This window comes from Pygocentrus nattereri, chromosome 15 (genome assembly GCF_015220715.1).
Source record: "Pygocentrus nattereri isolate fPygNat1 chromosome 15, fPygNat1.pri, whole genome shotgun sequence".
Lineage (NCBI taxonomy): Eukaryota > Metazoa > Chordata > Actinopteri > Characiformes > Serrasalmidae > Pygocentrus > Pygocentrus nattereri.
In genome coordinates this window covers 21,635,396-21,779,574 of record NC_051225.1, presented here as the reverse complement: position 1 = coordinate 21,779,574, position 144,179 = coordinate 21,635,396, and the positions used below count along the sequence as shown (strand labels likewise).

Genomic DNA, 144,179 nt, shown 5'->3' with positions numbered 1-144,179 from the left:
AGTGACAGCAGCTATTTTGAGAGATGGAGGAACAGTGCCTAATGAAAAGCATAGATTAATCATATGAGCTATGATTGGTGCAATAACAGAGGAAGCAGACTTAAGAGCAGCTGTAGGAGCAGGATCTAGTTGAGATGTACAAGTAGAGGATTTGGAAATAATCTCAGACACAGTGGAAGAGTTCACAGGGGAGAAAACAGAGAGACAATTATCAGGTGAGAGTGAAACAGAAGCCTGAGAAAAAGAAATGCCGGTTGCTACAGGGAAATGCAGATAGATCTTATTAATTTTATCCAGCAAAAAATCCAAAAATACTTGACACTGGACAGGGGAGTTCAAGGTGGATGGTGAAGGAGGTTGAAGAAGTTTGTTTATAGTATGAAAGAGTTTTATGCCTGTGACTGCCAGAGTTTATAAGTTCAGAATAGAAAAAGGAGCGTGCAGTGTTTAATGCAGCTTTATAAATGGAAAGCTGCTCAGTAAAAAGTGAGAAATGAAGTGAAAGACCAGTTTTCTTGTACAGACGCTCTAAATGCCTAAATTTAACTTTCAATGATTCTGAGTTCTGGAGTGAACCATGGTGAAGTACGAACAGCAGGAACACATCTAGTCTTGAGAGGAGCAAGAGTACTGACCATTTCAGAGTGTTATTGTAGCATGTGACAAATTCTTCAGGAGAGAACAGCTGAGTAAGATCAGAGAGAGCAGAGGTCTGGAGATGTTTGGAGAAGGTGTTAGTGGGAACAGAGGTAAGATTTTGAAAAGAAATAGTAGATTTCTTGTAGGACTTAGGGGGCTAAACCAAGACCACACTCAATGAGCTTGTGGTCAGAGAAACCAAAAACGGAACCAGAAACTGAATCATTTAAATCATGGGTACAGATTTAAGTCAAGTGTGTGACCATGAATATGTGTTGGGAAATCAACACCCTTAATCAGTCCAAAACATTCAAAAATACTGCAGAGTTTGGTGAAGAGTGTACAGCTGGTGTCGACATGAATATTAAAGTTGCCCAGCAACATAATAGCAGGTGACATAGATGAGGCTAAAATGAGTAATTCATTCAGCTCAGATAGATAGCTCAGATTAGGGGGGGGTATATTAACAACAACAGCAGTGGCACAGATGAAATAACCATCATAGCCAAATATTCAAAAGTACTCACATCATGTCCAACTGTTTGATATTCAAATTGGTGCTGAAAAGAGCAGCCAGGACACCTCCTTTACCTGTAAGACGCGGCTTAGATAGGTAAGTAAAGCGATAGGTCACTAAGAGATTTAGATTCAGGTTATCCCCTGCTTGTTGCCATGTTTCAGTAAGGAGGGGCATGTCCAGGCTTTTCTCAGTGATCAAGTCATTTATACGTGATGCCTTGTTAGTAATGGATCAAGAGTTCAAAAGATCTATTTTTGCAGGGAATGTCCCGGGGGGGAATTGGGGGTTTAAGTGCTACAGCTACAGTCGAGGGGTAGGAGGAAGAAGGGAGAGGGCTCGTGCGTGGCTAGCAGGTAGTGAAATGTGCCAGGTATACAGCCATGGGAGAAGTTCCAGCGTGAAACCAAAAAATAGACAAGGTCCAGAGAGCAGAGAGGCCAGAACAGCGGGAACAGCGGCAGCAACAAAACACAAGAAAAATAAAAGCCGGAAAGAAGAGGCAGCAACAGATGCTACGTACTCTCAACTAGTCCAATCACCATAAAACGTCTGTACGTCTTCAGTAACTTTAGATAGATAACATAACTACCATACTTCAATGCAATTATATTTTAATTTTTTATATTTTTGACTCCACACACATTGTCTTGTCTCAAGCCTTTTTATTTCTTTTTTCTTTTCTCATATTCAGGTCCACCCATTAGTTAGGACTCCCCCAGCACTAGAAGAGCAAAGGCATCTAAAGCCAGCCACCACATCTTTTCGACCTGCCACTAACACAACATTGGACAGCTAAACACACTGGGGGATGAACATTAGCCATCAACTCTGTTATCTCAGCTAACAGATGCCTGCGCTGGCTAGCACCATGTTGAATGATGGGGGGGAAAGGAAGGCCATCCTGCCCACCCAGGAAGCCCAAGGCCAGTTGTGCTCTCTTGGACTGCTGGCTACAGATGTCTGTAGTATCACCAGTGATCTCACGAAGTGCTGATGATAGGGCCAACACTTAGACAGTTCTGTCACCTGGGATAGCCCTTAAAAACATTGTTTGTAGCCTCATGACTAAAAAATATTTACCTTCATGGTACCTTTTTTGACACTGATTTTCAAACTTTAGGACTCTTTTACTTCAAAACAATAGGCTCTAACAGCTCACTATGTGGCCATGAGGGACAGGGATGCAGTCACACTTCCTGCTGCAAAATGCAGATGCTGGGGTTTGGCCAAAAGAAGGCTGGGCCTATGAACTACAACTCATTCTGTTTTGGTAGTGACATAAAAATGTGAACAGTGTTTTTTGAAATAAATATAATTATATATATATATATATATATATATATATATATATATATATATATATATATATATATATATATATATATATATATATTTAAATATAATAAATATATATTTTTAATTCAATTAATGATACATTGAAATCTATCAAGTTCACTTTAAAATAAATCAAAAAGATCTTTAAAAAAACACTAAAAAAAACAAACAAATAATGTCAGTATGATTTTCACAAGCTGAAATGCAAGGGTCAGGGTTTGGGACAGTGCCCCTGGTACACAGTGATAAACATGCTCCATTTTTGAAACATGTTGCAGGCATCATATTTGCAATGAGCATGTATTAAAAAAAGTAAATTAAGGTAAAACATGCAATACTGTGTTTCTAATACTGGTCAGATTTTATTAGTCATGCATTCTGTTATTATTGGTGTCTTACATGCTGCTGCATCCTATTTACTGTAATTATCTAATCACCACACAGAGTGGAGGTGGAGAAAATGTACCACAAATGTACCACATGTAGGATTCACCTGTGCATCCCTGCTCTGAAATCCTCCTCTCATCTCTTCTCCATTGAATCTGATCCTTTTAAAGATGGCAGAATTTGATTGTTCCCATCTCCCTACATGGTGCACTATGTAGGAATGAACATACTGCCTCCTGCCCCCATACAGTGCATAATATGTCTGAAAAAATAGTCATTTGTGATTTATTCACATGCATATGATTCATACTGGACAAATAGTGCTGTGTTCGGGTGTAAAAACCAGAATTTAATTAAATTACACAGTGCATTATATAGGGAGTAGGGAACCAGATTCAGGGACTGTTGTGTGTTGACATTTAGCTGGTTTAGTCCTACATAATGTTTTCAGCTTGAAAATACATAGCTACTACATCCTTAACGTTTCATTTTTTTGATCGATGGATAACACAAAGTTTGTACAGCCTCAACAAATGAGACATCAGCATGGAACATCATTGAATATGTTAAAGAGTTGAAAATGGAATCAGTTAAAATAAGTTAAAAATCAGTTAAAATAGCATCATGATGGAGTGACACTTGTTCCACAGATCCAAACTGAAAAGCGACCTCAGATCTGTGCTCGGCCCATTGTCCACCAATAATATAACAAAGTCAGTTTTGAAGTGCTACAGGATGACTAACACAAAACATGCATTACAACAGATGGGCCACAGCCTCTAGAAGACAGGTGTTTCTAATAAAGTGGCCTGAGAAAAGAATCACCTTCTGTGTATGAAAAGGGATGATGTCCTGTTTAAATAGTGCTTAAGATTGACTGCAGACATTTTATCCAAGCAGTTTTGGATTTTTTAAGCTATTTGCAATTTCAGAGACTGCAGTTTGTACAAAAGTTGTTCATGTAGGCAGATAGCAGGTCGCTGCAGGCTGCGCCCTGGGCCTGTGCTGCTCACAGCTGACTCTTCCTCAGCTTCATTACAGCTTGGCATGTAATCCAACACTGAGTCTACTGATGAGCAGTGCTTTCATGCCGCTTGCCTTACTGACATTGGGACGGAAGCTGAGAGAGAGAGAAAGAGAGAGAGGTGGGGTGCATTACTAGGAGAAGAAAAAATAATGAGTTTGACTCAAATAGTTGCACCCTCTGCATATTTCCCATACTTTTAATATAGGTGTTTTTTTGATATGGGCTGTCATTCCCAAATCAAATGATATGTTTAGATGGAAATATCTGAGCAAACCTGAAGGAAGTTGCACTAAGCTGCTGACAAAGTCATAAATAGGACTGATAGTGGTTGGTAGGGCTGGTCTGAAAAGCAGTTTATAGGCTTTAAAAAATGCTTTGGTATTTCCAAATGAGTACTCAAAAATTGTTCTCAAAATTCTTCGTAAAAATGACGATCTTTCATAATTAAACATAATTTTAAGTTTGTTTGTTACAGCAGTTCCAAATATGTCCAGTAGGTAACAATGATGTACTTGTATTCAGCTGTTCAGGTGTCGTTTGTGGCTACAAAGGCCACAAATGTAGCTCTTTCATTCAAATACAGCTGTTATAAGTCACATAGACACTAATGGTATAACAAATTAGAATAATCTATTTATTCTTCACCATCATCAAAGTCATCATCAAATTGTTTTATTTGGCTAGTTCAGTTTTTTTTCCATGAAAAGCAGCAGTGAGGAGGACTTGCATTGAAGAGCTTTAGGAGGTACAGGCTCATCTGAAAAGCCTATAAGTGGCTTGGCAGGTACCCTGTTGGGCTGATGCAGCCTATTCTTCTGGACTCTGCACCAAACTCAGTGGACACACTGCAGAACAATTCTGATCACTTCCACCATGCAAATGTGCAAAGATGAGGAAAAACAACACAAGAAATTTAAAAGCTTAAATCTAATCATCCTAGGCCAAAGAATACAACTATGAAAACTGTTTATGGTCCATTTATGTCTTTCCTACGATGCAAGGAAGTATGCAGTGCAATGCATTGAAGTAGATGTTTGATTTTTGATTAAAAGAACATTCTAAGCACCAAATTCAACATCTTCAACAAAGATTTTTTTGTTACTGGCTTTGATTGGGTCTTGCAAGGATGGGATCTTAATTTTTCCCACCTTTTAACTTCAAATGGAGCTTCAAATTCAAACACTGACATGTTGATAATGAACTGAGGGCTTGAGGCAATTGTGGAGAGCAATGGGTGCAAGGCAGACCTTTGCAGAGGTGAAACTTGGTCATTCACAGAAACTTGATTTCCTTATCTTAGAAATGCAGTTTAATAAATATTTACCCTCTATTTGACTGAGTGCACCCAGGCCTACGGTGGCTGCTCTGCCTTGGAGCACCAATGATGGCAGCAGCACCAGTGTTCCACTCCCCATCCTCCAGCAGAACTCACCACAGCAAACAGGTTTGAGGTTCAGAACTACCTCGTTTTAGTGTCATCCTCACCAGAGAGAGGTGGTTAAGGATAACGGCATTGTAAATACTTAAATATTTGAGATGATTCATCAAACTTGTCCTGCCTCCATGGTGTACAAGCCTTGCACTGTACATTTTGCACTGAGCATTTTGCTTAACATAATTTAAAGTGCACCAACACCTATGCCATCTTTGGTCTTTTGGCTTCAAAAAAGCAGTGGAAAACATGGTTATTGTGGAAAGTAGATATGTACAATCAGAGTCAGTCAACACAAATCTGCAAACTGTTTTGCTCAAAACATGGAACTAGCAGATCTGTGTTGTAATTTTGTGACAGAAATAATATTAAGTAGGTAAGCACACCCACGCTGTATTGAACGCTGCTGCTATACCTGCACCAAAATGTCACAGTGTATTATACATGACTCATTGTGCTAAACAGCCACTCTTATTTTCAATGTAGCACTTTATTACATTGATGTTATTTACATTGGTAAATCATTTTTAAATCTGAGTTTGACCCATAAAAGAGCAAATAATGTTTATATTGCAAGCTTGGCTAATAAAAATTACTGGAAATTAGCATGTTTCATGTGTTTATTTAACCCACACTGGGCTATCTGCCAATTTGGCTATAAAGAAATCTGATCAGCCATAAATATTCATGACTAATTTATTCCTAGTAGAAAGCAGTGCAGTTTGTTACATTCACAAATGATGTGACATAGTTGTATGGCATGAATTTATGATGATTTCAGACTTAATGCTTAATAGAGAATCATATACCAACAATTGCGTATTCAAATTATTCAGGCCATCCATGCCAGACCGGAGTTTGATTCTCTGTCCCACTTTATTTGGATAACCCCCTATAATTTATCTACAGATGTTCAAATTATTACTAAACTAGCTTGCAATACTCATTTTATTCACACCAGTGTTAGAGTGAGGATCAAGATTTTGGACCAGGGTTGAGTTTTAGATTGAAGTTAAGGTTGGCGTTTGAGTGAGCATTAGGTTTAGGCTAAGAAAATATTAAGCATTTAATGGATATTTAGTTGAATGCAAGTTAAAGGCAAGGCATGCATCTGCAAAACATCTGCAGAGGGCTTTCGAAATGAAAGCATTACCTCTCCTTTTGGGGAAGAATACAACACTAAGAATCTTTGTTCAAGACTCCTATTGCTACGACTATGACTGAACTGTAAGTTGCTCTGGATAAGAGCAGCTGCCAAACTTCATAAATGAAAATGAAGTGGTAGCCTGGCCTATCTTCAGCTAAGGTTCAGCAAGAGTAGTAGAAATACACACGTAAGTGCAGGGGAGTGATTCCAGAGATTCCAGAAATAGATTCTAAACGAATATACCTGTTGATGTCATTCACAGCAACAGAAAGCCCCTTGGCTGATATTCCTTCATCTATGGATGTAAAATTGCAGATAACAAAAATGCCCAAGTGTGTCATGTATTCCTGCAATGGCACCCAAATAAAGAACTGCGGTAAGAGATTTCATTTGTAAGAATCCATATATAAGTTTTATGTCACTAATGAGAAATCTTATAGTGATCATCCTAATGCGCAATTAGTTATTTTAAACAATGCATGTGTAGCGTGTAAGAACAAGAATGAAACGTGTTATCTTGTAAGTCTTTAACATGTTTTGACTGTGTGTTATATAGAACTCACAAACATACATATATTCGGACATATAAGGTCTGGACCTACATTACATACAGTCAATGTAAGAAGAACGACACTGTTAATAACATGGTTTTAATTAACAACCAAAATAGCTGATAGCTAAGGCTGTCAGGCTCATCTAATAATATTAAGAGCTAGACTTTGCCTGGATGTCTTACAAGTATTAAATGTCAGCATTTAAACTAGAACGGTCTAAGTTAGTATTAAACTCAGTGTGGGAAAGTGAATAAACTACTTAGCTAACCACTTTAAAAAACATAAGAATCATAGAGGTGATTATCAAAGCACTGTAATAAAAGAGGACCTATTAGGCTCTTTTGTTTTTACCCTTTCCTTTAGTGGGTTGTATAGTTTTTGTGCATGTAAATGGTGTGCAGAGTTCAAAGTACACACTAAAAGGAGTAACTCACTTCCACAGAAACGACATTTAGCTGCCTCGTTAGAATTCCATCCCTTTTCCTTTGTTACAAGATGATACAATCTCAGAACACAATCCTTAACGCCCATTTACTGGCAAGCTTGGCATGCCCTCAGACAATACCCAATGTCCAACCACTCTAGCACTCTAGCCAAATTAGAAAACAGTGGGCAAGCTGACCAATCAGAGCATACTGGACTCATCTGGACAATGGGCTTAAAGACACAGGAGCTCTAACAGTGTTTCAGACAGTAGAGAAGTACAGTATGACAAAAATAATGTGTTTTTGGAACATTGAAGCATGTAAATCTATTCTGGTAGACCCAAAAAATGAAATGACATTGAAAACGAGCACAATAGTAAATAAGTACATGAAGGCTTTTTACAATGGTAATATGTGTTGCTTTAAGATAACTATCAGATGTTTCTGTACACAGAAAACAAAAATACCTTTGAGTCTGTTGCATATCACCAGACATAAGACCTATATCTATATGTAAACATAGCTGTGATTTATATTTAGATGCAGTTGTACAACTATGAAACTCTTATAAGCACATATAACAAACTTTATGTTTGCTCTTCAGAGGCCTACAGGTTTTCTGCCAACTATACTGTGGTGTTGTGAAGTAAAACCATGTCTGTATGTTCATCACATCTGTAGTCACATGAAATATGTATTATGTGCAATATGTTGGCATTGTAATATGTAGTATGTTGACATTATCATGACCTTACCATGAAAACAAAATAAATAAGTGAAAGAAGTGAAAAAATAAAAAACTGAAAAAACTGAAGCAACATATAAAAAGTAAAATAAAACAGAAGCAAAAATGAAAATGAAATGAAATGGGTTGCTTTAGAATGACTAGCAGCCCCTCACACTTATCTTAGATCAGTTTATACACAGCACAATTACAAATAATTTTCTCTGTTGAGCAACTACTAATGGCAGTGTCTCTGAATGCATCGAGAGCAAGGAAGGTCGGAGGAGTTAGAAGCTCTGCGCCGCTTTTCCTTTCTTCTTCTTGTCTTTTTCTCTTGCTGCGCCCCGGTTGACGCCCTAGTAGGTTTTAAATGGAATTGGTCTCTGGCGCTTGGCTGCCTGGCTGAGAACAGCCATTGTCACTGTGCAAGAAACCAAACTGGCCGAGCACCTTTTATCCCCCGCGCATTCACCACCCACACGCCTCCAAATGTCACACATTCAGCCAGGAGTCTTCTCAAGGTGTGCGGACACAATGCCGCACACCTACACACAGTCACACTAGTGTTTTAGTCCAGGGTAAAGTACAGGGTAGACTGCGAGCTGAGTGTGACACAGAAAGGATTTTTTTATGTGTGTGTGTTTGTGTGTGGGTGTGTGTGGGTGTATGGGTGTGTGGGTGTGTGTACATTAAGATTATAAAGGGGCATTGACATTTTTCTGCCCCAACAACCAACCTGACAATGGCAAAATTATTTTACATTTTTAAAAACAATCCTACAGTAATTTTGTTATAACTAGAGGTATCATCTTACATATACTCAGTTACATTTACTCAAGAAATTTATCATGGATTTGTGTAGATTTTCCACCATAGTACACGCAAGTATGTGTGTGTGTGTGTGTGTACCTTGGTTTCATTTGTTTTGTTCATGCACTGTTTTGGATTGTTTATGTGTATATTCGATGTTTTTCCACTGAAGTGTTTGCCAGCTTATCGTAAGATAGTGGCCAGGAGTGGCTCAGAGGCCTCCCTGGCTGGCCGTTTGATGCTACGCCATGGCTACCTGGCTTAACAGGCCAGACAACTGAGTAATGCTACTCTCTAGCTACAAGGCTTCCTGATCTGGCCTTCTGATAGATGCTACAATGTGGCGACAGAGCTTCCCAGGCTGGCTTTTGATGATGCAACCAGATGTCCCCCTTTTTCAGGTACCATCCCCATTTTTGGTGCTCTGTCCCTGGCTGGAGCTGTCCCTAGAAATGTCCCCATTATTAACTGTGAATCAACAACACATCAGCACACCAGAAATTCTTAGAAAGAGCTGGCAGCAGTGCAGACAGGCAGACATCTAGCATTGTGCCTGTTTTGGCCAACAGAGTAAAGAGAAAAGTGTTTCCCCACTACTTGTCCTCCATGAAAAACACCACTGTGGAGCCTCTTTATTCCTACTATCTGCTCTTTATGAAGGTACATTGAGTTATACTGTTGTCAAATATTCATGAATTTCATACTGTTCAGTAAATGGAGAGCATGAATACTGTCACCTTAGCAGACAGTAAAACACAGGGGAGGCCATGATGCACTATGTGAAAGTGCACTATAGTAAGTAAAAAGGTACCAGCAAAAAGCAAAAAAACTGAACCCATGGGGAAGGTCAACACTACCCACACACTTCACCCTGACAACGGTCCTCTCAACTGTCCTGTGTGCTCTTTATCCAGGTGGAGAAAATAAGTGTCCCCTTATGTTAAGCTGATGTGTTGGTGTCATCACTTCAATCATTTCAAACAAATGGAATACACTGATCACTGAACAGTTTTCATTCTGGTCATCTTACTGATTGAGCAAAGTTATAGTGCGGCTACAATGCTTCCCAGATCACTCGTTTGGATGGCACTACACTGTGGTTCCAGGGCTTGCCAGGCTGGCTGTTTGAGCAATGCTATAGCATGGCTATTTGGCATCCTAGACTAGCCATTTGAGTGATGCTACACTATGGCCATGTGTCTTGCCACCTGAGCAACTCACAGCTATAATACCAGACTGACAGGGACCCTCCACGTTGCTGGGGACTCTTTCTGTCCTTCAAGGTTTCCTGGACTGGCTGGCTGATTGTGCTACGAGGCCTCCTGGGCTTAGAGGGACCTTCGTCTGTGGCTAAGCACTCTTTCCAGGCCAGCTAGGTGACTTTGTACGATAGTCTGGGGAGTTTTATCCCCTGCCAGCCGAGGAACTGTATGTATGTGTGTGTGGTTTGTTTTGTGTATTGCTGATTATGTATTTTGTTATTACTGTAAAGTGTCCTTGTGTTTGAGAAAGGCACTAGATAAATTATAATTATTATTATCGAAGTATATTTGTGATGAATGATAAATGCAATCTGCTTTTTACTCTGTTCCATGTAAGTCAGTCACCCTTAATTACTAGTTGTTTTTTCTGATTAACCCTATTGAGGTGAGCATGTTGCTGGTGATTCATTCTGAGAATTTGGTGTATTAAATTTTGATGGTCAAGATTTCCAGCACCTGTGTGCACTCAAAGTATGAGATATTCTGTCTAGACTGTATGAAAAATAAATCGTAAAACACACAAATCCTTACTCCGTGACCCTGGCGCAGAAGCGGCTTGGAAAATGGATGGATGGATGGACAAATCCTTACTCTAGCTGTATTTTACTTTAGATGAAGTGGAAAACTAAGTAAAATGTGAAAATGTACATGAAAAATCTAAACAACATTGCCCACGTCAAAACGTATCCAGCTGAAGGAGCTGACAGAGGAGAATCAGGTAACAACATAGCAAGCTCCCCTTAGTCAGCCAACTTAATTTTGCTAGCTGTAGTGCTCCATATTTCCTTGGTAAGGTCAAAAATAATTACTCATACTTTTTATTAATGCTAGATATACTTCCTTGTGTCTCGGATTTTGGAATTTAGACTATAGTGTGGAGCTGACTTGGTATTGGCTTTTATAATTGTTTTCACCTTAAGTGTACAAAATTTCTAAACTGCTGTAGACTAAATAAGTGGAGCCAAATTGCTGTAGGATGAATAAGCGGGGCTATACTCCTATAGTATGAGTGGTGAGGGAAAAAGCATTGTCACCACTGCCAGCAGAGCTAAGCTTAAAGATAGCCAGGTAAGCAAGAAAAGTGTGGTGGGACAGAGCCTTAGACTGAGAATGCTGAGAAAGTTACCTGTAAATGAAAATGGTAACTTTTTAGAGCCTCAAACAAGGGGAAACCATAAATTCCCTAATTTTACAGTAGGCCTACATCAGCTAGCAGGAAGCCCAAAAAAAAACCAAAAAAAACAATCCTCCCTAGGGCCTCCAAATACCTAGAGCCAGCTCTGGTTGTGCCACTTGGAAGCCTGCAGCAGAATCAGGAATTTCATGATGCATTGAATCATCTCCTAAAGAACCATAAATAACACAATAATCCAGAATATGATTCTTGAAGGTCCCTAACCTGCAAACATGCATGCCTGTGAGAAGCACCCCTCATTGGTGCTCTTCTACCTACCCCTTCTTCACAGTGGAGAATGCAAAAGGAGATGGAATGAAATCAGATGGCCATTCTCACACCCAGGTGTTGCTCCAGGCGCAGAGTGTCCGTGTCCTCTCCGCCTGACCTCCTCAATCCATCTGTCCTTCCAACGGCCTAGCGAAATTATTCAGCTCAGGAGCAACAAGAAGATGACGACACCTCACTGCAAGTCTCCAGTGCTCGCTCGCTGGCAGAATGACCATGCCATTGGCTAGGAAACACTGAAGCACTGGCAGAGGTCTTGCGCATGAAGTGGCTTTGGGGGGGTCAGGGGTAGATGAGTTTGGCTATGAGGTGCAGAAGAATGTGTATGACAAAGATTAAAAATGCTTTCGTTTTTTTCTCTTTCTCTCTTACACACACACACACACACACTAATGCACACTCAGAGGCGTCCTTTGGTGCATGTAGTGATCATTTTCAGCTTTCCTTTTTCAAAGACACCTGGGGAAATACCACGAAGTGGTAGATTTCAGCAGGGAATATAAGAGAGAGAGGAGAGAGAGAGAAAGAGAGTGAGAGAAAGAGAGTAATGCGTGTGTTTGGTTGCTAAGGAACTGCCTGGATGAGATCAAATTGTACTGTCTGGTGTCCGTCAAAATGCTAGAGCAGGAGCAAGCAGGAGATGAAAACGCTTTCCTCCTTCGGCTTTGTGTAGTTTTCATCTGCCCAAAAATACCTGCATTGCATCCCTGCATGCAGACTCCACTTTTAACGAATTAAAGATAATAAGCTCAAAAGAACAGCATTATACACTTATCGTCCACTTTATTAGGAGCTACTACTCAACCTACCTTACAATGCAGTGTTTGTTAATCACTATTATGAAACTGGACTGCAATACTGATGGAGCAGAAGGCTGCAAAATTAGTCAATTGGTGAAAAGAAAAAAAATTTTACCAGCCATTACACCATAAATAATGGTATCTTGTCCAGCAACATTATCTTAATTACAGTCAATAAATCTAATATTTCTCCTGTTGAGATTGTTGTAAGCTTAATTTAAGATTATATATGTTATTTCTAGAATTTTTTACTTAAGTAATTTTACTAAGTAAAATCATCTCACTACCACTCACACAAAAACATATTACAGGAAACATCCACCCATTTTTTCCAAATGTCTGCATATTTCAACAGTTGAGATGAAAACATACTCATTCACAGTAGTTTGATGTTAAATGGGTTATTGTAGACAAACGTCCTGACTCAGATCTCTTTTAAGTGGTGGTGATAGAAGCCAGGGGTCACAATGTCTGCAACACAAATAAAGCCATATTTACTCCTGAGTTTATATATGTAATGCTGATAAAGGTACTATATACTGTCAGAAGATACTATGCAGGTACATTTTTCATTCATCAAGGTACAAACAATATAAATAGTACATTAAAGGTACAACAATATTTTAAGTTCCAGCTGTGTCCTTTAGATAGGTTTGTCCTGGTAGAAAGGAATATATTTGTACCTCTTCATAACTTAATGATTTAAAACAGAACAATAGAGGTACAGACGGGGTGTGTGGAGTCAAAAATCCTTAAAAATATATCATTTCCATGAAATATGGTACAATTATGTTTGTGAATTGAAGGTGCTGAAGGCTTATGCCTGAGGGTACTACCCCAGTGACAAAAGGGGCACCCCAGTTCCTAACACTAGTTCCATACCTTTTTTCCTGAGAGTGCAGTGATAAAAGTGAACAAAAACATCTGTGAACAAAAGTTTTCTTTGGTACTACTTTGCGTCACAACCCTCTGCATGTACTTCTCCTTTACTGTGTGGTTTTAAATAAATAAATAAATAAATTAAGCTAAGAATTCATCTGAACTGTCGATAAAGCCAGCATACTGATTTTATATAATAGCTTTCTGTGATGGAGCTTTTGTACGCATTAAACACATCAGTGTTCACTACTGTGAACAACATCGACTCTAAGCTTTGAACAGAGCACTTCACATTAAACCACTCTGAATGACTTAATGTACATCTTAATGATTGTTGTGCAGACTTTTTAAAAAATGGGCGGAATTCCCCTTTACACTACAGTTTGTAAAGCTACTACAGCTGTAATCATCCTCACCAATCTTACATCTTTGAAGTACATATTTTTTGGTGTTATGATGAATTAAGGCATTTATGTGAGGTAAGAAATACACTAAAATGGCTGTATGGTGTTTACATGACCAATTGAATAATCAGAAAACTGCAGAAATGCGATAATGGTTGGATTATTGAGTGCGTGTAAAAGAACTCACTATATAAGGGCTAGATCAAGACGAATGGGCTGCAGTCTCTAACTGTACACCCATATGACAAATAAAGTGGTTAGTGAGTGTAAATACACTATCCATGTCTAAACTATTGGTTTTAATCTTTTACAATTTGCCTAGTTTTCCACTCCAGTATTGGAGTTTAAGAAGCACTTACCAAAAGGCTGAGTGGTAGCATTAGCCTGAAACTGACTCCAGCATTGCATAACTGACTTAACAGTATAACATTTGTACATCTGTAAGGCTCCAATTGTTTCGCATCCTCGCACTGCTGATTTGCCCATTCTCATTTACCTACTCTATGTTAATTGTTCATGAGAGAACTCCTGTCTTTCTCTTTTCTCTTGTTTCATGGCCCGATCCTCAAGAGGCCAAGGTGAAATTACTGCAGGTACAAAAACTGCCTTCACACCAAAGAAGCAACTGCATTTCTACTTGCCTCCCTTTGACAGACATATGAGCCAACCTCTGTCTGCACTGTCCTCTCTCATCCTTTTCACTGTTTCACTCTCTCTGTATCTCTCCTCGCTCACACTTTTGGCTGTTTCTCTCTCTGTATCTCTCTCTCCTCTCTCACCCTTTTAACTGTTTCCCTCTCTGCTTCTCTCTCTCTCCTCTCTCACCCTTTTAACTGTTTCCCTCTCTGCTTCTCTCTCTCTCCTCTCTCAACCTTTTCACTGTATCTCTCTCTCTATCTCTCTCTCCTCTCTCACCCTTTTCACCGTTTCTCTCTCTGTATCTCTCTCTCCTCTCTCACCCGTTTCACTGTTTCCCTCTCTGTATCTCTCTCTCCTCTCTCACCCTTTTCACTGTTTCCCTCTCTGTTTCTCTCTCTCTTCTCTCACCGTTTTCACTGTATCTCTCTCTCTGTATCTCTCTCTCCTCTCACCCTTTTCATCGTTTCTCTCTCTGTATCTCACTTTCTCCTCTCTCACCCTTTTCACTGTTTCTTCCTCTATCTCTCTCTCTCCTCTCTCCCCCTTTTCACTGGTTCTCTCTCTGTATCTCTCTCATCTGTCTCACCCTTATCGTTGTTTGTCTGTATCTCTCTCTCCTCTCTCACCCTTTTCACTGTTTCCCTCTGTTTCTCTTTCTCCTCTCTCACCCTTTTCACTGTATCTCTCTATCTCTCTCTCCTCTCTCACCCTTTTCACTGTTTCTCTCTCTGTATCTCTCTTCTCTCACCCTTTTCACTGTATCTCTCTCTGTTTCTCTTTCTCCTCTCTCACCCTTTTCACTGTATCTCTCTCTCTCTCACCCTTTTCACTGTATCTCTCTCTCTCTCTATCTCTCCTCTCTCACCCTTTTCACTGTTTTTCTCTCTGTATCTCTCCTCTCTAACCCTTTTCACTGTTTCCCTCTCTGTATCTCTCTCTCCTCTCTTACCCTTTTCATTGTTTCCCTCTCTGTTTCTCTCTCCTCTCTCACCCTTTTCACTGTTTCCCTCTCTGTATCTCTCTCTCCTCTCTCAACCTTTTCACTGTATCTCTCTCTATCTCTCTCTCCTCTCTCACCCTTTTCACTGTATCTCTCTCTATCTCTCTCTCCTCTCACCCTTTTCACTGTTTCCCTCTCTGTATCTCTCTCCTCTCTCACCCTTTTCACTGTATCTCTCTCTCTCTATCTCTCTCTCCTCTCTCTCCCTTTTCATTGGTTCTCTTTCTGCACATCTCTCTCCTCTTTCACCCTTTTCACTGTATCTCTCTCTATCTCTCTCTCCTCTCTCACCCGTTTCAATGTTTCCCTCTCTGTACATCTCTCCTCTCTCACCCTTTTCACTGTATCTCTCTCTCTATCTCTCTCTCGTCTCTCACCCTTTTCACCGTTTCTCTCTCTGTATCTCTCTCTCCACTCTCACCCTTTTCAATGTTTCTCTCACTGTATCTCTCCTCTCTCACCATTTTCACCATTTCTCTCTCTGTATCTCTCTCTCCTCTCTCACCCTTTTCACTGTTTCCCTCTCCGTTTCTCTCTTTCCTCTCTCACCCTTTTCACTGTATCTCTCTCTCTGTATCTCTCCTCTCTCACCCTTTTCACTGTATCTCTCTCTCTGTATCTCTCTCCTCTTTCACCCTTTTCACTGTATCTCTCTCTATCTCTCTCTCCTCTCTCACCCGTTTCAATGTTTCCCTCTCTGTACATCTCTCCTCTCTCACCCTTTTCACTGTATCTCTCTCTCTATCTCTCTCTCGTCTCTCACCCTTTTCACCGTTTCTCTCTCTGTATCTCTCTCTCCACTCTCACCCTTTTCACTGTTTCTCTCACTGTATCTCTCCTCTCTCACCATTTTCACCATTTCTCTCTCTCTATCTCTCTCTCCTCTCTCACCCTTTTCACTGTTTCCCTCTCTGTATCTCTCTCTCCTCTCTCAACCTTTTCACTGTTTCCCTCTCTGTTTCTCTCTCTCTTCTCTCACCCTTTTCACTGTTTTCCTCTCTGTATCTCTCTCTCCTCTCTCACCCTTATCACTGTTTCCCTCTCTGTTTCTCTCTCTCTTCTCTCACCCTTTTCACTCTATCTCTCTCTATGTATCTCTGTCCTCTATCACTGTCTTCACTGTTTCTCTCTCTGTCTCTCTCCTCTCTCACCCTTTTCACTGTTTCTCTTTCTGTACATCTCTCTCCTCTCTCACCCTTTTCACTGTTTCCCTCTCTGTTTCTCTCTCTCCTCTCTCACCCTTTTCACTGTATCTCTCTCTCTGTATCTCTCTCCTTTCACCCTTTTCACTGTATCTCTCTCTATCTCTCTCTCCTCTCTCACCCTTTTCACTGTTTCTCTCTCTGTATCTCTCCTCTCTCACCCTTTTCACTGTATCTCTCTCTCTCTATCTCTCTCTCCTCTCTCACCCTTTTCACCGTTTCTCTCTCTGTATCTCTCTCTCCTCTCTCAACCTTTTCACTGTTTCCCTCTCTGTTTCGCTCTCTCTTCTCTCACCCTTTTCACGGTTTCCCTCTCTGTATCTCTCTCTCCTCTCTCACCCTTTTCACTGTTTCCCTCTCTGTTTCTCTCTCTCTTCTCTCACCCTTTTCACTGTATCTCTCTCTCTGTATCTCTCCTCTCTCACCCTTTTGGCTGTCTCTCTCTCTCTCTCTGTATCTCTCTCCTCTCTCACCCTTTTCATTGTTTCTCTCTCTGTACATCACTCTCCTCTCTCACACTTTTCATTGTTTCCCTCTCTGTTTGTCTCTCCTCTCTCACCCTTTTCACTGTATCTCTCTCTGTGTATCTCTCTCTCCTCTCTCACTGTTTTCACTGTTTCTCTCTCTGTATCTCTCTCTCCTCTCTCACCCTTTTCACTGTTTCCCTCTGTTTCTCTTTCTCCTCTCTCACCCTTTTCACTGTATCTCTCTCTCTCTATCTCTCTCTCCTCTCTCACCCTTTTCACTGTTTCTCTCTCTGTATCTCTCCTCTCTCACCCTTTTCACCGTTTCTCTCTCTGTTTCTCTCTCTCTTCTCTCACCCTTTTCACTGTTTCCCTCTCTGTATCTCTCTCTCCTCTCTCACTGTTTTCATTGTTTCTCTCTCTGTATCTCTCTCTCCTCTCTCACCCTTTTCACTGTTTCCCTCTGTTTCTCTTTCTCCTCTCTCACCCTTTTCACTTATCTCTCTCTCTCTCTATCTCTCTCTCCTCTCTCACCCTTTTCACTGTTTCTCTCTCTGTATCTCTCCTCTCTCACCCTTTTCACCGTTTCTCTCTTTGTTTCTCTCTCTCTTCTCTCACCCTTTTCACTGTTTCCCTCTCTGTTTCTCTCTCTCTTCTCTCACCCTTTTCACTGTATCTCTCTCTCTGTATCTCTCTCCTCTCTCACTGTCTTCACAGTTTCTCTCTCTGTATCTCTCCTCTCTCACCCTTTTGGCTGTCTCTCTCTCTCTCTCTCTCTGTATCTCTCTCTCCTCTCTCACCTTTTTCACTGTTTCTCTCTCTGTATCTCTCCTCTCTCACCCTTTTGGCTGTCTCTCTCTCTCTCTCTGTGTATCTCTCTCTCCTCTCTCACACTTTTCAGTGTTTCTCTCTCTGTATCTCTCCTCTCTCACCTTTTTGGTTGTTTCTTCCTCTGTATCTCACTTTCTCCTCTCTCGCCCTTTTCACTGTTTCTTCCTCTGTATCTCTCTCTCCTCTCTCCCCCTTTTCACTGGTTCTCTCTCTGTATCTCTCTCATCTGTCTCACCCTTATCCTTGTTTGTCTGTATCTCTCTCTCCTCTCTCACCCTTTTCATCGTTTCTCTCTCTGTATCTCTCTCTCCTCTCTCACCCTTTTCACTGTATCTCTCTCTGTTTCTCTTTCTCCTCTCTCACCCTTTTCACTGTATCTCTCTCTCTCTCTCACCCTTTTCACTGTATCTCTCTCTCTCTCTCTATCTCTCCTCTCTCACCCTTTTCACTGTTTTTCTCTCTGTATCTCTCCTCTCTAACCCTTTTCACTGTTTCCCTCTCTGTATCTCTCTCTCCTCTCTTACCCTTTTCATTGTTTCCCTCTCTGTTTCTCTCTCCTCTCTCACCCTTTTCACTGTTTCCCTCTCTGTATCTCTCTCTCCTCTCTCAACCCTTTCACTGTATCTCTCTCTATCTCTCTCTCCTCTCTCACCCTTTTCACTGTATCTCTCTCTATCTCTCTCTCCTCTCACCCTTTTCACTGTTTCCCTCTCTGTATCTCTCTCCTCTCTCACCCTTTTCACTGTATCTCTCTCTCTCTATCTCTCTCTCCTCTCTCTCCCTTTTCATTGGTTCTCTTTCTGCACATCTCTCTCCTCTTTCACCCTTTTCACTGTATCTCTCTCTATCTCTCTCTCCTCTCTCACCCGTTTCAATGTTTCCCTCTCTGTACATCTCTCCTCTCTCACCCTTTTCACTGTATCTCTCTCTCTATCTCTCTCTCGTCTCTCACCCTTTTCACCGTTTCTCTCTCTGTATCTCTCTCTCCACTCTCACCCTTTTCACTGTTTCTCTCACTGTATCTCTCCTCTCTCACCATTTTCACCATTTCTCTCTCTGTATCTCTCTCTCCTCTCTCACCCTTTTCACTGTTTCCCTCTCCGTTTCTCTCTTTCCTCTCTCACCCTTTTCACTGTATCTCTCTCTCTGTATCTCTCCTCTCTCACCCTTTTCACTGTATCTCTCTCTCTGTATCTCTCTCCTCTTTCACCCTTTTCACTGTATCTCTCTCTATCTCTCTCTCCTCTCTCACCCGTTTCAATGTTTCCCTCTCTGTACATCTCTCCTCTCTCACCCTTTTCACTGTATCTCTCTCTCTATCTCTCTCTCGTCTCTCACCCTTTTCACCGTTTCTCTCTCTGTATCTCTCTCTCCACTCTCACCCTTTTCACTGTTTCTCTCACTGTATCTCTCCTCTCTCACCATTTTCACCATTTCTCTCTCTCTATCTCTCTCTCCTCTCTCACCCTTTTCACTGTTTCCCTCTCTGTATCTCTCTCTCCTCTCTCAACCTTTTCACTGTTTCCCTCTCTGTTTCTCTCTCTCTTCTCTCACCCTTTTCACTGTTTTCCTCTCTGTATCTCTCTCTCCTCTCTCACCCTTATCACTGTTTCCCTCTCTGTTTCTCTCTCTCTTCTCTCACCCTTTTCACTCTATCTCTCTCTATGTATCTCTGTCCTCTATCACTGTCTTCACAGTTTCTCTCTCTGTATCTCTCCTCTCTCACCCTTTTGGCTGTTTCTCTCTCTCTCTGTATCTCTCTCTCCTCTCTCACCTTTTTCACTGTTTCTCTCTCTGTATCTCTCTCTCCTCTCTCACCCTTTTCATTGTTTCTCTCTCTGTATCTCTCCTCTCTCACCTTTTTGGTTGTTTCTTCCTCTATATCTCACTTTCTCCTCTTTCACCCTTTTCACTGTTTCTTCCTCTATATCTCTCTCTCCTCTCTCCCCCTTTTCACTGGTTGTCTCTCTGTATCTCTCTCATCTGTCTCACCCTTATTGTTGTTTTTCTGTATCTCTCTCTCCTCTCTCACCCTTTTCACTATTTCTTTCTCTGTATCTCTCTCTCCTCTCTCACCCTTTTCATTGTATCTCTCTCTGTGTATCTCTCTCTCCTCTCTCACTGTTTTCACTGTTTCCCTCTCTGTATCTCTCTCTCCTCTCTCACCCTTTTCACTGTTTCCCTCTCTGTTTCTCTTTCTCCTCTCTCACCCTTTTCACTGTTTCTCTCTCTGTCTCTCTCCTCTCTCACCCTTTTCACTGTTTCTCTTTCTGTACATCTCTCTCCTCTCTCACCCTTTTCACTGTTTCCCTCTCTGTTTCTCTCTCTCCTCTCTCACCCTTTTCACTGTATCTCTCTCTCTGTATCTCTCTCCTTTCACCCTTTTCACTGTATCTCTCTCTATCTCTCTCTCCTCTCTCACCCTTTTCACTGTTTCTCTCTCTGTATCTCTCCTCTCTCACCCTTTTCACTGTATCTCTCTCTCTCTATCTCTCTCTCCTCTCTCACCCTTTTCACCGTTTCTCTCTCTGTATCTCTCTCTCCTCTCTCAACCTTTTCACTGTTTCCCTCTCTGTTTCGCTCTCTCTTCTCTCACCCTTTTCACTGTTTCCCTCTCTCTATCTCTCTCTCCTCTCTCACCCTTTTCACCGTTTCTCTCTCTGTATCTCTCTCTCCTCTCTCAACCTTTTCACTGTTTCCCTCTCTGTTTCGCTCTCTCTTCTCTCACCCTTTTCACTGTTTCCCTCTCTGTATCTCTCTCTCCTCTCTCACCCTTTTCACTGTTTCCCTCTCTGTTTCTCTCTCTCTTCTCTCACCCTTTTCACTGTATCTCTCTCTCTGTATCTCTCCTCTCTCACCCTTTTGGCTCTCTCCTCTCTCACCCTTTTCATTGTTTCTCTCTCTGTACATCACTCTCCTCTCTCACACTTTTCATTGTTTCCCTCTCTGTTTGTCTCTCCTCTCTCACCCTTTTCACTGTATCTCTCTCTGTGTATCTCTCTCTCCTCTCTCACTGTTTTCACTGTTTCTCTCTCTGTATCTCTCTCTCCTCTCTCACCCTTTTCACTGTTTCCCTCTGTTTCTCTTTCTCCTCTCTCACCCTTTTCACTGTATCTCTCTCTCTCTATCTCTCTCTCCTCTCTCACCCTTTTCACTGTTTCTCTCTCTGTATCTCTCCTCTCTCACCCTTTTCACCGTTTCTCTCTCTGTTTCTCTCTCTCTTCTCTCACCCTTTCCACTGTTTCCCTCTCTGTATCTCTCTCTCCTCTCTCACTGTTTTCACTGTTTCTCTCTCTGTATCTCTCTCTCCTCTCTCACCCTTTTCACTGTTTCCCTCTGTTTCTCTTTCTCCTCTCTCACCCTTTTCACTTATCTCTCTCTCTCTCTATCTCTCTCTCCTCTCTCACCCTTTTCACTGTTTCTCTCTCTGTATCTCTCCTCTCTCACCCTTTTCACCGTTTCTCTCTTTGTTTCTCTCTCTCTTCTCTCACCCTTTTCACTGTTTCCCTCTCTGTTTCTCTCTCTCTTCTCTCACCCTTTTCACTGTATCTCTCTCTCTGTATCTCTCTCCTCTCTCACTGTCTTCACAGTTTCTCTCTCTGTATCTCTCCTCTCTCACCCTTTTGGCTGTCTCTCTCTCTCTCTCTGTATCTCTCTCTCCTCTCTCACCTTTTTCACTGTTTCTCTCTCTGTATCTCTCCTCTCTCACCCTTTTGGCTGTCTCTCTCTCTCTCTCTGTATCTCTCTCTCCTCTCTCACCCTTTTCACTGTTTCTCTCTCTGTACATCACTCTCCTCTCTCACACTTTTCAGTGTTTCTCTCTCTGTATCTCTCCTCTCTCACCTTTTTGGTTGTTTCTTCCTCTGTATCTCACTTTCTCCTCTCTCGCCCTTTTCACTGTTTCTTCCTCTGTATCTCTCTCTCCTCTCTCCCCCTTTTCACTGGTTCTCTCTCTGTATCTCTCTCATCTGTCTCACCCTTATCCTTGTTTGTCTGTATCTCTCTCTCCTCTCTCACCCTTTTCATCGTTTCTCTCTCTGTATCTCTCTCTCCTCTCTCACCCTTTTCACTGTATCTCTCTCTGTGTATCTCTCTCTCCTCTCTCACTGTTTTCACTGTTTCTCTCTCTGTATCTCTCTCTCCTCTCTCACCCTTTTCACTGTTTCCCTCTGTTTCTCTTTCTCCTCTCTCACCCTTTTCACTGTATCTCTCTCTCTCTATCTCTCTCTCCTCTCTCACCCTTTTCACTGTTTCTCTCTCTGTATCTCTCCTCTCTCACCATTTTCACTGTATCTCTCTCTGTTTCTCTTTCTCTCTCACCCTTTTCACTGTATCTCTCTCTCTCTCACCCTTTTCACTGTATCTCTCTCTCTCTATCTCTCTCTCCTCTCTCACCCTTTTCACTGTTTTTCTCTCTGTATCTCTCTCTCCTCTCTCACCCTTTTCATTGTTTCCCTCTCTGTATCTCTCTCTCCTCTCTCACCCTTTTCACTGTATCTCTCTCCATCTCTCTCTCCTCTCTCACCCTTTTCACTGTATCTCTCTCTCTATCTCTCTCTCCTCTCACCCTTTTCACTGTTTCCCTCTCTGTATCTCTCTCTCCTCTCTCACCCTTTCAATGTATCTCTCTCTCTATCTCTCTCTCCTCTCTCACCCTTTTCATTGGTTCTCTTTCTGTATCTCTCCTCTCGCACCCGTTTCACTGTTTCCCTCTCTGTTTCTCTTTCTCCTCTCTCACCCTTTTCACTGTTTCCCTCTCTGTTTCTCTTTCTCCTCTCTCACCCTTTTCACTGTATCTCTCTCTCTCTCTATCTCTCTCTCCTCTCTCACCCTTTTCACTGTTTCTCTCTCTGTATCTCTCCTCTCTCACCATTTTCACTGTATCTCTCTCTGTTTCTTTCTCCTCTCTCGCCCTTTTCACTGTATCTCTCTCTCTCACCCTTTTCACTGTATCTCTCTCTCTCTATCTCTCTCTCCTCTCTCACCCTTTTCATTGTTTTTCTCTCTGTATCTCTCTCTCCTCTCTCACCCTTTTCATTGTTTCCCTCTCTGTTTCTCTCTAATCTCTCACCATTTTCACTGTATCTCTCTCTGTGTATCTCTCTCTCCTCTCTCACCCTTTTCACTGTTTCCTTCTGTTTCTCTTTCTCCTCTCTCACCCTTTTCACTGTATCTCTCTCTCTCTATCTCTCTCTCCTCTCTCAACCTTTTCACTGTTTCCCTCTCTGTTTCTCTCTCTCTTCTCTCACCCTTTTCACTGTTTCCCTCTCTGTTTCTCTCTCTCTTCTCTCACCCTTTTCACTGTATCTCTCTCCCTGTATCTCTCTCCTCTCTCACTGTCTTCACAGTTTCTCTCTCTGTATCTCTCCTCTCTCACCCTTTTGGCTGTCTCTCTCTCTCTCTCTGTATCTCTCTCTCCTCTCTCACCTTTTTCAATGTTTCTCTCTCTGTATCTCTCCTCTCTCACCATTTTGGCTGTCTCTCTCTCTCTCTCTGTATCTCTCTCTCCTCTCTCACCCTTTTCACTGTTTCTCTCTCTGTACATCACTCTCCTCTCTCACACTTTTCAGTGTTTCTCTCTCTGTATCTCTCCTCTCTCACCTTTTTGGTTGTTTCTTCCTCTGTATCTCACTTTCTCCTCTCTCGCCCTTTTCACTGTTTCTTCCTCTGTATCTCTCTCTCCTCTCTCCCCCTTTTCACTGGTTCTCTCTCTGTATCTCTCTCATCTGTCTCACCCTTATCGTTGTTTGTCTGTATCTCTCTCTCCTCTCTCACCCTTTTCATCGTTTCTCTCTCTGTATCTCTCTCTCCTCTCTCACCCTTTTCACTGTATCTCTCTCTGTGTATCTCTCTCTCCTCTCTCACTGTTTTCACTGTTTCTCTCTCTGTATCTCTCTCTCCTCTCTCACCCTTTTCACTGTTTCCCTCTGTTTCTCTTTCTCCTCTCTCACCCTTTTCACTGTATCTCTCTCTCTCTATCTCTCTCTCCTCTCTCACCCTTTTCACTGTTTCTCTCTCTGTATCTCTCCTCTCTCACCATTTTCACTGTATCTCTCTCTGTTTCTCTTTCTCCTCTCTCACCCTTTTCACTGTATCTCTCTCTCTCACCCTTTTCACTGTATCTCTCTCTCTCTATCTCTCTCTCCTCTCTCACCCTTTTCACTGTTTTTCTCTCTGTATCTCTCTCTCCTCTCTCACCCTTTTCATTGTTTCCCTCTCTGTTTCTCTCTCCTCTCTCACCCTTTTCACTGTTTCCCTCTCTGTATCTCTCTCTCCTCTCTCACCCTTTTCACTGTATCTCTCTCTATCTCTCTCTCCTCTCTCACCCTTTTCACTGTATCTCTCTCTCTATCTCTCTCTCCTCTCTCACCCTTTTCACTGTTTCCCTCTCTGTATCTCTCTCCTCTCTCACCCTTTTCACTGTATCTCTCTCTCTCTATCTCTCTCTCCTCTCTCACCCTTTTCATTGGTTCTCTTTCTGTACATCTCTCTCCTCTCTCACCCTTTTCACTGTATCTCTCTCTGTTTCTCTTTCTCCTCTCTCACCCGTTTCACTGTTTCCCTCTTTGTTTCTCTTTCTCCTCTCACCCTTTTCACTGTATCTCTCTCTCTCTCTATCTCTCTCTCCTCTCTCACCCTTTTCACTGTTTCTCTCTCTGTATCTCTCTCTCCTCTCTCACCCTTTTCATTGTTTCCCTCTCTGTTTCTCTCTCCTCTCTCACCCTTTTCACTGTTTCCCTCTCTGTATCTCTCTCTCCTCTCTCACCCTTTTCACTGTATCTCTCTCTATCTCTCTCTCCTCTCTCACCCTTTTCACTGTATCTCTCTCTCTATCTCTCTCTCCTCTCACCCTTTTCACAGTTTCTCTCTCTGTATCTCTCTCTCCTCTCTCACCCTTTTCACTGTATCTCTCTCTCTCTATCTCTCTCTCCTCTCTCACCCTTTTCATTGGTTCTCTTTCTGTACATCTCTCTCCTCTCTCACCCTTTTCACTGTATCTCTCTCTGTTTCTCTCTCTCCTCTCTCACCCGTTTCACTGTTTCCCTCTCTGTTTCTCTTTCTCCTCTCTCAACCTTTTCACTTTTTCTCTCTCTGTTTCTCTCTCTCTTCTCTCACCCTTTTCACTGTTTCCCTCTCTGTTTCTCTCTCTCCTCTCTCACCCGTTTCACTGTTGCCCTCTCTGTATCTCTCTCTCCTCTCTCACTGTCTTCACAGTTTCTCTCTCTGTATCTCTCTCTCCTCTCTCACCCTTTTCACTGTTTCCCTCTCTGTTTCTCTCTCTCTTCTCTCAACCTTTTCACTGTATCTCTCTCTCTGTATCTCTCTCCTCTCTCACTGTCTTCACAGTTTCTCTCTCTGTATCTCTCCTCTCTCACCCTTTTCATTGTTTCCCTCTCTGTTTCTCTCTCTCTCCTCTCTCCCTTTTCATTGTTTCTCTCTCTGTGCTTCACTCCTCTCTAACCCTTTTCATTGTTTCTCTTTCTGTATCTCTCCTCTTTCACCCTTTTCACTGTATCTCTCTCTATCTCTCTCTCCTCTCTCACCCGTTTCAATGTTTCCCTCTCTGTATCTCTCTCTCCACTCTCACCCTTTTCACTGTTTCTCACTCTGTATCTCTCCTCTCTCACCCTTTTCACTGTATCTCTCTATCTCTCTCTCCTCTCTCACTCTTTTCACCGTTTCTCTCTCTGTATCTCTCTCTCCTCTCTCAACCTTTTCACTGTTTCCCTCTCTGTTTCTCTCTCTCCTCTCTCACCCTTTTCACTCTATCTCTCTCTCTGTGCTTCACTCCTCTCTAACCCTTTTCACTGTTTCTCTTTCTGTACATCTCACTCCTCTCTAACCCTTTTCACTGTTTCTCTTTCTGTACATCTCACTCCTCTCTAACCCTTTTCACTGTTTCTCTTTCTGTACATCTCACTCCTCTCTAACCCTTTTCACTGTTTCTCTTTCTGTACATCTCTCTCCTCTCTCACTCTTTTCACTGTTTCTCTCTCTGTATCTCTCCTCTCTCACCCTTTTCACTGTATCTCTCTCTCTATCTCTCTCTCCTCTCTCACCCTTTTCACCGTTTCTCTCTCTGTATCTCTCTCTCCTCTCTCAACCTTTTCACTGTTTCCCTCTCTGTTTCTCTCTCTCTTCTCTCACCCTTTTCATTGTTTCCCTCTCTGTATCTCTCTCTCCTCTCTCACCCTTTTCACTGTTTCCCTCTCTGTATCTCTCTCTCCTCTCTCACCCTTTTCACTGTATCTCTCTCTATCTCTCTCTCCTCTCACCCTTTTGATTGTTTCTCTCTCTGTGCTTCACTCCTCTCTAACCCTTTTCATTGTTTCTCTTTCTGTACATCTCACTCCTCTCTAACCCTTTTCACTGTGTCTCTTTCTGTACATCTCTCTCCTCTCTCACTCTTTTCACTGTTTCTCTCTCTGTATCTCTCCTCTCTCACCCTTTTCACTGTATCTCTCTCTGTGTATCTCTCTCTCCTCTCTCACTGTTTTCACTGTTTCTCTCTCTGTATCTCTCTCTCCTCTCTCACCCTTTTCAGTGTTTCCCTCTGTTTCTCTTTCTCCTCTCTCACCCTTTTCACTGTATCTCTCTCTCTCTCTCTATCTCTCTCTCCTCTCTCACCCTTTTCACTGTTTCTCTCTCTGTATCTCTCCTCTCTCACCATTTTCACTGTATCTCTCTCTGTTTCTCTTTCTCCTCTCTCACCCTTTTCACTGTATCTCTCTCTCTCACCCTTTTCACTGTTTTTCTCTCTGTATCTCTCCTCTCTCACCCTTTTCACTGTATCTCTCTCTCTCTCCTCTCTAACCCTTTTCACTGTTTCCCTCTCTGTATCTCTCTCTCCTCTCTCACCCTTTTCATTGTTTCCCTCTCTGTTTCTCTCTCCTCTCTCACCCTTTTCACTGTTTCCCTCTCTGTATCTCTCTCTCCTCTCTCACCCTTTTCACTGTGTCTCTCTCTATCTCTCTCTCCTCTCTCACCCTTTTCACTGTATCTCTCTCTCTATCTCTCTCTCCTCTCACCATTTTCACTGTTTCCCTCTCTGTATCTCTCTCTCCTCTCTCACCCTTTTCACTGTATCTCTCTCTCTCTATCTCTCTCTCCTCTCTCACCCTTTTCATTGGTTCTCTTTCTGTACATCTCTCTCCTCTCTCACCCTTTTCACTGTATCTCTCTCTGTTTCTCTCTCTCCTCTCTCACCCGTTTCACTGTTTCCCTCTCTGTATCTCTCTCTCCTCTCTCACTCTTTTCACTGTTTCCCTCTCTGTTTCTCTCTCTCTTCTCTCAACCTTTTCACTGTTTCCCTCTCTATTTCTCTCTCTCCTCTCTCACCCGTTTCACTTTTTCCCTCTCTGTATCTCTCTCTCCTCTCTCACCCTTTTCACTGTTTCCCTCTCTGTTTCTCTCTCTCTTCTCTCAACCTTTTCACTGTATCTCTCTCTCTGTATCTCTCTCTCCTCTCTCACTGTCTTCACAGTTTCTCTCTCTGTATCTCTCTCTCCTCTCTCACCCTTTGCACTGTTTCTCTTTCTGTACATCTCACTCCTCTCTAACCCTTTTCACTGTTTCTCTTTCTGTACATTTCTCTCCTCTCTCACTCTTTTCACTTTTTCTCTCTCTGTATCTCTCCTGTCTCACCCTTTTCACTGTATCTCTCTCTCTATCTCTCTCTCCTCTCTCACCCTTTTCACCGTTTCTCTCTCTGTATCTCTCTCTCCTCTTTCAACCTTTTCACTGTTTCCCTCTCTGTTTCTCTCTCTCTTCTGTCACCCTTTTCATTGTTTCCCTCTCTGTATCTTTCTCTCCTCTCTCACCCTTTTCACTGTTTCCCTCTCTGTATCTCTCTCTCCTCTCTCACCCTTTTCACTGTATCTCTCTCTCTATCTCTCTCTCCTCTCACCCTTTTCATTGTTTCTCTCTCTTTGCTTCACTCCTCTCTAACCCTTTTCACTGTTTCTCTTTCTGTACATCTCTCTCCTATCTCACTCTTTTCACTGTTTCTCTCTCTGTATCTCTCCTCTCTCACCCTTTTCACTTTATCTCTCTCTATCTCTCTCTCCTCTCTCACCCTTTTCACTGTTTCTCTCTCTGTATCTCTCTCTCCTCTCTCACCCTTTTCACTGTTTCTCTCTCTGTATCTCTCTCTCCTCTCTCAACCTTTTCACTGTTTCCCTCTCTGTTTCTCTCTCTCTTCTCTCACCCTTTTCATTGTTTCCCTCTCTGTATCTCTCTCTCCTCTTTCACCCTTTTCACTGTATCTCTCTCTATCTCTCTCTCCTCTCTCACCCTTTTCACTGTTTCTCTCTCTGTATCTCTCTCTCCTCTCTCACCCTTTTCACTGTTTCCCTCTCTGTTTCTCTCTTTCCTCTCTCACCCTTTTCACTGTATCTCTCTCTCTGTATCTCTCCTCTCTCACCCTTTTCACTGTATCTCTCTCTCTGTATCTCTCTCCTCTTTCACCCTTTTCACTGTATCTCTCTCTATCTCTCTCTCCTCTCTCACCCTTTTCACTGTTTCCCTCTCTGTTTCTCTCTTTCCTCTCTCACCCTTTTCACTGTATCTCTCTCTCTGTATCTCTCCTCTCTCACCCTTTTCACTGTATCTCTCTCTCTGTATCTCTCTCCTCTTTCACCCTTTTCACTGTATCTCTCTCTATCTCTCTCTCCTCTCTCACCCTTTTCACTGTATCTCTCTCTCTACCTCTCTCTCGTCTCTCACCCTTTTCACTGTTTCCCTCTCTATTTCTCTCTCTCCTCTCTCACCCGTTTCACTTTTCCCTCTCTGTATCTCTCTCTCCTCTCTCACCCTTTTCACTGTTTCCCTCTCTGTTTCTCTCTCTCTTCTCTCAACCTTTTCACTGTATCTTTCTCTCTGTATCTCTCTCTCCTCTCTCACCCTTTTCATTGTTTCCCTCTCTGTTTCTCTCTCCTCTCTCACCCTTTTCACTGTTTCCCTCTCTGTATCTCTCTCTCCTCTCTCACCCTTTTCACTGTATCTCTCTCTATCTCTCTCTCCTCTCTCACCCTTTTCACTGTATCTCTCTCTCTATCTCTCTCTCCTCTCACCCTTTTCATTGTTTCTCTCTCTCTGCTTCACTCCTCTCTCACCCATTTCACTGTTTCTCTCTCTGTTTCTCTCTCTCCTCTCTCACCCTTTTCACTGTTTCTCTCTCTCTGTATCTCTCTCTCCTCTCTCCTCTCTCACCCTTTTCACCATTTCTCTCTCTGTATCTCTCTCTCCTCTCTCACCCTTTTGACGGATTCTCTCTCTGTATCTCTCTCATCTCTCTCACCCTTTTTGTTCTTTCTCTCTCTGTCAATGAGATGTCAATCTATGTCAATCTCCTCTCTCACCCATTTCACTGTTTCTCTCTCTGTTTCTCTCTCTCCTCTCTCACCCTTTTCACTGTTTCTCTCTCTGTATCTCTCTCCTCTCTCACACTTTTCAATGTTTCTCTCTTTGTACATCTCTCTCCTCTATCACCTTTTTCGCCGTCTCTCTCTTCTCTCCCCCTTTTCACTGTTTCACTATTAAATTGTGGCAGGTCGATATGTATCATGCTGCTAAGGCACTGCTCTGTCTCCTCTCTCCTAGCAGAATGGGCAGCTTCTCATTATTACTGAGGCAGCTAAATTGGGGCGAATCTTTTTTAAAGTAAATTTCCCGTAATTCTTTGTATTATTTCTCTCTCTATCTCTCTCTCCCACCCTTTTCACTGTATCTCTCTCTCTCTATCTCCCTCTCTCTCACCCTTTTCACTTTATCTCTCTCTCTGTATCTCTCTCTCCTCTCCCACCCTTTTCACTGTATCTCTCTCTGTATCTCTCTCTCTGTATCTCTCTCTCTCCCACTTTACTGATTCTCTCTCTGTCTCTCTCCTGTCTCACCCTTTCACTGTTTCTCTCTATATATCTCTCTCCTCTCTCACCCTTTTCAATGTTTCTCTCTCTGTACATCTCTCTCCTGTTCCATTATTTCTGTCTTTCTCTCTCATACCTTTTCCTCTATTTCTCTCTCTCACACACCTTTTCCTCTATTTCTCTCTCTCACACACCTTTTCCTCTATTTCTCTCTCTCTCTCACCTTTTCCTCTATTTCTCTCTCTCTCTCTCACCTTTTCCTCTATTTCTCTCTCTCTCTCTCACCTTTTCCTCACATACACACTTTTTCCTTTTTTTCTCTCTCTCTCCTTTTCCTCCATTTTTTGCTCTCCTTCTCTCTCTCTCTCTCTCTCTCTCTCTCTCTCTCTCTCTCTCACCCTTTCCACTATTTCTTTTTCTCTTTTACACCTTTTTCTCTATTTCTCTATTTCCCCATTTCTCTCTCTCTCTCTCATATTTCCTCACACACACATTTTCCTCTTTTCCTCTTTTTCTTTCTCACTTTTCCTCTATTTCTCTCTCTCTTTCTCATTTTTCTCTTTTTCTCTCTCACCTTTTCCACTATCTCTCTTTCTCTCTCTCTCTCACTACTTCTCTCTCTCACACACAGACACACACACACACTTTCTTCTTTTCCTCTCTCTCGCTCTCTCTCTCGCTCTCTCTCTCTCTCTCATATTTTCCAGTATTTCTCTTCTGCCTCATCCTTTTCCTCTATTTTTCTCTCTCTCACCTTTTCCCCCATTTCTCTCTCTCGGTCTCTTCTTCCCCATCTCTCTCTGTAGTTGCTTTTTTCAAGTTCCATCTGTGTAAGTCTTCTTTTTTTGTGTCTAAACAATGTATTATGTGTATATGATTACTAACAGAATTCCATTTTCCTCTATATTTCTTTAGAAAACACTTCTATAAGATGATGGATTTTGCTGAGGTTGAGGTCTCACTCATCTTCATCACTCTGCCATGCGCGCACACATTCATACACACACACACACATACACACACACACACACACACTCAAGCCTGCATCATATGCTCGACTTCTTTCCCCTGTTCACACTTTCACATGATTTAGAATGACCGAAGTGACAGGAATTAGGCCTATCCAATTAGGAGCGACCACTAGGAGGTGGTAAAGTGCCAATTCAGCTGTATTCCTACATTCACTCACTGCATATCATTCTTTGTGTCACTCTATTGCTATTTTGAAGCTTTTAGGCATTCTCTCATTCAAAGAGAAATGGAGCAAACCAATGCAGGTCAAACTGAAAGTTCAGAAAGCTCATTTGACTACAGGGTATCCAGTATCTGGTCACTCCCTGGTCAAATACCATGTAAAGCAGGCCAGTGGCATTGAGATTAGCTACTATACCTACAATTCTTTACTCAGACACTCGCTATGTGCATGTAGCTCTATCAGCAATGTGAGAACATTACCAACCACAAACTGACACTTCATGATTCAACCTTTTCACTGGAATGTATTCATTAAAGCCATGGAGTTACATCACATCACTGTCAAGACTCAAGTCCTTTTTATTAGAAATTATTCAATTATTTAGCCTAAACCCAGTGTTGGGGTAACATAGAACAAAGTAATGCAGCACAAACATGTGTTACAGACATGTGATTGTTTTCCTTTAACAGAGCTGTGCCATTACAGTTTAAATTCCTGTGATCATAAGGACTTACTGGAATGACATAAGGAATGAGAATTGCCTTACTTATGTATATGTCTCTAGAGGACAGTATCAATTATGACTGAATCATTTCAATTGTAATTGATCTCTATTTATATTATTTGTTGAGCTGGACAGCTGACTACACGACTTTCATTCAAGTGATCAGCAAAAAAAGTGTGCAAAGTGCTAAAAACACAAAACCAAACAATCTGGCAAAGTATCTAATCATTATTTTATAAAACTGATGAATTAATCCCCCCATTCAGGACATGAGATACCTCAAACCTCACCTAGACATACCAGGCTTGACTTTCATTCAACTCAGAAAGTGTAACATTATTGTAAAGATTTTATGTTGCTTTTGAAATGTCTCAAACAGCATCAGCCATTCATAATTTGAACCCCTTAAATGGCCAGTAAGTATGTAATAAGTATGTAATATGCCTGGTATTTTACAGGTTTAATGAGCTTAACTGGCTATGTTTTGTTCAAACTCAGGGATAGTGACAGGGCTTTTACATGATGTTTACTGTGACTGGCTATTTCTTACTCAATAAATTACCAAACTGGACTATTGGGTTATGTATTTTCCACTTGGTTGATACGTACTTGGGAATCACAGAGTTAATAAGACTGCGTTCTCCAGTATGTAATAAGGAAAGTAATCCTAGTTTGTGATGAGTACTAAGTTATTTGTAATGGTAGGTATTTTTGAGTAACTACCCCAACACTGTCTAAACATATATATATATATATATATATACACATCTATAACTTAAGTAGATAAGAAACCTCACTGTCATAATAAAACTTTGTATCTCTAGGAAACTCTGTATCTTCCTGTACTTTCTAGGAAGAAAAAGAAAGAAAAAGTTTTCTTATCTTATTTGTTTCCATATATAAAAATGTATTAAGTCAAATGTGTTGAAACATCAATTTGAAATTGTGCTCAGATCATTTCAGAAGAGTAATATTCTATATAGTAAAGTGTTCTTAGAAAGGCAGCTGGAGTTTTGGATCCTCATCATTTCAGTAATTTCTTTGCATAGTTCTGCAGGTAAATATTCCATCAGTGAACACAAGTCACCAAAACCACTGCAAGAAAAACGCAGATTTCCACCTCAGTCCTTTACAATACCTTTAGTGCCATCTGGTTGAAAGTCCTCTCCATGAATTCTCCATACAAAGAGGCTATCGTCAGTTTGATGTTGATCTTCTCTGGTACAAGTGTAAGGCATTTTGTCAAGATGTGAAATATGGAGGTTCCTGGGGGATCACTTGAATGTCTCAAAATCAAAATTCTGGGAAGGCTCCGAAAATGTATTATGACATCATGCCGTCTGTTAGGAAAAATGATACGCCTAAATACAAAATCAGAGAAATGTTAAAGTTTACCTGCATCATCCACAATTGGCAAGTTTCTGTCTTTGGTGTTCTTAACCAACTAGTGATGCAGCTCTGATCTGCCTCAGGGTGGCGCTGTAGCAGACTGGTTCACTTAGTTGGTCCTTCATAGCCTTGTAACTGTAACTATTCCAGGAATACCTTTGAAAAACTTCACAATACGGCACAGCACATTTGTGAATCTGAAAACTTGCCCAATTTCCCAAGAGGCTGATGGAAAGGGTGAATTGTTATTCATTTCTCAAACTGAAGGTAAAAGAGGAGATGTGTAAGATCTCTTACCAAGGTAGAAAAGAACATTTCCAGAAGAAGAATTGTTAAACCAAAGAATTTGCTAGTATCAGTGCCGCTATAGCAACTTAGCAGCCAGTCAACACTGGAGAAGGCACCCACCATGGGACCTCCTTGAACACCAGGGGATATTTCGCACACTGCATTTAGTGTGTTATATTAATGTTTACCAATGATTAAGTGGTTAGTGTCTGGATACATTGTGAGGCCACTGTATGTTAATGTAGCAGGATTTTATTACATGTAAATTTGAATCATTTCTATTGGTCCATTCGCCATGAAACGTACACAGCTGCTAAAAATTGAGAAAATTATGTTATGAGGTTTTGACACGACATTGATGTAATACTAATAGGGCAAACACCTACAAAGTGTTGTTCTGAGATCAGGAAGGAATTGTGTTTTCATTTCACCTCTTCTTGATTTCTCTGATAATGAATGAGTGTGAAATGAGAAGAAGAGGCATGTGGGCCAACACCCTTCTGTTCTGGATGAGGAGATGAACAGACACATCACTTGCCTTAGCGGCCTAAGTTAGCAACAGATCACAGCTGTGAATTGTTGGCTCTAGGCCTGTATGAGCATGCATTCATTTACACACCGCAAAGATAGAAACCAGCAAGGTAGAGTGACAATCAGATGAAGGGCAGGAAAATTTCACAGCTATTTAAGGACTGATGGAGGGACATGCAAAGATTGGTGAGATAGATTTATCCCTCAAGGCACTATTGAGCACTTATCTACAGCCATTACCTGCACTTGTGTATAGCAAAGTAAGGTAGAAATCTTAAATATAGCTGACAGCTATTCAACAGATGCTATTCTGGAGAGAAAAAATTACACTGGGAGCAGGTATTGATCAGCACGTTTTGAGGTGTCAAATTGATGCTTATCACCTTCACACATCCTCTTTTCAATAAGACACATAAAGGTCCTTAGGTCTGTGAGGAACATCTTTCAAGTGGAGGTGAATGATATTTCTTTTTATCTTTCACTGTAAGATCCTTGTGTTCTACCAAAATGCCCCCTCTATATATTACATACAGAATAGAATAAATGCAGTATATAGGCCAAAGCTATATGATATACAGTATATATGGACTGTTGTCCATCTGTTGCTGTGCAGTTTTCTAGCCCCCTGTACTTCAAAGATCAGGAACCCCACAGAGGAGATACTATTTGGGTGGTAGATCATTCTCAGCGCTGGAGTGAAACTGATGTGGTGGTTGCATGTTAGTGTGTGTTGGTGCTGATACAAATAGATGTTTCTAAATTCATGTTTAGATGAGATGTTGGGAACGTTGCTAAACCATGTTATTTTACTGCATATGCAACCCTACAGAAATAAATGTTATATTGCCTCTGAAACATCTTGTCTCTAAAGAATGTTTGCTTTTTGTACCACAATTCATCCCAGTATATATATATATATATATATATATATATATATACATACATATACATACATATACATACATATACATACATACAGTGGTCTGCAAAAGTTATAGACACTTCAGATTTTTGCACAATTTGTTGTTATTTTTAGGTCTTCTGCATTAGCATGTCAGTAGGAAAGAGCATACTGCACACTTTAGATTTCAAAACACTACATTTGCAGAAAAATGAAATACTTCAGTTTGGTTTTTGCGTGTCTTTAAAGAACGCACTGATATAAGTCAGAGATCAATTTCTAGATAAACACTTCAGGTATTTGTAGCATATAGCCCAGTGCATGATTACACAAATATAGCAAACAGGTGCTGATGATCAATAAGCACGCTGGCCGTGTTGTGGTACATTTGGCAGTCTAGCCTTCAAATCTTACACTCTGTCAAGATACAAGATACAAGGTGATCATTCTACTTCTACAAACCTACACACACATACACAAAAACATAAATAAAAACAGAATATGATGATTTGCAAATCCTTTTCAACCTATATTCCATTGCATACACTACAAAGACAAGATATTTAATGTTCAAATGGATAAACTTTATTGGTTTTAACAACACTCAATAAGCGTTTGGGAACTGAGGACACTAAAGGGTGAAGCTTTGTAGGTGGAATTCTTTCCCATTCTTGCTTGACGTGCAACGTCAGTTGCTCAACAGTCCGGGGTCTCCGTTGTCGTATTTTGCACTTCATAATGCGCCACACATTTTCAATGGGAGACAGGTCTGGACTGCAGGCAGGCCAGTCTAGTACCTGCACTCTTTTACTACGAAGCCACGCTGTTGTAACACGTGCAGAATGAGGCTTGGCATTGTCTTGCTGAAATAAGCAGGACGTCCCTGAAAAAGACGTTGCTTGGATGGCAGCATATGTTGCTCCGAAACCTGTATGTACCTTTCAGCATTAATGGTGCCTTCACAGATGTGCAAGTTACCCCAGCCATGGGCACTAACACACCCCCACACCATCAGAGATGCTGGCTTTTGAACTTTGCGCTGATGACCATTTGAGCATTCCTCAACTTTTCCAGTCTGTTGTTGCCCCTGCCCCAACTTCTTTGGAACGTGTTGCAGGCATCAAATTCAAAATGAGTGAATATTTGCAAAAAACAATAAAGTTTATCCATTTGAACATTAAATATCTTGTCTTTGTAGTGTATTCGACTAAATGTAGGTTGAACAGGATTTGAAAATCATTGTATTCTGTTTTTATTTATTTTTTTACATAACGTCCCAACTTAATTGGAACTGGGGTTGTGTATATATATATATATATATATATATATATATATATATATATATATATATATATATAGTCTGTGTGTGTGTGTGTGTGTGTGTGTGTGTAGGCTGATATCTTTATGCATTTAATGTATATACCACATATACACCATTCACAATAGAGTAACCTTGGTCTGGGGAATACCACGTATTCTTTCCTATTTTCTGTTTCCACATAGAAGCCTTTGAGGAGCTAATGAGTAAAGAGGCTCTCTTAATGGAAGTCAAGATGAGTTAGAGGAAGCTCAGCATCTTATTCGCCAGCTCTGAATCCACCAAAATACTGCAGGCAGATCTGCAATAATTTCAGATTTACAGTGGAACTGTATTTCTCAATGTAATCTTTCCTGGAAGTGAATGCAGTAGATCCTGCAAATTTATGTAAATTGCAACTGATGTGTAAATGCATATCTGTGGCTCTGTGACTGGTGACTTTGGCCTGTTTTGAGTAGATGAATCAAAATCAGCCAGGCAGTGGGATTCTAATGGAAGATGTATTTAGAAACTGCAGTGTGGAGTGTATATTTGGGGATTATATTGCATGGGGCCATTATTTCCAGACCAGCAGAGGAGAGGGGGAGAGAAAGCAGAGAGAAACATGTTGAATTGGCCTCCACTCTGCATCCTGTTCTTTCAGCTTTGGTCTTGGTAAATGACCCCTTGTCCATGTCTCTTTCAGTGGGAGAATAATAATGATAATTGTGTGCTAAATTGCAGCTTGAGGACGGAGTCGGCTGACAGTGGCTTCCTGAGGCTCCGTTTCTGTATCCCCATGCCTCTGTGGTCATCTGTGTCACACACACATACCTGTTTTTTTACAGTGTCAGGACCTAGAGTCATATATAAGTCCCATCCATGTGTAACGACAGGCATTTTATATATCCAGCATAGCAAAAAAATATTTCTTAGTGTCATAACACATTTTCTCATGTAACAATGTAATATGTTAATGTAATTTGTGAACCACACTGGGTAAAAATACCAATGAGATCTTTTTCATTGAAAATTCACAGAAAACTGTCTATGGACCATTCTACCAAATTTGTTCAAATTCCAGTCATACATTCAAAAAATAAAAAAATAATGAAATAAAATAAAAACACAATTAAGTATTCTGACTTTAGACTTCACAAGAATTACTGAGATGTATTTCAACACAAGACAATAATAGGCATAGTAATTAATTAAGTATATCATCGCTGTCCAACAAAAAGTGGAAAGTGTATCTGCAGGATAATAACTTTACAGGAGAGGGCAAAGACTTTCTGTACATTCAATGTAAGTTAATGGAAAATGTTTTTATTCTGAGCAATTTTTGAGCATTTCTATTGGTCATTCAATTTCACACAATGTAAAGGACAGCAGCAATATACAAAATATTCATTTATAGAGCGCATTATATTTGGAGGTGTTTCACTTGTGAACCTACATGGCCACATGATGAGCTGTTAGCTCCCATTACTACTAAAACACACTGTAATGAAGTAAACTTTATTGTGTTTAATTGAAAAATATTATGATTTTGTTAATATACTGGCTAGCAGCTTTGTGTTATTCTCAAAATTGGCTAAAATGTAACTACTGAGACATTCAGTAAAGTTTTGGTAGTATTATGATTGTTTTGGTAGCAAGAAAATGGACTGTTCAATCATTATTTTAATAAAATAAACATAATTGAGATATAGGATCACCCAAAGCAAGAGGATTTTAGGCTAATGTCCAGGTCAGTTAAAAAGAACAAAACGTGTTTTGAGTTTGGACTTTGAACCAATTTGGTAGAATTATCCTTACATACTAAATTAAAAATGCATTTAATCAAATAATGCTACAGATAAATCATTTGTAATAAAAAAAAACAAGACTCGGCAAATTCAGAGACTAATTAAAATTTACAGTTGACTTCCAGTTAAAACCATGCAAGACCTGGTAGACCACCAGAACTGTCACCATCAGGTCACCAGAACTTCATCAAGCTCCAATCTTGCTTCAAATCTGGAAAAAAAAATCAGTTTTTTGGATGCGTCCTACCACTGTGAGAAGAGAACAACACTAAGAGAATGAAATAGTCAAAAAAGAAGAAAATGTGAACATTAAACAAAGAAACTGGAAGCTGGTGTTCTCAGAACAATGGACTGACCACCCCAGACGCCAGACCTCAGTACTGTGAGAGGCAGAAAATGTGACCAATTTCTAACTGTGAACTTTGGAGGTGATTCATTTATAGTCTATTATATCATACTCACTCACCATGTAGTTGCACTATGTAGTTCTACAAGTACAGACTGTAGTCCATCTGTTTCTCTGTATCATTTATTAGCTCACTCTATATATATATATATACTATATATATATATATATATATATATATATATATAAACTAGATATAAACCAAACCTCATTCTACCATGTTGAGGTAGTATTTCACATCTATGCTACACAAACTTCAGTAACCAAAAATTAGTGTTTTTTTTTTCTTTTCATTTTGCTGCAACTGACATTGCAGGACTGCTTTTTTCCCTCTGATTGTCCTGCAAAGTGAGGACATTTTTATCAATTTTTATATAAAATGTACAAAAACAAGCACATGCACACCCACACAAAAGCACCCATGGCTCTGAGGAGTTCAGAGACACATTAAATTCCCTCCTACCACCTTTACCATGCTTATGTGGTCATCTGTGTTACTCACAGCTAAAGAAGATGGCACAATCTCGTACACAGCACCAACCTGAACAGACCTATAAAGCATTCTGATTTCTGATTTCTGATTAGGAGTTTTGAGCTTTTTGAGGAGGCAGAACAGAACAAAAGGCCAAAAAAAAGCAATATGTGTGAATTAGTCAAAGTCAAACCAAAAAAGGGTGAAGAGAAGCTCCTTTATCCTTGACAGAGTCTTTGACCTCATTATAATTACTTTGTTGGCGGGGAAAAAATTGAATTTGAATGTGCGATTGTGCTGAGAAACCTAGAGGCCTGCCTGACTGTGGCTGCCAGATGAAAACAATTTTACTCGCCCTCATTTAATTACTTCTTTCACTTCTCTAATTGCCGAGCTACAAGGAGGAAACATGCACTCTATTTGTCAGAGGGAGAGGGAGTGAGTGAGAGAGATTATTTGATGATTAAAGAGAAGGTGGAATGATTACAGACTGGTCCTTTGTTACTTGTGTTTCATTGTTTATGCAGACGTCAGGCGGTCATTCCTCTGAAAATCACTGACAGGTGTGTCTTTGTTTTTTTTTGTTTTTTTTGGTGACAGTTAAGAATGAAGTAACTTCTGCTGGAACTGTGTGTTTATTAAGATCAAGATGTGTGAGTTCTGCGAGGCCGTATAGAGTGATGTCCCTCATTTTCGCTCTCGCCCTCTCCATCATTCCTCCTACGTTCTGCCTGCTTGTTTCCATTCATAATCAATGTCCTTTATTAGTCAAGCATATTTTCACATGGAAGGAATTTGCTGTGGCGAGCATTCACCACAAAGATATACAGCACTGTGCAAAAGTCTGAGACCACCCTTAATACATTTCCAGTCAAAACGGCCACTAATATAAATTGCTTATTATTCAGGTTCAGAATATATATTTAACAGAAAAGCACTGAATTTTCTTCAGTATTTACTCTGTCCACCTTCCATTCTTTTCAGGAGTCTTGTTTTCAGTTTTTCAAAGAAACCTACAGGGATGTTTTTCCACAAAGTTCAGTCTTAGGCATTGGTTGCATTTTCTGCTTCTTGCAATCCAAGTAAACACATTCAGTGCTGTTAAGATCTGGACTCTGGGGTGGTCGGTCAATTGTTCTGAGAACACCAGCAGCTTCTTTGTTTGATTTGCAAATGTTCATCTTGACTATTTCCTTTTCTTAATAAAGGCTTCTTGACTGTCACACATTGGGACTTATAGCATTGAATCGATTTTCTCACAGTGGAAGGATGGACAGAAACACCTGTGAATTTTTCCAGATAAGAGCAGAGTGGACTTTCTCCTCTATCTCAGAGATAAAAGCTTTAAGCACTGTTGATTTGATTATGACAGTTTTGCTGGTCTACCAGGTCTTGCAAGGTTGTTAGGTTTCCCATTTTTTCTATAACTTCCTCCTTGGAAATATCTCCTAAAGCACGAATAGCTTGAACTATTAACTTTAACAGTAACTTTAACTATTAACAGTAACAGTAACGTTTAACTGGAAATTATAACTTAAGGGTGGGGTGACTTTTGTACATTACTGCGTAAAATAATAAGCACATAAAGTGCACAAAAAATACAAAAAGGCAAAATCTGAAAATGTACAACACAGATTAAGACAAAAAGTCTTATATTTAAAAAAGTTTAATTTAAACTCTAAATTGTGTCCGCATCATTTTAACTAGCTCAATATCAAGTTTTCAACAAACAACATATCAGCATATTACTGGCTCTGTTTGTTTGGCTTGTGATTAGAAGAGTGTGAAGTCTTTATTCTTGGCAGTCATTTAAAATCAAGGGCAATATCAGCAATAAAAACACATCTCACTGTTTGTAGGTGGGTCTACACTAAAGCAGTCTTCTCAGAGGCTGGTATATATCTACATATGTCGCTGCTACTGGAGCAAAATCTGCAAAATGGTAACAGAAGTAGGAAAAAACATGCTTCGCTTTTAATGTAAGTCAATGGAACCAGACACCACACCATTGAGTAGATGGCATGAAATTGTTTAAGTTAGCAGCCATGATATGTATGTATGTAACATTGAACAGGTGATGTACATGTGTGGTATTTCTCCATCCTACTGACCCGCTCTGTGTTGGACTCTCTCTGTGCAGATAGATGGGGAAAGGAGTATCCTGATCTGCCCGGTGCTGTCGGCCCAACTACTTGTCCCACATAACCACAAAGCAGCCTGCAGCAGGGGACCGGCCGACCACCTCTGAGACGACTATTCCTGTAATGCTCTCACAGGAGCAATGACGGATGAACCAAATCCTGTAGAGCAGGGGTCCTCAGTTCCAGTCCTGGAAGGCTGCTCGAATAAACCAGCTAAAGTGATTGAGTCATCAGTTAATTTACTGATGACTTGAAGCAGGTGTGCTTGAGCAGGGCAATCACGACACTGTGCTGGATTCCAATAATGGAGGAGAGAAATCCTGCTGTTAACACACACACACACACACACACTAAAGGTCTGCTACCTGACCCAAGCCCAGTGGGATTCTGGGCCAGGTTCGGGCCAATTATTCACATGTAACCTCAGGCTCAGGCTGGCCCTGAGTTTGCTTTCTAATGAATTATTTTTTTAATATAGTGGATTTGTATTTATTTGAGGGAATATACCTACATAATTTCACATACTCTTGCACTCTCTCGTAACATTACAATCTATATCTGTGGAATAGCTCCAGTTTTCTGATATAGTATTATAATGTGCCATTTACCCCTCAGTCCTTACAGTCCATATGAAAACTAATCTAAAAACAGCCTGTTTTGATTTAGGGGGTTTTTGTGATGTCACACAAATCAATGCATTTACATACAGCCCTGTTGTTGGCTGGTTGTAATCGTCGGGTCCTCAGGTGGCAGTGCTTTAAAAAGAGACATACTTCTGCAATGGAAATCACTGAATGGGCTCAGGAACATGTCCAAAAAACACTGTCTGTTAACACAGTTTGTTGCTGCCTCCACAAATGCAAGTTAAAACTGCACCATACCAAGAAGGAACCATATATAAACAGGATCCAGAAACACTGCTGCCTTTTCTGGGCCCGAGCTTATTTAGGTTTTAAATTCTTTGGAAATTTGGAAATCATAGACATCACCTTCTCTGGGCAAAAGAAGAAAAGGACCATCCAGTTCCATTAAGACACCATTAATGCTGAATAATATATATGGCTTTTGAAGCAACATGTGCTGCCATGCACATGACGTCTTTTTCAGGGAAGACCTTACTTATTTCAGCAAGACAATGTCAAACCACATACTACACATATGAAAACAGCATGGTTCAATGTGTACCCATTTAAAATCTTTGTTGAAAGATACGACAAAGAAACTGAACTGTCGAGCAGCTGAAATCCCATATCAAACAAGAATTCATCTTCAAAACTACAGCAGTGTCTCCTCAGTTCCCAAACAGAGTGTTATTAAAGAAGATTATTAAAGAAGGTTATTAAAGAAGAAGGTGATGAAACCCTATAATGTCATGGTTGGCCTCTCCAAGTCCTCCATGTGCTTTTGTTTTGATTTGGTCTTGTCCATGTGATTCCTTGTTTTGTTTCTTCCTGGTCCTGTCCCCTTGTTTCCAGACCCTGCACCTGATTGTTATCACCTGTGTTAACCACCTGTGTCTTGTTAAACCTGTTGCATTTAAGCCCTGTATTTTTCCCTGTGAGTTTGCTGGTTTTTGTTTGGTCTTTGTATTGGATTGTTTGGTGTTTATTTTTCTGGCTTCCATTGTTTGTTTATCCTGTGTTCATTTTCGTTATGTCTGCCTTCCATCTATCCGTGTTGGTTCTCTGACCCTGGACCCTTTTGACCCTGGTAATTGATTTTCCCCTAATAAATCTCGCTTCTCTCAGCATATGCATCCGCCTCATCATCGCTCCCCAGCGTTACACATGATAAGCACGCCCCTGTCACAACTTTTTTTTAAACGTGTTGCTGGTATCAAATTCAAAATGGGGATATATTTTTCAAAAAACAATAACATTTCTCCACTTCAACACTTGATATATGTTGTCTTTGTGCTATTTACAATTAAATATGAGCTTTTAATGATTTGCACATCATTTACATTTTGCACAGTGTCCCAACCTTTTTGGAACCAGGGTTGTATATCCATCTATTCAGGCTACAGAAGTCTAGCTCTGTCCATTCAAACTGAAGTTACAAGACGTGTCTCAGCCTGAACTGCTTTTTAAATGAGGTTCACAATTCAGTCAGACCAGAGCTCATTTACGTAAATCAAGTCTAAGGAAGCACAGTAACCAAGAGCAGTCTGTAAAATTGTAGATGACACAGGGATGTTCAAAAATGAATGAATTCTAAATGTTTTTGGTGCATGAAACCTCAGTGGACTTTAGGGAGATTAAAGATCTAAGAAAACATACAATATGGGCAATTCTACAAAATATATTCATAACATTAGTGTACTTCAAATGTGTAAAATACCAGTTTATCCCAGCAAAACATTTTCTGTTGATTAACTCAAGTGTGTCCTAAGAAAAACACTGTAAAACGCATAAAATTCATTCCTTTCTGATAATGCATGTGAGGGGTTTAAAATTGAGCAGTGCCAGGCAGATCCTTTTGTGTCAGATCTCAAAGTGGTTTATGATCACACATAATAGTATATGCTTACAATTTACTGATGAAAGCCAAAAATCTTGATGAAAGCCAATAATCACTGTTTGTATTATTTTACAAAAATATTTTTTACAGAGCATATCACTGAAAAGATGCCATCTGTATATATTGTATAGCCCAGATTTGTGGAAAAATGGATAGACTTTTATTATAAGGGTTTAAAATTACATCACCCATTTATTTGACTGGAAAGAAGACAGTTATAGCCTCGTTCGACACCCACCTTTTGAATGTAGCTTATACAATATGTAGCTATTTAATATGTACCATGGTAAAAAACCAGGGTGGTGTTTAGTGCACCAGTGTATTTTTAATGCTATTGTATTTTCAGTTATATTCTAGGAAAGAGCCAACGAAAAGCAGCATGTAAATGAGGTCATACATATTAAAGACTCATGTCAAGTAAAGCTCTGGTTGGCAGCCAAAATTAATATGATGTGTAACAGAAGACCAAAGCTCTCAGAAGCAGAGCTATGAGTTTTGAGTGAAGATGTGATGAGAAATAAATGCAAATTGTTTTGTAAACACTTTTAACTTTTGATCTTTTTTTTTTTAGAAAATGTTTTTGATACTAGAATAAAAATGACATGAAAAACATAATTGAAGGAATTAAATTTTAGCATGCAAGATTTCCCATTGGTAAGAATTCAAGCTTCTTACCAGTTCATTATAATTGCTCTAAGATGTTTTTTACTAACATGAATATTAACAAATCACTACTGTCTAAACAAAATCTGGTATCTCCAAAAGGATGACTTTACAGGAGAAGCAAAACATGTAAGTCAATGGAACCTGGAGGGCTGCTCGAATAAACCAGCTAAAGTGATTGAGTCATCAGTTAATTTATTGATGAGTCGAAGCAGGTGTGCTTGAGCCAATGGACCCAGTAATTTTGTACAGGCACTTTAAACCTATATCAAAAATTGAAAAACAAAAATGGAGATACAGGGTTTTGTTCTGAAAGCAGCGATATGGTTATTGTTTATATATAATAATATGTAACTGACATGCTGAAATTCTCATCACTACAGCAAATTTAGATTTTTTTTTCTTAAATTCTTGATCTCAGGAGTTCAATTTACACAAAAGAAAATTTGAATTCCACTAGAAATGAATTTTCACAAGTAAAATGTTTTACCTGTGTCAAATAAATCCCTTTGTGAAATACATTTTAAAAGGATTAGATGCTAAAACTGGCTTCTATAAAGTCTGTTCAAACATACAATTAGAATCTCAGCAAATTACTTTTTTGGATTTGGATTACAAATTTATTTGGATTATATATTAAACCTACTTTCAACACACAGGAGGGGGATTTGCGAAACATTGTATTTCACGCAGGAAGAGGCTGATTTAAGTATAGTGTCAGTTAAACTGGCTCAGGTCCTCTTCCCCCCTGTGTACTCCAACATCAGCAGTCAGAATATTTACTGGGAAAATGATCTTTATCATTTTGTGTGATGTTAAGAATGTTTTAAGAACTCCTACCAGCACATGTAAATAAGATAAAAGCATGGCAACACCTCACACCATGCAAACCAAAAAAATTGAAGCAATCATAGTTTATGAACGAGCAAACATTGCTATTAATGTCACAGTGCTTTTTATGAATCCGACCCACTATCCCATTTCACCCCCCTTCTGAGGACCCCATTAATCATCAAGCAAAAAATGCTTCAAAGACACTTCCTAATACTGTGTTTCACTTAGAAATATGTCACAGTGTGGAAGGAAAATGCACTTGATTTCTGATTTGCATTGACTTTAAAGAAGAAAGGCAGTGGTTATCAGCCTTGGTCAGGTGTGTTAGAGCTGAAAATAACCCAATGTACCAAATACTCCAGAATCTTATTAATTCCTGCAAAATGTATTCACTCCTTGAACCTATAGCCTTTTATTGAGTTATTCATCTTAAGACATATTAATCAGTAACCACTATTAGTTATTAAGTAATATGTAAGTAGTTATGAGGCTGAGCAATTTTAATGTGCGCCCACAAACAGATCTTTAATTGGTCAACATGTTACATACTGTTCAGCAAATATGCATGAGAATCTACCTGAAAATTGATCTGCTGGGTGCCTGCAGCAACCCAATATTTCCCGATGCCTATATTTAACAGATAAACTCGTTCTGAGTCAAAACACACAGCTTGTGTGTTATATCTCAGTGAGTTTCATTTTCATCAGTAAAACAAAGATAGAATCTGTATTAGGTCACCCAGATTCGATGGTTTTGGAGTTTCACTAACATTTCACTACTCCTGCACTTGTGCGCATTGCCTGAAATAATGCAATGACCCAACTCCAGCGATATCTCCTCTGTAAAAAATTGCTCTGACCCATTTTGATGTAAAGTAGTGCACCATTCCATTCTCTCTATCCATTCTTTATGGCTCAAATGAACAAATGAGAGCGAGGTGCGCGTCTCCTCCTCCGTCTATAAAGAGCGTTCTCTCACACAAACCAATTTATTGCAATTCCCACAAGAAGCAAAATGGATTCTAGCCTGATGATAATGCACTGTTTTCATATAGACACTGATAGTACCCAAAGGGATGGTGAAAGAAGGAGAGAGAGATAGAGGGGGGGAAGCAGGAGAACAGACGCGTGCTGAGGTTCATCTGTGCTGGAGCGCTATAGAGGGTGTAAAATGTATGGGACCTTGAATCAAACACCCGGCTGGCGTTAGCAGTGGCATGCACGAGCTGGCCGCACTTCAGCTCTGATCAATAAGCACATATGTAGGGTGTTAGGCTGTCTTGCCAAGGCCCTGTCCCATTTAGAAATATATATACCACCCTCATAGAGCAGTCAGAGGGCATACATCTCAACTGCAAAGTATACTCGCTGCTCCGCATAAACCATGAAGAACAAGAACGTCAGACATCCATTATCGCAAGAACAGCAACAAAACTGTGGGTGTCTCAGCTGTGAGTGGGTGTTCAGTGCAACTGACTTAAAGAAGTAGTTTAGCAAAACATCAGTTACACAGTTTTTCCTTTACCTCAAATGTAGTTGAAGGCCAAGACATGTTTGGTGTCAGAAGGTTGTGTCTTTAGTTTTGTACTGGAGCTATAAAGCAAGCTAACATACACTGTGAAATAAATAATCTGTGTAAAAAAAAAAAAAAACACAATAAGTGAAAATATGTTTATGGTAAAAACTAACATTACTACTTCTTATTCTAATTCAACAGTTTCACTAGTTCTGCTAGTTCTTCTGACAAAACAGTATTTTACCACAATTCAAATAAATAAGTTCAAATAAATGCATATGTCCATGAAATAAAGTTGTGAATTTATGTTGTATTTCTGTACATTAAAATGCAGTATATGTATGATTTACTGACATACATTTAACCATAAAAATTGGTTACTGACCATTACAGTTTACAGTAGTTTGAGAGTAAAAACTACAGTGTAACTAACAAGTAGTGGTTGCAAAACTGCCTGCTTGCCTCAAGCTGGTAAATCATGTCAAATAGACTTTATATAGTTTCTCAATCTGTGTGACATACTGTTACAACTACAGATGTTAAAACAACTGCATAAAACCCAAGTCATGCTTCATTCTGTTTATAGTTTTATAAGTAAGAGAATGACTCACAGTGTCAGAAACGCACACAAACACACATCTTGTAAGCCTCGTCTCCTTCTGGGTCACATGGGGAGCTGGAGCCTATTACAGCTGTCATCGGACGGAAGGCAGGTCGTCAGTCCATCGCAGGGCATGTCAAAAAACAATAAAGGCAAATCTATTGAGATTACCAAACAGTTCAACATAGTTTTACGTCTTACATTTTTCTTGTATTTTATTTTTAATATTCAATATCTTGAGGCCCCCTTAAGATGTTTGTGTGAGTTTAAATACTGTACTTAAAAGCAGACCATGAATAGGCGGGGCTATTGCTGCTATAGGCTGAAAAGTTGAATATGTAAATGTGTGAGGGGCTGGGAGTGAATGCAACAGTCAAATGCAAAAGTTTGGGCACCCCTGGTAAACTTATTTGATTTTTCTGAATGAACATGTTCTACAGAAAAGACACCTCTGCACACTTTAATGCACAATTACTGTTTATTTGCTGAATTTAGCATGGTGGAGAAAGAAATTAACATAAAGTTTGGCCTGCACTAAAGTTACAGAGCATTTTATATGTTGTATTTTTTGCTATATGTGAAACTCTGCATACAAATGTAAGTTTTGAAAACTTAACACCGATACTACATCAAACACTTTCATGTAAAAGAGTGAGGAACATTTCATTTTTTCATGATATGCGACCTTTGAACAGTAAACATGTCTTGGCTGATCAACTACATTTGGCTTTCCACCAAAGCATTCCTTTAACATAAAACGAAAAAGGCAAAGCAACACATTAAACAGGCCGAGGGAGAATACAGTGAGGCAAGAAATCTCCTCAATGGGCTCTTTGGGAAGACTGAAGATGACAGGCCTTGTACTGAAAGAAATTACGCAATGACACATTCATTAATTATGCTATTTTGGTGATGTGTCAAGTTGATGGCATTGGCTAGTTAGTACCAACTCATTTTTGATTGGCTTGGACAGCTACAGGTAAGTTCCGCAGGCTAATCTGGAGTTTGGTGACGATTAGTGTCAGCGCAAGTCCCTTTGGTAACTGAAACAGCACAAGCCCTCCACATGCCACTCCCTCAGACAGCAGCAATTATGGCTAAGTTGTTTGTCTCCTGGAAGCTTAGAGAGACAAAGAGAGAGACAGAGAGAGAGAGAGAGAGAGAGAGAGAGAGAGAGAGAGAGAGAGAGAGAGAGAGAGAGAGAGAGAGAGAGAAGAGGGGGGAACTGAATCAATCATCTATTGCAGAAATGAATGAAGAATTAATCCCTGCGGTCTCTCATGAATAGTTTTGTTGGTGGCGACGACAGCTTTCTCTGTCACTCCTTTTTAATCGCTCAGTAAACTTAAACTGTTTGTTTCTTAATTCAATCTCCTAAACATTAATTAAAAGTCCGAGGTGGGGCTGTGGCAGGGAAAAGTGTGAGCGTGTGTCAGTCCAATCCAGCATCCTGCAATGATCTCCCAAGGTTTTTTCAAACTGACAAAACAATAATTAGAATTATGCCTTCGCAAGCTTATCTCATACCTACAGAACAAAGAAGGAAAGGGGGAGAGAGAGAAGGAAAGAAAGGGGGGTTGTAAACCCATTTTACAGTTAGACCAGTGGTCACCCTGGTCCTGGAAAAATACATTATATTGCCAAAAGTATTCACTCATCCTTTGAAATCATTGAATTCAGGTGTTCCAATCACTTCCATGGCCACAGGTGTATAAAACCAAGCACCTAGGCCTGCAGACTGCTTCTACAAACATTAGTGAAAGAATGGGTCTCTCTCAGGTTGCCACCTGTGCAACAAGATCCAGTAGTAAAATTTCCTCACTACTAAATATTCCACAGTCAACTGTCAGTGGTATCATAACAAAGTGGAAGTGATTAGGAACGACAGCAACTCAGCTACAAAGTGGTCGGCCACGTAATATGACAGAGCGGGGTCAGCGGATGCTGAGGCCACACACATGTATGCAAAGCGTTGAATGCAGTGGTGTAAAGTGCTACCACTGGACTCTAGAGCAGTGGAGATGTGTTCTCTGGAGTGATGAATCACGCTTCTCCATCTGGGAATCTGATGGACAAGTTTGGGTTTGGCAGTTGCCAGGAGAACGGTACTTGTCTAACTGCATTGTGCCAAGTGTAAAGTTTGGTGGAGGGGGGATTATGGTGTGGGGTTGTGTTTCAGGTGTTGAGCTCTGCCCCTTAATTCCAGTGAAAGGAACTCTTAATGCTTCAGCACCAAGAGATTTTGGATAATTTCATGCTCCCAACTTTGTGGGAACGATGGCCCCTTCCTGTTCAAACATGACTGTGCACCAGTGCACAAAGCAAGGCATAAAGACATGGATGAGAGGGTTTGGTGTGGAAGAACTTGACTGGCCTGACCTCATAGAACTGTCCCGATAGAACACCTTTGGGATGAATTAGAGAGGAGACTGCAAGCCAGGCCTTCTCACACAAAATTAGTGTCTGACCTCACAAACGCGCTTCTGGAAGACTGGACAAAAATTCCGATAAACACACTCCTAAACCTTGTGGAAAGCCTTTCCAGAAGAGTTGAAGCTGTTATAGCTGCAAAGGGTACGCCGACAACATATTAAACCCTGTGGATTAAGAATGGGATCTGAAGTTCATATCTGTGTGAAGGCAGACAAACGAATACTTTTGGCAATATAATGCACGTTCAAGCATAATTTAGTTCTAGCCATAATCTGCCACAATTTATCCAATTTTTAGAAGCCCTTGAATGGCTGGATGAATTATGAAGGGGTGAGGGGCAGCTTATTAGATACATTGAGACTAAAGGGCTATTTGAGTCCACAACTAAGAGTGTGCGGCCAGAGCCGGTTAATGAGGAGCCAGGCCTCTTCATATTTCCCCTGTTATATCAAAAACAGGAGGGTGTCCTCAATGAATGGGTGAATGGAGCTAAATAGCCAAAAACAAAGTTTAAATTTCTAATCACTTACCCAGACCTTTCTTCTAATTTTAAAAAGCAGAAAAAATTATTTCATGGAAACAGCAAAGAAAACATACCTTTATGTTTCTTTTTTTCTACAGGAACCATGTTTTGGGCAGCAGGATGGTAGGATTACTGCTACTGAGTGCTAATTGGTTGGTGAGCGGACCAGCTCCATTTTAAACGCTTATAACTCCAGTTTAAAAGTGGTAAAACATAACAGCATAAAATATTTTTACACCGCTGTTATGTATTTAGAAAATGACTATTATTTTATGTTAAAATGTTTAAGCGTTAATAAACTAAGATTTTGCTCTAATTCTCCATCTTAACCTATTCATTTTGGGCTGGCTCAGGAGCGCCCTCTAGCATTTGAGAAACCCAGAAGACATTACAAAGTGGTAATTCTCCTCTCTTCAAGTTTTCTGGGGCAACACTGTTTAATTATTTAGCCTGCTTGATTTTCTGCATTGAGCAGATGCATTAAGAATTAGGCCAGCCAATCAGAGCTCAGTTGTGTTGTTATTGCAGCCCAAACAAATGTGCATCAAGATGGCAGCAGAACAGCTCATCCTGCTTGTAGCAGAGCTCAAATGCATATGCAATAAGCAACAGGCTGACTGTAAAAATGTTGAGGTTATGCAAAATATGTGCCGGATAGAGCAGAAAGGCTGAGAATGATGGCGAGTACCTTACAGGGACTGTACATTGCCATTTTTAGCCCATCTAGGTGTATCCTGGTCTGTTGATGCCCAAAAAGGGCTGCAAACGATTAGCTTCCCTCTGCAATGAACACCATGTTTTTATGTTTTTTGATGATGTTAAAAAGCACTGCGAAATCTCCACAACACATTTATCAGAAAGAGAAGAGAGTCAATGTGCTTCCTATAGGTTGTTCACTCCTTTTTAATGAGCAGTGTCTTGAAATCCCCCACTGACATATGAAAGTACATTCAGAATTGCTCATTATACAGTTTAAGCACTTGGTGGTGGAGCTCTCCATGTTGTTGTCTTTTGTGTAGAATGGTGCACGTCATTTAGTTGCAAAGTAAAATTGCCATAAAATGCAATTTGGAGGCTCCTCAGTTACATTTGAACTATGCATTTGGGTTCTTCAATAACATTGATGGAATACTTTGTTAGAAATGTGTCTGATTAAAAAAAAAATCACAAAGCAAATAGAATTTTCTATGTAGGTGAGCAAGTCAATATTTAAAAATGCATTTTTATTATTATATTTTCTATTATAGCAGTTGTAAATTATTTTGGACATCAAGAAATCTGCTCATTGTTTTCGCAGCAGGGGGTTTTTGCCCTCCTCTCCTTTTTCACCCCCTCATTTCTCAGTAGCACTTGAACACTCTCAACATTTCACACAGAGAGCTAAATTTGTCCTAGTTAAATTGATAACAGAGTTACAAAGAAAAATATTTCAATTGAATTATATTGTTAAACACATTACAAGTGGTTTCCCACAGGGAAGTATCTACATTTAAACTTATTCATGTATGTGTATATAAATATGAAAAGTTTATAAGGAGTACAATGTAAATGTACAAAATAAAAAAGCTATTTTTTGTGATGTAATTAAGTAAAAATATAAGTATTGAATTTCAGTATTTTCAGTATTTTTGTAATTAATACAAACCCTGCTTGATGCCAGGTTGATCTATTATTTTGCCTCGTGACTGACTGGTGCCTAAATTTGCTTGTCCAAACAATTTTGTCAGCCATCCAAATTCCCTTCCAGTAAATGTATCTATTAACAAATATAATGAGTCTACAAAGACCAAATGTCCAAATATGCCATGAACTCAGAAGTAGGAGTGGTGACCATAGACTTGGGGAAAGCAGGGGATTGATGAGAAATGGCACTGAAAGGGACAGCCTGAATCCCTGAACGAACCCCGCAGTCCGTGTGGTCAGTCAAGGGTGTCTGAGAAATGTTCCACACTGTTGCTTGGGACAAGCCAGGTCTGGTGGGTGAAAATGGAGGGGTAAGAAGGAGGATTGCAGTCAGTTGGTGCCTTTCCCAAGAATTTGGATATATAAGGTAAGCACCTACATTCAACATGAAACAAGAATGTACCTTCTTTCCATCTACCACTATGAGGAAACATTTATTGTGGAAAAAAATGTTCTGCTAAATATGAATGGTGTATATAATTAATAAAGGTTTTAGAGGTGTTTACAGATTAGAATTTGAATGATTCCCATGGCCTTTTGTAAAAATAAAGCATTAGGATGCTGTTTTTCCACCAGCCAGTGCGATATACAGGGTTAACAATCCATAATCATATATTTTGTTATCATTTATATTTTGTTATCATACCTGAGCCCATGCAGAATTTGGTTACTAAGAAATCATACGACTACCATACAATCTCCAGAGACAGCGGCCTCCTTTACTGTTCTGTTGTGCAATGAGACATGGACACGGACAGGTACACAATCAAAGCAAAGATGGGTTCTGGGTTCAGATTACCTTTCTTCCAGATGGAAAGACATGTTAAAAGTGCTTACAATGTTGAAAACCTTGACAAGAGTGTTTCAATAAGATTGTACTGTTAAAACTTAAGTACAACAGTGACTACAGCAAAATATGACAGGTTATGCCTATCACTTATTAGCCTATCACTACCTCGCAAATGACTACTGTTAAAAGAAGATTTGTGCTGATTGAATTACATTCACATTTGTGCATTTTGGCAAACACTCTTATCCAGACGACTTACAATGTAGCCATTTAAGAGAGGCAGGGTGATATAGCATTGGAGTATGGGAGTATTGGAGTATGGGAGTATTGGAGTATGGGAGTATTGCACATGAAATCCACTAACCAAATGTTCACTAACTAAATGCTGTTGATATACCAGATTTCTTGTATTATTGCAACAAATCTGCCAATCACAAAAAGCCCAATCACAAAAAGGAAGTATTTTCTGTTTCCGGCAGGAATTTTGGACAGAACAGACAGACCCCTACATGCAAACACAGCAGATACACCAATCCATATCCAATGTCCAGCCTCACAGCATGTGTGTGGTCTGTTAGCAACGGGATATCCCGGCCCAGCTGTTGCTTGCTGTGTCCTTAGGGTGAAGGAACCATTCAGCCTCTATACTTACAGCTTCTCCATTAATGTCTCCCAGAGTCCTGCATGGCAGGACCTCCACACACACACACACACAAACTCACACAGTGCCCTAACCCGTGTCTCTGCTATCCAGACGGCCCACTGCGAGAAGGATTGTGAGTGATAAGTGAGGTGCAGCAGGAGGCTTTCCGTGCTCATGCAGCTCCAGCGAGATAGAGAGAGAGAGAAGTCCACCCAGGAGCTCTCTCTCAAACATACCGTGATGACTGCTCTGAAAGCCACTAGGACAATTTCACACACTGAGCCATGCCTGCCGAGGGCTACGTGTGGCCAAGCACCCTTTTCTCAGGTTAGCAATGTGCAAGTGAATGTGTTTGAGAGAGATTGAGGCAGAGAAAAAAGGAGAAACAGCTTGGGTGCAAAGAAAGCTGTTAAGTTCGGACACTAAATAAGCCGTGGCTGATTGACTACATTTGAGGTTGAGAGGAAACTTGTATGCATTTATTTTTTCACCAAACCAATTCACCAATCCGCATAATTAAATCTTTAAGATGTGAACATCTAGTTTTTCAGAGTGGTCTGAAGATTTGTTTGTAGTGGTCGAGATAGGAACCAGACATCCAAAGCATTTAATGCCTCAAAGAGCTCCACCACAGAAAGCAATTAAATGAAATGGCTACAAATACATTTCTGGATGCCTGAGATATGTGTTTATGATATTTTTGAGGTAAGGTTTTAGCCTTGAATGCATTTTTTAGATACATTCATGGCAGGTAGGTATATGCAAATAATACTAAAAGATACTAATTTTTGCAGATTTTACACAATTTTACAATTATTCACATTACACCTAAAAACTGTACCATCATTCTGGTCATTCTGGACAGTAAACAAAAAGGCTCTATTTATGTTGTAGACACTGCGACAGTCAGTTCATATCACCTCCACTGTAAGGAAATCTGAGTCAAAGTTTCTCTGCATTGCATCATTTCACATCAAAATATTCTGAATGACTTTGTTAACATCTCAGCAATTTAGTTACACAGAAAATGTCTTTAATTCCCATCTCAATTATACCTGTTTGTTGCATCTATTTGAACAGTATAGCAATTGAATGCAAAACATACACATTAGCAGTAAACAATCAGAAAACATATTTTGATTGATATACATGTGTATATAGCAACTGTTGCAAAGGCCTAATACATCATTAATATGCACAAAATATAAGGAACAGGATCATTTTATTATTTTTTTGCTATATGCAGTGTAGTAACTGGTTTTCTATTCTACGTACAACATCTATACGAAGTAGGATGGCACTTTGGGTCAACAAATGTTCTGGTTCTGCCTTGACAAAGGAGCTTTTAAAGTTCTCTCAAGATCTTTTTTTTTAAAAAACATTGTTACATTCAGCAAGCTGATTAGTTTTCAAAATGGAAATGGAAACCAAACCAAACAGGAAATGTTGCTCCTACTTCTGTTCAATATCATTTTAAAACTGTCTGAAAAAGTTCTATACATATGTAATTATGGAAATTATATAAAGCAATTGGCAACTACACTGTTCTTTGTTTTATATTATTTTTCTCTTCTTATTCTCACGTAACTCATCCCACAGTTTTCGACAGTGGACAAAGTACACAAATCATGTATTTGAGTTAAAGTACAGATGCCCAAGGTACAATATTACTCCAGTAAAAGAAGAAGTTCCTCCCAAAGTATAAGTACAAAAGTATCAAAGTTAAAAGTACTAAAAGATTAAATATGGCTCTCATGTCATATTACCATTTTTGTAATAAGACTCGCTTCTCAAACTCATTTTAGGTGAAAATACTCCAGTGTCACTCTGGTAAACAAATCTTTTAATAGAATTATTAATTAATTTGTGACGCTGATGTCTATGAAAAAAAATGTCTCAGTTTCAGTTTCAGTTTAAGATTTATTTGCAACTTAGTTACAAGTTTCATTTAAAAATGTTTTACTAAAACGTGCTTTAAACTCAGGATCACAAATGAGTTTTCCTTACTATAAGGAAATACTATACTATACTGCATCTGTAGGTCTGTTCATAAACATAAACTAGCAAAAACAAATTTACTATAAAATGAAATCATGTTTGTATAAATTCAGAAAAAAGACAAATGCCTTTCACAACTGCATATGTGTACATATTTCTATATTGTGCTCTATTTACACAAAGTTACATTAGTTCATCATTTATGTTAAATAGACTCTCCCAAAATTTTACGCTGCTGCACTGACGTTGAACCGTGTGCTGCACTGGGTCGGTTTGACCAACAGGTCAAAACAAGCTCAAAACAAAGTGTGCGCTGTGCCCTGATTGGTGTTCTTGTTTCACACTTCTTTCGTTTGGACATGTTACATTTTTATACACACATAAACCAAAAGGAACAACAGATTTCGCAAAATGTAGTGGAGTACAGATACACAAAAAACTACTTAAGTACAGTAACTAATTACATTTATTTAGCTACTGTCCACCACTGTTTATTGAGATTTCACCACCGCTCCAACTGGAAATTGTCCAGTCTTGTGTGATTCAGGCTTGTATACAGCTTTTTGACTGGATGCATAGTTTTCGTACAATCTTCATTAAATTCTGATTCCAAATAGGAATTAATTGGGTGAAAAATTGCATGACTATCTACTGTACTTCCACTCACCCAAAAGACATCGTTTTACATATACTATCTCAGTGCAGGCCCCCAGGCAGGAATTCTATGTGGTTCTGACCTGCACTCATCTTTGTCTTTTTATCATCCCTCATTTCTCCCATAAAGTCCCATTCATTTTCACCCAAATCCCAGCCCTGTTTTTTCCTTTGCCCAACAGACACCAAATTGCATGTATTTACTCAAGGCAGGCCCCCAAGCTTTAGTCATACTGACCTGTCATACTGACCTGCATTCTTCTATGTGTCGTTTTTCCATCCCTCATTCCTCTCATAGACTTCCTACAAACAACTAAATAAACACTCCATACACCCTGGCAACTGCCTAGCAGCAATTTAGCAACCACATAGGATATCATAGCAACTGCCTAGCAACACCTTAGCAACCACCTGGGATACTAAATTAACTTACTAGCAACACCCTAGCAGAAAGTGGAAACCATTTAAACCGCACAACCATTCTGTAGTATTTGTAGTATTTTTGTAGTATAACATTTTTACACATGTAGTCTAACATTTTGTAGTATTTTTCTGTTATGGTATTAACTTGTTTTTATTATTGTTTTTGTTTGTTTGTTTTTTAATGTTCGTTTTGTACATTACTATTATTAAATATGTACTAAGTTTGTTTTGTCTATTTTTTTTCATGCATATTAGCTGGTCACTAATGATGTCTTTAGATGTCTTTGTGCTGTCCAAGCATCCCATATATGGACCAACACTTCAATTCCTTATTTTCATAACTTTAATTACTATTACTTTTATAATACTTACTGAACAGTCCTAGCAGGAATAACTGAATAATAAGCGTGCTGTTTTATGAAAAGGCAACGAGAAATAGCGAGAATTTGAAAAGGCTATATGGCTAGAGTGAGAGAGCGGAGGGATGCAGCGCTCATATGAGAGATGTTATGTAAGTCATATCTTTAAGTGGGCCACCTGAATGCACTGCAGCATAATAAATGCAGCCGTGGTATTTAATGTGAATGTGTGGAGAAACCTAAATGGTCGTCTATCAGCTAGTGTGTCCTTTTGTTGTCCAGAGGTTGCGCCAATGTCATCATGCTTTCCTCGCCCACCACTCAGACTGGAGTAGAACTGGTTTAGTCTTTAATCCTGGACATGATCGAACAATACTTGTAAAGGTGCTTTAATGATCTAATGAGATTTCCACTCTCTTTTCTATAGATTAAAAAGCCTTTGTCAAATGGCTACGGACAAAAAAAAACATTTCAGTGTAGACCACCGAAGTCTGATCAGTTTTTTCTTGACCTTGTTGCTTCAAGATACAAAGTGTGGAAAAAACATCTCCAACAAAGTGAGTATTGTTAGCAACAAGCTAACCAGCTAATGTTAGAGAGATAAGTGATAACTTTTAACTTTGAGGATGTATTTAGCTTCTCATAATAGTGAACTTTATAGTCAATGGTGCAGATTTAACCAACCACTGTATCTGTTTGTTGACTTATCTAAAGTAAATGCTACGATCTCATTTAACCACAGAGAAATGCTACTTTATTACAGTTGACAATGTTGATATGAATTCACATGCTAAACAAGGAGTTGTAAACACCTTTTTTAAACCACTGTTTTGTCTTACAAGTTATTGTAATAAGTCACAGAGTGCCCTAAATCTTTAGAAAGAATCACACAAATGCCATTTATAAATGACAGGTCTTGAACTTGCCTACATCACAAACCTCACTGTAGTCATCTAACAGGTATGACACACCTCTCACTATGGCTAGAAGTTCTTCATTAAGCAGTTTCCAAGTTCAGACTGCCGGCTATGTCACACCCTACTCAAATAAGGCTACCTTTACTAATGCACTGGAACACACGTGTCAGGCTCCAGTCTTCACAGACCTAAACTCTGCAGACTTCAGACTCTGCCTCAATAAAATGCACCTGATTCAGCTCATCAGCTTGTTAGCAAAGAATTCATGAACTGAAATCAGAGAGGTAGTTGAATGTAAATGTTAATATCTGCAGTTCTTTGGCTCAGTACTCAGTTTGACATGCCTACACCAATTAGAATTTTTGACCAACCACTCATTGTTATATAATAATATTTATTCAATCACATCACATGGATTCTCCCTGATTCCACCCACTTTCCTCCTCTCTTCCACACCTGTAGGACATTAAAACTCACACATATTCCCCTTTGTTTGTTTCAGTGGTTGTGAAGTCTGTATGTTTCTTAACTCAACACTAAGCCTTAACCGCTGCTACTCCCTCTGCTTTTTTGAGCATGCCACTTATTTTCTTGTGTTTTGACCCCTGCCAGCTGTGACTGAGTATTGGACTATCCCTAATAAAGCTACTTTGCATTTAAAACCTGCCTTTGTCCCTGCGTTACAAATTGAAAGGATTTTAGGGACAATGAGAATGGATAACATGGCAAAAGAAATCTGCAACATGTTATTAAACAGGTGGTGTTTCTGCTGCTCAAATATCAGTCTGTGTTCTTCAAAAAAGGCGAGACGTAAAATGAGAATAGCTTTACTACAGGCAAGGAGTGAGACAAGAAGTGAAAAAAATAGCAGGGGGGCTTAGAAACACACTGTATTTATTTTTCATTAATTGCACTTTTTACCATTCACTTGTTATGCAGAGTTCACACACGGGGAGTTCCATAATCTTTTATATATGAGTAAAACAACGTCTAAAAACATTGTCTCCCCCAGACATTAGACCCCTCCAATGTTCAACCCAAATTAAACCCCCTGTCATAATCATTATTGATGATACAGTTTTCTCAGTTATAATGGGATCATCTGCAGCTCATTTTTTGACAGCTCTTTCAATTTATTTCGAAACCTAAAAAAGAATCATTTTGTACACGTATCTGCAACAAAACTGATTTCACACTATGCAAGACAGTGACTCCAAACCTTTGAACTACAATGCAAATAACATTTTCTCTAATTTGAACACAAACATCCTACTGATATTATAATTGAGTCCATGCTAACATCACCTTTCATATTAAAGCATGTACAAATGATGTACAACAATCATATATTACTATAAGTTAAACGCATAAATGTTCGTTTTTTCATCCATATTACAAATAGCACAAATTACTGCTAGTTAGTCCTGAAACACATGGAGGGCAATGTCAACCATACCAGTGTTACACAAAAGACAGTAAGGGTTTTTATATTGCATTATTTCATACAAGCTTTGTGGGTCTGGCAGAATGTGTACATAGTAGGTAACCTATCAAAGGCCTCCAGGGAATATAAGCTGATGTGCCTTATAAACTAAGGCATAGTGTATACACATAAATAAATAAACTCTTTATGCCTTATGACTGTCAAGGGCCATTTCAAGTAGATTGGAAGGAACAAGACTAAAGAGGAGCCAGGACTGATTCTCCAGCGTCACTGATCAATTGAGGACACAGAGGAGAGTTAGAAGAAAAGGAAGCAGAAAAGAAGAAAAGCAGATGAAAATGTTACTGAAAAGGGCAGCCGCACTGAAAACTTTTTTCTAAGAACCGGCCTTGACAGAAACAAATAAATAAGGTTTTTGTACAATGTAAAGCATAAAAGAGACACAGGAAGAGAGAGATGGAGCGAGAGAGGGACAGAGAAAGAGCGAGTTTTTAAATAGCCTGTCCAGAGCACAGCCGCTTGCTCAGTCTCATTACCTGAAGAAAGACTGTCGCCATTAAATTGAAATTTAATTTACGAAATTGCGTTTTAATGTGGCTATTCGCTTCCATCCGTCCAAATGCGGTTCCCGTCGCTGGTGTGTCCTAAGGATATTTAATTGGGCTAATAGAGAAACTTGTTAATAGCAGGGCTTATGGTGCACGGTTGCGGCGCTATTTCATCACAGCCGGACCTCGTGCAACACGCTGAACCCAAGATTCAGAGAAGAATAAAAACAGATGGCACTTTGTGCAACTTTGGCGGAGGAGAAGTCGACAGCTCTCTATCTTTACTGTGCTCTTCCTCTTACTCTGCCTCTAATCTTGGCCTGCTAAACTTCATGAGCTCCATCTAAGTGTGATGACACATGTGGTGTCACTGAGGCGTGAAGACCTTGTAATTGATTAAATGAGAATTTGGGGTGTATGTCACAAGGAAGTGAAGACACTGTGGCTTTTTTAATCACCATTTAGGTGCTAATTACTCAAATGCACATTTATTTTTAAAAAACATTAAAAAAAACAAAGCCAAATGAAGGTTCAGTTACACAGCCTGTATCCTATGTTTTTCTTGAAATCCATTGTTTTCTATTAAGTCAGCTTTATATGTTTGTGCATATAAAGTTTTCTTTGGAGACTATTTTGCCTTAGAACACCCTTCATGCATTGCCCACCATGAATGGATTAAAATAAATGGATTAAAATACATTTCAAGCCAAAACTTTATCACAAAACTATTGTCAAACAAAGTCTCAGACATCAGGCAGTGTATTCATAACCACTTTATGTAATAACTTTCTGTGAGGAAGCCTTTAGAGGCATTACACTCTTCAGACATCTGGTTCCTAATGCCACCATTGTAAACAAGTGTGACTCGATATGTTTCTCTAGAACAGAGCATTTCACACCAAACCTCCCTGAATGAGGCACATTCTGAAAAATCAGTTTCTCTATAAATGCTTTGGAAGTCTGGTTCCTCTCATCACCACTGAGAAAATTTCTGACTCAGTTTCTCCAGAGTGGCAAATCAAACCACTCTGAGAAACTTTGTTCACATCTTATGTAGAGATTTTGATAATTCACTGCAATTCCCCCTGTTCTTACTCTGCCTGCTTCAAAAGACTAAAGCATTCTTTAGCTTAGTTCCAAAAATCTAAGTTCCTTCAAGGGTTCTTTAGTAAAGACAACATTCTTCATCAACCTGAAGATCTCATGATGCAAACCCAGCCTGAAATGTTCTGTTCTAAAATCGTTCTGAAAATATTACACACAATGTTTTCAGTTAGAAGTTTGTGTTTTTGTTCCCAGGATGTTCTTTTGGGAATGTTCTCTAAAAAACTGTCATGTAACATAACCTTCAATCTGCAAAACATCTTCAGAACGTCCTCTGAAAGTTGCAGCTAAAACGTTATAAACATATAACCGTATAGGAACATTATTTGAAATGATAAACTTCCTCAAAACATTCAGAGAACATAAGATTAAAATGTCTTCTTTAAACATTATTAGAACTTGTAGGTAACGTTAGCCAAAGTTAGTGGAACGTTCTCTGCTAGCTGGGGTCACGATTGGCCCCTCCCAGTCCTGTCCATGTGCTTTTTGTTTACTTTTTCTTCCATGTGCATTTGTTTTGGTTTCCTAGTCCGGCCCCTTGTTTTGGTTACTCCACCCCTGATTGTTTCCATCTGTGTTTCCACCTGTTCCTCGTTTACCCTTATGTATTTAAGCCCTTTGTTTTCCCCTGACTGGTTACTGGTCTATGTTTGAATTGTTTGAACTGTTTGGATGTTTAATTGTGTTGACTGTTTGTTGTTTTATCCTGGTTTGTCTGTCATGTCTGCCGCCCGTTCAATCCGTGTTGGCTTATCTCCGCATATGCGTCCGCCTCCTCACTCCCCAGCGTTACAGCTGGAAAGAACCATTTAATTATGCAAAGAGTTCTTTGAGTGTTTGCAGTTCTTTATTGACCCATTTTATTTGCTAAAGAACCCTTGAAGTATCTTTTATAAATGTGTAGGCTGCAGCTGAGAAAGGTGGGTCTTTGGTTCTCTGTCCCATGAAGGCTCATCGTTTGTATTAAACTTGTATGAAGGGTGTACGAAGGCTGCTTTGTAATGTCATCAGAAAGGAGAAAAGGCTGCTGTTGATGTCATCATATATTTCAGCATTAAAATTTTTAGAAAGCTGACATATATTTAACAAGTACAAGTCACAGCTTACATGAACAACTCAGATTTATACATGAATTCTACAGACGCAGTAGTTGCCCGGCATTTCTCTTGAACTTTCTTTGGGTCAGACATGCACACAAGGGATTATAAAGGATTATAAAACTGTGAAGGATACCCCAGTAGCTTCCTAGAAAACTGTCAGAATGCAGGCTACATTTCGCAGCTGTATTGAAAGAATCCTACTGATTGGAACAGCGTATGATGACACAGCGACCAAGAAATTGCAGCCCACCCAGGCTGCAGGCCGGTTTTTGGAATGCAACTCTTACAACTCCAGCATGATAAACTGCTGAAGACTGAATCGGCAGATCTATGTAAATACAAAAATATTTGTGACATCACAAAAACAGAGAACTAAAAACAGGCTATTGTTGCAGCTTTGTTTTCAAAGGAAACTGTCAAAGCATCTAATCATGCTATTATAAAACTGATGGATAAAGATCCCTGTGCTGAACAAGACTGAGTCCCAACCTTACATAAACAGGCCAGACAGATTTTCATTCAGGAACAGCTCTGTACATTTTACAATTTATTCATATATTCAAGATTTAATGTTTACACTGTACTGTCTAATAGCAACTTCAAATAGCATCGTTTTTCAAATAGCATCTGCCATTAATAATTGTAATTATATAAGCATAACTGGCTCTGTGTACACAGTAAAGCCAGGCATAGAAAAATGTTTACTGTGAGTGGTTGTTTCCCATTGTGATGGGGGGTGGGGGGGGTGTCTCAAGGCCTTCTAGAAGAAGCTTTCTGCAAACTTTAAACAATAGACTCATACATGTATTTAAACTCTGTATTACAGTACTACTCTTGTTTCATTGTTAGGGTTTGGATGGAAACAAAAGAGTTAAATTCTCTCTGGTATTTAGGTAGACCAAGCTAAGCAAGCTTTTTTATTGGTTAGGACTTCAAGAGTCCTAACCAGAACATGTGAGTAGAGAGGAGTGGCAGACAGTTCCGCTCCTCACTCTAAGGCATTACACTGCTACCAGGTAAACTAAAGCATATCTATCACAAGGTTTAAGGAAAACATGCGGTGTCTTTTACAGGCATTGAATGTGCTTAATATATTCATCCCAATGGTGCAGCAGTTACACTAGTGCCAATGAGTTTTCCTTTCCACCTTAAATAATGCAAAACTTCTATTCTCTTTCATTTGATAAATTCTGGAAAACTTGAAAAAGGCACTTCTAGATTAAACCCAGACATTAGTGTCCTGCCCTTCAGACATCAATCTGAAAGACTTACAATGTGCTAGCTCTGCTTATACCACTAAAAAATATCCTTTTTTGGTCCATCTTCCTCTAGCCACTCCTTATCTTCACCAATCACCAGCCTCTATGTCCTCCCTCAGAATTGTACATCTGTAGGGTAAATCGCTGAAGCATATTTGAGCAGAATCGCAGTTTTCTGTGTTTTGAGGTCTAGATGAATAGGCTTCACATCTACAGGTCATGCCATACTTTCGCTTCTTCATTCACACTGTAATGCCACAGTTTAACTCTTTATGTCTGCTGTACATAAAAACCAAATACAGCCCATTTGTATTACACAACTGTTTTAAGTAAAGGGAGCGTTTTTGATGATTTCATACACTCAAATGACATTTTTGAATTGAATCAACTCATTACAATTTAGTTCAGTCTGCTGTTTCAATTGTTTCTCCTTCATTAAATCTACTCAACAAATGTGTATAACAGGGTTTTGGTTTGTCCATCTGAATTTACATGACCAACCTGTAAGGCGATAACTAGTAACTGCATGAAATACATGTACATTTTTATTTTATTTATTTATTGCAAAAGCTCCCCTCAGATTCACAGAAAATATGTTTTATGATCTACACATATTCCTATATGCTTACAACTTACTGCTGAAAGACAAAAATCTTAGACGCTCTTTGTATTATTTTATAAAAATAATTTCTATAGACTGTCCTGCGATGGACTGGCGACCTGTCCAGGGTGTATCCTGCCTTCCGCCCGAAGACTGCTGGGATAGGCTCCAGCACCCCCCCGCGACCCTGACGGAGAAGCGGCTTAGAAAATGGATGGATGGATGGAATTTCTATAGAGCAGATCATTGAAGAGATGCCATCTGTTTATAATTTATAGCCCAGATTTGTGGGAAAAGGGGTCGATTTTCAGTAGAAAAAACTATAATGGTTTAAAATGACATCACCCATCTATATGACTGGTAAGAAGACCGTTACAGCCTCCTTTTTATGACACCCACCTTTTAAATGTAGCTTATGAAATATGAAAGTTATGAAGAATATGATGAAGTGTGTTTTGGAACCACCGGTGGTCTCAAGGAGTTGAAAAGGTGAAGTGAAATACAGTGACATGTTTATTTTGTTGAAACAATCTTGTTGGGTGAACTTACTCCCATTGGCTCCTGCCTCCATCTATTTGCATATTAGGTGTTTCTTTCCATTTGTTTCTCTCACTATCAACAGTTTTCATTCCATCAAGTCTACCTTTCCTCAAGCGTACGCTTTTCATACAGTGGGGAGAACAAGTATTTGATACACTGCTGATTTTTCAGGTTTTCCCACTTGCAACGCATGTAGAAGACTGTAATTTTTATCATAGGTACTCTTCAACTGTGAGTGATGGAATCTAAAACAAAAATCCAGAAAAATACATTGTATGATTTTTAAATAATTAATTTCCATTTTATTGTGTGAAATAAGTATTTGATCATCTATCAACCAGTAAGAATTTTGGCTCTCACAGACATGTTACTTCTTCTTTAAGAAGACCTCCTGTTCTCCACACATTACCTGTATTAACTGCACCTGTTTGAACTCGTTACCTGTATAAAAGACACCTGTCCACACACTCAATCAGTCAGACTCCAGCATCTCCACAATGCCCAAGACCAGAGAGCTGTGTAAGGACAGCAGGGATAAAATTGTAGACCTGCACAAGGCTGGGATGGGCTACAGGACAATAGGCAAGCAGCTTGGTGAGAAGGCAACAACTGTTGGTGCAATTATTAGAAAATGGAAGAAATGCAAAATAACAGAAAATCTCCCTCGGTCTGGGGCACCATGCAAGATCTCACCTCGTGGAGCATCAATGATCTTGAGGAAGGTGAGGAATGAGCCCAGAACTACACGGCAGGACCTGGTCAATGACCTGAATAGAGCTGGGACCACAGTCTCAAAGAAAACAATCAGTAACACTCTACGCCGTCAAGGATTAAAATCCTGCAGTGCACGCAAGGTGCCCTTCCTCAAGCCAACGCATGTCAAAGCCCGTCTGAAGTTTGCAAATGACCATCTGAATGATCCAGAGGAGGAATGGGAGAAGGTCATGGGTCTGATGAGACAAAAATAGAACTTTTTGGTTTAAACTCCACTCGTCATGTTTGGAGGAAGAAGAATGATGAGTACAACCCCAAGAACACCATCCCAACCGTGAAGCATGGCGGTGGAAACATCATTCTTTGGGGATGCTTTTCTGCAAAGGGGACAGGACGACTGCACCGTATTGTGGGAAGGATGGATGGGGCCATGTATCGTGAGATTTTGGCCAACAACCTCCTTCCCTCAGTAAGAGCACTGAAGATGGGTCGTGGCTGGGTCTTCCAGCATGATAACGACCCAAAACACACAGCCAGGGCAACTAAAGAGTGGCTCCGTAGGAAACATCTTAAGGTCCTGGAGTGGCCTAGCCAGTCTCCAGACCTGAATCCAATAGAAAATCTTTGGAGGGAGCTTAAAGTCCGTGTGGCCCAGCGACAGCCACGAAACCTGAAGGCTCTGGAGGAGATCTGTATGGAGGAGTGGGCCAAAATCCCTGCTGCAGTGTGTGCAAACCTTGTCAAGAACTACAGGAAACGTCTCATCTCTGTAATTGCAAACAAAGGTTTCTGTACCAAATATTAAGTTTCTTTTTCTGGTGTATCAAATACTTATTTCACACAATAAAATGGAAATTAATTATTTAAAAATCATACAATGTATTTTTCTGGATTTTTGTTTTAGATTCCATCACTCACAGTTGAAGAGTACCTATGATAAAAATTACAGTCTTCTACATGCTTTGCAAGTGGGAAAACCTGAAAAATCAGCAGTGTATCAAATACTTGTTCTCCCCACTGTATATGTCATACTCAGCCGCCTGACCTTGCGTCACTGGCTAAAAGGGCGAGTTATTGCTCTATTTGCTGCTGAGTGTGGGTCAGTGCTGGAGGGTGACCATGATCACACTAAAGGGTTAACCTTTCAGTGATTGGCAAAGTGGTCAATATCACTTAATCAGAAAAGTGCCTCAATTACTTAATGGAACATATAATTACATGGGGATTTTTGGTTTGACTAACTCAGAATGTCTATTTAAATTAAAATATTTAGAGTGTACGAGTTGCACAAACATGCGTTTATGTTCATTGAACACAACAATTTTAGTTAGTTAGTATCTTAAGTACATTGAACCTAAACTTGCTGCTTCCATTTTAAGGGTAACGGGTGACCTTAAATTTTTTAAGACTGTGAACTTCTTTGGGCTTACAGTGTGTCTGTTTTCCTTTAATATTTCGATAAATCGATACTTAAGTTAAATTGAATAAAAAAAGAAAACTTTATTTACTTCTAAATAACAGTGGTGGACAGTAACTAAATAAGTGTAATTCGTTACTGTACTTAAGTAGTTTTTTCATGTATCTGTACTTTACTTAAGTTTTTCCATTTTGGGCGACTTTTTACTTTCACTCCACTACATTTCAAGTCTAATATCTTACTTTTTACTCCACTACACTTTGAGAAATCTGTCGTTCCTTTTGTTTTTTGTGTGTATAAAAATGTAACATGTCAAAACAAAAAAGTGCAAAGCAAGAATAAGGGCCAATCAGGGCACAGCGGTCACTTTGTTCTGAGCATATTTTGACCTGTTGGTCATACCGACCCAGTGCAGCACACGGTTCAACATCAGTGCAGCAGTGTAAACATTTGGGAGCAGCTAATCTACCTAAATGATGAACTAACCTAACTTTGTGTAAATAGACCACAATATAGAAATATGTACACATGTGCAGTCGTGACTGGCACGTTTCTTTTTTTCTGAATTCATACAAACACTTTCATTTTATAGTAAATTAGTTTGGGCTGGTTTATGTTTATAAACAGAGCCCTACAGATCAACACAGTAAAGGAAAACTTATTTGTGATCCTGAGTTTAAAGCAATTTTTATTCAACTTAGTTACAAGTTACAAAGTAATCTTAAACTGGAAATTTGCTTGTTTGTAAAGTGACTTCAGAGCCACTCGGTTCTCCCTGATAGAAACTGCTTACCTTCAGTGTTTTGTGCTTATGATCATTTTAATAGACCTCAGCGTCTCTAATTAATGACATTCTATTAAAAGACTGTTTTACCAAGAGAGACACTGGAGGATTTTCACCTAAAAAAGGGTTCATGAAACAAGACTTCTTAGAAAAATGATAACAGGACATCAGAGCCATAATTAATCTTTTAGTACTTTTAACTTTGATACTTTTGTACTTTTACTCAAGTTGAGGTCTAGAGTAAGAACTTCTACTTTCACTGGAGTAATATTTTACTTTGGGTGTCTCTACTTTAACTCAAGTACGTGAATTGTGTACTTCATCCACCTCTGCTGAATAATAAATAATCTTTATTTATTAAGTACAAGTATTAGGCAATTGTCAGTTGGTATAACAAAGTGCCTTAAGGCTTAATAACTTGACATTTTAAGTTACGCTGACTCACGTTTTCATTAGACATTACTTAACTTCTTTGAGGCAACTGATTTCGTCCATTTTTTAAAGGAAATTCATCTTATATTCACTTACAGTGCACAGCCCGAAAGCTCATAGCTCTCATCCTTACACGTTCTTACCAATGAATTATTTGGTGATCTGGAGCAAATGAAACAACACCATCACCTCTGTCATTCCTGTCCATCCAGCAGATGTCAAAGGTCAATCCAAGGTCAAGGACGCATAAATTAAGCCCTAGCAGTAAGCATTAGTAGTGAGGCAATATCAAATACGCCTCCATCTCAGCATAATCAAAGGGCATTAGAGACTAAGGAGCTTCAAACGTCCCGCATTAAAGAGAGAGCCTTGTAATGATATGACAAAGGCAAAAGCGGATGAGGAATATTAAAACGTGGTGCACAGGAATACACAATGAGCTCTGGCGCTCTTGTCCAATTCCTCCGCTGTCTGATGACAATTCCTCTGCTGTCTTCTCCATCTTCAGCTACCAGGCTTGTACTGGTTCATTAGAACACAGCCGGCATCAGCTGCTTTGCTGAGATGGGCCGCAGGACCGCAGAAAGGCGGCTGACAACAGATCAGCGGGGGAGGATATGATGTGTCTTTAACTGATCTCTTTGGGGTTCGAGCTTGTTTTCGCAGCAGCTCGTTCAGGCTGGAGTGCTCCCCGGAGTGCTTATTCAGCAAAGACTCCACGGTGAAAGAAGAAGAAGAGCGGGGTCTGTGGAGAGTGTCGTTTTTAGACCACGGTTTCCCTGGTAGTCCAGAAGAGATATGTAATCTAACGGGTGAACGGATATATATACTTATTATTACACCTGCTAGTCCACAGCACTTCCAACACAACCGCTCCCACAGCTCGAGAGCAGCATGGTGAGTGCTGCAGACTGGGGACTGGGAAAAGTGTCCACTAGAGGGCAATGATGAGCTGAATGAATTACGTTGCCCTTGACTACTCCTGTTCCAGGTGTTGGTCCAACCAGCTCATAGGCAACAGTTGTGCCTTCATTCAGGTTTGAGCACCGTCGGCCAGAGGAGACGGCGCTTGACCACATGCACTGCTCACATCCTAAAGTGTCACATATCTCATCTGATCAGGGAAATCCCCCTTTAAACATGTTTGAAGGTGTTCTGTTATAAATAACAGCAATCATATATGATAGGTAGGGGAGCAAATAAGCAAGTAAACATTGAAATAAAACCCCAACAATCGCAGTTTACTTCACGCGTATAAGGGAACTACATACAGCACATACTGTTAGCAAGCTTAGTTGTAAGCCGTCATTCATATTAGCAAAAAGGGCTCTGTACAGTACTGGATTCATGCTCTATGGCCAAAAGCAGAACTCTTTCTTTGTGTAAAACCATTATTTTAAGCGGTTCTTTAAAGAAATATATACAACAGGTTTTCCATCAAAGAGGAGAACCTTTTAACCATGGGAAGGATTGATTTAACTTGTGAGAACCCTTGAAAATCCACTTTTTAGAGAGCGTGATCCCTAGACCTAACACAACTGTAACTGTCGTTTTCATGTCGTGGAAAGTGCTGGAAATAAACAAGCCCTCGTTCGGCTGCAGTAATGAGCTAGTTACTCTCGCTGAAACCCACAGGACACGGCAGCAGCGGCGGTTAATACAGCGGGAAGATTCCTCTCAGAGGTGAACCCGCTCGGCGTCGTCCTGTCCATTTCAGGAGACATTCTGTTCTGTGGCATGTTTGAGAAGGTAACGGTAACGGAACCGCGGCCGCTGTAACGGAAAACGACGTTGGGATTTCAAACCACGCCGCGAGTTTTCGAGACTGGATTGTGCACCTCGTGCCCGTAGCGGGAGCTCAGATTACGTTCTGTGAGCTACGCCTTTAAACGGCCGAGCGGAGGAGACTATTGGTGGAGAACTCGCAGGCCGCGCCCCCCCCCGTCTCTCATTGGCTGACGGCAGATCGGTAACAATGTTTAATGCACTATGAAAGAGTGAGTTAGTCAGAGAGACGTTGGAGAGATGGAGTGGGCAAAGGCGAGCGAGAACGCGTGAGCGCGCGCGGTTGTCAACGGTGTCTGTGACGAGAGAGAGAGAGAGAGAGAGAGAGAGAGAGAGAGAAGAGTGGAGTGCGTTCAGAGGCGACACTTTGTGACGGTGTTCACGAGTACAACCGGTGGCTTCCCCTCGCTTCTTCTTCATATGTTCATTTAAGCGTAATTCTTGTGGACGTAGCCTGTTGGGTGTGCGAGGACGCGAGCAACACGGGGATGTCTCCCCGCACATCAGCGGAGCAAGCCAGAGGACTGCTATCCTCCGTGGATCTATATTCCGTGCGCGGGGCTACGCGGCGCTCGTAAAAAAGAGAGAGAGAGAGGGAGAGAGAGAGAGAGGGGGGAGAGAGAGAGAGATTCGTCCAGAGGAGCAGGTGACTCCTCGCTTTCGCTGCATGCCGCACCGAGCGGAGGCGAGTCCCCGCATTTTGATCAGCGCGGCGCGGGCAAGGGCTCGGCTCCTTCGCCTCTCCGGCGGACTTTCTTTGCGGAGCACTTTACTTCCACAAGCCGTGGGGCGCGCGTCTCTCGCGCAAAGGATGTAAACCGGCTTTGACGCGGCTCTCGGCGGTTTTGGAGCGGACGGCTGGCTGCGGGGTAAGTGCCGTCTTTTTCTCATCCACCCGTCGTTCAGACAAACGTGAGAGACGGAATGTCACAGAGAGGGACTTGGCTGTTGATTTCCCCCAAGCTTTTCAGTCGTTTGGTGCTGTTGGGGTGACAGAAACATGAGTGGATTTTTTTGTGACTGTTTTTCGGACTCTACGTGTTGAATAGCCCAGCTACCCTTTATTTTTTAACTGAGGTGATTTGTTGTTCTAGCTCGTTTGAGGGACTCATTTTGTAACGCATTTGTATTCATAGTGTTACCTCAGCACGGCTAGCTATGGACGTAGCTCCCGTTTAGCTGCTGTTTTAACAGAAAAAAGGCAGTTATTCGTTACTGCTAATAAACCACTTCTATCTGTAAGTAGTTGAATTATTTACGGCTGTATTGCTGTAGTTAAGTCATGGCACATGTTTTAGTCCTGACACGCTCGCCTTTTCCCCCTACATTAGAAACAGCTCTGTGAAGCTGGAATTCGCCTTTCAAGGTTAGATTATTGACATGCTGTCCACGTCGTACGTCCAGGAATGAGGAATCACGGATTTGATGTGCGTTTTATTAAAGAAAAAAACACATACGCCAAGATAGAAGGTGTCTTCTCTTATTCCATTTGGGTTCAAATATTGTAATTTAGATAACGCATACTTATATTCTGTGCTTTGCTGCTAAAACGATATTTTGTCTATTTCTTTGTGTGTTTCAGACGAAAGGCCACAGAAAGGCTGTTTGGTCGTGGTTGTGTGTCCAGTGCACCCAGGCATTCAGCAGAATAGCAATTAGATGCTGAGCCGCAGCGTGTGTTGACAAAACTCAGGATAAAAAAAAAGAAGAGCATTGTGGAGAGAAAAGACTGCTCGAGGGAACAGACCTCACGATGACTTTAACCATGTTTTCACCATGATTGGGATTGAAATTGAATGCATAAATTTTGAGATTGCTGGGCTGATCAACAGGTCTGAAGCGTAAGACGCATTGGAGACCGAGGCACCCTCACTGAAAGGGATGTATCACTCCATTTTCCCTTTCCTGCTCTTATGGGCGCAAGCCCTGACGTTGAAAAACCTGAACTACTCCATACCAGAGGAGAAGATCCAGGGTGTGATTGGGAACATTGCCAAGGATGCGGGGCTTGAGCTCGGGGAGCAGGGCAAAAAGTCCAACTTCAGGGTACTGGAAAACTCGGCGCCGCACCTCATTGACGTGGACCCTGAGAGCGGGCTGCTTTACACCAAGCAGAGGATTGACAGGGAAACACTTTGCAAGCGGAACCCCAGGTGCCAGCTTTCGATGGAGGTGTTCGCGAATGACAAAGAAATCTGCATGATTAAGGTGGAGATACAGGACATCAACGACAACGCACCCAGCTTCCCTTCGGACCAGATTGATATTGACATTTCTGAGAATGCGGCCCCAGGCACCCGTTTTCCCCTGGCTGCCGCGTATGATCCCGACACTAGGGAAAACGGCCTTAAAACCTATCAAATCACACGAGATGACTACAGCATATTTTCTTTGGATGTGAAATCCAGAGGAGATGGTACTAAATTCCCTGAGTTAGTTGTTCAGAGGTCCTTAGACAGAGAGGAACGCAGCCACCATACCCTTATCATCACTGCCACAGATGGAGGAGAATATCCCAAGTCAGGCACAATGCAGATTAACGTGAAGGTAACTGATTCAAATGACAATAGCCCCGTGTTTGAACAGCCTTCTTATGTCGTCGAGATCCCAGAGAACTCTCCACTTGGTACAGTATTGATAGATTTAAATGCCACTGACCCAGATGAGGGAAGCAATGGGCAGGTTACCTATGCTTTCAGCTGCTATGTACCAGACAGGATCAAAGAGTTGTTCTCTATAGACCCCAGAACGGGTGTCATAAAAATTCAGGGAAAAATCGACTATGAAGAAAACCCAATTATAGAGATTGATGTGCAGGCAAAGGATCAAGGTCCAAACCCAATTCCTGGCCATTGTAAAGTCACCGTTAAGGTGCTTGATAGGAATGACAACTGGCCATCCATAGGTTTTGTGGCGGTGCGGCAGGGGGCAGTTAGTGAAGCAGCGGCCCCAGGGACCGTTATTGCTCTGGTGCGAGTCACAGACAAGGACTCGGGCCGCAATGGGCAGCTTCAGTGTAGGATCTTAGGCAACGTCCCTTTCAGACTGGAGGAGAATTCTGATAACTTTTACACAGTGGTCACAGACAGACCGCTAGATAGAGAGGTAAAGGATGAATACAACATTACCATTGTGGCTAAAGACAATGGTAACCCTCCGCTAAACTCTACTAAGTCTTTCACAGTCAAGATTTTAGACGAGAATGATAACGCACCCCGCTTCACAAAAATGGTGTACCTCCTTCAGGTGCCAGAGAACAACATCCCAGGGGAATACTTAGGATCAGTTCTGGCCCATGACCCAGATTTGGGTCAAAATGGCACTGTCTCCTACTCGCTGCTTCCTTCTAATGTGAGTGAGGAGTCCATAACCACATACGTTAACATTAAGCCAACTGACGGAGCCATCTATGCCCTGAGGAGTTTTAACTATGAGCAGACCAAATATTTTGATTTTAAAGTCCAGGCAAAGGATTCAGGTAACCCTCACTTGGAGAGCAACACCACAGTGCGTGTGAGTGTGCTGGATGTAAATGACAACATCCCCGTCATCGTCCTGCCACTGCTGCAGAATGACACGGCAGAGATCCATGTCCCACGAAACGTGGGTGTGGGCCACATCATCACCACGGTGAGAGCTGTGGACAATGACTTTGGCGAAAGCGGCCGCCTCACCTACGAGATCTCGGATGGCAATGAGGAGCACCTGTTTGAGATAGACTCGGTGACCGGCGAGGTGCGTACGGCTCAGCCATTGTGGGAGGAAGTGTCACCTGTGGTGGAACTCATCATCAAAGTAACAGACCACGGCAAGCCCACGCTCTCTGCCATGGCCAAGCTTGTGGTGAAGGCCTACTCGGGCCCTCTGCCGGAGGGTGAGCCACGGATCAACGCTGAGCAGCACAGCTGGGACATGTCTCTACCACTGATAGTCACACTCAGCATCATCTCTGTCATGTTGCTTGCTGCCATGATCGCCATTGCCGTGAAGTGCAAGCGGGAGAACAAGGAGATTCGCACCTACAACTGCCGCATTGCTGAGTATTCGCACCCACAGCTGGGCAAGGGCAAGAAGAAGAAGATCAACAAGAATGACATCATGCTGGTTCAGAGCGAGGTAGAGGAGCGCGACACCATGAATGTGATGAATGTGGTCAGCAGCCCCTCGTTGGCCACCTCACCCATGTACTTTGACTACCAGACACGCCTTCCCCTCAGCTCACCTAGGTCTGAGGTCATGTACCTCAAACCCAGTGCCAACAACCTCAGTGTCCCCCAAGGACATGTTGGCTGTCACACCAGCTTCACGGGGCCTGTGACTAGCACTACGGAGACGCCAGTTAACAGGATGTCGATAATTCAGGTAGGGAAGACAGTTTGTGTTCCTTGTTCATGTGACCACCTTTTCCTTTTTCTCTTTTTTCTCTCTCTTGGTCTGTCTATAGCTCCTTGAATGTTTCTCTCTCTAGTTGAATGAGTGTGTGTGTGTGTGTGTTTGCGGAGAGCAGCTGATGTGAGAAGAAGGGAGGGTAGGGGGAGGGAGGAAGGGGTAGCACAGCCTGTGGTGATATGTAACACGACTCATCCCCCTTCATGTATTAGAGAGCACACCTCTCTGTCTGTCTTTGATGTGTAACTTTGCCTATATTACTTCTAGTAATGCATTTTGTGTAAATCGAGCATGGAAAATTTCCCTGTTATGAGGTATTGTTTGATGGCACTCGTGGTGGAAGTGAGGCAGTTCTGATACGCAAACAGGCCTTAATCCCATACTGCCTTTGTTCATGAAATGTGCTCCATCAGTCATGGCAAATGAATAGGGGTTGGATCAGTATTAACATCCTGTGTTTTGTCTTTCCATAACTTGGCTGATTTGACCTTTTCTTTTACTACTGAAAAGTTTTGTGTTATTTTTAGCACCAACTTGGTGCTAAAAACTTTTTTTCCATAACTTGGCTGATTTGACCTTTTCTTTTACTACTGAAAAGTTTTGTTATTTTTAGCACCAAATAGAAGTCAAACAGCTGCATGTTTACATTTTATTTTCCACCTCAAGAATATTTTTTTTGTTACAGTAACTGACAGCGTTCATAGATTTCTCAGAACTCAGGCAGCTTAGAAGCTCGTGCCGCTATTGCTGTAGTCAACAACGGCACCACAATAGTCTCTTCCGATTTATGCCTTTCATGGAGGCAAAGAAAGAGCTTTGCTGGATTTCTTCATTCCTTGCTAATGCGTCTTTGTGTGCAGCGATTTGGCTAAGCCACTGACAACTTCTGTGTCTCTGCTGCTGCTAAGCCAGTTTAAAGGCATTTGAAATCTGTCGTGTCAGACAAGGCTAAAGTCCCCATTTTAAACACAGCTACACCAGGTGTAGGTATGCAGCCTTGTGAGATTACAGCTAGCTAAAAGTAATTTAGCTGTCGCTCTCTGCTTTCTCTTCATTATTAATGCATGCTTCTCCGTAGCATTTGTTAGAGTTCTCACCTGAGAATCAGTTTTCTCGTGTCTTTTGTGGTGTATGAGGTTTTGTTACTGCATGTTGATGTATCTACTGTTCATAAACACTGTATATGCAGGATGTGTTGAGGTTTTGTTTGTGGTGGAAATATTTAAAGTTAGGCTTATTCCTTTCACACAAGCATATGAGTCTACATATGTGCCTGTCTGTGGAGGAGTTATTAATGGGAGTGTATGTTCATGAGTGACTGAATGGGTGATTAGTGGAGTAATTCAGTGCCTTTTAATGTGTGTGGGTGTTTCACCCTGTCTGTTCTGAATGCTGGAAAACAGCCAAGCACACTTAAATATGTGTTGACCCCACTGCTTCCACGGTACCGTGCAAAAGCCCGAAGATCACTCTTCGTTTATTTAATTTACAGTCAAAATGGACATAAAGTAGAGGTTACTCATTTTTCAGCAGAAAACATTTCTTAATTTTTCAACAGAAAAGTACACAGAAGCCTCATCGGCTAACAGCTTCTGTTCTTTTCAGAAGGAATCTGCAGGGACGCTTTTCCACATCTCTAAAACTCAGTCTTACAAGTTGGTTGAATTTTCTGCTTCTCCCAATCCAAACACATGCAGTGATGTTGAGGTCTGGGCTCTGGGGTGGCCTATTCTCAGTAATGGTTCCTTGAAAGCTACATATCCTTTCAGACGTATAAGGTCATCTCACAGTGGGAAAGATAGACAGAAAAGCTTGTGGATTTTTTTACTCAGAAAATACTCTATATTTTTTACTTCCTCCAGATTTGGAAACTCCAGTTGTGTCACTCACTAAACTGGTTATCTTGTGTCTCAGAAAAATCTGAATATCTTAAAAATGAATAGTTTGTACCGAATGGCCATTCTGACTTGAATTGAAATAAATAAATGGTGGTTTCTGATTTTGCACAGTACCATATATGTGTTTGTGTATGTGTAGTGAAAGAGGAGGTTTTGAATGCGGGATAGTGCTCTGTGTGTGTGTGTGTGTGTGTGTGTGTGCTCCACTCTAATATTGCGTTCAGTATGCAGGTCATAGGTCAGTGTGTGAGCCGTTATGATGGGACCTATAATAAGACAGCAGAATAAATGTGAATGCCTGAGTAAGCATCAATACAACACTGAACTGATAAAATACCACCACTCCCCTGCATATCTCTCTCTCTCTCTCACTCACTCACTCACTCACTCACTCACTCACTCACTCACTCACTCTGCAAAAAACAAACTTCAAGCTTCAAAGTTCTCTCTCTAATGCACACATACCACACTCGCACACCTTCACTTTGCTGAAGAAAACAATCAACAGTCATACATGCATGCACACACACACACACACACACTTGTCATATTTGTGTGTGTGTGCACACTGTACCATGTTAGAGTTTCCTCCATACATCAAACTGCCCACCTTCTATTATTTACACAAAAATGGTGACAAGAGGCAGAGCAAGGGATACTGTTACTGAAGCGGTAAAACATTCAGACCCCGGCAGAAAGAGAGAGAGAGGGTGACATGAATACGAGCAGTGGAGTTATGGGAAAAATGTCAGAAAACAAAACCTGAACCACCCCCCCCCCCCCCCTCTACCCGAATCGATCCATGAGTGGGGTGCCATCCATGATTCTGTTATTAGTACCGGGGGCACAGGGAACAACTGAAATAAATAAATAAATAACCAAACAAATAAATAAATAAAACCCTACACACATAGTCCCTCAGCTTGCAACACAGCTGCAGAAGGGCACCTTAAGCAGTTCCCATCAGCCTTGGCGGCGGCAGCGACAGCATGCCAGCAAGGGCCTGGAGGCTCTTTAATGATATTTTATAGCAGGAGGTTCGGGGTTTCATAACAGCTGGCCACAGACAGTGGAACTCGTGTGGAATAAGTGATGTGGGAAGGGTTGTGGGGGGGACAGCAACGGTGGCAGTGGTTTTAGCTCTCGGAGGAGCCAAAATAGCGTGTAATTCGTCCAGCTGAGGAGGAGCTCCAGGATAACGGGATGGAAGAGGAGTAATGATGCTTAATTGCGCCGTGGGCATCCAGGCGTATTACTTACCAGCGAATCAAGGTTAAAGAGAATCAGCCGTGCTATCCCTCTACGCCGAGAACGAGGGATTTCACTAATTCATTCGAAAGCGTTTCTCGCCCCCCCCCCCCCTTTTCTTTTCTTCTCCTCGCCTTGAAAGTGATTGGCGATCCTCTCCCATGTGCTATTCACAGTCTGAGATGGCTCTAAAGCCTGAATTAAAGCCGAGAGGGGATTATCTTTTGGGAGTTTGTTTTTTTTTTCCCCCCATCCATTTTAAAGCCATGGGTTATGAAAATGAATTACATAGTCCCACTTGGTCTTAATGGGTTGTTGTGTGTTACGTGACAAATGTAATAAACCATAGACCATGTTCTTATCATGTGCCAGCTTCCGAGCGTGGAAATGTGTCTGAGATGAGCGGAGGCAGGCCTAGGTGCTGTTGATGCAGTGGTTAGTAGAATGCGGCAATAAATGTCTCCTCTAGGTGGCGACAGTCTGCCTTGAGTCTGAGAGAGCGTGAAAAAATAACCTAGTCTGGTTTTCTTCTGAATGCAGTTTTTTCCCCATAACTGCTTTATTTTCATCTTATGCAAAGGAAGAACAAGCACTCCTTTTTAGTCACATTCTGGAATTGCATTAATCCGGCTATGGACAGATCTAATCCTGTTATGCCACTTGTTCTATAAGCACACAATATTTCTTATCCTGACAAAATCTGCTTTCTCTACCCAGTCTCTAATGTTTATTGGTTTGTCCTGTCAGGAGAGGTCAGTGGCCACACTGAAGGTCAAAACAAGCGGACAATACCAGTAATTCATTTAGTTCGGTGTGTGTGGGTGGTGGTGGGGGGGTGGGGGTGGGGGTGGGGGGGGGGCGGTGACAGGAATATGGAGGCAAGGGAAGAGTTTGAACTTGGTGGATTTTTTTTATTACTATTATTATAAAGGTCAGCTGCAGGAGTGAGTTAGGCAGGGTCGCCTAAGGACACCCATAATTCAGCTTTGTCTTTTTTTCACTCGTGGAGTATTTCTCTCAATTCAGCCTTCCTTGAAAAAAAATAAAAGGGCAGATGAAACTGAGCAGTGTGATATATCATCTTTTTTGGTATACTCGTACTGGTGTCACAAAACCATATTGATTTTTAGTTTTGGCAGATTTAGCAGCATGTAAATGAACAGAGGTGATGTCAGATTTTCAGACATCTTTAGCATGGAAAAGTAAGCATGATAGAGAAGATGATACACATTCTGTGATACTATAAAATGTTTTGAAAATATCATGATACTGTATTTAATCAATACCAGCCAGCACTGCGATTAAAAGCGAGAGATGACAACTGATGACAGCGTTTGGTCGCTTTTTCCATGGAAATGAAGTGGGTCTCAGTGAGAGCGCCTCTGATTTTGTTTGTAGGTTAATGTTATTTCGGGGTAAGGCATGGCAGCACTGTGTTTCATAGAGATTGGGTTCCTGTCACCTTGTTTTTGCAGGATTGAGCAATAAAACGCATTGTCAGGTAATCAGAGTGGCGCGTGGGCTCTCAATGCATTGCTTTGGGAACTGAAGCGAAATACTGACAAACGGCTAGTGCTTGGAGAGTCAATATGTGACAGTCTTCTTAGTGCCTGCCCACCCCTCTCTCCCTCTCTCTCTCTCTCTCTCTCTCTCTCTCTCACCATCTCTCTCTGTCCCTGCCTGTGTGTTAGTGTGTTCTCTATATAATCCTGTGTGCAAGAGAAGGAGCGTGAGCGCAGCCATGCATGTTAATAGATACGTCCTTGCATAGGGACTGGAGGCAGAGGGAAGGCTGCAGAACGGGGATGCTGGGAGGGTGGGGGGGGGTATTTTCTGATGGAAGAGGCTGTTGTGTATTCAAAGCATGCTGGCAGATTTAGTCACAGCACTTCCTTTATGCGTGTACTACAGCCAACTATTTGTCCTTAGTATTCGCTGTCTTCTCTGTTTCTCTCTCCCCTCTCCTCTCCTCTGCTGCACGCCCCTCATTTTTTAGAAACGGTTTCTATACCCAGGCCTGGAAATGTATCAGCTGCTCAATATAATATTGAAATTGCTGCTGCAATCCAGGGGGGCATCGTTGTAAAAAAAATTCCTAAAAGAGGCCTAGTCTGAGTAACAGAGCCTTGTGTTTGGAGTTTGAAAGAAAGAAAGAAAGAAAGAAAGAAAGAAAGAAAGAAAGAAAGAAAGAAAGAAAGAAAGAAGGAAAGAATGATGGGGAAGTATTGAGCATAGAAAGTTAGAGCATAGAAGTAGAAGTGTGTTGTGTGCTTGCTATCTCTTTCTCTCACTCACTCTCTCTGATTTTTTCGTCCTCCCATTTGTCTGTGTATTAAAGCAGCTTGTTGTTCTGCCTTTGGTGCATTGTTCTTATTTTCAGACGCTGTGTTGCAGTGAATTATTGATGCTTTTTGATACATATGTGTGAGATCAATGCATTTTGCAGGGTACAAGAGAAATATATCTGGAGCTCTAAGTATCTGCATGGGTTACAGAGTGTGCCTGGGCTTTGTATATTTGGTTCTTTTCTGGATTTTCATCCCGCTGAACCCCTGTTTTATTCTCCATCTGGTTAGCGCTGTATTTACAAGCATGTATGACTATGGCACACATGAAGAACTTATATGATCTCAGGTTATATTTATTTGTTTATCAGTTAACCATCAGGTTTTGCAAACCAGACGCAAGCGCAGGATGTCACAATAAACATCTGAAATCCCTCTTTACATGATGTGTGAGTGGATTAGGTAAAGGTGTGCAGGGGGAGGCGAAACCACAAAACCTGTAATGTTCATTGTGTTGGCTATAACAGTGAATAAGCATTCCTAATTTCATTTCAGATTGAATTTCCTTCATATCAATGCCCTCACTCTCCACCCACCCTACGCACACATACTCATACTCTTCCCCCAACTTTCGTAGGCCTTTTATTTATGCCACATGCTGAAGGAGCCAGAGTGACTCAAGTGATGATTTAGTTACAAATTAGAGATGGATTGAGATTAGCCCAGTTTTCACAAAGATGAACATCAATCCTGGATAAAGGGGAGAATAAAAAAAGAAAAAGCCCCCCTCCCTCCATTTCTCTTCCTTGCATGCACTGAAGTGTGTCAAAAGCTCAGTATGAAAAATGTTGCATGGAGGCTGGAAAGAAAAAAATCTCAGCACTTTTGGAGCACATTTAGACGATTAATTAGCGAACTGCAGAAGTGTATAGCTCTGTGTTTAATACAGAGGACATTTGTTGAACTGCATGTATTATGTATGGCGATTCTGGAAATCCAAGTCACTCTGATGAATTATTTAGTGAGTTGTATAGCACCATAATCCAACTCACCCCAGTCTGCTGGAGTTTGAGCTTTGGTGGAAATCAGCAGGCTGGAGGTCATTAATAACTCATAACCTGATTCATAAATTCACTCCTCTCCGTATCTCCGTTCAAATAATGGAATCAATCTTGACCCAGCCGTTGTGCCTGAGGGTTTGCAGCAGACAGTAGACAATGTTCTTTGAATGAATGAGTGAACAGATCAATGCATGAATGAATGAACGTTACTGCGCTAATAGGCAAGTCTGTGTGGTGTGTGATTTTATGTTGGTTACAGTATTGCTCTTTTTTATTCCATTATTAATAAGAGCTTGAATCTCTCAGTGACCTCCTACTATAAGGGTAAATTCTAAAACTACACTGAACTGTACATGGAGGACTATATCATGGTGTTTGGGTATGTTTTTTTTGTGAGTGGGTGTTTAAGATCTGAAGTCACCCTTCTTGAAAAGCAGTAAATATTGCTTACATAGTGTTATGTGGTCAGGATATTTAATTACTTAAGCAACAGAAGTCATTAGCATAGGCTGTGAAAGAGAGAGAGATGTTCCAGCAAGCAAAAGAGATACAAGACCACAACACCTGACTCTGCAAGCAGAAAACAGAAAAGCACTCAATTTGCCTGGCCAGTAGAAGTCCAGCCAGAGGAAGGCGTTCTAGGATCCTACAGATTCTGTTTTAGGAATCCAGGTTTTTCATGTGGTTTCACTGGGGCTTTTAGAGCTTCTTGGATACATCAAATAGTCAGGATGCAGGATTTAGGATGGGGAGCTCTGTGTTTTGCTTTTTCATCTCATGGCTTAAAATTGCTCTCCAGCAACCTGGTTGTTTTTCACAGGCTTCCGAAACGTGCTCTTCCATCGATCTTACAGTAAACAACGAGCTTCTTCTCTTCTCGAACAAGAGGGACAGCAAACAGAGGGGTGTTTGGGGAAACAAGTCACATTTAGTCACCGTCAATATTTGCTCGGGTTCCTCTGCTTAGCGTTCTACAACATTAACTAATACTAGCCTTGGCCAGTGCTGGAAGGCTCTGTCATAGGAGCTGTTGTAGATTGCATGCTATTTAGTGTTGATATTTTACATGGAGAGAGAAGCTTATTATGATGCTGGATTTGGCCTTGTGACAGTTATAAGAACTTTAAAGAACCTACTCATTATATGGCTTATAGGGCTCCTTTTTGTGTAATGCATCGTGCATTCTTACATCCAGATGGAAACCAACTTCAAGTAATCATCCTCGTACTGCATGCCCAGTGTCGATGAAAAATTTACTCAACTGTCATGCTATAATCTGACTTTATTTACATGTTTTAAAGATTCATGTACACTGGCCTTTGCTAGTTCACACATCTCAAATGGTTACCCTCTGCCCTTGTTACAAGAGTAGATACTAAATAATTACACAGTTTTTAGTCGCTGGACCAATATGCAGGACACGTATGAGCAGTCAAGTCAGATTAGTGTAGTTTGCATTTAGTTAAAGACTTAGACCAAGTAAGTGAACAGTTGTGAGTGAAATGTAAGTTTGTCTGTAGCTTAATGAATGAATGAAGTAGCTACTTTGATTGCAAAGCTTGTAAACAGTAGAACAGCCCCTGGAAGTATGTTCTCAGCCAGAGGTGAACAACTTGTTCACTCCATGTTGTGACCCTGTAATGCACACAAAAGGTGCATTGTGGTGCACTTGGCCCTGAGGGAATGAGTAGTAAAAGGATGCTTCTAAGCCTGGGAGGGAACTTGCAAGATTGTCCAACCACCAGCTGCGTTTTCAAGCACAGTCTCGCTTTTTTGTTATCTCCAAATTATGTTGGCAACCCAGCAGGGCCACCATGAACCCCCTAGGGCTCTTGGAAGCCCTCCCATGGGCCTGCTTGTGTTTAATTGTCTAAGTGGCAGGATCCACTCAAGGGCTCATTTTGTTCGGTTGTGTTTTAGTTACCCCTTCCTAACTCTCCATAAACAACTTGAAACTCAAAGATTAAAATTGTGGGCATTCAGTAAGAGACATTTCCCTTATATATAAATAAAGGTAGCTGGTGCATCTTAATGTAGATTTTGAGGAAAGTTAGAAAAGAAAAGAAAAAAAAAACGCTGTCTTGTTCCAATTTCAAACGAAGTGGAACACGTTTTGTTGAGTGCTGGTAGTCACCCAGCCAGTAAGTCCCTCCTCCCCTCTTTAAGTGCGCTCAGGTAAGTTCCCATGCCAGGGAATGAGGGTATTTCTTGTGGAAAACCTAGAGAGAGATCCACTTTTCACCCCAAGCTCATTTGCATTGCAGAACTGTCCTGTCCTCCTCCTCTTTGTCTCTCCTTTAACTGTAATAAAACGTTTATTTGAGGCATTGTCATTGCCTATCATTCCCTAACAAACAGGTTCAGGTCTGCGGTTGTGAGCAGTCTCTCAACATGTTAAATGCTGAAAAGGTAAATAAATAATCAGAACTTGGCAGTTGTGTCAGCCTGTTGAGCTGTTCTGTTAAAATAGATGCTTTACATGATTTTTAGGTGCTTTGGGACAACATTCTATCATGCTCTTCTTGGCTATACTGACATTTTTTGGTCGAATTCAATCAGCAGGTATTTACAACCAAACCATTTGACCTCCCCAATCAGCTGTGATCACTCATCAGGATTATAGTTAGAGGTTCCTTGTGTAGTTATGGTTAAATTGATGGCTGGTTTGAAAATGGCACGTGGTATGATTTTTCCATATGTGCAGTGTGCAATAATTTCTCTGTGTTCTCAGGTTGCTGAGTGGCAGGGCAATCAAGTAATATGAACCTTGCGACTGTGGCCTTGTCAGTTCTATTGACTAGACTTGTCAGCATCTGTGTTTTGTACACACTCTTATCTGTTTATGATAAACCTCATTCCCACTTCACCCTCCCCACTGCTGATTGCTCCAAATCTCACCATAAATAAAAGCTCACTTGTCAAAAAAAAAAAGACCCAGAGTGACAGAAGTGTAGAGATATGATGGTTGTTTCATTATACGGCTTAATTGTGTATATATAAAACTGCTATAATATTTAAATATTTATAAACATATTTATGTAGTGAAATACATTTAGAACTTATTTCTCTTATGTTTCAGTAGTGTATGTTTATTTTGATGTTCTCAAAAGAAATTTTGTCTTTTCACAAAACAAGACCGGTCACTAACAATTTTTGATCAAATTCTAATCATAATAAAACACTTGTGAACAAAAATTTTTAAATCTAATTTAAAAAAAAAGTTAAAATCTGCACTTTTAATAAAATTTCTCAATTTTTTTCAATAATCTACATGCACAAAATAATTCATAGGAAATAATGTGCTTTTGGTATCACCAGTTGTTATTGTGAGGTTGAAGCAAAACCTAGAAGTTAGTAAGTGGGACTTGGTACTGGGATTTAAGTTTGAATCCCAGCAGTGCCATGTGATACCATTTGGGTATGGTTATGAGGAAGCTATGAGAAATATGGCCATAGATAAATGGGAAATGATTGAAAGGTCTTTCTGTGCTTGACACATTTTCTCTCTAGCTCTCTCTCTCCTCAGATTTCACATCTTCGAGTGAGGGATCACTGGCGCCCTTTTAAAGTTAGATACAACTATGTCTCACAATTGATCCAGAGGAGTTCATTTGCTTGATGTAGTTAAGAATGTTGTTTTCTAAAATACTGCTAACACACTCCTACCTGATAATTGCGGTGTCTCTTTCCTCTCCTGTCTATTTATGTGCTCTTGTCATTTTAGATAAGATGTGCAATGGTTCATGTCACTGGCGACCCAAGCCAGATTCCTGATGATGAGATTATCTTGTCACCATTGTGAGCATTTTGCCTTTTCTCCAATCGATCCACATATGCTGTTAATAACTGAAGTGCTGTTGCCCTTACAACAATGAAGAACAAGCTGGGGCATCTGAATATACATATGATCTCCCCTCTCCTTCTCCCTCCCTCTCTCCCCTTTCTTTGTTTGAATAATCGCAACAGTAAGGACCGTTACTCAAGTTTGTACTGCATGTTCATAACAAACACACTATGCACATAGTTGAGCACATAGAGGCCACATTCTGCCTCACTGCTGCTTTATTTTATTCGCCTCTGTTAACCAGACAGGCAAGAGGACGAGTCCATCACTGATCTGCTGTTGAGAAAAAGGAGAGAGAGAAAGAGAGAGAGCTTCTGAGGCTCAGGCCTGCTTGTTCTGTGGGTTTTCTCATTTGAAGAGGAACTCAGTGGCGCATTTGGAGGGAAGGTCAAGCAGGTTTATAGCTGTAGATTATGCGCAATTGTTTCTTCTGGGGTTTGCTGATTAATTCTATAGCTCAGCTGACAGTTTCTTAATGCGCAGCCGACAGACTTAAAAGAATTTGCAGGGTGTTGCTGTGGCACGTTCTGACAATGCAGTATTAAGCAAAGCACTCCTCCTCTGAAGTGTAAGAAGCTCTTTCCCACTCACACACACTAACATGCACACATATCCTCAGACTGGGAGACAGCAGAGCTGACCCTGAGAGAGATAGAAATAGAAAAAGAGAGAGAGAAAGATAGAGAGAGTCACCTTGGAATAAAACACAATTGTCCTGAATTCTTCTGTGTCTCCACAGTGCGTTTACTTCATGTGTGGCCTCGTGTGTTTGCACGCATGGCATTTCTTTCCATCTCTGTTATGGGAATAGTCCAAAAGCTTAGATTTTTTTCCCCCCAACAATGTGCTCTTTCATAACTAAATTGAATCGTATTATTTATTTAATTTTCTATTTTGCTTATGAATTGTTTATCCCCTTACTGTGACCCAAATAAGAGGCACTGTTGCTCAGTCAGTTTGCAGTATTCTAATTCTCATCAAAGGCAAGTGCAGCTCAAACTGGAGGGTATTGGTGCCTGAGTGATGCACAGCTTTATTATAAGCTGTACGCTTTCTCATGGCTGTGTTTTGCGCTCAGCTCTTGGGAATTGGACCGTGATTCACTGCTTAATGTAACTTATGTCACTCATGGAGCCAAAAAAAAGCCTGTTTATCACACAGAAGTGGGAAGCCACTGGCTAATTTAGGAAGTGGAAGTCTGAAATTAAGAACAAACCATAATTGTTTTGCTAAATAGCCTGTAGGCTGCTTTATCCACTGACTCGATTTTGTCCAAGCGTGCTGGTGTCAAGTTGTGTCTTTCTGAACAGTGTATGAATAAATACTTGATTATTTTAGCCATGTGGTTAACAGGATGATATAACCTGTATTGACTACAGTGAAACAACAGGAACCAGTGCCTCCATGCTTTCTTAAGGCTTTGTAAATGTTGATAGCGAGCAAAGTCTTTGTTACAGATACTGGAACAACAGCTGACACAGCAGTTCTGTACAGACTTCATATTCTGGGACACTGCAATCTGTTGTTGCATACATGGGTTATAAGGGTGAGATTGGGATGGAGGTGGGCCAATCACAGATTCACACCTCACATCATCATGTAAACTGTAGTTGAAATAATATTATTACCCAGTTTATTTCGTAGCATTTTCCTTTGGGGCTGTCATTCTTACATAGTTTAAAAAAGGTTAACATTTACATTCTTGCTGAATATGCAGTAATTGGTTGGTAGTTTGCAGAATGATAATGCTGAGGTTTAAATTATAGGTGATGCACAATGATCAGAATCATAGATCAGCATCAGACAGACGTTTAGGTTTGACTGATGTTTCAAACCAATATTACTGGTATTTATTATTAATATTACAATATTTACTGTACCCTGGAAGAGCAGAATATGTAAGTGACACTGGACTACTGTGCTAAAATATCTGCATTTTAGTCAATTTACTGTATAAGTACATGGTAAAATTAAGGAAATTTCTTTAAGGCTTACCAGTTTATCAGGACTATACATGGTTTGTTGTTCTTCAGTCATATCCAGTTTTACTGTTTGCCCATTTTTAAAAAGGTTTTGATTGCTCAATTAATCATGAAAATAAATAGCAGTTTTCTCATCACTAATATAATGTATAGTGACAGCCTTGTTTTTCTTTGCTTCTTGTTATATTTCTCTTTTGCTTTGGTAATGCACAATTAGTTTTTTACACTAATAGTCTATAGTATCTGAGTATCTGCTTGATGCCCTCCCTCTTAAAGTGGTTGGGTAGGTCATTGTGTGATGGAAAAAAAGTGGTTTGGTATAAACACAAAGTAAACACTTCAACACACACTTCATACACTTCAACAAAGTGTGTGAAATGCCAAGTTAAGCATTTCCTGGAGAAGGTGGAGTAGAAAAGAAGTGACAAATGTACATTTGATTCTTTTTTGCCATTCTTAATCCTCAAGGAAGGCCATGCGGTAGATTTATTGGGGCCATTCCACTGGTATTCTTTCTGAATGTTGCCCTTTTATTTTCTTTGTTTGAGGGAATTGTCCAGCAATTTATCAGATATGTTATCTGTCTATTTTTGTCCAATGCCCAGACAAAGTCTCTCTCTCTCTCTCTCTCTCTCTCTCTCTCTCTCTCTGCTTGCTTTGGAATTTTGGCTGAAGGGTCTAATGGTGCTTTTGCAGGTAATTGCCATTAAAAAGGCAACCTGTCTTCTGCACCATCCTATTCATTCAGGTATGTTAAGCCCGCCCAAGCAGTGACACTCTGGGGGGCTTGTGCAGATCTACAAGACTACAAGGACTAGATCCGACACCATCTCTCTGGTCTCCACATGCGTTTTGGTGGAAGTTAAACATAAGGGAGGATTATGGAGTCTTTGGCCTGCTGCACACTCATGTAACACCTTATAAGTACAGCAACCCTCTTGGCAGAAGCTCTAATGCCATTGGCAGCAGGGTTAACACACTTAAGTAGAGTTAGACTGGATGGAATATTTCTAAACCCCTGTACTTAAAGAAGGCCTTTGTGCCATTACCTTAACTGAACTCTCATTCCAAACTCTTGCACTCTGGTGAAATACTCAGTTCCTCAGTTTGATTTGGCTTAAGGTTCCAAACACGATTGTTTTGCTAAAGAGAATATGAACCAAGAAAAAATAAACCTTAGAACTTTTTATCATCTGTTGCATAGCATGTGTTGAAAGGATCACATATGTACTTTGAAGAATTTGTTAACACTATGCAAATACTATATTTCAAACAATTATGGCTTTTCTTTCCAATACTTACATGCACTTGATGACATTATAATCCTCTTTCCCCTCTTTTTCTCTCTTTCTATCTCTCTCATTCTTTCTTTCAGCAGCAAGCTTAATTCTCATCTCTCATTCTTTGTAATGAAAAGGTATGTTGGTGATGAGTCACGTTGCTGTAGCTGGCTGTTAAGAGTCCAGGCCAGACTCAGGAGTATTGATTTTGTGTTCTTGCCATGTCATCTCCACCTCACATTCACAAAGCCTCTCTCTCTCTTTCTCTCCCTCCCATGTCAATAAATCTACCTTTCCATAGCAATGCATGCTAACCAGATAAGCCCTTTCTGGGCTAGCCCACCCCATGGAGGGCGTAAGACGGATTATTGGACCATTTCCAATCTTTTCCCCTCTAATTTTCGCTCCCTCACAGTTGTGTCCATCTACAGTGGAGGAGATGATGGATCATGTAGAGACTGCAGCCCCATTACTGGCTAAGCTGAGTGCGCGGGTATGTGTGTGGGGTGTACATTGTATTTACACAGAAACTAAACTTTATGATGTGTGAGTATTGCTCTCTAATGAAAGAAAAAACAGCCTCATAAGCTGTAGACAAAGCTTTTTTTTCTGTCTGACTGCATGTCATTGTCTGTTAGCGGTGATCGTGTTCGAAGGACAGCACATGAGTAATAATAGGCAAGGCCTTTTAGACTGGCTCAGTTCTTTATTTGCACGTGTGCAAATGCATGTGTGTGAAGTGGTTTAAAAGCATTATTTGTGCTCATTGTGCAAGTCCTCCTCAGGGAGCTCTGGCCTGCTACCAGAAAGGATGCATAGGGAATCCAACAGCTGCACGAGAGTCTGGGCCCTCAATAGAAACCTCAGCCCATTTAGAAATCAATTACATACTGCAGAGTTTTACAGGCACAAATACAGAAGCGTGTGCTGGGGCTAGGGTAACAGTGCCAGGAGCTTTCACTCGTCTGTTTGTTTAAGTCCCACTGCTCGCTGGCCTGCTTTGTACTCTGGCTGTGAACTTAATGAATAGGTGAACACATTTGGTAGAAAGCAGGACAGTTATTGTTTAAGTATTCGATAAGCTTATAAGCTTGTATCCCTTCTACTCTGTCCCTTGTAGGACATACCCTCTCAGATAACCAAGAGTTGCCCTTTCCTACCACAGATTGTGATAATATCATAAATATTTCCTGTCAGATTGAAGTCCTATGTTCTGCTTTATTAGAGCAAATTTACATGAATTATCCAGGGGCCCTGGTTTAAAAAAAAAAAAAAAAGACAAACGACAAAAACCAACAAAGCTGTCATGTTGCACCGTCTGCTTTTTCACATATTTTATGTTGTTTAAATTATAATTAGTCCTGCTCTTTCCCCAGCAAAAACCTAAACTTCCCAAATCTAAACGGTTCAAACTAAATAATGTTGAAGTTACAAGGAGTGTTTTGGCCTTTTAAGGCAAAGTTTTTAAGGCAGTCCTTTTTTTGAGGCACGATACAAAGTAATCAATCCGAAGTTATCAGGCTTAGTTATCGGTCCAAAATGCCTTCCATGCCCCTTCACTGCATTTAGCAGGAAAACATTCTCAGGTGCTTTATCAGTGGTCACAAGACGCTGCCCACTGGATGCCATTGGCAGGATGTTTTTGGTTGGTAGACTGTTCAGTCCAGCAGTGACAGTGACACAGAGGTATTTAAAAACTCCAGCAGCACTGCTGTGTCTGATCCCCTCAGACCAGCACAACACACACTAACACACCCCCACCACCATCACATCAGTGTCACTGCAGTGCTGAGTGATCCACAACTCAGATATAACCTGCACTGTGGTGTTTCTGACCACTGAAGAACAGGGTAAAAGGGGGCTAGTTTTCAGAGGAACAGATGGACTACATTCTGTAATTGTAGAACTACAAAGTGCACCTATATAGTAAGTGAAACTGATTAAATGAACAACGAGAATAAAAGGAAGAATAGAAGAATTGCTATTTTGGACTTTCAACTGATTTGGTCTTTAAACTAAAATCCTTTTGCCTTAAATGACCTTATTGCTGAAGTTTTAAAATAAAAAATTAAAATAAAAAGTTTACCAAATGTTCCATTGGTGACTATTTTGAGTGTAACTCAAAAATACTAGCTACTACAGGACTAGCAAACAAAGCTTTGAACAGTTGTACACACATACAACTAAACTGTTTTATTAAACCACAAAGAAAGTTTACTTAATTGCATAAAATCTATGTTTCAGTAGAGACGGTTCTTAAGGTTACACTCAGTTTTTCAGACTTTGGGACTTCAATTGCTCATTTGGCGGTGAGGGATAAGTGAAAAGTTTCACTTCTAGTTTTCAAATTTTAAACTAATTTCAGTCGATTGGTCCAAACATGTATGTCCTTTATGCGTATCTCTCTAAATAGTAGGGGGTAATTACGGCTGGGCGTTAAAACAATAACGATAATTATGTTATTATAACTTTCCATCAATAGAGTGATAAAACATGTGATTATTGTTCGATATAATACACCATTCTCACACTTCCATGTTCTAGCAACAGCCCTGGTGCCATTTTCTACTGCAAAGAAAGCGACACTACTCTGCTGTCATCAGAAGAAACCGCACTTCTGAGTTTTTAAACAGAGAGGGGGCCACAAGTAGGATAAGTCTTTAGCAATGGCTGAAATGCAGAATTATACATTCCCTGTTTGAATGGAGCGACCGGAAATCTGTTCTTTGTGAGCAAGTGTAAGTGATCAGATCCGTGGTGTTACTATACCGTCTTAGAGTAAACTCACCTCTTTCTGTACATCCTAACAAGCTTTAGCAGCACTAAACACTATACACAATCACAATACACACAAAATCACTATCACAATCCTCACAACTACAGCATTGCCACAGCACTTTATTACAAAGTTATATTTTAGTATTGTGCATTCCCAAGCCATGAAAGTGAAAGAAAGAATGGGTTTGTGTGAGTTACAGCCCTGATTTAAACGAAAGTAAACTGAGGAAGCTGTGAGGCATTGGAAAGCGCTATCTTTCCAGGCTAGCTGTTTTTAGCAGCTGGCTAACTTGAAGCAGCGCCCAGTCACTCACACAACACGGCGAACTGATGATACTGTAGATCAAACACGACGCAAAAAAACATTTAAACATACCTAAAATGAGGACTCAGTTTGTCTGGTGTTGATATGTTACGGTTCACCCCTCAAACACTACAATAGTTGTCTGCTAGCTGGTGTTTCAATACAGTGATGTGCTCTGACATGGTTGCGTTAGGACTGATTGCAGTAAGACGGTGTGATCCATCACTGATGTGCCGAGCCATCTAATGTTTGCTGTTCGTACTAATGTTGACGTTGTTGAGAAACTTAACAGTTTAGCACTGTTTTTGGCCACTTGTTTAGCATTTATAACGGGATAGCCGAGCATTCGTCACCAGACAGCTAAAAACAAAAAAAAACTTTTCTTTCTTATGACTATTATAAAAACTGCGGCTGTGTTTTTCCAGCTGATAAAAACAGCTCACTAGACACTTTCTCTCAATCTTCCATGACAGATCTGTGAAATGTTCAACTGTTTGGTGGGTGTTTGTCGTGTTCCGACCATAAATGATAGTTTAAAACAGCAATTAATCACCCAGGAGCAAAAATCAGCCTTCAAACCTCAAATAGAAGTTATGAATTGACATTTATGGCGATATGTATTGAAATCGAGCGATATAAATTTTGTTTATCGTGATAAAAATTTTTGCCATATCGCCCAGCTCTAGGCATAATTATGTTGTACTCTGAGTGTTGTAAAACATGACGCGTTAAAGTGTTAATGTTTTCATTTTCAGTTTATTCGACTGCAAAACATAAAAAGTACAATATTTGGAACTGTAGGACATCACACTGAAGTTTTGCCTAATCCGATTAGTACGGTTTCTTGTGCTCTATAATGCCATGTGCTAATATGTTGGCTATTAGCTGAGAAATATAGTATATATAGTATATATAGTAATATAAAAGTATAGTATACCCCTTATTACAGATTCGAAGGTGAAATTACTGTGATTATGAAATGCATGCACTTTTCTCATTACTCTATTTAAAAAAACAAGGATTGGCTGTATAAGTTGGGTGGTTGGTTAGTGTAGTGGGTAACACCTCTGCCTTCTACACTGTAGACTGGGGTTCAATCAACACCTGGGCAAACACCCTACACTATACCAATAAGAGTCCTTGGGCAAGACTCCTAACACCGCCTTGGCCTCCCTGTGTAAAATGATCAAATTGTAAGTCGCTCTGGATAAGAGCGTCAGCCAAATGCCATAAATATAAATGTAAGTTGGAGAATGCTTATGGTCCGCTCTCTGTCTACACACAGACCCTTCATAGTGCTAGTGCCTTCTCTCAGACACTTTAACACTCATTGCTGACCACTTTTCTCCTCTGTGGGTACACATATAAAAGAAGAACCATCCCCTTGTTCATTATATTCTGTTATTGAGGAAGTGGAAATTGGAGCTTACCCAATATATATATATATATATATATATATATATATATATATATATATATATGGCAGTTGCCAACAGCCATATCTCTGTCTACTGATCAGTGGTGCTTTTGGGCATACTGGCTCCAGAGCACTTTTAATCCTGCCATGGGATTATGTTAATCTTGCTCTGTTCATTTTTGAAATTAGGATTTGGAATAGAAATTGTGGCTAGATATGAAGAAATCTCTGTTCATCTCTGTGAAACTGCACGCAAGCTGAGCTCTCCCTGTGACATTGAGTTCTTTGAAATTACTCAGATTGTTCTGAGAAAGTACAGCATGTAGTTAAGATATTTAAGAAAATAGTAAATTGGTTTAAGAGAATGGGGATGCAGCATTAATTCTGCAGCAAGATTATCTAAAATAATCTTTTATGTGTTGCTTCAGTTCCAGAGCATCATGCACAGTTCACAGACATGACATTGTGAAGAATTATGACATGCGTAGTGAGGGGCCTTTTTCTGTCCTAGAGCTAAATAATGCAGATAAGATTTGTGGTGTCTATCCTCCTTTTCATAATTAATCTTGATGAATATGGCTCCTGACCACAAATGTCTGGAGTCGCGCAGCATTCATTTCAGAGGAAACAATTAATTTTTCAAAACTTTTAACTCGTCTGGGACTGGGAGCAGGAAATGAATGGCGATGGCATTTAGTTCGTTAAAGCTAGACGATTGATTGGCTTGGTAGCCACAGGAAAACATACAACTGGCTAATTAAATTTGATCACTTCGAAATGCACCAGTGAAATGGCCTGATCAATGCCATTGCCACTGAGATCCCATTCTCCTCTTCTCTTCTTTTTCCCTGTCATTCCATGTCTCTCTGTCTGACTCCAGAGCACGGAAAACGAGATGCGGTTGTTATTGTTGTTCGTTTGAATCAGCGCAGGGGTCACTGCGGGTCCCGTGGTGACCTACTCAGGTCCTGTCTCTAATGTTCCTGTACACATTGATCGCTCTTTGTTTCTGAAGCTTTATAGCGCCCATTTACGGATGCTCTCCTCCCTGGGGAACTCATTTCCAAACTGCAAATCCAACAGTTTGCTCTTCACCCTTTTCTGTCCCCTGCTGTAAAAATGCATCCGCACCACAGTGTGCCCTATTCAGATTCACTTAGCTCTCTGTTTGGAGAGCTTGTGTTAAATCTCGCCAGCTTTACTCCCGTGTACAGGCTGAAGGAGGCAGAAGGCCATGCCAAATTAAAGTCACCTCTGTGGAAATGGGAGACAGTGAGTCTGAATAAAGAGATACATCAGCGTCCACTTGGCAGAGGTACAAGGTGAGGGAGAGGAAGCTTCAGTACACACACAGACACACACGCGCACAGACACAGTCAAATACACATACACTGTAGCTCCTCCTACACCTCTAGCGTGTGAGTCATGCATTAGCCCTAACGGACAGCAGAGGATATATCTGCAGCATGCTTGGCTGGAGTACCGCCAAGCTCCAAAGGCCTGTGAAAGGTAGACAGATATCAATAAGTATTCCTCCATCTTTAACTTAAACATTCTCACTTCCTTTGTTTCTTTCCTTCCTTTCTTCCGTCTTTCCTTCATCCATTCCTTCCTGTCTTCCTTAATTATTTTCTTTCTTTCTTTGGCCATTCCTTTTTTCTTCTTCTGCCTTTATTCATTCATCCATTCTTTCCTTTTCTCCTTAATTTCCTTATTTATTTCCTTCCTTCCTTCATGCATTCCTTTTTTCTTCTTTCCTTTCCTTCTTTCCTTCATTCATCCATTTCTTTTTTCTTCCTTCCTTTCCTTCCTTCATGCATTCATCCATTCCTTCTTTGATTTCCTTATTTATTTCCATCCTTCATTCATTCGTCCATTCCTTTTTTCTTCCTTCATGTCCTTCCTTAATTCCTTCATGCATTCATCCATTCCTTATTTTCTTTCTTGATTTCCTTAGGTATTTCTATTCTTCCTTGTTTTTCCCTAACCTCTGCCTCCCTGTTTCTCTGTTTCTCTTTTTCTCTCTGCCTCTGTCCCTGGTTGTTTAAACACACATACACAAACACAAGCTCACGCTCTGTAGGTCTCGTGTTCATTTATCTCCATTGAGAGGGAGGTGTCTGCCTGGTCACTTCTAGAACACTCCGGAGAGACTGCTGAGGAGGCACTGAAATAGACCAGCCATTTTATTCCACAGGAGAGAGGAGAGACAGGGAGAGAGAGGGGGAGAGAGAGAGAGAGGGAGAGGTACACATACCAACATACTCACTTGAGGCTCACATGAGGCTAGTTTCTTTCATCCCTAAAGTGGACCCCAGTATATCCATTTGAAGAAGCACACACACACACACACACCACACAAAAGCACATTTATCATCTGGAATCTAGCCATGTGAAGTAGCGGCTGATTGGCCATGTTTTGAGAGAAAGTCAGTATTTCAGCGAGAACAGTGCAGAATGTTGGTAGACACTAGCTTTGTCAACATGGGGCCATTATCGTAATCTGCTTCTGAATCCATACAGAGTTAGGCTGGCTTACTGGCAAAGTAGGTAAGTACATGTGTCCCAGTATGTCAGAGTTCTGGTGCCATAAATGACAGCAGTTCTCTAATGGGCAAGAAAAAGATGGATAATTGGCCTTGTAATATATTTGAATTGGCTGCTGCACCTATGCTAAGTGTATATGCTGTGTATTGTAGTGTAAGAGAGATATATGGTATAAATTAGATGGACAGTTGTTGTAAGTTGTACTTGCTACAGTGTTATTTTTTTGTATTTCTTTATGCTTTAGCCAAAGATTACGGCTCTCGTGAAGTCAAAGTTATGCCGTTCTTTTTTTTAATAAAGTACTGCAGAACAGATGTACATAATAAATGCAATAAACAAGTAAATAAGGCTCCGCTGCACAGCATTATGTTGAGCCATCTTTGTTCTAATGCTTGAGAAAACATCTCCTTAATAATACTCAGTATAGACCAGATTTACAGTCTCTCTCTCTCTGTCTCTCGCTCTCTCTCTCGGGATGGTTTGCATACAGGCAGGCTATTGTAAAACACTTCCCAGGAAAGTGCTCTTATCGCTCTTTTAAAGTGCTACAGGGTGGGTCATGGCCATGTGATAGCGTGTGCTTCCTGGGGCTGCCCGGAACAAGCTGTTAGTGCTATGAAAAGAAATTAACCGGCAGTCTCCCCTGTTTGCCTCTGCACTGACCTGAGACCCTTGCTCCATTTTCTTCTTTCAGTGCATAATGTTAAGACTTAAGGGTTGGGGCACCTGCTCCTGGATCAGCCCATAAAAAGCAAAATCTAATGATCTTCCAATCACAAATGCTTCTACTCACTTTTCAGAAGAGGCCCACCAGAAAAGAAAAGAAAAAAAAATAATAAAAAAATAAAAAGTTTTCTGAGCGAAAGCAAGATTAAAGAGATTTAATGAAGCAGAAGTTGCCAGTTTCGTTCATATTTCAAAAGACATGGAGCAATTATTATTTCAATGCCAAACATTCTCAGTCATCTCAGAGTCTGATCTACCCTTTGATACTGCTTTGCTCCTGCACTTTTTAAAAATCTCCTGCGAGGTTGAATGTCGAGCTTTTTGTCGCGATAGAAAGCATCGACAAAGGCAGAAAAGGTCGGCAGGGTTGAGGGAGGCCCGTTTGACCTTCCCCACAATCTCCTTCCTGCCGAGCTCCTAGCTTTTTTTCCCCCTTTTTTCTATTTCATCTGTCATTACAGGGCCATTCAAACCTTTCTTTTGAAGTCCAACAGTGCATTTCAAATAAGCCTTACCTATATGCAGGAAGGAGGATTTCAATGGCTTATCATTAAAATACATTCGAGGGAAGAAAGTTGAAGGGGACGTGATAAATGGCATTTGATTAAACTGCATAACTCTGTTGAAAGATAGGAATCGCTTTTGCGAGGATGAGTCTGTTTTCTTCCCATTTTATCATCAAATAGAATCCCTCACAAAATGTTATGCAGCTGTGATCATACTGATTTTACATGATCAGTATTCATTGTAATTACGTCTTATTTATATATTATTATTATTATTATTATTAGTTATATTTTATTATATTAAATTATTTCTGCTTTGTGCAGCCACAGTACTCAGACATCTTTGATTAGATGCCATTTTGCTGCAATGGCAATGTCATATTATCCATATTAATTGTAATTACTTCTGTAAAACATACATGTATGTATAATAAATTATTTCTGCTTTGTGCAGCCACAGTAGTAAGCTATTTTTGACAGGACACCATTTTGCAGTGAGATGAGCGAAGGCAAAAGCCTCCGTTAAGACAGGCAGGTGAAGCAGAGTGGTGTGAGATGGAGATGTGTGCAGTGCATTAGTCTTCCTTCAGGCTCGTATTTAGCCATGTCAATATTGTCTGGACCACGTCTCAGGCCACCTTCTTCCTCCTCTCCACTCTGTATTGACTCTGGGCTGCAGAGCAAACACGTTGTGGTAACATTGATGTAACGTTGAGAGTTGAGTAATTGAGAGCTGCATTATGGGCAGGGGGGGCGGGAAGGGGTTATCAGCTTTTCTAAAGTCGTCATACTTGAAGAAATGTGGAAAGACAGAGCAGAGAGAGACAGAGTTAGAGGCAGAACTTTGGCTAGATGGATGATTGTTGAAGTTTATTCAATAATGCGCTCTCCCCTACTCGTGGTTCAGGAGTTGTTAGCTACATCTGATGGTTAGATCGGATGCTCTCTGTTGACACACAGTAACACTGATAGTTGAAGTCAGTCGACAAGCCTGAACGGAACTTTTTACCGTATCACAATACAGGTATTGTGTGTGTACATACTTCACTGAGCAGGTATATGATGCACTCTGCAACTGTATCTCTGTGCCTAATGGCTACCACCTTTCTCTATCTACACACATACACACAGCCATATGTTCCTTTTCACATTCTCGTCTGGTATTTCCTCTCCTTCCTATTTATATCTATCAGGTCATTGAAAGTGCGACTGAATGTTTTGAATGTTTAATTAGTATGTTTCCTTAACTAATTAAAATGTACAAATGTAAGGATTAAAGACCCCCCTCCCTTTTTTTCTCCTCACTCCCACCTCTTTTCTGAATAATTAATCAACCTCTTTCACCAGGAGATCTTGTTGCACACCAGGACGCACTTCAGTGTCGCCCAACACCTAAATTTCTCTCCCTTCTCCTTCACAGACCGACAGTTTCCCCGCTGAGCCCAATTACATGGGGGGCAGGCAGCAGTTTGTTCAAAGGTAAGGCCTATTAAATGACTCACTCAAGCGCCGCATTTGCCTAGACCCCCTTACCTTACCAGCACAAGTGGCACGAGCCCCCCCCCCTCATAGGAACTAATGTTGTTATCAAACATGGTTCCTTATGGTGTTTATTTATTTCCTGCTGCTACTATTTTCTCATTTTTCATAGCAGTTCCACGTTTAAGGACCCGGAGCGGGCGAGCCTGAGGGACAGCGGGCATGGGGACAGCGACCAAGCAGACAGCGATCAGGACACCAATAAAGGCTCCTGCTGTGACATGTCTGCCAAGGAGGCGCTCAAGATGAAAGCAACTGGGCTCAAGCCCCAGCCTCTTGAACAGGGTGAGTAGGGATGTGTATGGTTAGAAGTGTATGCTTCTATTGCTTGGTGCTTTAACACACTTTGTGTAACAATGCCAAAACAATCAGTATTGCATTATTATTCCATATAACAAAAATATTCTCTCTTCAGCAGTAGCAGCAGTGTTGTTTTTATTGTCATCACCTTGACTAAAATGGAACCCATTTTAGATGTTTCGTTCTCTCTGCCATTAGTGACTGTTTTGTGTAGATGAACACTTTTCTAGATATTGTGCCAGACAGCACAGCCCCACCTCTCCCACAAAGAGAGATGTTGAGACAGACTGCAAGATTTCCATGAATTCCACTTTCTCAAATGCTGATAGCAGAACCGTTTATGCCAGATCTTACTGATACTGCCCCAAACTGGGTATTCAGCTGTAGCAAACTTCTTCAGACACTGAATCCCAAAGTCATCACAGTCACCCTCACATTGCTGAAGCCTACAGAAATACTAGGTGGTTTTCAACCTCTCCTCCTCACCTTCTCATTTTTCCCCATGCATTCTTCCCCTCTAACCTCTCCTGTTCTTGCTCAATATTTACTGCCCCCATGTTGCTCATCACTATTTTTCTTATTTGGCAGTTCTTTGTAAGAACATTAGGAGCCTTCGATTTGTTCCCTTTGGTTTTTTTCCCCCAACTTTTGTTAACCTCCCTGTTCTCATTTTCAAAGTGCCTCCTCCCTCCTTCTCCCTATCTCTTCCTCCTTCTCAGTCTTTTTTCTCTCATCCCCCAAACCAATCCCCTTCCCTCATGTTTCACTCTCTCTTCTTCTCTCTCTCTCGCTCTTGTATTCGAGCCACGTTCTCAGTTTATCAAACCAGACAAGCCCATTATGATTTTATAAGCCAAACCACTTTAGCCTCTCCATTTAGTCCTTGCTGGGGAGGCGCTGGGAGCATGCTTCTTTAAAACTTTCATAATGGAACATGGAAAATGACTTATCATGCAGCAGGCGATGTTACGTGCTCGGCCTGATTAAATATGAATAATTATTTGATGTCTCTGTTGGTAGGACAAATTACTAGTGACATGTGTAGAACAATAACTCTGCAGATAGATACAGTAGAAACCTGCATGTTCAGTGTGAGGAGGCTGGAGAATTCTTTGCACTCGTTTGCGGAAGAGAGATGTAGGAGGTTTGTATCCATTCATCCTGGGGACTCACTGGGTTATGTCTAAGGCCATTATACCAGGGCTGCATCTCTCAAAAGAGAATTTCAGAAAAACGGATGCACAAAAAATTTATTTGTGCATGTGTGTGTGTGTAATGGAGATTATAATAAATGGCCTCTGGAAAGCTGTAAATCAAATACAGTATTTTGTTCTATTAAACAGTAGAACAAAAGGAATCTTCTGTTACCTGAGTTGAGACAGTGGAGGACTATACTAGTGATGTCTGCCTTGACTTGACTGTGTCTGTTAGTTTCAGAGCAGTTCAGGAACAGAGTGAATTTACTGGCAAGAGAAACTGGCCAATTAAAGAAGCCCATATGTTTCTTATTTTGTGACTGTAGTCATTTAATGGTTCATGGGAGTAGCTGGAGAATGGCTGAATTTCGCTATTTTAACTGTGACATGCACACACATACAGCAGAGCACTGTTGTGTCAAGCACTCAGCATAATGACCTAAGCCAAGAACAATGAAATCGTGTTGCCGAAGAATAGATCTGTGTGTGTGTGTGTGTGTGTGTGTGTGTGTGTGTGTGTGTGTGTGTGTGTGTGTGTGTGTGCACGATGCCAGATACCAGTGTAAAATAGTATGTCAGCTTATCCCTCAATGAACTCAATGAAAGCCTTACCCTTTCTCCTCCTTTTCTCTCTTCCTGCTCTCCTCATTCTCATCTTTCTTTTCCACTCCTCCACCTCTTTTTCTAAAATCAATGGTCATGTTATAAGGCAGTTAACTGGGAGCAGGTACTTCTGTTTTGGCAATAACACATAACTGGACTCTCTCTGGCCTCTCGCTCTCAAACCCCTATGAAAGTGAAATATGTTGTTATATGATGCCAGTATAAATAGAGTGCGTTGGAATATACAGTGTGTTTGAAGAGTCTGAGAGCACATTGAAAATGTGGGACTTTAAACCTGAAAATATACAACAAAAAAAGGCATTTGAAAATAAAGAACTTTTTGACAAGTAAAATACTTAAGGAAATGAACATTCTGATTTCAAGACTACTACTCCAATTTAAGCAAATATGTGACACTAATCATGCTAGGACCTTTTTTAATCTTATCCGTTTCATTGATTCAGCTTCAGACGAATCTCAGGTTTTACAGCATGCACAGCAAAATTACTGTGAAATTCTGAAATCCCTCCAAATATTTAAAAGATTCTATTTTTCACTCAAATTGTTACGCTGAAAATATTGTTAGTGATGAAAAATTTAGTGTTACATTTGAAAGTAACACAAAATAGTAGCATTTTCACAAGTGAACCCTTGTGAAAATGCTACTATTTGTATAATAATACTGTTTTTGTATGTAAATACACACATAGCGAAACAAACTACCAAGTGGTGAGTGCAAGTGAACAATGGAAAGTTCTCCTGTGTCTTGATGTGGGCATTACTACTTCTGATGCTTGGAAGTCTACTTATGGCCTATAAGTCTTCAAAATAGAGCTTCTGCTATTGTTAGAGGGAGTCAGAGAAGAGTATACCAGTCATACAGCAAACAATGTGATACATAATGCATTATGCTACATTATAGTGTGTTTTAAAGTGGAGTGTTATGGTGGCATTTAGCAGGCAGAAAGCAGTGAAGAGTGTTGTGTGTGCGTGACTCCTTATACTGATTGTATTTTCCTCATGGCTGAAATGTATTATTTAGAGAGAAAGAGAGGCAGCAGGCTTTGGCTACAGCAGCTCATAGAGGAGATACTACAATGTGTGCTGATGGGCATCTTTTAACTCCTCTAGTTCCCTTCTTTCTCCTTATTTCCCCTTTCCCTTCCTCCTTCTGCTTCCCTTCTCCTTCTTCATCTCTTTCCCCCCCTCTCATCTCTCATCCCTAACTCCACTCCTTTCTCTCTCTCAGAGTGCAGAGCAAGCTCAGTGTTGCCAACTTAGCAACTTTGTCGCTATATTTAAGGACTTTTTAGACCCCTCTAGCGACTGGTATTATTGGAGACTTTTGAAGATTCTGAGGTGAACACACATGTTCTTCAGTTACTGTCCTCAGTGAGCAGCGGGTGCTGCCATGAGCCCCGTCCCACAACACTCACAGTTCTGTCTCTCAAATATATAATTGAACAAAAAAAAAGAAAGAAAACAAAAAAACGAAGTACCTCTGCCAAAGTTTCTCTTTTAAGGTCACTTTGCCGGTGCCAAGCCCGGATAAAGGAGGAGGGTTGAATGTAAAGTAGCAGTTCCACCCCACATAACAGTCTTTTGATTAAATTTGATATGCTAACATTTAACAACACAGGACAAAAATGATTTATGTAATGTGGGTCTAGACCAAGCATTAAAGTCATGAAGTTATTTTGAGAAGTGGCGGCCTATTTCAAAGGCAAAAAAAAAAGAAAAATCAACAGAAGTTCATTTCTTCAGAGTTCTTTTGTAGTTCTAAACATATTTAGGGTGTTTTTTACTCACATTTTTCTCTCCCACAACATTATTCCTTTATTCTACAGCTTCTAATACACGCCAAAGGATGATTATGCAAAATAGGCGATGACGTCACGGCGACTTCTAGCGACTTTTAGGACAGCCAATAGCTTATTTCCCTTCTGAGGAGTTGGCAACACTGAGCAAGCAGTTGAATCCCTCTAGACCTTTCTTTGAACAGGTATTCCTGTTCAATATGTCTTTTCTTTTTCCCGCTCATACCTAACGCATTAATATTGCATTCAGATTACTGCTAGCACTCAACCCTTCCGGGGGGAGCAAGGGGTTCACGCAGTCACCATGAAAGCAAAAAGGATAAAAACGCTCAAACCGTCTGCTTTAACTGTCAGTAAACCACACAAATGTATAGTCTCTAGCTGTCTGACTCATAATCTGGACTTCTTCACCCCATCCTATGTGTTGTCCGTGCCCACTCCTTGGGCAATGTTTATTAGGCGGTAATTCAGTCAGAGACACAGAAAGAGAGAGCAGGCTACAGGCTCTGTTGCACATAAACAGGCAAGACAGTCCAGTCTCTCGTGCTCTCTCTCTTTGTCTCTTTCTGACTCTCTCTCCTTCTCTGTGCCTGCTGGCCTCTCCACACCATCCACTCCAATTAGGATGTTCCCTCCAGCATGGCTTCATTTATTGGAATCAGAAGTGGACAGAAACATGTAGCATGAATGGAGTGCAGGTCCCACATGAATTCATCAGCACATTCATATATCCCTCTAGGCCTGTAGAGTTACTGTCTTCTCTAGTATCTTTCTCTCTGTCCCTTTTCCCATCTTTCTCTCCCTCTCTCCCTCTCTGTTTCACCATACCATAATTGCATAATTGGATTAAAACCAAATAGCTCATTGAACAAACACTCGTTATCCCCTATCCTCATTGTCCTCCACTTTGCAGACATGGTGGGCTTTTTACATTTTTGGTGCAAGGGGGCTATTCTAAAATTGATGAATTAAGCTCCCCAAATTGGGAGCTGTGTATTAATTAAGCAGAAGTGTATCAGAGTGTATCTTTTTTTTATTATTAATTGGTGATTAATTGATGCGAAGACTCGCCTGCAGCAGAGCCTAATCCTGGAATGTGTTCATCAGTGGCCTTCACACGGTTCAGTTCACTTCCTGCCTATCTCACCCAGACGTCGAGATGTGCGCTCATGATAAAGTGTGAGTGCAAGTGTGTTGGTGGGGGAGCGAGGGGGGGTGAATAGTGTCTTTTGATTGCAAGGTGAGTGTTCTGGATGACCTCCTCTAATTGCATTGGATTGAAGCGCGATAATCAAATTGTTTCACTTTTTATTGTCTGTTTTTCTTCTCTTTCTGATTCGCCACACCCTCAGCTTATTAGAACATCAGAACAAAGGAGAAGCAGAGACAGAGTTTGCAGAGAAGGCAACATCAGAGTAGCACAGTGCAGTGAAAGACAGAAAACAGAGAGAGAAAGACATCATGCAGCAATGTTGCTATGACACCTCTGACCCCCTCCCCGCTACCACCCCCATAGTATTTGTGGCAGAGTAATCGGAATCCCTGTAACCCATATCAGCCATTGGAACAAGAAGCAGAGAGATGTCACGCTCTATCACGTACACACACACACACACACCCACACACACATACCCACACACACACACATACTGCAAGATTATTGTGGTGAGACTACCTGAGCCTGAGTGTGCAGGATGATTGATTTGCCATAGCTATAGCAATAGATTGAATAGATTAACTATGCTGGTGGTTGTTGGATTTTAAAGAAGTCTACCTAGACACTAGTGCTGTCTAGGTGCCAGTCAGTGCTGTCTTGCTGCCAGTACTATGCCTTACTTTACACAGCACCGCAAAAAATCCCAGGTCTGCGTTTTGCTTGACAAATATTAGACTTATATTCTATTTCTTTACAGATAGATTGGCCAATGGCCGACTTTTGTGGCTAATTATTGTATTATTACACTTAGTTCACACTGTGCACGCTGAACACACTAGCACAGGAGTGCTGAGATCAACCACCCAGGACAGATGCCCCCGAAGGCCATGATTACGTGGATCAGGTGTGTTACATTAGGCTAAACTCTGCAAGCTGGTAAATCTCCAGGACCAAGACTGGGCCCCTTATACTAGCAAATGTCCTGTGCTTTTACAGTGCTATTAATTAAAGTTGCAACATAAATTAAAAGAGTTCCTATTTCCTGTCAAATCAAGCAGCTCACCAGTGATCCATTCTAAGAATTTGGCCCCTTAAACTCATTTAAATCTGCTTCCAGAAAGGTTACAGCACATGCATGTCCACGTTTGCCAGAGTAAACTGTAAAGTGTGTATAATCAGAGCTTTCTGTGTTCTACTATGTTCTCTATCACTGTTTGAAAAACCAAGCATGCGAGCTCATTCAGAGGGCAGTTCAGATTGGTAACATCTTATTATTAAGCTGTTTATTCAGAGTAACGATAAAATGCGCCTGATGTGTGACTTTTATATTCCTTTTAAATCTCTTTTTTTGTTACAAAAGTACTTTCATCAGCTTTAAGAAAAGTTGGTCAACAAAAAAATATAATACTTCAATAAGTGTTCACAGTCCACAATATTTCACGATATTTATTTTTCTGACAGCTCAAGTTGCAACAGATAAAGTAGGGCCAGATTAAACTATAGATAAAACCTATGATGTGTATTCAATATTTCACGTAATGTATTGCACTAAATCCAATTAACCAGGACTAATTAAGCTCTGCTTCTAATCAGACATACACTTGGTCAGTGCTTTTTAAGTACTGGCAATATCCACAATGTACTAAGAAAAGCATACTGTGATATAGTGCGATGTAATTATCATGATAATGATAAATATTGATTGATCTTCACATCAATGCTTATGGCTTAATAGGTTAAACTGCCATTTTACATTCTTAAACAAAAAATCAGTTGGCAACTTGAATAACATGATGGAAGTACATTGCCACATCAAAAGTTAGAGGCAAATGGCTGTTGAGCACAATGAGACGTTTCGGTATAGATACAGTATTGCAGGTGAGCTTACCTGACAGTCTTCATGCTGTAAAATTGCAAAACAGATGGGTCAAAATAAAAAACAATAAATTGGCCAATTGAAAAAAAAAATCTGCCAGACCTATTTTTGTCTGATACCAACTTTAGCGAGGTAACCTTGTGAAATTGTTAAATATAATTTAATATAGTCAAAAATGAGAAGAGACTACACTACTTTTTAAAAAGTTAATCAAGTGAATCTATGCCATACACTGATAAAAACTGCCTTTAAAAAAAGAAAAGAACAGCTCTTCCACAGGACGATGCAGTGAGCATGGTTATTTTAAGAATGTGAATTCAACACCTTTATTCACACTCACCCACTACTTTTTATCCCTAAACAGGAGTTAGTGCAATGAGTTCGCTTTCCTGTGCAGGTATGTGTTAGCTATCCAATTAAGAGTGTTACCCAAGAGGCAATGGGGTAGTCACAGTGCATTGAGATCACAGTCACAGAAAAAAACCTGTTCATACCTCCCTCCCAGACTCCTGAAGCACATTCACTTCAAGGGAGCTGGACAATTAATTAGCAGTTTCTATCCCAATGCCCTTTTTTGCATTGTGTGTTACTAAGGAGATGGCTTTTCACTCCGCTCCCAGGATTCAGTTAAATCCATATTGACTGGAATGTTTGTTCTTTTTTGTTCTCTTCTTTTTTTCCCTTTTTCATAAAGGTCATTTCCCATCAATCATATTTTAAGAGGCTGTAACACAGCCCATGTAGGGAAGGCAGTGTGCATGCAGCGGCTAATTTGTTTTGAAAAGCCTCTCCGCTTCTTCCAAAGAGCTCATCCTCTCACACTAAGTGACGGAATAAATTATCACTTTTGACTCTCCTCTTAGATGTGTTTTTAGTATTTTCATTCCAAAACATGTAATGCTGCTTGTTCCTTGGTAAGTTATGCATCTTTTTTTTTCTCCCCTCTCTTCACCAGCATAAGTGGAGCGGTATATGCAAATACAGTAAGAAGTGGAGGTAGTGCGTTAGTGTAAGTGGCTTTGATTTTCCATGGCAGTAATGGGGGTCCATGGGAAAGCATTAGTAGTGGTAATGCAATGTCGTTTGAAATCCAGAGCTAAAGTATTTCAAGATCTCAGGCAATTGAGCATTAAAGCTTCTTCCTTTTCTTAATAGAATGCAAACCATTGTCAGTAAAGGGGTAGATCAAGGGAGCGTGTGCCCATCTTCAGTGTTTCTCACAAAATCTCTTCCAATTATTATGAGTTAGTCCAACAGTTTTGGACACCTTTATATTCTGAACTTTGGCAGTTAACACTTGGCACTTGGTTTTTACTTTTAACAGCTTTTCAGAGGCACTTAACGGTGAGAGTATAAAGAGCGGTTGTAAGCATTTTGTGAAGAGAAACCGACAAGTTAGCATTTGTTTACAAGTGCTGAGTATACAGCTAACTCCACAGGCCCTAAACATTTATCCCAGTACAGCCAATATTGAGCAAATACACAAGCCGGGACCAACTGAATTTACTGGAACCATCTCGTAGCCCTTTCATCAATGCTTTTGGGTTGCGTACTGCCAGCAAGAGTAATCGCCGTCATCATCCCTCGATGCAGCAGCTCAAATATGAATTAATGTCACATAAATCTTCCATTTTTCGAGCATGAGTGTATTATTTATATCAAGCAACTGATTCTTCTTTTTTATTGCAAGGCGTAGCTGTCACTTGGAGTGAAATTTGGCTGTAGTCTCTAAAATTTGTTCTATAGCAAGTCTGACAATAACAAATACATTGCAATAACACTGCATTGATTTGCCGTCCAGTGAAATAACTAGAAATGCTCCACGGATAAATTGAAGGATCAGCAAATCAAAGCTATTTATTTTTGTGCTTTTTTTAAAACCTCACTACATCTTGGAGGTGCTACAGTGATTCATCAAAAAATGCTCAGCAGTTTTTCTGAAACAAAATCTGTGGACAAATAGGCTCTTTAGAACTGAATGTAGTTGAATAATGATCACAAGACATTTTGAACTCTGAGGCCAAGTCTGCCGGCCGTGGCTCAAGAAAGTATTGGCACACAAGCTGCTGGTGGCAGGAACTTATACATGTACACACACACACACACACCAAGCAAGGGCCAGAGTTGCCCTTTCAGATATATAGCCAGTGATAGCATGCAAGTCTGACCGTCTGAGTCCCCTGGGGAGGAGGCTTTCCCCTGTAACGATTACAAATGGCTAGCTCTGCAATTATCGGAGCTCCGGTGCTTACTCCCCTCTCTTAAACAATGATATCTGGGCTCTGAGAGCATCTTTCAGCAGCAAACTAAAACAAGAGATTTGTTATGGCTTGAAAACCCAATAAGACGCCCACATGAAGATGAGAAGGATCTAAACGTTTATCATACTTGATGTTGCTTGAAGCTGATGGATGACACTGTGCTCTACCAATATGCTTTGGAAATGTTTCAAGAGCATTTCCATTTAGCTGGGATGAGTCAACCAAACCGCCTTTACTGTCTGTCTTTGATGTTTTGATAAACTTACCCCTTTCGACAGATGTTATGCAAATCGCTTTCATGCCATTGTGTTCCATGTTGTTTGGTTTTTAAGTCTCCCATATTTGTTCATCTTAGTTTTCATGATTTGTTTATTTTTTTGTGAAGTAACATTACCTTACTGTTACTACCATGTTAATGACAGAACAGCTGGTATGGCTGCCCTCCACGGGAACGTTTTAATTACAGTATTTGCACACATAGGGCCTAAACAGGTAGCATATGGGGGGATTGGTGTTACTTACTTCTGCCTCACATCTGTCTGGGACTGTGATTAATTGAACTTTTATGGGGAGCATCTCAATTCTTTGTTGAAGGGAAGTCACATTGCGGGAGATGTCTTCATCTCTCAAATGCATTTTTCATCCTTGACCAGGAATGTAATCAAATTAACTTGTAAAGAAGCTCAGCCTCCCTTTTCAACACAGGAGCCTGAAGAAGTTCTGGTACGCTAGTGCTGTAAGTGACGTGCAACTCTGCTTTAGTACCCACTTAGCTCTAAGGAGAAGTGTTCTTTTTCAAAGCCTAAAGTTAATTCTGGTTCTTCACCTTCTCATTTTTCTTGAGCACCGCATTCCTTGAAACAAAGAATGGTTGATTCCTATGAACGTCACACGAACATTCAGAGAAGGAAATTCGAAGCCAGGAGAGCTGATGGTCTTATCACTCAGAGTCAAACACGATTTCAGCACCCTTGTTTTTGTTGACGTCTCTCGCTCTTGGGCGCAAGCCTGCTTGGGGAAAGAGTTTTGGACCACTAAGCCACCGCAATCCCACAGAAAGGCAGAAAATCTTTTTAAGGGTAATATTGCCATCTTAAGCTTTCCTTTCCTTCGTTATGGGGGATTTAAGGGATTAGTTTTTATTCTTTTTAATGCAAACTTTCATTCTGTTGTTTGAATGAATTGTTTCAGTTTATCCCTGCGGTACTGAGGAGATGATCACTCCAATGTCACACACACACACACACACACACACACACACTTTCTCTTAATCTGCGTCTCTCCAGTCGTAGATTGGTGCCCTCGTTAGCGTTAGCCCCCTGGTATGGTCTGTGTGATATTTGGGGGTAATAATGCGACTGTGTCCTCTGCTTTCCCAGGGAGTGCACCATAAATCAGTGACATTAGCCCACTGCCCTTGTCACTGTAGTGACTAATTATGGTATGTTGGTATAAGTAATGGCTTGTCCCTCACGTGACACTGTTAGTACCTCCACTTGTGCCGTGATTAAGCAGAGGCTGGCCAATTGGAGGGTTAATTTTCTGGCCCTCTCATTGGCTGCTCCTCTCTCCTCATCCTCCGTTATTTGGCAGGTTCTCAATGCTATTTGAGCCACTCTTTCACCCGCTGCTGTAATGGAGAAATTAGGAGGCATTAATCTGAGCCCGAGCTAATTCATACTTCACACAACAAACACATGCAGCCTCATTTCTAGCAGGCCTGAGCCATTCAGAGCCATAATTGGCGCAAGCAGACAGAAAGCTTTGATTGTCTCTAGCCCTCCTCATGTGGTTGTTCTTTATGATCTTCAGCATTTGACCTTATCACTCGCATCAGCCAGTTTGACTTAAAGGTTGGAAAAAATGTTTTTACTTAAAAAGGCCAGTCCACTCCAAGAAGTTTGAATCATCGCGAAAGTTCTTCCCCACTTTGTTGTTGCCAGATACTAAAGACTGTATTATGAAAAGAATGCCTCATCTTCTAGAACTTTTTATTACAATTGTAAATGTTTGGATGGGTGTTGGATTAGTAATTATTTAGCCATTTCTGTTGTAAATCAGACATGACAAGGTGCATAATGCTCAGGTTTTATGATTCTAAATACCAATAAAGAATTATTCATTAAAAAATGTAACTAAGTACATACGTCGTTAAATCATTAACACAACAATTTATTTCATGTATAAAGACATGTCCTGTATAAGTCTGTCTGTTTTTGCATACACAGAAGGACAGAAATATCTGGCCTATCTAATGTACCAGGATTAATCTTAGTTTTTCTTTAGTTTCATTTAACAGCCTTGGCAGAGACCATTTGCTTGTTGCAGAAGTCTTTCCCTCTCCGTCTCTCCCACTCCTTCATTCCCTCCTGCTCTCTTCAGGTTCATGTCAGTTTAAACTGATGAATATCTTCATAAGTGTGATAAGCACACATATGCTGGATTAATTAATGCCATGCATCTCCCCTGGGCGATAACAGCCCACATTTCAGTTTTAACCTTTTCTTTTAAGGCATTGTTGGGTGTATAATTACGCTCTGCTTAATTAGCGAGCTATTAAGGCTACTGATGAGATGAACAGAGTCAGGGTTTCTCCACACACAAAAGAAAATAACAGCTAATGGGAGGGGCTCTAGGGTTACCGTAGCTAAACTTTGGTTGCCATGCAGTTTGTAAAACAAACAACATGATTAGGATGAAAACAGCACTTGAGGACAATTAAACAACCCCATCCCTAGTTTGTTTGGTATTCCTTTAATATTACAGGATTCAGAGCACTTCCTGTACCATTGTGGGTTTTCATCTGTGGTGTCTGGCTTGGCTCAGCTCACTGTACCACATTGGCATGGACACAGCCGGGCTCGAGGATACTCAAACCTCTCCCTCTCCCCAAACACATTCTACGAATAGGGAAATTGATTGGGCTTATCAAACAATAATCAGCCACCGTTATTTGTATCCTTGGCTTCCGCTCACAGCCACAGGCTTTTTTAGGACTCGGACAGCCAAGCTTACAATAAGAGCCTGGCCATTTACGGAGAAAACATATGAAATTAACTTAATATTTCCATTCATTCTCCACATAGTTCGACTGATCGCATGGTGTCCGCCCATTGCTCAACCCTTCTTAAGCAGCTCACTTTAAATGCAGTTGCATGCTCACTACAAGGCACAAGGACCTTGTTCTCCAGGCCCTGTGCTGAAGAGTCACCAATCTATATGCTGCTGCATGTCCATGTCAGATTGGGAGCAAGAAAGCAGCAATTTCAGTCTATGTCCACTGTCCTATGTGAGAATCAGGCATACATAAAAGATTCTTTACTAGAAACCAGGTTATATGCAATACATTCACGCATGGCAAGAATTCACAGAGACGCATTATCTAGCATCTACAACCCCAATTCCAGTGAAGTTGGGACGTTGTGTAAAACATAAATAAAAACAGAATATGTTGATTTGCAAATCCTTCTCAACCTACATTCAATTGAACACACTACAAATACAAGATATTTAATGTTCAAATGGATTAACTTTATTGTTTTTTTTGGGTTTTTTTTTGCAAATATTCACTCATTTTGAATTTGATGCCTGCAACACGTTCCAAAGAAGTTGGGACAGGGGCAACAAAAGACTGGGAAAGATGAGGAATGCTCAAAAAACACCTGTTTGGAACATTCCACAGGTGAACAGGTTAATTGGAAACAGGTGAGTGTCATGATTGGGTATAAATGGAGTATCCCTGAAAGGCTCAGTTGGTTACAAGCAAGGATGGGGCGAGGTACACCACTTTGTGAACAACTGCGTGAGCAAAAAGTCCAACAGTTTAAGAACGTTTCTCAACATGCAATTGCAAGGAATTTAGGGATTTCATCATCTACACTCCATAATATCAGCAAAAGATTGAGAGAATCTGGAGAAATCTCTGCAAGTAAGCTGCAAGGCAGAAAACCAACACTGAATGCCCGTGACCTTCGATCCCTCAGGCAGCACTGCATTAAAACCCAACATCATTCTGTAACGGATATTACCACATGGGTTCAGGAACACTTCAGAAAACCACTGTCAGTGAACACAGTTCGTCGCTCCATCTACAAGTGCAAGTTAAAACTCTGCCATGCAAAGTTAAAGCCAGATATCAACAACACCCAGAAACGCCGCCGGCTTCTCTGGGCCCGAGCTCATCTGAGATGGACTGACGCAAAGTGGAAAAGTGTCCTGTGGTCTGATGAGTCCACATTTCAAATTGTTTTTGGAAATCATGGACGTCGTGTCCTCTGGGCCAAAGAGGAAAAGGACTGTCTGGATTGTTATCATGGCAAAGTTCAAAAGCCAGCATCTCTGATGGTCTGGGGGTGTGTTAGTGCCCATGGCATGGGTAACTTACACATCTGTGAAGGCACCATTAATGCTGAAAGGTACATACAGGTTTTGGAGCAACATATGCTGCCATCCAAGCAACGTCTTTTTCAGGGACGTCCTGCTTATTTCAGCAAGACAATGCCAAGCCACATTCTGCACATGTTACAACAGCGTGGCTTCGTAGTAAAAGAGTGCAGGTACTAGACTGGCCTGCCTGCAGTCCAGACCTGTCTCCCATTGAAAATGTGTGGCGCATTATGAAGCACAAAATATGACAACGGAGACCCCGGACTGTTGAGCAACTGAAGTTGTACATCAAGCAAGAATGGGAAAGAATTCCACCTACAAAGCTTCAACAATTAGTGTCCTCAGTTCCCAAACGCTTATTGAGTGTTGTTAAAAGGAAAGGTGATGTAACACAGTGGTAAACATGCCCCTGTCCCAACTTCTTTGGAACGTGTTGCAGGCATCAAATTCAAAATGAGTGAATATTTGCAAAAAACAATAAAATTTATCTGTTTGAACATTAAATATCTTGTCTTTGTAGTGTATTCAATTGAATATAGGTTGAAAAGGATTTGCAAATGATCGTATTCTGTTTTATTTATGTTTTACACAACGTCCCAACTTCATTGGAATTGGGGTTGTAATTGGTGATACATCTAGAGACTTCTGGCAATGCTTTAATTGATGAAAATGTGTCCAGAGAGTAGTTGGAACACATGCATGTCCATAGCAGATGCAGTATCAGCATGTTAAAAGACCTGTAACTTTCTGTGCACTACCACATTTTCTATCATTGCGCTACCATCGTTTCTGAGCGAAAACATTCAGAAAACAATTCAGATTGCTAAGTACTTATTTTGTTTAATCAGAGTAATATTAGGTGACTGAAGTGTAAAGTAAATTCCTGTCTATTTGCTTGCTTGCTCAAAATGGTTGTTTGTGACAGACAAAATGAGACATTTTTGACTTTGTTCTTTACATATCAAAGGAAGTGTGACATAAGGCATTGAAAAAATCTTTAAAAGAGAAGAGCAGATTAAATGGCAGAAATAGACATTTTTCTGCCACAGCAGTGCAGTCAGAATGGCTGCTTGCAGCAGTGGTTTAAAGAAAACTTCCTACAACAGCACCTGAGTTCATGCAGCTGCATGGACAGTGATGTCATGTAGGCAGTGGGTCTGCCATGACTTTGGCTGAGTAGATGTCAGTGTTGGCTAGCTGCTGATGGCTGTGGAAAAGAGCGATGGTAAGGAAAGGAACTAAGCCTTCAGGATTGCAGAACGCCTCTCTATACTCTTTTGGCATACTGCTCTGATTCAGAGTGTGTGTGGAGGTCTGTCTCCCATCCACAAACACAGTGGGGGAAACATGTTGTCCAGCATCGCCATGACGATGATGCCCCAGAAGGAGATTATGATGATGCGTCCTCTCTTCTTGGCTCCCTGCCAGTCCTTCCCATCTGTCCGCTGTCTTCATTACAGTGTGTGTGTGTGTGTGTGTGTGTGATATGTATGATAGTTTAGCTGTGACAATCTTAGAAAGAACTGCCATAAGAGACTTAAGCTAGTGCTCTATTTTCACCCTTACTGAACTCCTCAGGGTGAGTTCTATTTTATCCATATATTAGTCTTGTTTCTCAGATTAGAAGTGGTTATAACACAACATGATTAACTGTAAACATTTTTACATTTTATAGTTTTTATTTACTTACATAAAGCAAGGATTTTTATCATCTAAAATTATATGCAAATTTGAGAGTCCCTGATTCCATGTTGTGCTGATTTTCTAAGTGAATAACGACATATTCTAAGCATTAACAGAAGCATTTAATTTGAGCTTTCAGTCAATACCACATTTGTGTTTGCATGTACAACAGAAGATATTATGATTTGAATTTGTTGAAAAGTAAAACCACCTTTTTACATTTTTTTCATGTTTCTTTTTGGAAAAATGGGAAAAAGGTGCAGATTGTAACCTGTTGATATATAATATAAAATGAATGTTAATGTAAAATGTAATACCATTTGAATGCCAAAGCAAAGCAAAAGTAATAACATGTGATATCTAAGGCTTTGGCATTGTTTGAAACAAACAAGCAAACAAAAAAAAAACAAACCCTAAAAAAAGTAAAACCAGACTCTCAGAGTAATACTAGTATTTAGCCTTTAGCATAGCAGCCCACTAGCCCTGTCTGCCGTGCAACTCCAGTGGTAGGCTGTATAACTCAGTGGTGGGGTCTCACGGCCCTATGCTTCAACCAACCCAGAAAAATGCTGAACGTCATTGCTACTGACATTATAAACAACAGTGATATTTAATGAACTCTGGCAGAGTCTGTTGCTTGAAGATGCAGTGCAGATGAACAAGAACCATGTATAAAACAAATGACCTAAGAAGTTTGGAAATGAAAACATCGGTTCTGTGTATGACTATATTTTTAAGAATCAGGTATTGGTATCTGAGCATTCTTTTTCTTTGTCCCTGCCTATACCGTAATGATGAACTGTGGTTCTCTGCCATGTTTGCTGCCTTCTTTGCATCACCTTTCCTTCAACTCTGCTGCCTCTTCTTTCTCAACCGCTTTTTAGAGGGAGCAGTCCAGAAAGGCCCTTTTTTCCTGTAGGCACTGAAGCATGGACTCTACACACTTCTCTTATGTAATTGCTCACAATTACAGTGCATTAGAGGAAGACGTTTTTGATCATCCTAAAGAGTGTTTATCAAGTACGCAACTAAACAGATCAAAGTTGTTTGTACGTGTCAGATTTCATAGCACATTAAGCTATACAAATATTTCTCCCTGTGAAGTGCTTTCCTCACTTTAGTCATTTTTCGTATTCCTCCCTGGGGCACTTACTGTAAAAAGCAACTTGCTGATTTTCCTCTTTGACTCTGTTTTGATGTCACTTGTTGTGGCCTGACTGTCTCCTGCAGAGAGCAAGCAAATAAATTCATTGGAAGAGAATGAGGTGAATACTGCCATGTGGAACCAAGACAGGTATAGACAGAGAGAGAAAGAGACGTGTCAAGTAATAACTGTACAATATTGATAATTGTAAATAATACTGATTAATTTACCTAACCCTGTATGAATGTACAATACACCTGTGTTCTGTGCTTTCTTTAGCTTATATGCTTTTGAAATATTAACCTCTTTAATAAAAATCATATAAATAATAGAATAATCTTTTGGTAATTAACTATTTCTCTCACAATTTCTAACTTCATGCATATGTATTCATATTCATGAGGCCACTTTGATGTGGGTACATGGTTGTTTCTTTTCTTTCAGTGATGCACACAAAAGTGACTTGTGTACTAAACTTCACACTGTCACACGTAAACTTCACACTGCCTTAGTAGCAGTGTCATTGCGTTACTTGTTAATCATTGCCGATATCTGATAATGTCACCCTGTTGCACAGGCTTAGTATATACTCAAATATTGATGTCTTTCTGGTTCCTTTTAAAACTATTATTGACCAAACTTTTTATTTAACCTTTCTCTTATGCGTCGTATTTTCTCTTGAATATTTGTTAGTCCTGCATACTATATAATATAATGCAATCTTGCTTACCAGTATCAGAATGTTAAACACATTAAATGTGTGCAGTCATCATTGCCTCATATGTGTGACATACAAACCGATTCTGAATCTGATTTCTATTCTGAAGGAGAGAGACATAGAGAGAGTGAGTCAGAGAGAAAAGGAAGATGGTTGGAAATGCCAGAGGAAACGCTGAGAGGGACAAAGAGGAAAAAAACTGAGAGATGAAAGGCCAGCAGGATGGACACAGAGGGGACAGTACTTCACAGATTACTAGAGAGCCACGGAGGGAGGGATGGAGGAGGCGAGCAAGAGAAGAGGGAGAGATAAATGAGGAGAAGGAAGGATGGGACAGCAGGCTCTGTCTCCATAGGACGCAGGCTTTAAGTAGCGCACTTCCCCTGCTTCCTGTGGGCTATAAGCCACCTACAGTTCAAATAATAATCAAAAGGAAAGCTGTCGACAGAACGGCGCAGTGTGGCGCACCAGGCAGGAGTATGGACACGCTCACACATACATAAGAGAAGATCTGTGGGATTTGGAATACTTAGAGAGTTTTAGATGATCTCTCAGTCTGGCTCTCTCCCTCTGTGTCTGTTGGATGGGATATTTTAAATATTCCAGAATATTTAAATAAAGTAAACACTAAATATAAATATTTCAAAAATAGTGTCTGCCAAGGGAAATGACACAAATGTTGTAGGAGGCTATCAGGCCCATTTGGCACCTACTTGGCAAATCACAAATGGATTTATTAATAGTTTTGAAATGCTGCAATTATGAATTTTCTTTCATTTATATGTGGTCTGTTGAGTACCATTTGGTTCTTAAATTAGATTTTAGTTCAAATAAAAAAAGCAACCTAAAACATTATTTTAGTCAAAAGAAGTATTTGTCAAGGACAGTGGCACAAATGGTGCAGTAGGTTTTCAGGGTCATTTGGAATCTACTTGGCTATACACTGACAGGTTTATTAGTTTTAGACTGTTGTATTATTGTGAAGTGAAATTCTGCTCAGTCTTTTGAGCTGTTTTTTTTCTATAATGTGAAGCTGAAAGTTCTCAAAGAGTAGCCTTCTGCAAGGTCCATTCTGATACTGAAAAGTTGTAAAGAGTCTATAGGTACGCATATGTGTGAGAGTGCTTGCGTTTGAGTGTTTGGGAATGTTTTTCTCCGATAACCCCTGCTTGCCATGTTTTTTTCTTCTGCTGCCGAATTAAGATAAGAGCTCTATTTAATTAAACTGTCACATGGCAGTACCTTGAGGAATAGCTGAGGAAAAGCTACTTTAATTGGGAAGCTATTGTCTGAGTACATAGCCCCGCCTTATCCATCCACAATCGTGTTGGAGGGACATAGAACAAATGTCAGGCCAGTTCAGCAGAAGGAAAAAAAAACAGAAGGGGCAAGGACGTGAGACGGAGAAGACTGGAAGAATGGGTATCATTTGTACTGTCACACCATAGTCCACTGATGGATGTGAAAAGATGCTCACTTTCAGTTTACCTCTTTTACAATTTTTCTCTCTTACACTCTTTCCTTCCTCAACTCTGTGGGCCAGGGAGTATAATTAGGGGATCAGACTGGGTAGGTGCTGAGCAGTCCCACGTGAGCTCAGTCTTCAGCAGTAAATACCTCCAGCAATTAACACTGATCAGAGAGAGAGAGAGAGCAATTTAGCATCAGAGTCCTGTACGGAGGATCAATTATGGAGATTCTCCATCTCTGAAATTTACACCCCCTGGTGCTCAATTATTCTGTGCTGTGTGAGTCTGTGTGTGTGTCTGCTTATATATGTGTAAGAGCATTACAAGCCCTCTGTTTTCAAGTTGTTTTGATGATGTTTGAATTTTTGGAGGAGCAAGTGGGGGGAGGTGCTGAGGTTAGAGTGTTTTTTGAGCTCTAGATTGGCAGTAGCCGGCTCATGCGAGTAGTCTGGGAGAATCTTGTTGGCCATCTGTGCCGAAGGTGCTTGAAATCCGCCTTGATTAAAAAAGGCAAATCTGGAGATCAGAGCCAATCCTGATCTTCTACATGTCCCTCCCCAGTGGAGACTGGACTGGATGAGGAAGTGTAAATAATCTAGTCAGGAACTTGTGATAATACCTCTTCATTTTAGGGTGTCTCACACACACGGAAAGAGGAAAGACATACTGCCGCTGTATCTAGGCAACACAGTGAATGACTTCTTAACAGGTAGAACTGATGTCCCTTCTGCTCTGCTTTACCATTATTTCCTGTGAGTGGACTCTTTATACAGTCTTGCTGACTACTGTTCATTTTGGAAGTGAAGGATTTCTGTTTAGCACAAAGCAAGTAATGCACATGGTGTCCACATCAATAAACATGCACGTTTAATTTGAGCTGCTATTCTACTGGTTACCAATTAAAGACCTGTTCTCTGAACATAATTCTTAGTCAGATCAACCTGTGAATGACTGTCCGCTTGCCACCAAACCTTGGTTCACATCAAGCCCTGTGGAAACGTTTCACCCCATCACATTATGGAAAGCAGCGCATGTTGTGCAGCTGCTACATCAACAAGCTGAAATACTGAATATTCTTCATTGTTCACTGACCAGTTATTGTTAGCGTGCATTGATGCTGCATGGTTTAGAGGGCTCTAGAGGGCAGGCACCTGGAAGGAAGGGGGGTGGGGGTGGGAGGGCATCACTCTGAAAGTGCTTGATTCACCCTGATTTTACCCCAGGCTTTTTTTCTCCATACAAAAAAGCAAGGCCATCTTGTTGTTATTTGCATTTTATTTGTTTTGTTCAAGCTCACTGGGTTCAGAACCCCAGACTGCCTGGCATGGCAGGACTGTCTATTTAATTAGTTTGAACTGAGCTAGGACTAAATGTGCACGGCCTTGTTCAGAATGTGCCCAAAAAGTAAGATCCTATCACTTTATGCATGGCACATGCCCTGGGTGCGAGGTGAGTCCAGAGAGGATATGGCTATATTATCAGCTGCTGGACAGTGCTTCAGGGCTTTGTGTCATTAATCCAGAGGGAATGACTGTAGGGAATGGCTACAGTTTATGCTTTTGAGGAAAAACAGCTCACCACATGGCCCTGCTTTTACCCAATTACCACAGCGACAGTTGTTTCTTGTTTTTCAGGTATGGATCTATGTTGTCCAGGGGTCAGATGAGACATGTAAAATGAGTGTTTACAGGCCAGGTGTTTTTTTATCAACTTGCATATCTGTGTTTGAACATTGCCTGAGCTCATATAATCCTGTTCTTATCGTGTTTAAGCCTAGTAATCTTTGACCCTAATCTTAAAGCACTACAGTGTTTTTTTCCCCTGCCCTCTATGTGAGCTCACTTTTTGGAGAGATTCCTCCACCATGGTAATTTGGTTTATAAGACTTAATATGATTTAATCCTTGGTCCTTCATGGGATGTTTTTTCTGTTTTGTGTGTGTGTGTGTGTGTTGCAGTGACATCTTTTTAAACCTATATGAGGAGATACCAATCTTCATCGAATGCCATCCTCTTATATGGAAAAATAAAATAAAGCAGCTGAAATTTAATATTAAAGAAAGAACTCCAAACGATTATCCCTCGACAACATGGAGTCTAATAGTCTCTTATTGCATTGCAGTCAAACATCTCGTTCTAATTTGATAATATTTATGAAACGAAGAGCAAATATATATTTATATGGAGGCTACGTTGCTGTGGGGGTCTAGACAGCAAGCAGCACTATGCTCAGTGGAGAAGGAAACGTCAATGCTAACTTGATGAGTTGAAACGGAAAGCTGCTATTGCACTAGCTAGCTGAGGCAGGATATGGGTGGAGGAGATGGAAGATGAGAGTGGACTGGACCGTGGCAAGAGTGTGTCAGTTAGCTTTTTAACTGTGTTAGGACTGAGCCCTTGGAAACCAATACTTTGGAGCAGGACCTCGTCTCAAGCCATATTCGTCTGGGACTCTAGATTAGTTTAGCTGTTGGGCTCATGTAACAGTCGATATATGATTAGTTTTTTTTGTTGGGTCTTGTAAACTTGTTTACTTTGTGTGGCTTGAGAGAACAGATAAGTACTGTACTTAAAATCTGTGTCACTATTGCCTTCCTGTCTGTGGAAGTAAAGCAGTGGGCCTGGCTAATGTCAGCCATGCACTGCTCATTGTCTTGACGTGTTGTCTTTTATGTTAGATCTCTTATCTTTTAACAAGATGCTTCAGTGACCCATGTGTGTATGTAGTAGTGCTTTGCTCAGTAGTTCACCCCCACAGGAATGTCATCTTGTGCCATGAGTTAAGTGTCTAGCAGCTGTTGCTAGGGCAGCATGGCTGATAACGAATAAACATGTAGCATCACTATGTTCTCTGATTTGAGTATTTTTAATATCCATTGATGTATTTTCATTTTACTTTAGCTTATTTCATTTGTCACATTCAGCTTTCTCTCTCTGTGAGCGGTCATTTAGAAGTTGTCCCCAGTACGAGACAGAGAAAGGGATGGGGGATGGTGTGACAGTAGTAGGGATAGAAGAGGAGGCTCTGTGTCAGGCTGTGCGTAAGAGAGAGCAGATTAGTGTTCAGTAATGTTGGCACAGTTCTCCTTCTGCCCTACTGATATCCACTCAGGAGGCTGAGCAGCTTGCTCTCAATGACCTACAATCATCAAATGGGAAAGGGCCAGCTTCAATAGATCAATTACCACCATGATTACATTCATCAAATGCTTGATTGAAATTCACACTTCCTGTAGAATGGACGGTTTTATCTATTACTCCCTTTCTCAGATTAGAGAAGACAGTTTTGCCTTTCAGTCTCCAACTCCTTTATCTCCAGTTCTCTCTCTCTCTTCCCCTCTATCTCTCTGTTTTGCGCACACACTTTTCTTTCTCATATATTTTCATTAAATCATTAAAAGGTCACACCTTATCTCTTCAGTAAGTCCTCTTACATGTCTTCATGGCTTGGTCTAGGACGATGAGTTGTACATAAAGTGGGGGAGCAGGGTCAGAATTGGCCAATATTTGCTCTCAGCATATGACTGCCAATAATCCTGCTTGTTTTTATTTTGCCCAGCCATTATCATTTTTTTTACATAAATAATATGAGCCAGCTAAGTACATTTTTTAGTACTTTTCTTCACCTGCTCGGTTCAAAATTAACCACGTTGCCTAAACTGGTACTTTATATTTACTGTGTTCATTTTCTCTGTGAATCAGGGGTGGTCAGTCCTTGTAGAATTCCAAGTCTAATCTGACACAGCCGATCTGGATAATGAAGGCTTTCAGGGGCATCTGAATAGTACACCTTACAGTGAACATGTCCTAATTGTGCTCAATTGTGTTGTTGTCCCTCCCTGGTGTCATTTGACTCATTAGAGTTACAAGATTCCAGGTGTGCATGGGGAGCAGGGCTGTTAAATGTGGTGTTTTGGGTACAATTCACTCATACTGGCCACTGGATATTCAACATGACACCTCATGGCAAAGAACTCTCTGAGGATGTGAGAAACAGAATTGCTGCTTTCCACAAAAATGGTCTAGGCTATAAGAAGACTGCTAACACCCTGAAACTAAGCTATAGCACAGTGGCCAAGGTCATACAGCAGCTTTTCAGGACAGGTTCTACTCCGAACAGGCCTCACCAGGGTCGACCAAAGAAGTCGAGTCCACGTGTTCAGCATCAAATCCAGAGGTCGGCTTAAAAAATAGATGCATGAGTGCTGCCAGCATTGCTGCAGAGGCTGACGAAGTGGGAGGTCAGCCTGTCAGTGCTCAGACCATATGCCGCACAATGCATCAACTTGGTCTGCATGGCCGTCGTCCCATAAGGAAGCCTCTTCTGAAGCTGAAGCGCAAAAAAGCCCGGAAACAGTTTGCTGAATCCAAGCAGTCCAAATATATGGATTACTGGAACTATGTCCTGTGGTCTGACGAGACCAAGATAAAGTTGGTGTCCAGCATGTGTGGTGGTGTCATGGTGAGGAGTACCAAGACAACTGTCTCTTGCCTACAGTCAAGCAAGGTGGTGGTTGCATCATGGTCTGGAGCTGCATGAGTTCTGCTGGCACAGGGAAGCTCAATGAAACCAGTTCATTGAGGAAAACATGAATTCCAACATGTACTGCAACATTCTGAAGTACAGCATGATCTCATCCCTTCAGAAACTGCCGCTTGGCAGTTTTCAAACTCGATAACGATCTCAAACACACCTCCAGACCTAAACCCAACTGAACACCTGTGGGGCATCCTCAAGCAGAAGGAGGAGGAGCGCAAGGTGTCCAACATCTACCAACTCTGTGATGTCATCATGGAGGAGGGGAAGAAGATTCCAGTAGCAACCTGTGCAGCTATTTGCAGTCACACAAAAATATTGACACTTTGAGCACAATTTGGACATGTTCACTGTGAGGTGCACTCACTTGTGTTGCCAGCTATTTAGACATTAATGGCTGTGTGTTATTTTCAGAGGACAGTAAATCTATAGTGCTATACAAGCTGTACACTGACTACTTTAAGTTATATCCAAGGTTCACTTCTATAGTGTTGTCCAATGAAAAGATATAATAAAATAATATTGTTGTAGCCAGGTGCATTGTATCTGAACTCTCTGGGTTGGTAGAATTGGGCACCCATATTGTAAATCAAAACTGAAGAAAAATGGATAAAGAATCATAATTGGTCATAAAAATACCTTAAAACAAACCTGCCCGATAGCACCTCTGTTACTGAGAGATCAGATGCTACTGAGCACGTTTAGCCAGTTCAATGCTTACCCAAGATCTTGGCGTGTCCCGGTGACTGCAGGATAATTGACAGATGCATAATCCTCTTCCTCTACACCGGACTCCAGGGAGAGATCGTGGTGACAAAGTGATGACACGCACAAAAGTATTAAATCTAATTGTGGTGAAACGGGAAGAAGACGCAGAGTGACATTTATATGGTGGAAGCTGATTTTGAGGGAGAACAACCCTGGTTACTTTACTCAGATAAGAAGTAGAAGCGTGGTTTAGTCATCTTCATGTAAATAGTGTCTACTATTATTCTAAGTACCCTCTCATTATACTAACAAGTGGAATTTATCTGAAATGGCCTCACAGGGTTCTGAGGCATGTATGTATGCAGGCACGTGTGCACCTTTGTACCACTTGAGCGTTTCCAAAAATGTTACTGCAGGCAACAGACTTTCAGACACAGGCAATCAAGAGGACACACATACAGACACACCTAAAAGAAATCCCTGACACAACAGTGCATTTCTGATCCCCTATGTCCTAATTACAAAGGCTTAAATGGAATGGAGGATTACTTTTCAATTTGCTGCTGTTTCTCCTTTTCTCTTGGCCTTGTCTGTATTAAGCTGGAGCCCTCCGAGCACACACGCACATAAGCACACGTGCAGTTACGCAGGTGAAATGCACCTGTGCTTCTCCCCAGTCACCACTGCCTCTTGAATATTTATCTCTCACATAAAAGACATGGCACTGAGCATGTTTGTGTGCATATGTGTGTCTGGCCAGAGGAATCTTCTCACTGTTGTAGTTTCCTGCAGTATTTCAGTCTTGCTGTTTTCTGTTCGTCTCCTCCTTCATGTTAACAGATAGAGGCCACAAAAAGGATGTTTGTTGTGTGCTTTCACATGCTCTACCCACCCTTCATCAAATACTTTTCCTCCTATTCCGCGCTAGCCGACAACCCAGCCATTACACCCCGCTACCCCGCATTTCAGTTCAATGTGTTTAGACACAGCAGACTCCGGTGGAAGCTTTCTTCCCCCGTTGTAAACATTTCAGCTTCTTGAACTTGAAGAGAGGTGATGCAGTTCATAAATCTGAGGCCTCTGTGGAAGACCAGAAGGAAAAATTTACTTCATGGTGATTTACCAGCTGAATCTTAAATGGAAGTACTGTGTTGTTCTTCTGACTGAATTGGTTTTACAGCCTTGAACCAATTCTAGCACAAACCATCCTAGTTGAAGCTTTTTTCTTATTTTCAATTTCTTTTCCTGTCATTATGTTATTTTGCTGCTTTGAGGTGGCTGTCATGGCATATTCCCATAATTATCACAGAGCAAATAACCAAAAGATCAAAAGGAATAGAAAGAGAGTTGACAAAGATTAACTAATGTCACGCTAACAATATTGCCTTTTATCCTGAATCTGTCTGAAGCCCAGAGCCAAATTGAATCAGTCAGTGGATCTCATGATAGCATCGATGTTAGTGCATTCACCTATGGTAGTAGGAGTCCAAGCCTGTGTAGCTACAGAGAAATGTTTGGCTGGAAATGTGCACACAGAATATGTAGAAACATATTGTTGCTATTTAATCAAAAGCTCCCAAATCGGTTGCCTTTTATATTGTGTAAACATTTTCATAACAAATAGACGAATAGAAATGACCCAAAACTAAATAGAATAAAATATTGTTAAAAATCATGTACATAAAAGTGAAGTGCATTCTCCTATAAAGTTACCGCTTCCAAGATTTTTTCTGACATGTTTTGTTACAACAGCTATGATATATGCACACATATGCACATATGTAATGCTCCAGTACAATTCCTGCTGTCTTAACCACATTTGAATATACACACTACGCACACACAGCCACTCGCGCACACAGACTCCAGTGCCCTCAACCCTCCGCCTCCACCTCGTCTTTAATGTCTGTGTGTTGAAGGTTAGCACACAGTCTTCCAAAGGCCACAGCACTCTTTCCCCCTGCAGGTGTAGGCTCAGGCTCCTACGTCTGCTTTTGGCTCCCACTGAGAGAGGAGAATAGAAGCCCCCCTCCTGTCCTCCATCCCCAGCCTCCCTGCCACCCTTGGCTTTTGTCTAATTCTTCTATTTCCCGCTTCAAGGACGCTCCTGCATGTGAATGACCATTGATTTAGCTTTTTTGTGCCTGTGTTTTGGTGTGTTCTCCTGCCGTCTCTCTCACTCACTCACTCTCTTTCTGCCCTCTCGAGACGGGCTACCCCGAGGACTCAGCTTTGAACAGTTTAACCAGGCATTAGAGCACTGTCGGTGTGCCGAGAGAGCAGGATGAAAGGAAAGGGGTTGGATCGAAAAGGCGTTTGTCCTTGACTGAGTTAAGGCGGCTCTACCTTTCCAAGGCTGCTGCTTGCCGCTCGTCGATGGGCCTCCCCAGAGTGTATTGGTATTCGCTCAGCCCCCCCTGCAGGGATAAAAGTTCCGTCGCCATAGCATTTTCCTGCCCTGCGCCATTGTTGGGGTTACCTGCGCAAAGATATGTCTGTGCATGAGCATGGATCTATAGGGGGCACGACCTAGGGCTTATTTATTCTCAATGATTGATTGACAAAGATGAGGATACTTTTCTGACAGAATGGGTATGGAGAAAGGAGATGCAGCAGGCTTAATAATGTAATCAAATTATATTTATGCACACCTATTTTTGTACAATGTCAGGAGATGAAGTTTAACAATATTGTTCAAAAGTCTGGAATCACTTGTTACACTTAACTTACATGTCATACTTAAGTGTAACTATCTGTTTATAGTTATCTATTTCTATCTAGTTAGCTATTTGATCACAGAGATTTGATCACTTTAAATATGAGGGATTTTAGAGATTCATTTAATTGCTGATGCTGTACAGCATCTACAGTTCTGTTCACAATCAAAAATGTTTTAATTGTTACAGCTTCCTACAAATTATTGCAAACTGGTTTTATATCATTAAAAACAGCGATTCCCAACTATTGAACGGTGTTGAACACAGATGCCATATATAATGACCTATAAACAGCTAAAATTTTCAAAGCCAAACAGTAAACTTAATCCAAATCTTAATATCATTAACGAAACCCGAAATTGTTTTCACTGTCAGTCTTAAAGACTGAAATGTGTGGCTTTTGTAGAAAATATTATCACTCTTGACTTTGTAGGATAGCCCTGTTTTTCTCTGGCTTTTCTTTCCTTTTTGTTCTGAAAATGTAGAAAAACAAGTACACACATTCACATAGTGCAGCTCTTTCCACCTCAGGTGGGCAGGTGCATTGCAAGTCTGTCACTGTGGCCTAGAGGTCTGTTCCAACTGCCTTCTGTAGCACCCCCAGAGGGGACCATCTCTTTTTTTCACTCCCCACATCAATTCCCATTCTCCTCCCTGCCACGGACCCCCATGACATGCCTCAGCCCCCACCACCGCTTACACACACTCCAACCAACTGTGCCCCAGCCTGCCAGGACACAGGTGTTAGCGCTCTGATGCTATGCTAGTCATGCTGTGCCTAGCTACAAGACAGTACACTAACGGTCTCCAACCTGCAGCGCTGCCATGCTGCAACATACTTCATTGTTCTACTCTAACACTACCACTCTACTGCAGGCTGTTACATTCTACATTTACAAAGTCATCAGTAGTGCGCAATTATTCTAATCCACACTGTCCAGCCTGACCTACAGTACTGTGCTGCTCAGCAGTAGAAATCGCTGCTGAGCATTTTGCATGGGGTCTGAGCATTTTGTTTGAATATGGTGCACACCTTTCGCCTCTGAGCAAAGTTGCCTTTACACTGTAAACACACAGCCTTCCCCCAGCCTCTCTCCCCCTGTGTTGATATTAGGTCATAAATCTTATAGTTCTGTAATAAAGTGTGCGAGTGCTGGGGCTACTGCACAGGGCGAGAAGGCAACACACCTGGCATGTGGGTAATATTTAGGGAAATCAAGTTGTCCCTCGTCTAGGAAACCTATTATGCTTGTTTTGAATGTGTTTAAAAATGAAAGTGTTGTTAAAATAAAATAAACTCAATGTTCCTTTGTTGTGGCTGATAAAATACATGGTTTTACTCCAGCTTTCTTTTCTCAAACAAGCTTTTAAAACGGTTGTGAAAGCCTTAGATCGTTGTCAAGTCTGCAGTCTAGCGAAGTGAGCCGGGGGAAGGACACTCTGAAGATAGCTTTTGCAGCATTTTACTTGCCTGAGAAGTGCCGATCATTTTCTGACACATTTGAAATTTGCACATTGCAGCAAACATCTCCCAAAAAATGTTTTTCAGAAGAGATTTTGGACAGCCATCTAGCAGTAGGATTCTGGAATTAGGTTGTATTCACCAACTGGAATAATATGCTGTAATCTTGTATTGTGAGCAGTTTGCTGAGGTTAACATGTTAAAAGTTGTGTACCGGTACTTGATCCACATTTCTCTCAAAGATTAGTGCAAGGTTTATTATGAAAGGCATTACTGTGCAAAAGTTTTGAGGACCTTAAATTTAAATGCTGTTTATCTGGATAGGAAGCATTTAATATTACAACACTAGTATTACAGTTAAATATATTTAGCATTAATTCCATAAGTAGTGGTGTAGTGTATATCAGTGTGTTTGTTTAACCATCTCCAAACCTCTCCTCATGGCAGCCAATATCAACTGCAGTTGCCATCTAATCGTCCAGTGGCTGGGGGCATCAGGGTCATCTGGAACTAAATGTTGTTCTTCAAACTAGCTTAAAGGATATCAATAACTTTCTTGGTTACTATATTTATGTTTATTTCTATTTATTTTAATGATATATAGTGTTCTTACAAGCAAAATTACTCTTGATCCCAGTGTTTTTAAATTATGTGCTTAGGTGCCTAATACGTCTGCTTAGTGGTGAAATTTCATGTCTTACTTCCCCTAAAAAGTTTGCATTTTTGCGATACAACATAGCCAAATGAACACCACATCTTCCATCCACTTTGGCTGTTGGTCGAGAAGCCAGAAAGGGAGGGAGAGAAACTAAGGGAAAGGAAACTGCTGGAGGCCGTTCAAGCTTGCAGGCTAGACAAGGCAGGAAGCCGGTAGCGTTGCTGTGGGATCAGCTTGGCGAGAGAGAGAGCACAGAGAAAGAGTACACAGTGGGGCTGAAAAATGAGATGCTAATAAAAGATTTGGCAAGATCCCTTAATGCACCCAGACTGAGCATTAGGTATACACCAGAGTCTCAGCTACTCCTCTGCTCTTCTTGCCTCTTTCACTCTCTCTCTCTATCTCTCCTCCCACTGTCCATGCTAGAGAAATCAAATAATGAGAGAGAGAGAGAGAGAGAGAGAGAGAAGGGAAAACTGGCTCCTCTTCATTTTACAGCACGAGTTGAGGGCACTAGCGCCTGCTTGTTTACTATTAAGTGTCCTGGATTCTTCCTCACCGACTCCCCGCACTACCACCACCCTGTCTCATGTTCTTACTCTCTCTAGAGTATAACAAGTTTCTCAGAGTAGAAAACAAAAATTCAACACACAGAGCTCAGAGCGGCCTATGTGATATGAGATTGTGTTCACAGTGCTGTTGGCATAGCTCACACAAACAAACCTCCATCACTCCTTTGCTTATGCATATTTACATTAGGTTCACATAGCTGAAGACAGATGCACAGCATTCCAATTGCATTCAGAACTTTCTGTTAACAACAAACATTATTACAACTAACATTACGCTATTAACGTTACAATGATATGACATTCTGTTATTGCAAGTCATATAAACTCATGGCCTTTTCACATCACTCACTGGGCCTGCAGGCAAACTCGGGTACAAGGCGAGATGAGATTTGCCATACACACATCATTAGCTTGATAAGTGGCCAGGGGTGAATCCTAGCATGCACTTATGCTCCAGTATAAGAGCAGGAATTCCAATAAGAGACCACTGTATGCCTTGACAGTGAACCACTTTTTTCTGGATGGTAGTAATTGCAGAGTTGATAGGAAATTCCTGCCCTGCAGCTGAGGGAGATAATGCATGTTGATCCCACTGGTCATATATAGTGTCACTGAAATGAAGGCTCTTCATCCAGTCAATATATAGATCTGTGTGTGGATAGTCAGGAAAGCACAGGAATAGCAGCTTTACAGCTTTAATTAAGTGCAGGCAAAAAAAAGTCAATAACCATTTGTATGTGGATGTGTGTGTGGAAGCATTACATCACACCCGACTTCCTGTTTTGTATCTGGCAGCGAATGAATGGCCTCTGTCAGTGTCACATGCCATATTGTTAGTCATGGCTACCCTCAGTCAGAGACTCAAGGTCACCTGCTCCACTAAGGCATGAATAATCTATAGAAGGTTCAGTTCCTCCTGACTGGCTGCTCAGAGATGTGTTGGGCATGGATTATTTATGCCTTAATATGCCCTTGCTGAATGAGCAATCATTCCTGAGAAATGGTAGCAAGGAGAGTCACATTCATTCTCCCAGTCCAGACTAATGATATGTTGTACTTTTGCAGCACTGGATGTAGTGTCACTTTATTTGTGCACTTCATTTGGTTAAGCTATTCTTGCCAGAATAGTTGATATATTGGAGTGAATTACAAATGAATGGTCACACGGATACATACATATACATATGCATAGAGCTCATGATGCAGTTTATTGAGCAGGGATGGGCATAAGTTATTCAAATGTATAGCTATCAGACCTCATCTCACTATTTGTTTACTTGATCAAATTTTCAAATGGGCAGTTTGAAATTAAATATGAAATAAACTGCCTGGTATCTGGTAATCTTTAAATAGGTTTGTGAGTGAGCATGCAATGCAAAAAGGCAGCCCATATTGTGATTCACATTAAGGGAAATGGCAACATCTAAGCAGAGCTATAAAGGCTGATGAATGTATTACAAGCAAAAAGATGACACGTTAAATGGAAAAACACTAATTTTAGCCCATTTTCAAGCTTGTCTTGGCTCTCAGCAACTAAACTTCAGGATCACTTCATCGTCCACTGACAGGGACACTGATGTTTGATTAGTCTCAAAAGCCAGACTTCTGCCTATAGGTACTTATCACTGCGTATGTTTCCAAGACCTGCCTACTTTGCAAGGAAGATTTTTACTGACATGCTAAAAGACCAATACCAGCCTTCTGTTTTGCACGGCATGTAGGGAGATGATCGTGAAAATCCCATAGATTCTCGCCCTGAAAGGCTCATATTTCATCAGTGTACAGTACAGGCAGATATTGCTTTTGCAGACTAGAATTTAACTGGAAAAACGAATTTATTTCCCCTCTAGATGATGAAACACACTGCACAGAAGGGCATATACATGGACGTGCTGATGTGCAACTGACAAAATCCTGAGAGTTGTAGCCAGCTTTGGTGCAAAAGATATCAGATGATCAATCAGAGATGGATCAGTGACCCATAATTGAGTGGTTGATCTGATTTCTGACATCAGAATCTGGAGTTTGAGCAGTTTCACAAACCGATTTCTCAAAGCAACAAGCAAACCACACACAACCTCAACTTCTGCCACTACACAGGTGAAGAGTAGGCAAAAAGTTTTATTCAGGAAGAAAGCTTGTATATGCCAACACTGCTTTGTTCTATTGAAGGGCATTGTTTATTCTAGACTGTAGAAAGTCTGTATTGGTGCACTAACTTGTGACACTTGCTTTTTCAGCTTTTTTTTGGTACCCAGGTGTGCAGCTTGTTATTTTGGAAAAAACAACAGGTTTATTGGAAACTGTCCAACGCAGAACTGTCTATACAGGTTGTAATTAATATCCAGCATGAGCAGTTGTTGCAGCATGTCAATCAGCCAGTTCAAGAAAGAAGAGGATTTCCAAAATTTGTTATTATTTGGGGCAGTTGTGGGCTGGAGGTTAGGGATCTGGCCCTGTGACCGGAAGGTTGCCAGTTCGATCCCCAGGGCCGACAGTCCATGACTGAGGTGTCCTTGAGCAAGACACCTAACCCCCAACTGCTCCCCGGGCACCGTGGATAGGGCTGCCCACCGCTCTGGGCAAGTGTGTGCTCACTGCCCCCTAGTGTGTGTGTGTTCACTAGTGTGTATGTGGTGTTTCACTTCACGGATGGGTTAAATGCGGAGGTGGAATTTCCCCGGTTGTGGGATCAAAAAGTATCACTTACTTACTTATTCATAACAAAATAGATTTTTTTAATTGGCATAGTTAAACACTATGTGTGTAAAAATACAGATGTTAGAAGAAATTTTTTTTTTTAATTATTCAAAGGTCCATACGTGTTAGTATATTTAGTGAAAAACAACAGGATAAGGGAAACTGCTGTATCCAAGGAAATCCTGTTCTGTTTCTGTATCTGCTCTACAAAGCTAAGCTCTATGTGTATTTGCGTGCATGTGGTCACACAGGACACCATCTTTTCCTCACTAAAGTGCACTGCAGCTCAAATGTCAAGCTCTCTTCTCTGGTTCACCAGCAACCAACTCCTCTAACTCGCACTCATTTTCTAGCCTAGGAAAACTGTTCCCTGGGCTCAAACTGAACCTGCTGACCCTCAGCGCCCCACAAGGCCTTCACACAGAACAGTGACCTGTAACCACTCAGACATGGGGCAGAAACAGTCCTACTATTCCAGGTTAACAAGTTCCCGCACCATGTCAGTCACCTGAGTCCTGCATGTGCACATGCATGTGTGCTTTGACTCCAAACACTCAGACGCTGGCATAAGTAGGTACACTCCATCATTAACTTTCTCCACGCTCCATTGAGAAGGGAGGGTTTGGTGAATTTAAAAATGCTTCAAAGTTAGCTGAAAACCCCACACACCCAAAGCAGACTGCAGGCAACTGCAGGGAAAGGCTTTTGTTGGCCAGACACAGAGGAATCAAGAACAATGGAGAGTCAGGAGTGGGAGAGGGACGATCATTTTTCATTGAACCATTTGGCCTTTTCCACAGACGATGTGAAGGAGCAATTTAAAGTATGATTAATGATGATAATAAGGTCAAATGTTGATCATTTATTCTCACTACACATCCTTTGCAGAATTTTTCAATAGAAAATAACAGAGCGTATGCTTTTGAGAAGGTAAACACTGTTATCATTGCATCAGTAAGTGCTATGCAGCTGTCATATATAACAGAGTGAGACATATAGTAGCCAGAAGAAAAGACACAATGCTCAATCTTTTTTGAAGGGACATAAAACACTGATATGGATTTCAGCATGCTTAACCGTTCTAAGCTTTTCTGCTACAGGGTGTCTTGCCATTACATTGTTGCTCCATTGTAGGAGCACTCTTCTGTATTGCTTCTGTTGTCCTTGCAAATCCCCAAGCTGCCACCCCCTTTGTTTGAGCTTTTTTCCCTGTTAAACATTATGCAGGGCTGCTGAAACTCAGTTACCGTCTGATGAGGGAACACAAAGTGTTGTTAGCCAGGTGCAAATAGCAAAAGCATTGACACTGCGACCTTAGTGAAAGAGAGAAACTACATACTAAATGAATATAAATATGTGGAAAAGCCTACAGAGAATAAATGTTATATTTACAAGGCACCTGTTGGAACAGCAGGAGCAAATGTAGAGCTGTATGGCAAGACATTTTGCAAGGAAAATGGCCATCAGTATCAGTACATCTTTTTTTGGAGTTTCTCTCTTGGTGCTTCCAGCAAAATCTAGGCAAAAAAGAGAACTTAAAAGTTTCTCTCACATTCAGTGAGTACATTATTTGTGCATATAAAGTGAAACATCCAGAGTTATTTTCAGCGTGGAATGTGCAATAGTGTGAGCACTGAAAGAAGTGGGATTGATTTAGTACTAGATTATTGAAAATGTTGCTTTTCATAAATTCATGAGCTCTTTTGTTTGCGTTTCCACCTTGCTTACCTCCCGAAAGAGAGAAATCCTGAGAATATAAAATATAGATGGAGTAACGTTTGTACTGCATAAATCACTGCACTTCCATCCATGCGCACTTAGAGCCGTTGGCACTGGTCGCTTCACACAGGGTGGGTTTTATTTTTTTATTTTGATTTTTTTGTCTTACACACAAACAGAGGCCTGTGTCTGAGGCACAGCTTTAACTCAGCCCTTTGAACATTTCGTATTCACAGAACAGCAGCTGCTCATCTCTCTCTCGTCTCTATTTGCTTTCACTTATTCATTTCTCTTTTAGTTAGCATTTTTCAGTTAAAAATGTCATTTTTCTCCTCCTGTCGCAATTTGTGGACCCATTTGACACGCCATGAAAAAACACCCAATAATAATCTAGAAGGGTTTCCTTAGGAGATGAAAGGGGTGGAGACAAACACACACACACACATACACACACACACATTTGTGGAGTGTGGCACTGGACGAGCTTGGCTGAAAGATATGGCAGGGCTGCTTTGGGACAGCTTCAAAGCCCAGTGACATAAATTTATGATAGCAGCACCACACTTTTTTGCCAGAACGGAGATGCTGTTGTTGTGTGTGTGTGCTGGGGAAAGAAGAGGGGGAGGATGGGGGAGCTGGAGTTTTTACTGCCATCTCCTTGATCATGCTCATGGAAAACACTCACTCACTCAGCCAGCTGGTACCCCTCACTCCCCTGAAAGCAGGAAGACCTCCTTTATATAATTAGACTGTTTGTGAATGCCCGTGTGTGTGCGCGGATGTGTGCCATCACAAGAGTACTATATAAAGAACGTATACTTTGGCTCTAGTGAATGTTTTTTCCGCTTCCCTGTTCATTTTCAGGTTTAACCCTGAGAAAGAAACTTCATGCAGTTGTTTTGCTGTACTATTAAAATGTAGTCAAGTCATTTCAGATTACACAGTCAGGGCTCCCTCACATCCTGGAAGACTAACATGCTAAAGAAGAAAGTGATGAAATATCCTGGAAATATTAGTGCAGTCCTGGAAACATGTGAAGTTAGGCCTTTAAGCCACTGAGATAGCATATTCTTTGTTTGAACATTTTAACTTCTAATGCCCAATCCACACCTACTGTACTTAATTAACCTATTGTGTTAGGGTTTATATTGTTAATGGTTACATCAGTGTTGTGTCATTTTAAGATGAGCTTTTGTAAGCAATAGTTGCCATGCATGTAAGTCATAGAAATTGTCCTCAAATTTGTCCTGCAAAACTCCTGGAAAAGGATTCCCTTAAGAAAGAAGGAACCCTGGGAATTAATTACATTTACCTTTGATTTCCACAAAACATAATGAACATGCAACAGTGACTTTGTCAAATTAAAATCATAAAATATCTCCTCTTCTCTTACATCTTCTTCTATGTTTGTACTTGCAAACACAAATGTGGTATCGACTGAAAGTTTAGAATCTGAAATTCTGATTTCCCCCGTGCTTTCAATAAGCTATGAGTGAGAAATCATATTGAAATACATGGTGGTGTTATTATTGCTAACTACAACAGTTGCAATCATTGTACTTTTTATCTGTGAACTGTGACATGGCAGTAAATTCAATCTGCTTTCTATTTTCAGAAGAGGACTGTGTGAACTGCACGGATGAGTGTCGGGTGCTGGGTCACTCGGACCGCTGCTGGATGCCCCAGTTCCCTGCTGCGGGTGGGGGAGGGGCAGGTGTCCCCCAGGCTGAGGGCTCAGACTATCGCACCAACCTGTTTGTTCCTGCTGGCATGGAGGCTGTGGCTGTGGAACCCGAGACTTATGAAACGGTGGGCAACCCTAATGGCAAGAAGACTTTCTGCACATTTGGCAAGGAGCGGCGAGACCACACCATCCTGGTGGCCAATGTCAAGCCTTACCTGAAGGCCAAGCGTGCCCTCAGCCCATTGCTTCAGGAAGTGCCCTCAGCCTCATGCAGCCCCACCAAAGGCTGCAACAGCGGTTCACCATGCTCCTTGGCCAAAGGCGTGGCGGATGGGGCTGAGGGCAAGCCCAGCACCAGCCACTATGGCGTCCCTGATGGACAGTATGCCTCGCCCAACAAGCAGAGCAGAGAGCAGGGCTACTCGGACCCCGTGGCTAAAGTCCTGGCCGAGGCGCGCTCGCGGATCAGCCAGGAGACAGCAGCCGAGATGCAGGACTGCACACTGGAGCAGGGTGGGGCCGAGCTAGGCCGGAGCGGTGCCATGGACGCTGACCAAGTGGTCAGAGACATCGATAAACTGCTGCAGGACTGCAGGGGTAACGAGGCCACATCGGTGAGAAAGTGAACAGCCTGATGCATCAAACTGCTTTGGAAAGATGAAAAGGGAAAGAGGTAGGAGGGACAAAAAAGTGCGTCAGCTTCGGGAAACACTCTCTAAGAGAGTGGAGCGCACACGGGTCAGGCAGACAAGAACAAAAAAAGTCTGATGAACAGTCCCATTCACAAAAAAAAAGAAAAAAAGAAAATGCCAGGTTGTCTGGATGCCATGTTGCAATTTGAGGGAGGGGAGGGATTTTTTGGGAGTTGCAGAAGTTGCTGCTTCTGGCTTCTAGCAAGCTTTTTCTTCAAGTGCCCACCAGCTTAAAAACTTTCATTCTGACACCTTTCTTGGAACAATGAACGGCGCACACAGCCCCTCTTGGCCCAATGGGGTCCTGAGAGAATGGTTTATTCTGACAATCGCAGCTAAACATAGGGAGTGGATCAAACACCCCCAAATGCGGTTGGACCTCATCAAAACAGAACCACGCTCTTATCTTTTCAGACTTTGTATTATCAATGTATGGAGTGCAACATATCTCTGGTATCTCTTAACCCGGGGGGGGGTTTAAAAGGGTGGGTGAGGGGTGGTAACAGGGGTGCTTAATTAAGAAATGTAACCATTTCTTCACTGGTCATTTCTAATCACATGTGTAAGCTGTGTTTCCTCCCCTCATGTATACGTACATATGGAACATTCCAGAATGGTGAAACTGTTACTCTTTCACTCATTGGTCCTTTGTGTGAACGCTGTCTTCAACTGTCTTCAACTCCTCACTTCCTTTGTAAGTGACTTTCCACGTGTCCAACATTTAAATTAAGGCAATCACAATTGTGTATATTAGGGACGTATTTCCTCAACTGTGAAAAAAATATCTATATAAATATATAGATAAATATATATAAATATATGAACTTATGTATAGCGTCCAGATATTAACAAAATATTTATACATTTTCTAAGAAAAAAAATGATGGACAAATCGGGAAAAGACAAGCGCCCTGACGCTGAAAATGCAGTTGATGATATTTATTAAACTGCAAAGGACACTGCTTTGGAAAACACGTCAAAAAAAGGAAAAAAAAAAAAAACAAAAAAGGAAATGTCCCTTCACATTGTCACTTATACACAATATCATTTAATGTGCAAAATGTATCCAATTTAATGTGTTTACATCGAAATGACATATTTTTATTGATTTTTTTCTGCAATTTCTGTGCATATGAGCCAAATTGTTACGTGTACAAGAGCTATATTGTGTATTTTATTAAATTAATATATAGTTGTGTTGCAATATACATGGGCTTATATTGTATTTGGCAATTGTTGCCTTAGTAGCCGTCAAACTCTGTGAGTTTCATTTGCTATCGGGTTTGATTTTTCTTCGTCGTCTTTCTCTCTCTGCTCTTAATGAACTGGCGGGCTGCCTTACGCCTGGCCACGTTTTTTATTACGATTATTCTTTTTAACACGCGCGTTCAAACGGATGCCTTTTGCTTTCCCTTGTTCGAAGCTTGTCGAGCCAGCACATTTCTATCCAAACGAAATGACAACATGTCTTACAGTCTGAGGATTTTTTTTGTTTGTTTTTTTTCGCAACGCAAAGACGAAATTACAAGGCAGCTATTTTTAATTGCGACAATTTCCTGTCATTTGAGTTTTCTTTCCCCCTCTCAAATCTAAATCTGCCATTTGTGATGATGCAGTGTGGAGTCCCTGGCTAACATTTATACTGCCTTACTCGTTTGGAGGACTATTCGATGACTGTAGCGCACTTGACTACAGAAGCAGGATGGGTGGGGTGCTATCTTGTTTTGTATATAAGGACCAAAAAGGGTTCCTCTTTTTGAGTAGGTTATGTATTCGGTTTCTGTAAGTGTGTTTTCATCGTCACTAGCCCAAAACAATTCACGCTCACTCTTTCACTTGAGCTGTATGAAACTTGACATTTGGGCCTCCATTCTGGTCTTTTGTTCTGATGCGTTTTCCCCTTTTTTCTCCTCCAAGCGGAGCACTGTTGTAGCAGTAGAGACCGCACTCAGACGCCAGGTTTACAGTTCGTGACAGCCTTGTTCGTTCACCTCACGCTATCGCTTCTCTTTCTAAACGACAGACTACAAATCTTTATTTTTGAATCGGACTCACTTTTCCTAAACGTAATGGCTGAAGAGGAGGTAACCGATGGCCTGATTTTGGTTCCACGATGGTCTCTGGATCAGGCCGTGCCCAGCCTTTCCATCTCTCCATCGCTGAAGCTCTGTGCTACCATGACCCTTGTGCATTGTGACTGTGTACTCAAGTGAACTGTTGAACATAACAGGACCTGGGGAAAAAAAGCCCAGTACTCGGGGTGAGGGAGGTGAAAAAAAAAGCCCAGTACTCGGGGTGGGGGAGGTGAAAAAAAGCCCAGTACTCAGGGTGGGGGAGGTGAAAAAAAGCCCAGTACTCAGGGTGGGGGAGGTGAAAAAAAGCCCAGTACTCGGGGTTGGGGAGGTGAAAAAAAAGCCCAGTACTCGGGGTGGGGGAGGTGAAAAAAAGCCCAGTACTCAGGGTGGGGGAGGTGAAAAAAAGCCCAGTACTCGGGGTTGGGGAGGTGAAAAAAAAGCCCAGTACTTGGGGTGGGGGAGGTGAAAAAAAAGCCCAGTACTCGGGGTGAGGGAGGTGAAAAAAAAAGCCCAGTACTCGGGGTAGGGGAGGTGAAAAAAGCCCAGTACTCGGGGTGGGGGAGGTGAAAAAAAGCCCAGTACTCGGGGTTGGGGAGGTGAAAAAAAGCCCAGTACTCGGGGTGGGGGAGGTGAAAAAAAGCCCAGTACTCGGGGTGGGGGAGGTGAAAAAAAGCCCAGTACTCGGGGTGGGGGAGGTGAAAAAAAAGCCCAGTACTCGGGGTTGGGGAGGTGAAAAAAAGCCCAGTACTCGGGGTGGGGGAGGTGAAAAAAAGCCCAGTACTCGGGGTGGGGGAGGTGAAAAAAAGCCCAGTACTCGGGGTGGGGGAGGTGAAAAAAAAGCCCATGATCGACTATTTATGTCATTTCACGCAGTCGCCTGAGGAGCAAGTCAAACACACGCCGCCCTCTGCAGCTACCGCAGTGTAAAAAAGACTCCTATTATCCTTCACACAGGCATATTCACATATTTATACCTTTATTTATTTATATATTTATTTATTTGCCTACCAGCGTGTCTCCTATCCTGGCTGAAAGGAGGCGCGCTCTCGTTCTCCTTTCTTCCCTTGTCTTCCTTCCCTTTTTCTTCTAGTGCAGTGGGTTTATCAATACGGAGAGATGGCGAGGAAGGAGTTCAGTGTGAGGAGCTTTGTGTTGGTTTCTAAATGAGTTTTTTTTCCGAACACACTGACGAGTCTGACATTTTTTGACACTCTCGACATAACCGCAACAAATAATGAAAGGCGCCGCGGCGGCTCGCGCCTCAGAACGTCTTAACGCACGCGCGCCCCGCTCCGCTCGCTCATCAGCGTATAGTGCGACGGCGCGCGCTCCCTTTCATTTAAGCGAGCAACGCCTTCAACAGACATGAAAGATTTTAAGAGCGTTTTTAACCCAAAGCCAGACAGATGGAAATAACTTCCCTGCTTGTCGTTTGTCTCCGTTTGTTTTTCCCCCTCTCGCTTTTTTTTTTTTCAAAATCTTAGTCTACTCATTCTTCATGGCTTGCAAAGGTGCGTGCGTGTATGTGGTATGCTAGTGGATGCCTCCGTGTGAAGGTGTCTGTGTGTGTTTGGCCTTATCTCTGAACCTTTTACCTCTATAAAAGTTCATTCTTACCTTCTAAACCAAAACGCAGCCACGTTTCCACGTTTGTTATCACTGATCAGACGAACTGACCCCGTTTACACCTGGTTGTTCTAAGTGACGTGTGCGCGACTGGAACTGTTCAGAGTAATCAGACTCTTGTATTAGTCATCATGATCATGGATTATGTGCTTTAAAAAGTAATGTATTATAGCAAGACAGGGGGTCTCAATGCTGAGGGCGGCTGCATTTCTTGGCTGTTGTCACTGAATGTTAATCTGTTTTGTAGGATCCTTCAAATGCGGCCTTAAAATGCACCCTTCGTTTCTAAGAATAGAAAGGACTAAACACTGGTGCATCCCTCAGAGTTTTCCATTCCAACGTTTTACAAATGATATGCGCATTTACAAAATTTCAGCAGCGAATTCAAACGCGTTGCCATCCACTACAGTTATGAGAAGATGCTTTAGATGACAGAGTCTACCATGATTAGCGGCCGCATCGAAACGAGGAAGATATAGAACTCAGTGTTCGCTGTAAGCAGAACTATCTTTACAGCCATTCAGCATGTTTTTACGGCTGTGTTTGCAGCTCAGAGACGCCAGGCAGGATGAGCTGTGTGGCCCATCTAATGAGGGCTGAAATCTGCGTGCCTTACCAACGACGTCCACCTTGCAGCTGATAGCACAAACACACCAGACAGGAGCACACTGTGCAGAGCCATTTTTCAAAGCAGCTTTGGATTAGGCAATTCAGAACATCATTTACACTCATTTACAGCTTCATACGTCATCGTGTATTTGAACAAACCCTTTTCGATTACTCTTTCTCACGTTTCAGCTTTAGTGATATTCTAACTTTTCCGCCTAATCCTAGCATAAAACTCTGATGTCTGGGTGTTTTGTGAATTTCAGTCTCATTTCTGTTTTTTTGCACAATCTCAAAATTCCTAAAAACTGAACCAAAATCCTTAACACACGACCATAGGCGAGATGCTGCAACACCAAAGTTTGTAAAGAAAAGTGTTAAATGTAAGATTAAAATGTGTGACACTGCTTACGTCACTGAAATGTGATGTATCAGTACAGCCTACTCACACTGTCACTGCTCAGACTGTCACAAATGAAGTTGGACCCTTGGAGAACATTTGGCTAAAATGCACCTGGCAAAGTGGTCGGAGCGATCAGATTTAAATCAGTTTAAAAGGGTACATTTACACCTGCATGTAGTGCCATCCAGATAGGATCCTGATACTCAAGACGCGTTTAATGTTCAGGTGTAAACGGGGTCACTGGAAGTCAAATCGGATCAAACACTAAACACTAGTAGTCACACACTTCAAGTTGAGGCCTGTATATAAACACGGATGCTCTTCCAGTGAGGTGGAATGCGTGGTTTATTATGCAAGCCTTACGAGCTATTTGCTGTCTAATGGAGTATAAGATGCTGAGGTCAACACATAGTTTGAGATCCCCATAATGCAGTGCACCCTCATTATTGTCTAATTACACCGGGTAGGCATGGCGAGGGATTGATCGCTGCATTAGTCAGAGTGGGGTATTTTTGGCCATCAAAGTCTGCCGCTTCAACGCGTAATTGAATGAGGCCCATTTTAGGACGCCACTCTTAAAAAAACACCACCCTCCTTTCCTTCTGCTGCTCCTAATCCTCTCCTTAACACACACACACACACACACCCAGGGGGAGCCACAATGCACTGGGCAAAACGGGCAAAAAGAACAGAGGCATACATTGTATGGATAAGCTCAACTGCTATTGTCTAAGGCTGTGTTCTATGTGATCTATCTGAGAAAAACAAGCAAAAAACAATAAAAAGCTGTTACTAATACATACGGCTCCTGACTGTGTGTACACTGTGCAGCGACGCTGGCAACAGTCCGAACTCCGCTTTTGTAAAAGTGTGTTTCAAAGCCTGCAGAAAGGCAACCTTATTATCAAGGCAATGCAGGACAACTGTATGATAACCTCACTCTTTATTTGCTAAACACATTTTGTGCATCTGTGGCGTGTTTGCTGCATGTAATTAAATGCACCCCTTCCTCCTTGTTTGCTGTTGTGCCGGCTTGAAGGAATCTGTGTTATTTTTTTTATCCACCGCGCATGGATGATATCTTTAAAGTTTTGCTGCAGGCTAATGATTCTTAATTTATCTCATTAGTTCACATTCCCACCACACAGGGAGATTAAAGCAGCGCACTGGCCGACGGGCACGAGGCAGCTCGGGCGGTTGAAGTGGAGCGTGCGCACCGAAGGCGCTTTTGAGCGCGGCTCAGCTCCTGCGGGCTCCCGGCCAAAGCAACCCGCGGGCAGCTTTAACGCGCCAGGGCCGCCGCTGCTGCTGCCGCCTTGCCGAAATGACAGACAGCGGCTTTACTTAAATACCAATGACACCCCCCCACCCTCGCCAACAACCCCCCCAGATGCATAAACCATCAGAATGTTTGTCTTGTTTAGCAAACAAACAGCATTTCTGTTCCAAGTGACCCAGAAACGCAGGCAACTAGAGTGTCATGCTAGAATTTCAGCTCTCAGTAGAAAGTGGCCATTGACAGCGGGTTATTTCAGTATGCACATGAACCCTGACTGCGCCAATGTAAAAATCTGAACTGACATCAAGAAATAGGAGATGGCCAATAAAACAGGAAAATCAGGAAAATACGCTACGAGATCCTCGTTTGTCATCAGTGGCGGAAAGTCATGCTTCAGCAGCACTGAGCCAGGCAAGTTCGAATGGCGAGGCCTAGGAGTTAGGTATATTAAGTCTGTTGCCAGCCTGCCTCGTCCTGCTGGCTTTAAACAAATACTGTGAATGTGCATTTTCTGTTTACTGACAGAATTCAGCTGCTGCCCATTGATCTCTATTATAAATGAGATTCGAGGCTACAGAAGTGAGAAATATTTCGGCCAGTTATTGTTCATGCTAATTGATGGTGCCATTGTGGTTGCCACCTCAGACCTGCAAATATATTATTTTTTTAAAACTAAATTTAGGGGTAGCTGTGCTCATGATGCATTATAAAATGCACACTTAAAAAAGATGGTTCAGTAAAGAAAAACCCTCTCAATCCAAAGAGCATTTTATCAGCCAAAGCACCATTTAATCATGCAAAGGGTTCTTTGAGTGTTACAGGATTTATGTTGAACCATTTTCTTTACTAAAGAACCGTCATTTGTGTTGATGTCAGTTCACCCTAATCTTCTCAGTTACTGTATTGCAGCGCTGTCTAGTGCTTACACATGCTACCAACAATGCTCATTTCAGGAGAACTTTTCTCTATTTGAAGGTTCTTTGTATACAAATGGCATGACTGGATAAAATGAAGAGTTTCATTTAGCACATGAAGGTCTAGACTATTTCCTGCTATGTGGAATCAGCTGTTTTAGATTAGGGAGAAACTCAGCACTTTTCCAAAATAGTTGTCCCTGCACTGAGGATACTCTGATATAATCCAACCGATTCTTTGTAAACAAATAGTTAGACTGGACAAAAAGAAGCAGAAATGCTATCAAATGAAATTGAGGAAGGACTTTTTTTCCTAGACAGACAACAGAAATCCTGGATTTCTGGTTGGTGGTTGGTTGGTATAGTGTGCTGGTTAACACCTCTGCCTTCTACACTGTAGACTGGGGTTCAATCCCCACCTGGGCAAACACCCTACACTATACCAATAAGAGTCCTTGGGCAAGACTCTTCATGAGTCTAACACCACCTTGGCCTACCTGTGTAAAATGATCAAACTGTAAGTCGCCCTGGATAAGAGCGTCAGCCAAATGGCGTAAATGTAAATGGATGGGTGGCAACAACAGGTACCCAATAAATACAGGAGATGTAGATGAGGTTGAAGACTTTTGGATTATTTCTTTAACTGTCATAATGGTCACGGTCATTGACATTTTTGGCAGTGCGAGAGCTACATGAACTGCTGTAGACCCGGCAAGAAAAAAAGCTGCATAATGTAAAAACCATTATTAACAGCCTCCCAAAATCAAGTACATAAGCAACCATGTGTTTGCTTTTGCAAGTTCTCAGCCAATTAAGGGCTTTCACACTGATGCATAATACATGCTACAATATTTATTTTTCAAAATCAGATTGGCTAAAAAAAAATCATTTTGGTTTCTTACCTTGTACTTGCCTTCATTTGCCGGCAAATTTCATATGCGTTCTTGGTATTCGTGTTGTGTGTATATATCAGTAGCCCCGAGGCAGGTATTAATTAATGAAGGAGAAGGAACAGGGAGAAAGTAAGCCCAGTCTCCTGCACTCTTACCGACTGCTCTCCATGCCAAACTCATCTAGCTCAAAGCTTGCTCATTCTTTAAAAGTAGTGAGACTGGACAGGCACTTAGGTGTAGCCCAGCTGCTTAAGCATTCTATATAGACTCATGTTATTATGGTTGGCCACTGGACTGGTATCTAAAATGATATGGCTGTCTAACGCTCGCTCTACCCTCGAAGGACACTTCAGCAGTGAACCCCAGTTTGCATGTCCCATATGAATGTAATGATCAGGTACACAAAGGCACTGCAAGTGCATAATGCAGCACGAGATTGAGGCGACCACTTCAAAATCAGTGGTAATGACATCGGCCAGACAAACCGCAGCAAGCGAGTGACAGGAAATGGAGCTGTCAGCTTCAGCAAGGACAATCAGCTTGACTTTGATTTGATAGCCAAGGTGGCCACAAGGAGATGCTAACAGAGGAAGTAATCACAGTCGCAGTGGCAGAGCGGGTGCCAAAAAGCCTTGTGTCATCAAACAGCTGCAACATAAGCATGGGGGAAATGATATGACTCGCTGTACACAGATCAAAATCTGCATGCCCGTGCCTTTGTACATATATGAGGAGCTCCACAGCGGTGTTCGAAAGCAAGGGGATAGAGGGCTTGATTCCAGAGGGGGGATAATGTTGCGTGGGTCCTTCGGGATGAGCTGTGTCTCATTTTGAACTATTTAATGAAATCTCCATAGGCATCAGAATCAACCGGTGCCAGCGCCGAGATGGACAACGGCGGCTTGCAAGGTCCAATTACTGATATCACTTTATCACATTGCGGCCGTGTTGTTTTTTTATTGGATTAAGTGAAATGTCAGGCAGCTAATTAGAGAAACTGATCTTTCTCCTGTTGGATGCGGAGGACTAGTATATATATTTCCCAGCGTTATACTCAAAAAGGTTATTACTGAAATGCAGAGGACTCCCTGATGAGCCAGCTCATGAAGGTCTAGATTATTTTCTAAGATGTTGACTCAGCTGTGTTTGATTAGGGAAAATGAAGAATGGACCAGATTTGGGAACCACTCATCTATATCTACTGGATAGGAATGGCTTGGAGGAGGACAGTAAATCAAGTTACATGACAGCCAATCAGAACAGAGTGCATTTACATATCAATAGTTAAGGCACCATAACAAAATGAGTTTGTTTATTAAGAAATAATGAGAGGTTGGAAAATGGTCATGTGAAAATAAATGATGACTGTTTTTATATGATATACCCACACAAACATCATAAGTGACCGCACGGACAAAATAATTTAATCAAATTAGTCATCACACACACTGATAAACATACACACAAAGCAGAATGGAGAAAAACACCCATATTTGTTTCATACACAGGCACTTTAGTGTAAAATCTTCTCTTCTCCAACAAAGCAAGAAATCTGGCATAATGAAGCCCAACAAACCCACAGATGTGAGGAGTCGAGGCGGCAAGTCAAAGATGCTAAATGAAAAGGTCAATAAGCAGTGCGGAAACCTAATATGAAGTAGACATATGAATCCCATCAAATGGATTATCGCCAGTGGCAAAGTGCAACTCTGACTGACACTGCCAAATCAATTCATAAATATCCAATGTTGAGATTGGGCTCTCTGCGATGCTGCTGCTCAGAGGGCTTTTGGTAAATGTCACCTGCACCTTCTGAACACCCCCCCCCCCCTTACCCACCCTCTCAGCTCTTTCTCTCTTCATCTATCTCGCTTCCTGTTGATAGCTTTTATCACTCTCTTCCTGCCTGCAAAAGGAGATTACTGTACATTAAATAAAAGCACAGAGCTACAGCATGTTCTGAATAATATTAGAACATATCCCACGTTGCTTCTTTTATGCCTCCTCAGTTGAGTACAGCAAAATGTCAACCACGCTGAAAAGAGGAAAGAGGAAACTGATAACATGTTTCCGGTGTGAAATGGCATTTCCTGTTTGGTGCACTTATGTCAAGCATATAATTAAAGGATTATTAAATTGTAGCAGCAGCAAATCCAGAATTTTCTCTTCAGCAGGGCCTAGTTACAAGTTGGGATGGAGCCCGGTAAGAAGCATTAAGCCATGGAGACACTGCTATAGCAAGGATCATAATCACCAGCTAGGTAGGGCTGCCACCCATGCAAGACTTTCCCGGATCGTTTTGGATTTTGGTTGTCTGTCAAGGAAAAAATGAAATACTTTCCAGGACATTTCCATATGTTCGTATATACTTCTTCATACAGAAATAATGGAATGGTTTGGTTCAGATTACCTTCAGTGTCGGAAAGGTGCACTGTTGGTGACACATTAAGAAACTAGGCAGCAATGCAGCAGCGGCAACACTTTCGTGTGACTGACAGCATGCAGCCTGGTCAACAACACCATCATGACCGTGCCCACCAAGAATTTATGAAGGCCTAAGGCAAGAGCACAACTGACTGCGCTTTAATCATTTGGTCTCGGTCTTAAAGCTATTGATAAGTTATTTTAAATGTGTTCCTGGTGTACTGTGGGTAGCCTAGGCCCTCTCAACACCCCCAGATTTTTGTGCATTTTGGTTTTGACACCAGCAAGTTATCAACTGGTGTGACTGATGATCAAGTGGAGTTTAGGAGTTTGTGGAACTCCACTAATATGTAATTGGGCAAACCATTTCTTCACTTAGAACCACATAGAATCATACTAATATACAAGGGTGGACCACAAACAATAAAAGAGACTAACAGCTTCAGTTCTTATTAGAATGCTCTAACATCCTGAAGAAGAAGAAGAAGAAGAAGAAGAAGAAGAATAACGGATAATTCCGAACTGCTTTCAGAAACCTTCTTCCATTGAGCTTTATTGTAGAGCTTGAGTGACATAGCAAAAATATAACATGAAACTTCAAGAAATCTTCAGTAGTGCCACACCTAAAACCTCAAAATAAAGTGACTTTTATTCAATTATTTACATACTGCACTGCAAGAAATCCAGCAAACAAGGCCAAACTATATTCTGGTACTGAAACATGCAGTTATTCAGTACTGAGAATATCTATACCATTTAGAAAAACATACTGTGATGCAGTTCAATAGTTTGTGATTGAGGAGAAGATATTAGACTTCATCCGGCTGTTAATGAAAGTACATTTCAATTTGTTTGTACTGTACATACAAACTATCATCCTAGAATATGGCAACAAAAGGAAACAATGGTTGCACCATAAGGTAAGATTTTAAATACAACTCATTACTGTTTTTACATTGCTCGGGTGTCCAGCTTTTGACTAGGTAATGTATCTTTTTGTGCTGGATGCAAGCACTTTCCAAACCACAGGCCTACGATAAATGCCATAAAAGTCCAGACGCACAGTGATCA

The 144,179-nt window shown here is 40.9% G+C and overlaps 1 protein-coding gene across 2 annotated transcripts; it reads left to right on the top strand.

Annotated features, from left to right (window-relative positions):
* Positions 1-69,264: 69,264 nt before the first annotated feature.
* Positions 69,265-133,941, top strand: pcdh17 (protocadherin 17). 2 transcript variants are annotated; one of them, XM_017718438.2, is made up of 5 exons: positions 69,265-69,896; positions 70,610-73,389; positions 96,713-96,771; positions 96,947-97,116; positions 132,128-133,941. In XM_017718438.2, the coding sequence occupies exons 2-5, from the start codon at positions 70,909-70,911 to the stop codon at positions 132,820-132,822; spliced, it is 3,405 nt and encodes a 1,134-aa protein (XP_017573927.1). In that variant the 5' UTR covers positions 69,265-69,896; positions 70,610-70,908; the 3' UTR covers positions 132,823-133,941. The 2 variants fall into 2 exon arrangements, with proteins under 2 accessions (XP_017573927.1, XP_017573926.1); XM_017718437.2 differs by having other exon boundaries at positions 96,944-97,116.
* Positions 133,942-144,179: the final 10,238 nt, after the last annotated feature.

Coding starts and splice junctions, on each gene's coding strand:
- pcdh17 (XM_017718437.2), top strand. CDS start 70,909: ATGTATCACTCCATTTTCCCTTTCCTGCTCTTATGGGCGCAAGCCCTG. Junction 73,390..96,712: donor ACAGGATGTCGATAATTCAG/GTAGGGAAGACA, acceptor TCTCCTTCACAG/ACCGACAGTTTCCCCGCTGA. Junction 97,117..132,127: donor GCCCCAGCCTCTTGAACAGG/GTGAGTAGGGAT, acceptor TTCTATTTTCAG/AAGAGGACTGTGTGAACTGC.